General features: G+C 36.3%; 1 protein-coding gene and 1 long non-coding RNA gene across 2 annotated transcripts; both read left to right on the top strand.

Annotated features, from left to right (window-relative positions):
- The first annotated feature begins 61,380 nt into the window (after window positions 1-61,380).
- LOC109263625 (uncharacterized) lies at window positions 61,381-102,003 on the top strand. Its single transcript, XR_002078299.2, has 4 exons — window positions 61,381-61,530; window positions 87,661-87,781; window positions 97,931-98,055; window positions 101,800-102,003. It is a non-coding gene; the product is annotated as an uncharacterized LOC109263625 (long non-coding RNA).
- A 4,183-nt stretch (window positions 102,004-106,186) lies between these two features.
- On the top strand, window positions 106,187-106,471 carry LOC109251565 (small nuclear ribonucleoprotein F-like). The gene has a single exon (XM_019423650.2). It carries the CDS (start codon window positions 106,187-106,189, stop codon window positions 106,469-106,471), a length of 285 nt encoding a protein of 94 aa, XP_019279195.2.
- Window positions 106,472-144,179: the final 37,708 nt, after the last annotated feature.

Below are 144,179 nucleotides of genomic sequence, written 5' to 3'. Positions count from 1 at the left end.
CCGATGCGGGGCTTGAACCCACAAACTGTGAGATCATGACCTGAGCCTAAGTCAGACTCCCAACTGACTGAGCCACCCAGGCACCCCTGTTTTTATTTATTTTTGACAGAGAGAGAGAGAGAGAGAGAGAGAGAGACAGAGAGACAGAGAGAGACAGAGCATGAACGGGAGAGGAGCAGAGAGAGAGGGAGACACAGAATCCGAAGCAGGCTCCAGGCTCTGAGGTGTCAGCACAGAGCCTGATGCAGGGCTTGAACCCACAAACTGTGAGATCATGACCTGAGGTGAAGTTGGACGCTTAACGACTGAGCCACCCAGGCGCCCCGCATGACATATATTTTTAACACAACTTTATTAACTCAGGGATCACCCACATTTATTAGCATATTTGATAGTCACCACAATCCTGTGATTTGAGCAAAACACTATTTATTATGATCATATTTCAGAGAGAGGTATCAAAGTGTAAAGTTTGTGAAATTTACTCTTTTTGTTTGTTTGTTTTCTATTGTGGCCTCAAGAATTTGAAATGACTCACAAAAAATTCCATTTTCAAATAGTGAAAATAATTGCAAAGCCAAAATGATACAAAGAACAGTAATGAATCCCAACATTTATATATTGCTTTATATTTCTCAAAGCACTTCACCACACAGTAAAGATCATAAAAATTTTTAAATTGTGGGTCACACAGATTTCTTACCATAAACTTATCCGTTCTCTACTTTGACAGGAAACTTAACCTTGAAACAAGTCAGCAATGATGGCTTTGCCCTTTTGTGATACAGTTTTAACAATATCTCAGGATAGGTGCACATTGTCAGGACATAATGTGGATGTAATATGTTAATAGAAGTAAATGTTAATAGAAATAAAGGAAGACTCCATATTCTGTACTATAAAGTAGCATTTTAACAAAGTAACAAACTTAATTCCATCATGTATGATTTACTTTGGCAATTCTGTATGATGAAGACAGATATGTCTTAAATGTTTATGACTGAATATCAAATTGACCATGGCTTTAGAGAAGGAAAAAGCATGGGCTTAGTAATGGTAGAAATTTCTAAGTACAGGTATAATCTATATAATAAATAAAAACTCTCAACAAAATTAAATGATAATTATCCCTACCATTATTTATATGAAAATGACCTTTAATCATTTATTAAAAATTTGCTTTAGAACTCTGCTAAGCATTTTACATCAATTATGTTACAGTAAATCCTTGAATTGCTAGTAACTTGTTCTGCGAGTGTTCTGCAAGATGAGCAAACATTTCTAATAAATTTTAACTTGATAAACAAGTGATGTCTTGCAATATGAGTAGTACATGACACTAACTGTCACAAGATCACAACTGAGCCAATGGCTCTTGAAATTTGCTTTGATACACAAGTGCTTTGGATTATGAACGTATTTCAGGAATTAATCATGTTCACAAAACAAAGTTTTACTGGTCTTTAATTCTTTTTTTTAAAATATTTTTTAATGTTTATTTTTGAGAGAGAGAGAGAAAGAGAGAAAGAGAGAGAGAGAGAGAGAGAGAGAGAGAGAGAGCATGAGCGGGGAAGGGGCAGAGAGAGAGGGAGACACAGAATCCAAAGCAGATTTCAGACTCTGTGCTATTAGACCACAGCCAGATGCAGGGCTTGAACTCATAAACTGCAAGATCGTGACCTGAGCCAAAGTCGGACACTGAACCAACTGAGCCACCCAGGTGTCCCTGCTGGTATTTAATTATTAAAAAAAAAATCAATGAGTTTGGATTTAAAAATAAAAAAAGAAATAAACAATTTTAGAGGATTTAAGGCAGGCAGAAAAAAAGTAACAGAATGAGTCAAAAACATGTGTGTTTGACTCTGAAGCTTGTTTCTTGTTCATATTCACTAAAGCTAGAGACTGAGCTCCAGGTCCTGCCTGAAATTCTAAAACCCAAAGCGGGGTTACCTGAGAGTTCTGTCCCACAAGAAAGGAGGGTCTTGAATGAGACTTATACATTCAGCCTTGGAGTGTTATTAGGGAAGTAAAACCCAGGGACCCCACTGCATCCTGAAAATGTAACACTGTACATTATGTCCTTCTCTTTGTGACAAGGGTGGCACACAAGTGCCTTGTTTATTCAAGTAACAACCCCAGTTCCAATGGATTGTTCACCTTTCCAATCTTTTCCCCATGTGCTAGACATTTTTACCATTCGGCTTCTACCTAGTTTCATTAAAAAACTGGTTATTTCCTGAAACTCATTAAGTAATATGTATTTGCTAAAAGAATTTCCAAACTAGTTCCTTTTTTGTTTGTTTAAGCTAACCATTGTTTCATTTTATTATAAAATTTTACAGATTTTATGGCTCAGCAATTGCACTACTAGGTACTTACCCTAAAGATACAAAAATACTGATTTGAAGGGGCATATGCACCCTGATGTTTATAGCAGCATTATCAATAATAGCTAAATTATGGAAACAGCCCAAATGTCCATTGACTGATGAATGGATTATATATATATGTATATACATATCTACATATCTACATACATATCTATACATATATACACATATCTATATACATATCTATACATATATGTATATATTGTATATATATATACAATGGTATACTACTCAGCAATCGACAAATGAAATCTTGCCATTTGCAACAATGTGGCTGGAGCTAGAGTGCATTATGCTAAGTGAAATAAGTCAGTCAAAGAAACACAAATACCATACGATTTCACTCACATATGGAACTTAAGAAACAAAACAGATGAACTTAGGGGAAGAAAAAAGAGGTAAACCAAGAAACAGACTCTTACTACAGAGAACAAACTGAGGGTTACTGGATGAGAAGTGGGTAGGAGAATGGGATAAATGGGTGGTGGGTATTAAGGAGGGCACTTGTGTTGAGCACTGTCATATGTAAGTGACAAATCACTAAATTTTACTACTGAAACTAATATTACATTGTATGTTAACTAACTGGAATTTAACTAAAACTTGAAACATTAAAAAAAATTTTCAGGTTTTTAAAAATATCCAAATCTTTGTAACATGTGAACTTATTTTATTAGAAAGATGAAGTAGGGAGCCAATTTTTTTTCATAAAATATTAGCCAATTGTCCCAACACTACTTGAATAACCCACTTTTTTTTTTCAAATTTAAGATGGTAATTTCATCATATACACAATTCCTATATATATTTACACCCAACCTTTAGGTAAAATTTTAACAGGAAAAGGGAAAAGACTGCTATAATTGAAAATGATATTCCATTGCTTCTTTTTTCTTTCTAAGTAGGCAGAAAAGGTTCAGTTAGGACTGAAAATGTTTGGACAGGGGCCATGTGACCCAGTTTCCAATTTTCCTCCAACATAATTTGTCACAAAATTGTTACCTATTATTAACTATATTTGCTATGTTGCGCATTGTATCCCCATGTCTTACTTATTTTATAATTGGAAGTTTGCACCTTTTAATCCCTTTCCTCTATTTTTGCCATACCCTCACCCCCTTCCCTTCTGGCAACCACTAGATTATTCTCTGTATCTACGAATCTATTTCTATTTTGGTTTGTTTGACCACTTGTTCTCTTTTTTTAGATTCCATGTGTAAGTGAAACTATTTGTCTGTGTTTGACTTATTTCACTTAGCATAATACCCTCTAGTTCCACCCATGATGTTGCAAATGGCAAGATTTCATTCTTTTTTATGGTGGGCCACCATTCCATTGTGTGTGTGTACTTCTATACACACACACTACATCTTCTTTATCCATTCATCCATAGTTGGGCACTTATGTTGCTTTCATATCTTGGCTACTGTAAATAATGCTACAATGAACATAGGGGTGCATACATCTTTTAAATTAGTGTTTTCATTTCTTCAGATAAATTTTCAAAAGTGGATTTACTGGATGATATGGTAGTTCTATTTCTAATTTTTTGAGGAACATCCCCATAGTGGTCATACCATTGTTTTGGGGGGGGGGGGTAGGGGCACGCTGTTTTGCATTCCTACCAGGGTTGCATGCACACCAGGGCTACCTTTTCTCCACATGCTTGCCAACACTTGCTTCTCATCTTTAATAACAGCCACTCTGACAGGTATGAAGTGATATATCATTGTGATTCTAATTTGCACGTCCCTGAAGATGAGTGATGTTGAGCATCTTTCCATGTGTCTGTTGCTATCTATATGTCTTCTTTGGAGAAATGTCTATTCAGGTTCTCTGCCCATTTTTTAAACTGGGTATTTATTTTTTGCTATTGAGTTGTGTGAGTTATTTTATATTTTGTTGTTATATCATTTGCAAATATTTTCTTCTATTCAGTAGGTTGCCTTTTCTTCTTGTTGATGGTTTTATTCACTGTGTAAAAGGGTTTTGGCCTGATATAGTCCCATTTGTTTATTTTTGCTTTTGTTGCCCTTGCCTAAGAAAGATTGTGTGTGTGTTTGTGTGTGTGTGTGTGTGTGTGTGTGTGTACACAGGCCAATGTCCAAGAGCTTACTATGTTTTTTCCTCAGAGTTTTATGGTTTACAGTCATACATAATTTTTTAATCCTTTTTGAGTTTATTTTTGTATATGATATAATAAGTGGTCCAATTTCATTCTGTTGCATGTATTTTTTTCCACTACCATTTATTGACAAAACTACCTTTTTCCCATTGTACATTTTTGACTCTTTTGTAGATGATTAACAAAACAAAAATTGAAATTAAAATGTGTTGATTTCTGGACTCTATTCTGTTCCATTTATCTAGGTTTCTGTTTTTGTACCAGTACCATAGTGTTTTAATTACTACAGTTTTGTGGTATAGTTTTGAATCAGTGTGTGATACCTCCAGCTTTGTTCTTTTTTCTCAAGATTTCTTTGGCTATTTGGGATTTTTCATGGTTCTATACAAATTTAAGGATTATTTGTTCCAGTTCTGTGAAAATTGTCATTGGTATTTTCATAAGGATTGCACTGATTTTGTAAGTTCCTTTGGTTATTATGGACACTTAAATAATATTAATTTTTCCAATCCATCGATATCTTATAGTTTTCTAGTCTTTTAACTCCTTGGTTTCATTCATTCCTACATATTTTATTCTTTCTGATGTAACTGTAAGTGGGTTTGTTTTCTTAATTTTCCCTAAAAATAGTTCATTATTACTGTACAGAAATGCAACAGATTTTATGTATATTGATTTTGCATCCTGTAACTTTACTGAATTCATTTATTAGTTCTAATTTTTTTTTTGTGTGGAGTCTTTATGGTTTTCTCTACATAGTATATGATTATTACATCTTGATGAATTGACCACTTTATCATTATATAAAGATCTTCCCTGTGTCTTCACCCAGTTTTGGCTTAGTCTATTTTATCAGCTATAAGGACAGCTACTGTACTTTCTTTGGTTTCCACCAAAAATATTGTATGGAATACTTTTTTCTAGCCCTTCACTTTGAGCTAATATGTGCCCAGAGTATGAAGTGAGTATTTCATAAGCAGGATATAGTTGGGTCTTGGTTTTTTTTTTGTTTTTTTTTTTTAATTTCATCTAGCCACTCTATGCCTTTAGATTTAAAATTTAAAGTTAATTCTCTTACATTTACAGTAATTATTAGTACGTAAGGACTTACTAATGCCAAGTTATTAATTCCTTCCCAACTGTTTTATATTTCCATTGTTTCTTTTTTCCCTTGTTTCTGCCTACCTTTGTAAATTGGTAATTTTCCCTGATGCCATGCTCTTTTTCTCTTTCTCTTTAGTCGATCTATGGTATGTTTTTGTTTTGTGGTTAACATGAGATTTACATAAAAGATCTTATAAATAAAATAGATAATTTTAGGCTGATAGAAAGTTAACTTCAATTATATACCAATGCTCCACCCTTTTATTCTCCTTTTTCATATACTTGATGTCACAATTTACCTCTTTTTAATTGTTTATTCATTAAAAAGTTACAGTAGCTATAGTTATTTTAATACTCTTTCCCTTCACCCATTATGCTATAGGTTAAGTGGTTGACACACTAACCTATTACAGAATTAAAGTTTTCTAAATCTGGTTGTATATTTACATTTACCAATGTGTTGTACACTTTCATATGTTTTCATGTCACTAATTTGCATTTTTTCATTTCATAATGAACTCTTTTCATTATTTCTTACAAGGTAGTTCTAGTGGTAATGAAACTCTTCACCATTTGTTTGTCTGAGAAAGTCTATCTAAAGTATAACTGCTGGATAGAGCATTATCAGCTGACAATTTTTTAATTTTGACAATTTGAATATGTCATTCTACTTTCAACAGTAGGGTTTCTGGTGGGAAGTCCGTGATAGCCTAACAGGGCTTCCTTTGTTGGTTAGAATCTCCCCCCGCCCCCAACACTAGCTGCTTTTAAGTTTCTTTTTAACTTTGAGTATTAAAAGTTTCATACAATGTGTCTTGGAAAAGCTCTTTTTGCATTAATATAATGGGGTGATCTATTAGCTTCCTCAACTTGGATGTGAGTCTCATCTACTAGTTCCTTAAGTAAACTTTCTCTTTTTTTTCCTTCCAGAATCCTAATTATTCAAATATTTGCATGTTTTATGGAATTCCACAAATCATTTAGGTCTTCTTCACTTTTTCATTCTTTTCTTTTTTCCTAAGATTGGGTTTTTTCAAAGTTACTATCCTCTAGATCACTTATTCTCTCTTCCACTGATCTATTCTACTATAGATGCTCTCTACTGCATTTTTAAAATTTTCATTCACTGAATTTTTCAGATCCAGAGTTCTGTTTGGTCCTTTTTTTATGATTTCTATTTCTTTGTTAAATTTTTCATTTTCCTGATTTTTCTCTTCTTTCTCATAGGCTGTTTAATTTTCCAAAATAGCTATTTTGAATTCATTATCACCTAGGCCACAAAACTCCATGCCCTTGAGTTTGATTACTGGATTATTATTATCTTTTAATAATGACATGTTTCCTTGATTCTTCATGTTCCTCATCATTTTGCATTGCTGTTTTCACATCTGTAGAAAAAGATACCTCCTCAAATCTTTCCTAGTTGTCTTCAGGTGGGATATACTATTAATTCATTCTCTTATATCTAGGGTTTACCCCAACCTTCTATGGATACACCTGCTCTTCACTTCTTACTCCCTCTTACAGCATAATTATCTTATTTTTTTACATGTTTATTTATTTTGTTATTTTGAAAGAGAGAGAGAACATAAGCGGAGGAGAAGCAGAGAGAGAGGGAAAGACAGAATCCCAAGCAGGGCTGTCAGTACAGAGCCCAACATGGAGCTCGATCTCATGAACCATGCATCAGATCATGTTCTGAGCCAAAACCAACTGACCCACCCAGGTGCCTCTTATAGCAGAGTTCTTAAGCTATTATATCTTCTTTGGTTCTTATGGCTCACTGGTTGGCTACTAGAAATCTCTCTTGTCTTCCAGAAGGTGACACTACAGCTTAAGTTTGTCATTTATCCCTTGTCCAAAGACTCTGGTCTCTTTTCTATAGGAACTCCCTATTTACTGGAATTTGCTTTTGCTTTCACACTCAAGAGTGCATATATGGAACTGGCTACAGAGTGAGGGGAGGTGTGGATTTAAAACTTTGTGTATAGGGAATAGTCCCAGTGAGGGAATACTTGGGTGAGATCTCTCAGAGGCGTGTGGGCAGAATTCCTGCTGAAATCTTAGGTGCAATTAGGGGGAATCATATCCCTTTGATGCCCTTTGATGTTATTATCTGACTCTCTAACCAGTCATGGTGGTCCCACCTCAGTGCTATGGGTGCTGCCAGAAAGAAACAATTTTCTCCAAAAGCATCCCACACAGCAGGGGTAGCCAAGCACTTATTGTTCTTTCTTCAATAGAAGGGGTTGACACCTCCTAGATAAGCCCCATACAGTGTCACCTTGGGGCAAAGGAGATGCTGGTAGTTTATCTTACCATGTCTCAATAGATAGATAGATAGATAGATAGATAGATAGATAGATGACACATTCCAATGGCATGCTGGAATCACCACTCAAGAAGGCTGGACTTCTACAAACTCTCTTCCATCTGTGGGTTTCTGCCCAAGTCAGACTCTCCAGGTTTTCCTCAGTCACAGCCAAGAAGGGTTAGGGCCTGTTCACAGCTCCTCCTGGTTTTCAGTCCTTACCAAGGTCTGTCTGCTTCTTACCAGATACACAGGTGGGCAAGATTCCTCCTGTGTTCCTTGGGGTATGGTGCTGGATCCCACAACTCCCAGGGGCACTTTTGTTTGTGGATGGATATCTAATCAGTCATTTAAAAAGGGGACAGTAAGGAGGGGCATATTAAGCTGCCATGATGCATATATTTCTCCCAACTAGTTTCTACTAACACAGTTTTCTTGGACTAATTAAGATCACTTGGCTATTGACATGATTTTTTAATGAAGTCAATATTTCCATCATGTCAGGCTCTCTTATCTGGGTACTGACCTTTCTCTGGAAGGGTCATTGTGACTGGCCAGGTTTAGCTCCATAATTATTATGTTAATCATGCATGCATGGTCCCATCACTGTTGGGTTGGGAGATTCCCTCTAATCAAGCAGCCACTGGCAGGCACGACATATTTATTTGATTACCATGCAACTCCTAGGACAATAAATATTTCATTTAATTCAGCCACACCTCATCTAGTAATTGAATTTCTCTATTTGTCCCAAATCCTCTGCTAGAGTAATCAGAACTACCCAAAAATGCCATCTTTTGTGAGGTGTCCCTTCCTTGTTTGAAAATAGGTCTATTTCTAACAATTCCTGCACTTAGTTTATTGACTTTAACTCAGGTTTATTGACTTTAACTCAGATTAAAGTTATAGATCTGAGTTATATTCTTTCTGTAGAAGTAAATCTCAGTACAATCTATTATGATGTAGAACTGCTTTAGAACTGCTGTATGATTAACAATCAAAGTAGAAGCGAATAGGGTTTGAAGTACCACAGCATCTTAATCATAGATATGAACCTCTTCCAGAGGAAGTGAACATTGGATACCCTTGTTTGTCTTGGGGTGATGAGTATTACAACCTAAGGCATTTGATATGAATACAAACATAACAGGTGTCTTAACCAAAAGAAAAGGGGCCCAGAATTCTATTACTGAACAGTTAACTCTCTCTTCTGAGAGCTCATATGAAGCAAAAAATAATGAAGAACACACACTAAGATGTTACAAAAGAATATGGTAAAGATTTGGTTTGGAGCTCATTCAAATCCTGTGTCAAAGCTACAGGGATAAAAAATGGAAGACACTGCACAGGTCAAATAGAACCAGACTATATTTATCTGGCTGGGATTCTGAAGCCTCCTAAATTCTTAAACAGGTGTGTAAGGTTTTTGAATATCTCATGTAAATTGATGTAGTGTAATATATTGTCATTGGAATAGTCTGATATTTGAAATTGTGATCACATGGAATTTCAGGCCTATGGCATTTCAGGCCCAGCAATATAATCTAGTTTTTCTTATTCCCAAAAAGAGTTGTAGATGTTAAGGATATGACAAATATTTGCCACTAATATGAGGATCCATAACTATGAAGGGCCTCAGCTTTGGTTTCAGAAAGTTATTTTTGTAACTTGGCAAGAAAAAAAGTTCTGGAAACGGGGCAAGTTTTTAATGTACTTTTCCGAAAATTTCTACTCTCATATAAGCTTATGTTTTTTCAGAAATATACAATATCAGAGTGAAACACTGAAGTTGGGTTGAGTCTTATAATTAAGACAGTAATGAGGCAAGAGTGGGGTATCCAGAACAGTGCAGATTCATGACTCTTCCTCCAGCAGAAAACATGGATTCCACAGTTCACAACTGCTGACATTTGATGGAAACTCAAAGATTTCATATTAGAAAATTATCACCATATAAAGACCTCTTCACTCAAAGGTGACCACTCAAATCCTACAAGTATACTGTTTTTACTGAGAAAAACGTGTATCAAGAAAAGACTAGAAATTATCATTTATGAGTGTTGAAACAGCAAGATGAACATGAAATATAGCTTTACCACCATTTCATTCACTTCTTCCATTTAAATAGAAGATACTTTACCTTATTCTTACTTTTTCTAGTTTCTTAGATAAAAACAATAAGAAGGATTTCATATTGCTTGTCTAAAGTATTACCATAATTAAATAAAAGCTATGAGTTTTTCTGCTACCTCTACCATTCAGTGGATAGCGAGCAGCAGAAAACCTGGGCTCTAGGCAGTGCGTCATAAACCCTTTCCACCATGGATGACAGGAGCAAGTCTAACTAGTGACATTTTATGGAGCAAATTCTGAAGTATGGAATTCCCTGCTAGTGACCTTCTACAATAGTAAAATTGAAATACTAATAGGTTCAATAATAAGTAGGGAGACAAAGCTCAGTAAAGAAATGGGAGAAATAGAAGATGTTGAGGAAAAAAAAAAGAATCCAGTGTATAAAAAGAGATTTGATTATGAAACTAGAAATCTAATTTGAAAGAAGAAAATAACAAGAATAAATGGGCAGACAGAAAATGTATAGAGTGGTAAAAGGCTGTTGTCCAGTAAAGAAAAATTAATGCTTTATGTTTTATTTTAAGAACAAGACATATAGTAAATGGGTCAAATTGACTGAATGGACAAGATAGAGTAGGTAAGAGAAAAAGTTAGAAAATTAGGAAGGACTGCCATCAGAAAAGTAGTTTTGCTGTAACCAAGTATTGGAGGTAAAGGTCAGAAAGTATGTGCAGCAAATGAGGGTATAATCCAAGATGGTATTAATATCTAAAGAGTTTAATGGGACATGTGGTAATGGTAGATGAGCCTTCCAGACAGTGATCATTCATGTCTACAGGGGAGTAGAAATACACTGGTGGTAAGAGTTAAGATCATCTATCTGGTTAAAAGCAATAGCCAGCTTTGGGTCAAAGAGGGGAGACGCTGTACTCAGATAATTAAATCGTGGTCAAGAACAGACTCCAGTTTTGGTAGGAACTGAAATCAAGTGAAGGACTTAACAGAATCCCAGTAAAGAAATCTGTGAAACATCTAATATTTATGTCTGAAGGCATTTCTGGAGATATAAGGATTGCAGTCTTTAATTGCTCAGGATGGAGGAGTGGTACAGTCTGCATATGCCTCTGTCAACACTTAAAAATCTAGAATAAAGCTAAATAATGTGTAAGGATTTACAGTTATGCATTGTTGCATTTTATAACTCATATTTAGGTACAGTCTAGATCTACAGAAATTTTGTTACAGGTCCAACTGGCACTGAAGAAAAGAGGTGTGTCATGCAGACAAAAAGAATTACTTGGACATAAATCATGTTTTACATGTATAGAAGGCAATATTTCTATATTAATTCTTAAATAATCATCATTTAAGTTAATTTTAGAGACAATAGTCATAATAAAGTGATATCCACTTTAGTAATTTTTATGGGGATTATAATGCATATAAAAGCATGTATTAAATCATAATACAAGTTGTTTTTAGTTTACAAAATAATTTTATCTCTATTTGATAATTACCAGGTCATTCCCATCTTTCTGTTTGGTGAAATTTAATATTAAAATTGTTTTACAAATCCCTGTGCCTATAACAAATATTCGTGGAAGCAGTCTTGACTTTAAACTATAAATACACTGGTGGAATTCTACTAAGAAGAAAATCTTTGTGCAAAATATCTAGAAATGGCCCCACATTTTTCTTTTCATTTCCATTTTCTCCATATTCATCTGGCAGTGCATTTTTGCAAATCTGAACTATAACTAAAACAAAATGTAAGTTCATAAAATCACAAAAGTAATGCCCTTTCCAAAACTGATTTCCCTGGCTATTAAAGTAAGGACTAATTACTAAGTTTTATTTCAAGTTTCATATAGAGAAGACCAATTTTCTGCCCTGCATAGTAATCCATACTTGGTTCATTTTTAAGTGAAATTTGAAAACAAATAGCTTTGTCTATTGTTCAACTTCATAACTTACAACAAACACAGTTTAGCTTCTAAATTATACTAAGGAAATAAATGAAAAAAGATTAGTTCTGGCTGGTTTGTGTTTGATTTTATGCTAACTGTAAATAAGTTTTTAAAACATCATTTTTGTCTGGAATACACTATATTAATTCCCAAATATAGAAATAATTGAGGAGCTTTCATGAAAAGAAAACAAATATATTGCTTTCATTTAAAAAGGTGGGTGGTTATCACTAAAAATCAGGAGGGTGAAGTGAGATTTCTGGCTCTTTTAATGTTAGGCCAAGCATTGTGAATTAATGGCTCTTTATTAGTGTCTTACACATATCTCCATTAGTGCTTTACCAGTCCTACTACAATGATTTGAGAAATAATTAATTTCTATAAAAATATAGAAGTTCTTAAATGAAAGTTTCCATGATAAGGGCCAAGTGGAAGGTAGGAGCTATGCCGACGAGATACAGTAAGTTTCATTCTCTTTTATTCAGGGAACTTTGAAGGGGTGGCTGGTGGAGTGAAGAATAAAATTAGAAGCAGTCATGAAAAACTGTTTCTGAATCTTCTTAGTATTCTTTCATGGTGTTATAATTATATATGAGTTGTGCTGCCTAATCAATTCCATGGACATCCAGCATAGGCTTTAACAGGTAGTTTATTTTGGGAGAGTCAAGACATAATAAGACATCACTATGCTCTCAAGAACTTTTCATTTTGAGAGTAAAGTTGTGACATGCATGAATTGTTGCAGGTATTTTTTCTATCCCCTAATAAAACTATCCAGAAAAAAAGTCACATTTGTTTGAACTTAAGGGTCAAGTAATAAGAGAATTAAAGGTGAAAGACAGGAAGGGAGAATAGTCCAATCTTTTAAATGGTAATGAAAGCAAGGCACTGTGGGATAATCAGACACAAAAATTCATCACCAAATCACAGAATCAAATTCATTATGTAAACAATGCAGGAACTTGTATTGTTTACAAGGATAATTACACTGTTGTGACTGAAACATGCAAAGTGTAGAAGAGTTCCTTAATCCATGGAGAAATTAATTTTAAGAAAGTACAGGCTTAATTATCTGAATTATATTTCTAATTGTCAACATTCACTTTAGTGAAAATTATCTGCAATATTTGTTTTAAGCAATATGTCTGGCATGAACAGACTGGAAGGAAAAATAATATTATAATGGAATTTGGATCCAAAGATATGATTATAAAGTTAGGTTTCATCAAAGACAATGAAAGTTGCAGAGACCAGAGGAATGAGCTTTGAAAAAATGTATGTGGAACTGAAAAAAAATACATGATAGATAATCACACTGAAAGTTAAATATATTTGGACCAAAATAGAGATTGACTTTGGATACAGAGCAAAGAGTTGGGACCAAGGACACAAAAATATAATGAAATAAAATCAGGAAATTTTGGAAGGTGTGAGGGAATGGGACTGATAACCTTGATCAAATGATTTAAATGTCCGGAGCACCAGGCTGGCTCAGTAGTTACAGAATGGGACTCTTGATCTTGGGGTCATGAATTCAAACACCTCACTAGGCATGAAGTTTACTTAAAAGAATGTTTTAAAGGCCAGATAGTGGATGCAGATTAGACTTCAACACTCTGTTGATGTCAGCAAGAGAGAGGAGGGGAGTTTTCTACTTGTCTTCTCTCATGGCAACAATAAGTTGGCAGCCATCCACAGGTAAAATTGCCTTTATGGGATCTTTGAGAAATAGTTAAGAAGTTGTGAAACCCTGGTGGAATCCAACTGATGAAGAACTGTTTTGAGAAGACAGTCCCATGCTCAAGTGGCAAGCTCATATGATCTTAGTTATAGACCTAAAAAATCAGTAAAGTAACACTGACTTGAATAACCTTATGGACAAAATGGACCTAAAAGACATACACAGAGCATCGCATCCAATAGCAGAATTCTTCTCAAGTGTATCCATGGCATTTTCCAGGATAGATCATGTATTAGGTCACAAAATGTGGACAAATTAAATGAGATTGAAATTATATGAAGTATCATTTGTGACCATAATTGCATCAAACTAGAAATTAACAAAAATTGAAAATTTTTAAATTTACAAATGGAAATTTAGCAACACATTCCTGAATAGCAACAGTGGATCAAAAAATAAATCAAAGGGAAAATTAAAAAAAAAATATCTTGAGACAAATGAAAACACAACATACCAAAACTTACAGGATATACCAAAATCAGTTGTAAGAGGGAACTTTAGAGCTACAAATGCATACTTTGAGAAAAAAGAAGAATCTCATATAAATAATGAAAATCTAGCGAAACTAGTAAAAGAGCAAACTAAGCCCAAAGTCAGTAGAAAGAAGGAAATGAAGATTAGAGCAGAGATAAATGAACTAGAGACTAGGAAAAAGTAGAAAAAAATCAACAAAATTAATAGTAACTGTTTTGAAAAGTTGAACACAATGAGAAGTAAATTTTAGCCAGACTAGCAAGGAAAAAGTGAGAGGGCTAAAATAAATAAAATTATTGGTGGAAGAGAAAACATTACAACTGATACCACAGAAATACAAAAATAACAAACAAAACACAAAAACAACAACAAACAAACATGCATCCCAATGTTTATAGCAGCACTATCAACAATTGCCAAATTATGGAAAGAGTCCAAATGTCCATCAACTGATAAATGGATAAAGAAGGTGTGGTTTATATAAACAACAAAATACTACTTGGCAATGAGAAAGAATGAAATCTTGCCATTTGCAACAATGTGGATGGAACTGAGGGTATTATGCTAATTGAAATAAGTCAGTCAGAGAAAGACAGATATCATGTTTCACTCATATGTGGAATTTGAGAAACTTAACAGAGGACCATGGGGGAAGGGAAGGGGAAAAATAGTTTCAGAGAGAGAGGCAAACCACAGGAGACTCTTAAATACAGAGAACAAACTGAGGGTTGATGGGGGGATCAGTAGGAGGGGAAAAGGGGTAATGGGCATTGAGGAGGGCACTTGTTGGGACGACCACTGGGTGTTGCATGTAAGCCATGAATCATGGGAATCTACTCCTGAAGCCAAGAGCACACTGTATACACTGTAAGTTAACAAATTTGACAATAAATTATATTTTAAAAAACTTTAAGAGACTCTTATGAACAATACACATGAGTAGATTGGATAACCTAAAAGAAATGGATAAATTCCTAGAAATACATAACCTAACAAGACTAACTCAAAGAAATATAAATGTTAAAAAGATAATAATGAGTAAGAAGACTTAATCAATAATCAAAACCTTGCAACAATGAAAAGTTTAGGCCCAAATGGCTTCAAGTGTGAATTCTGCCATCTTTTTTACAGAAGAATTAATATCAATTATTGTCAAAATTTCTAAAAAATGAACAAAAGAACACTTCCAAATTCCTTTTATGAGGTCAGTGATACCCACTTATTAAAACCAGACAAGGACACTATAAGAAAACTACATGCTTTTATCCCTAATGCATAAAAATTTAAAAAATCCTGAACAAAATAGTAACAAAAAAATTCAGCACCATGTTAAAAGGATCATACAACATGACTGAGTGGAGGACTTATTGTTGAGATTCAAAGTTGGTTCAGCTCATATAAGTCAATATGTAATACATCATACTAGCAGAATGAAGAATAAAGTTCACATGATGATCTCAATAGATGCACAAAAAGTATTTGACAAAATTCAACATCCTTTCATGCTAAAAACCATTAACAAATTAGGTATGGAGAAAATGTACTTCAACATAATAAAGGCCATGTATGACAAGCCCACAGATAATATACTCAATAGTGAAAAGCTGAATTTTTTTCCTCTTAGAGCAGAATAAGGATGTCCATTCTTGCCACTTCTATTCAATACTGTACTAGAAATTCTAGCTAGAATAATTAGGCAAGAAAAATAAATAAAAGACATCCAAACCAGAAAGGAAGAAGTACAACTATCTCTGTATGCAGATGACATGAAGTTATATACATAAATATTATCCAAAGACTTCACTGAAAAACTGTTAGAATAAAGGAACTTAGCAAAGTTGCAGGAAACAAATAAATCTATAAAAATCAGTTGTGTTTCTATATACTAACAAAGAACTATATGAAAAGGAAATTAAGAAAATAATCCCATTTATAAGAGCATTTAAAATAATAAAATACTTAAGAATTTTTTTTCTCAAGTTAGTTAACATACAGTGTAGTTTTGGCTTCCAGAGTAGAACACAATGATTCATCTCTTACATATGACACATATGCTCATCTCGAAAAGTGCCCTCCTTAATGCCAGTCATCCATTTAACCCACCCCTGTCAACCTTCAGTTTATTCTCTGTATTTAAGAGTCACTTAAGAATAAATTTAACCAAGGAAGTAGAGAGCCCAGAAATAAAGCCATACAGATATAATCAATGACATATATAATCTATGTCAAGGGTGCCAAGAATACAAATGAGAAACGGACAGTCTTTTCCATAAATGTTATTGGGAAAACTGGGCATCCACATGCAATAAAAGGATATTATAACTATATCCTATACCATACACAAAAATTCAAAATTGAAGACTTAAACATAAGACCTGAAATCATATAACTGCTAGAAGATAACATAGAGAAAAGGTACTTGATATTGGTCTTGGCAATGATTTTCTGGGCAAGACCAAAAAGCACGGGCAACAAAAGCAAAAAAAAAAAAAAAAAAAAAAAAAAAAAAAAAAAAGAAAGAAAGAAAGAAAGAAAACCACCACCAACAAAGCAACAACAACAAAAAAAACCCAAATCGGACTAAACTAAAAAGCCTCTGCACAAATGCTTCAAAGGAAACCATCTACAATGACAAGGTAACCTATGGAGTGTGAGAAAACATATGAAAACATTATATCATATAAGGGATTATTATCCAAACCATGTAGCAAACAACTCAATAGCCTGCATGCATGCATAAGTGAATGAGTAAATAAAATCTGATCAAAACTGGGCAAAGTACCTGAGTAGACATTTTTCCAAAAAAAGGCACACAAATTGCCAACAGGTATACGAAAAAGTGCTTGACATCACTTGTTATCAGAGACATGCGTATCAAAATCACAATGAGATACTACCTCATATATATTAGGATGTCTAATATTAAAAAAGACAAGAGATAATAATAAGTATTGGCAAGGATGTGAAGAAAAGGGAACCCTGATACACTGCTGGTAAGAATGTAAATTGGTACAGTCATTATGAAAAACAATATGGCAGTCCTCAAAAAAAATTGAAAACAGAACTTCCATTAAATTCAGTAAATCACATCTTTGAGTATATATTCAAAGGAAATGCAATCAGTATCTTAAAGAAATATCTGCACTCTCATGTTCATTGCAGCATTATTCACAACAACCAGGATATGGAAAAACAACCTAAGTGTCCAAAAACAAATGAATGGATAAAGAAAATATGAACATGTGCTAATGTATGTACATGTGATATACATGTGATATACATATCACATATATATCTATATCTATCTTCTATCTATCTATCTATCTAAAGTCATAAAAAAGAATTAAATTCTGTTATTTGTGACAACATGGATGGTATCTGGAAGACATAATGTTAAATGAAATAAACCAGACACACAAAGATAGTCACTGTATGATCTCACTTACATACTGAATCTAAAAATGGTGAACTTACAGAAGCAGAGAGTAGAACAGGGGCTTCTATGGACTGAGAGAGTGTGAGAAATGGGGATATGTTAGTCAAAGGGCACAAAATTTCACTTACAAGATAAATAAGTTCTGGAGATTAATTGTACAATTCGGTGACCACAGTTAATAACGTTGCACTGTATATTTAAAATTTTCCAAGGGAACAAATCTTAAGTGTTCTCTCTCACACACAAAAGTAACTATGTGAAGTTATGTTTATGTGAATTAGCTTTGATTATGGTAATCATTTCACAATGCTGAATGTCAAATCAACACATTATAAACCCTAAATATGTTCAATTTTAATTTGTCAATTATATCTCAAAGCTGAAACAGAATAAATTTTTTAATTGGTCTCAAAAAAAATTGTACTGAGATCCTCCAAACATGCAACATAGTAGTACAGAATTGAATTTGTTAGAACTTGCTATAGCTACAAGGAATAAGGCCTTGGCAGAGTGAAAGACACTCAGTAGTGTCTAAGAAGTGGGGAGCCAAAGGGAATACTTACAGGATTTGAAATTTGGGCTTAGTGATTTAAGGCAGGGAGAGGAGCTACTGGGGATTGGATGAAATTCCTGATACAATACTTTATGATTGGTAGACACAGTAAGACGAGGCTGTTAAATAAAGTTAGTCCTGAAAATTAAAGTGTTGCTTCTTACGTGAGCTGCTTTCCGAGGAGACTGCTATATAAGGTAACTGATGTATATGAAATTCCTAATGCAAACAGTTATTTATTGGTTTCAAGATTTGTCTTTCCCAGGAAAAGTTTACCTGGACCAAATAATTAACAATAGCTAACATGGCCATGTTGACACGGGCCATCTCAATTCATGGTACTAATAGCTAGATCATGTTAAGGCAGGTGGTGACACACAGTGCACGAGTCCAAAAGGCCATGGTGATTAATCAGGTCAAAGTTTTAAGGTTTGATTTTCTTTGATTTATTTTTCTAAACGCATACATGTGTTCTTCAAGTACAGTCATACTTTAGTCATATTCCATTATCAGACAAAATGTTATCATTTGGTTAATGTCTGTATACTATTCCATTGAGCATGCCAGAGTTTGAAGGTCACACTATTTGGGGATATTTAGAGTATTCAAATATTTTTCTGGTGTGAAGTAATTTCTATGACTATGTCAACAGAGCAACTTCTAGGAATATTCTTTTTCTATTGTTGTTTTAACTACATTAAAAATTATACTAGATCTGATATTTCAATTTTTTCTCAGTTTCAATGGGGAGATGGTAGGATTTATTTGACAGAAGTATTGACTTCCATATGGTGTTTCCATATGCTGGTTTAACTAGAAAAGCAATCACATTAGACACAGTATTACCATCAACAGTGTTCTTATTCAAGCGGCACCAACACTGAGAAAGCATATCAGTAAGTGAAGCATAACACAATCCATTTCTCTTTTAGAGTTTGGCTAAGAAAGTTGTATACAAATTCTCATCCAAAACCACACAGCTATACTTATGTTCATATACATTTATTTCAAAAGTCTACACTGGCTCCTTAATTAAGGAATACCCCTTTAGAAGTCTTATAAACCTTCTATGGTAAAACATTTATAATTTGATACTTCACATCATAACCAAAGTGTTTATACATTAACTTTGAGACAGTATTATTTTAAGTACTCCATAATGATGAATTTATCAAGTTGTTCAGAATTTGGAAGGTTCCTGGGCCAATGCATGAGGGAGCCTATAGAGTATAGATTCCTGAGGGTAAGAATAGGGAGGAAGGGTGTGGGGAACAGTTTCAATTAAAAACTATGCCAAAGAGGGAAAATATATTTAAAGTATGAGACAGAGATGGAGTGGAAGAAGAACCTGAGAAAACTATCTCTACTGATCTGGGAAGTAGCACCATTTCTGGCATCACTGGGAGCTGATCTAATAGCTCTATTTATTGAATGTCTTGCTTTTTTTAAGTTTATTTATTGAGAGAGAGAGAGAGAGAGAGAGAGAGAGAGAGAGAGAGAGAATGAGAACAAACTAGTGGGGGAGAGGCAGAGAGAGACAGAGCGACAGAATCCCAAGCAGGTTATGTGTTGTCAGTGCAGAGAGGATGTGGGGCTCAATCTCATGAACTGTGAGATCATGACCTGAGCTGAGATCCAGAGCTGGACACTTAACTGACAGAACTGCCCAGAAGCGCCTTGAATGTCTTGCTTTTAATGGATTGCACCCCTTGTTTCCTATTGGCAAGAAGAACAGCTGGTAAGATATTGGCCATGATTTAATAGATTTGGGGCTTCAAGGCAAATAATCTACAGTGGAAAGGGAAGGGGCTGGGTAAAATGAGACAAAGAAGTAAATCAAGAATAAAATATTATTGACAGCACTCATATTCTACTTCAACTTTTTCAAGATTATACTTCCCTTCCTAAAGCACATTTATTTTGAACCTCTGAGTAATCCATAACTATGTTTGGAAATAATAATTCATATGCTATGTATTCCTCCCCCTTGTTGGGAGATTTTAGTAGCAGAAGCTCACTGATATAACACACTGCTAGGTGACCTCAAATGCACACATTAAGTCTCTTGTTGCTAGGGCATTCTGGCACATAGCTCCCAAGTGAGGCATTAAACTAAAGTATTCCTATTTGTGTTTCAAAGCTTTCTTGGGTTAATAATGATCTCAAATATTCCACCTGTATACTCTTTTCACAGACTTTCACATACATTCACATACAACTCTTACTTTTAGCTCTGTATGCAATATGAAAATAAAAGAACCCTAGGGGCACCTGGGTGGCTCAGTTGGTTAAGCATCTGACTTCGGCTCAGGTCATGATCTCAAGGTTCGTGAGTTCGAGCCCCACGTCGGGCTCTGTGCTGACAGCTTAGAGCCTGCAGCCTGCCTCAGATTCTGTGTCCACCTCTCTTTCTGACCCTCCCCAGGTTGCATTCTGTCTCTCTCTCCAAAAGAAATAAAAATTTTAAAAAAATTTAAAAAGAACCCTAATTTTTAATAAAATTCAAACAATTGCCCTAAGAGATTACTGTTAATCATAGGAACAATGAAGAGTATCATATTACTAAAATTAGAATACAATAAAATTATACTAGAATGTTATAATCACTTGTTGGCATTCCATTAAAGGCTAACTGGGGTGAGTATTTATATGGCATATTAAAGGTCACTTCCCTTAAATATACCTTTCTTCTTTTTTTCTTTCAAAGTTGCCATAAAATAATTTAAATAAAATCTATTCAGCTATAGCATGCAATCTCAAAGGCAACTGAATAAGATGACCTCTCAGAGCAATTATATGACTTACTCCAGATCACATAGAAAGTAAGGAGCAATGCTAAGTTTGCTCATGAATATTTTATCCATAAGATCAGGTCTGTCTCAAAAATGTTAATGGTTTTGATTGACAGAATTCCTTTCCTTCAAGACATTTTTAAAAATTTTTTAATGTTTATTTATTTTTGAGAGAGAGAGAGAGACAGAGCATGAGTGGGGGAGGGGCAGAGAGAGAGGGAGACACAGAATCTGAAGCAGGCTCCAGGCTCTGAGCTGTCAGCACAGAGCCCGACACGGGGCTTGAACTCATGAATGGTGAGATCATTACTTGAGCTGAAGTCAGAGGCATAACCAACTGAGCTACCCAGGCACCCTGGTAAGAGCTCTACTTAAATCAGCTTATAAAAATTTACTTTCCTTTCTTGGGCGAAATATTGGGATATTCACTATGAGCTAACTCAGCCAAGGTTATATTTGGTAGCCATCAACTAGAGACTAAGGTGTTTATTCAAAAGACTGATGTCAACCCAATACAAAGATACTACGTATATGAGGAAGGGCTAAAGATTTACAATCTGGTTAATCTTAGAACAAAATATTGATTTTGAAAAATTTGTAAATACAAAGCACATTTATAGTAGAATCTCATTAAAGGTTCAACAACCAGCTCTGGGTAGATATTTCTGCATGTCTTAAAGGTGGGGCACATGCCCATGTTGCTGAGAATGTGTTAGGTGTTGCCTTTATTGCCACCCTTACAGCAAAGACTCTCAATCGTGCTCATTATGTCTATCCACAGAAAGTTTTGGAGTCTGATGTGTAGAACAAAAAGCAATAAATCATTTTTCACGAAAAAATTTTTCCTTTACCCTTACATCTTGTTTTAATTTACTTGAAATATTAAAACATATTATACTTAAAGGCAAGAAAAATATAAATTTATAATTTACAACTTGGTATTCATTTTGTACAATTTTTTTGCTTTAATCCAAAGTTTTAGATCATACACTTCTTGGCCATCTCTTTCTGGAATGAAGAGCTCTTCCTTATTTATAAACTTTAATATCCTCTTTGTCTTTTGAAATACCACTTTTTTTTGGACATATTCCCATGTAATTATGTCTTTCTTGAGAGTTCCTGGCAATTTCACTGTTCATTTAACAAACTCAACATTCCTACATTAAGTCAGTCTACCTATATGGAAGATGATTATTTATTCAAAGACCTGTTAGTTTAATGGGTTTTGTTTTGTTAACAATTTTAGTCCACAGAATTTTATAAGTATAAAAATCCACAGCAGCACTGGACTCTCCTGAATATCCTGGTCATCTGGCATTTGAGTGGCCTTTTGGAGGGTTGCTATGAAGCAGTAAGGACCTTGGAAAGTCAACTGGCACCCAACTTTAGATGATATTAAGGACATCAGTTTTAGTTTGTTTGTACTAAATTTGGATATGCTTTATTTAGGATGTTTATATCTAGATTCAGAAAGGAGACAGACTCACAGTATTCTTTTCTGTGTATTTTTCTCTGGATTGGGATAAAGGTTATTAATGCATACATAATTGGTTAAGAAACCTCACAGTTTATTTGTTTTTTTTAAGTATGTGATATGTGTAGAATATTTCTTTAGGGCTTTGATGAATAGTTGACTTATGACTTATAATTTCTCTTGGTAACTGCAGTACTAAAATCAATAGTCAGTAGTAATTGTATAGTTTTGCTTTTCTCTGAAAAGCAGCAATCCTTAGCAAGCTATAATCAACCACCTTAAATCATATCGTTAGATGAGAGTAAAGACAGGAAACCTGTCCATCCTATCACACCTGTGCTCCTCTCTTGCATCTGACTTCCACTGTATTCTCTGTCCAGCAGAATTGTTGAGGTAAAATCCTGAAAGTCCTTTGTGGAGGTCAGTCTTCTTGCTACCTTTGACCAGCACAAATTTTTATCCTTTAGGATGCTGCCAGGCTGATGTGTACAGCCTTTCCCCAGCACCTTTACCTGTACCCTCTGCCTTAAGGAACAGGTTCCTTTTATCTCAGGAATGCTAATATGCTGTGTCTTCAAGTTCCAACTCAAGTTGTGTTTTACTTTATTTTATTTCAAGCTGTGAGTATATTTACTTCATTTTATTTCAAGCTGTGAGTATATTCAGATTATATTACCTCAGAAAACAATTCCAAAATATTTCTGGTTTAAATAAAACAAAAGACTGTTTTTCATTCAGTCCTCTGTGGACCCGGTGACTCTCCAAAGCCACAGTCTCCCATATGTTGACTCAGTGATTCAGCCTGTTTGATATCTTGACTTAATATTTTAATACAAAATTCCTCTAATTTTTTATGGAAGAAAAGTGAAGGCTAGAGAATTTGAGTGACTTAAGCTTAAGTCTTTATTTTTTTTTAATTTACATCCAAGTTAGTTAGCATATAGTGCGATAATGACTTCAGGAGTAGAATCCAGTGATTCATCCCCTACATATAACACCCAGTGCTCATCCCAACAAGTGTCCTCATTAATGCCCATTGCCCATTTAGGCAATCCCCCCATCCACAACCCCTCCAGAAGCCCTCAGTTTGTTCCCTATATTTAAGAGTCCCTTATGTTTTGCCCCCCTCCCTGTTTTTATATTATTTTTGCTTCCCTTACCTTATGTTAATCTCTTTTGTATCTTAAATTTCATATATAAGTGAAGTCATACGATATGTGTCTTTCTCTGACTAATTTCACTTAGCATAATACCCTCTAGTACCATCCACAGTGTTGCAAATGGCAAGATTTCATTCTTTTTGATGGCCGAGTAATACTCCATTGTATATATAGCACATCTTCTTTATCCATTCATCTGTCGATGGACATTTGGGGTCTCTCCATACTTTGGTTACTATTGATAGAGCTGCTGTAAACATTGGGGTACATGTGCCTGAAACAGCACACCTGTATATGCAAGGGATAAATACCTAGTAGTGCAATTGCTGGGTCATAGGGTAGTTCTATTTTTAATTTTTTGAGGAACCTCCATACTGTTTTCCAGATGGCTGCACCAGTCAGCATTCCCACCAGCAGTATAAAAGAGATCTTCCTTCTCCGCATCCTTGCCAACATCTGTTGTTGCCTGAGTTGTTAATTTTAGCTATTCTGACAAGTATGAGGTGGTATCTCATTGTGGTTTTGATTTGTATTTCCCTGATGATGAGTGATGTTGAGCATTTTTTCATGTGTCTGTTAGCCATCTAGATGTCTTCTTTGGAGAAGTGTCTATTCATGTCTTTTGCCATTTCTTCACTGGATTATTTGCTTTTTGGGTGTTGAGTTTGGTAAGTTCTTTATAGATTTTGGATACTAACCCTTTATCTGATATGTCATTTGCAAATATCTTCTCCCATTCTGTCAGGTGCCTTTTAGTTTTGTTAACTGTCTCCTTCACTGTGAAGAAGAAGATTTTTATCTTGATGAGGTCCTAATAGTTACATAACCTACATCACCACAACTCTCAGCTTATTGACCTGAGCTAGTTGTACAAATTCTACTCCTATCTCCATGCCACATGTGTCTTGAAACTGAGGAGACAGGGTATTTGTAAGCAGAACTTTACCACAAAGAATGTAGTAATAGACAAGATCTAAATTATGTAGATTTACACACATATACAGTACATTCTTTCCAAGCTCCTATAAAACTAATGTTTAAAAAACATCATACATGAGCACAACTTAAAAATCAAAATAAACAGCTAAAAAGAATAGCATAGAATCCATTACTTAACCACAGTGCAATTAACACTGCAACTAATAGCAAAAACAGAAAACACTAAAGCTAAACTATAGATACTTATTTAAGAGATTCCCATAATAGGGGTGCCTGGGTGGCTCAGTCGGTTGAGCATCCGACTCCAGCTCAGCTCTCGTGGTCTGTGAGTTCAAGCCCTGCGTCGGGTTCTGTGCCAGCAGCTCGAAGCCTGGAGCCTGTTTCGGATTGTGTCTCTCTCTCTCTCTCTCTGACCCTCCCTCGTTCATACTCTGTCTCTCTGTGTCTCAAAAAAATAAATAAACATCAAGAAAAATTAAAAAAAAAAGAGATTGCCATAACATGTGGACAAAAATAATGGTAATAACAATAATAAAATTTAGTATTTATATAGATTTTATTGTTTGTCAGGCACTACTATATTTCAGTTTATTACTTTATCCTAATAACCTCCCTATGAGGTAGTTATATTATTATCAATCACATTTCACAGAAAAGTAAATTGAGGAACAGAGAGGTACTATGCCAAAGGTCACAGAAACAGCAGGTAGAGGAACCAGGATTTGTACTGCTACTTAAAGCTTAGATGGCCTGACTTCAGAAAAGCTCAGAAAAAAAAATAATTAAATAATAATTTAAAACAAGATAATGTAAAGTAAATCAAATTGTATTTGTAGCTGGAAAAATAAATTACTAAAGAGTATATGGACTAGTTTAAAAAAAGAGGGGAAGTGTGGGATTGACAAAGCTTAGCATCAACTCTATAAATAGGCAAATTTTCAATCAATCCAAAAATTTTTTTAAATCACAAAAACCCATAAAATTATACTTAAGGTTGAGAAATTTACAGAAATACAAAAAATTAGAGAAGAAACGTGCACAATGTTCTCAAATATACAGAATTGTGTTAGAAGTCTCAAGGACACAAATAATTTACTGAATGATAAACTACTTAGGCTGAAAACATAAAATATTATGAATGTAAATCCACCAATTAACTTTTTAAGAATTAGACTTTCACTAAATAACTATCCTTGGAATAAATTCCAGCATAGGTGATTTTGATACCTAAGTATGTTGAGAAATACTGAATTTCAAACTTACTGAAATTATTCAATAGAGGAATTTCCATTAAACCAACAAACAAAATGAACTAAATATAGCCAAATCTGATATAGGGAACATCAACAGTCTTCTACTTATTTATGTTATGCCAGGTATCCTGGAGGCACCTCTGACTATAGAACAACTTTGTCATGGATATGACACATTCTCTGTAGCATTTTCGTACTGAGAGATGGTAGAAGATGCCCTCCAAAATATACATTCTTAAGACCTAAAGACTAAGTTGTAGGCAGATGAAAAGAATTGATTCAACCAGAGGACAAACAGGCCTATAAAACTTTGTGTCATGCAGACTTGAGTTTCCAACAAGAGACAGTTGAATCTGGGGCCTTCACATTAGATCTGGACTCTCTGCAGAGTAGTTCCTGGCTAATAGTCCTCTGTGGTTCCCAGAAGAAAATACTCTTCTCCCCCCCCCCAGAATAGACCCACAGGAGCTCCACAGATTAAAAGGAAAAAGGTTCAGGGGCAATTGGGTGGCTCAGTCAGTTGGGCCTCCAACTTCAGCCGAGGTCACGATCCAGCCATTCCCAAGTTTGAGCCTTGCATCAGGCTCTGTGCTTACAGCTCAGAGCCTGGAGCCTGTTTCAGATTCTGTGTCTCCCTTTGTCTCTCTGCTCCTCCCCTACTCACACTCTGTCTCTGTCTCTGTCTCAAAAATAAGTAAACATTTAAAGAGAAAAAAAAAACAAAAAGGTTCAGGTCATAATCAAAAACAATCAAGCACACACAAAAGGTTGAGTGGGGAGGGGGAAGCAGAAGCAGAACCAGAAGCAGAAGAAGAAGCAGAAGAAAAAGGAGAAAAAGGAAAAAAAAAAAAGGAGAAGGAGGAAAAGGAGGAGAAGAAATAATAACTTTGCGTACTTAAAGCAGGATAAGGAACATGAGCTATTTCTAAAATAAGTAAAGTATGAAATTAGGTAAGTGAATAAAAAATAAGAGACCATCAGGAACGAACTGGCAAATATAATGTAGAGTAAGACTTACAGAAATGAAAATTTTAATTGTTAGAAATCAAATCTTAGTGGATTTATTATGAATAGATTAGAGAGAGATTACAATAAATGTGAATGACTAATATGTCATTATTTTCACAGAAACATGAAGATATGAATAAAAATTAAAGAGATACAGATTATAAGATGAAAAAATCAAAATCTGTGTGTGTGTGTGTGTGTTGTGTGTGTGTATGTGTGTAAATCCAGAAGGAAACAATAAAACAGAAGCAGGGACAACCACATTTTTTTTCTTTATTTTCTTTATTTTTATTTTTAAATTTTTGATTTCAGTATAGTTAACATACAGCGTTACGTTAGTTTCACATATACAATATAGTGCTTCAACAATTCCATCCATCAGCCAGTGCTCATCACAAGTGTCCCCTCAAGGCCCATCACCTATTTCACCCATCCCCTCACCCACATCTCTTTGATAACCATCAGTTTGTTCTCTAGAGTTAAAAGTCTATTTCTTAGTTTGTCACTCTTTTTCTTTTTGCTCATTTCTTAAAATCCACATATGAGTGAAATCCCATGGTATTTGTTTTTCTAAGACTATTTTGTTTTGTGTATACTCTCTGGCTCATCCATGTTGCTGCAAATGGCAAGATTACATTCTTTTTTATGGTTGAATTATATTCCATTGTGTCTTCTTTATCCATTCATCTATTGATGGACACTTGGGCTATTTCCATAATTTGGCCATTGTAATTAATGCTGCTATAAACATAGGGGTGCATGTACCCTTTGATTTACTGGGGTTTTTTTTGTGTTTTGAGTAAATGCCCAGTAATGTAATAACTGGATTATAGGGTAGTTTTTATTTTTAACTTTTTGAAAAACCTCCATACTGTTTGCCACAGTGGCTATACCAATTTGCATGCCCACCAACAGTGCAAGAAGATTCCTTTTTCCCCATATCCTTGCCAACACTTGTTTCTTGTGCCTTTTGTCACGTTAGCCATTCTCAGAGATGTGAGGTGGTATCTCATTGTAGTTTTGATTTGCATTTCCCTGATGATGAGTGATGCTGAGCATCTTTTTTGGTGTCTGTTGACCGTCTGTATGTCTTCTCTGGAGAAGTGTCTATGTCTTCTGCCCAATTTTAACCAGATTATTTGGTTTGTATAAATTCTTTACATATTTTGGATACTACTGTTTTATTGGATATGTCATTTGCAAAATCATCTCCCATTCCGTAGGTTGCCTATGTTGATGGTTTCCTTCGCTGTGCAGCTTTTTTATTTTTATGTAGTCCCAGCAGATTATTTTTGCTTTGTTTAAATCTTCCTATAGCCAGTATCAGAGAAAATACTGCCTGTGCTATCTTCTATGATTTTGATGGTTTCATGTCTCATATTTAAGTCTTTAATTCACTTTTAGTATATTTTTGTGTATGGTGTAAGAAAGTGGTCCACTTTCGTTCTTTTGAATATAGCTCTCCAGTTTTCCTAACACCATTTGTTGAAGTGACTGTTTTTCCCCCATTGGATATTGTCTCTTGCTTTGTTGAAGATTAATTGACCATATAACTGTGAGTTTATTTCTGGGTTTTCTGTTCTGTTCCATTGCTCTATGTGTCAATTTCTGTGCCAATGCCATACTGTTTTTATTACTACAGCTTTGTAATGAATCTTGAATCTGGAATTGTGATACCATAAGCTTTGATTTTCTTTTTCAAGATTGCTTTGGCTATTTGGGGTCTTTGGTGGTTCCATAAATGTTACTATTTATTTGTTCTGGCTCTGTTAAAAATGCTGAGGACAACCACATTTTGATGAGATAATAACTGGAAACATCCCAGAACACTTGAAAAGTATGAATCTTTATTTCTCATGAAAATAATATATCCTAATCAGGATAAATAAAACAAATCCAAATCTATCCACAAGTCTATGAAGCTGCTAAACACAAAAGCCAAAATAATAAGTATAATAGCAGTCAGAGATAAAAATAGACCACGTACTGATATTTTCTATAACTGAGGACAACAATTAGAATGAAAAAGTATTCTAAACAGCAATAACTGAAGCCAGAAGGGAAAGAAATAAAATTAAGGAAAATTAAGGAAAGGGAGCATATTAAGAGGTTCTTCAAGTGTCTTGATTTTCCCTAAATATGCCTTAGAATTGCAGCTAACAGAGTGGATTCTTTGTAATGGAGGAAGATCAGGCATGCTATTCTGAGAACATACATATAAGGAAACAGTGAAATTATATCAAATTTTAAATTGTGCTTTTATGTTCTGAAGTTATAAAACCATTTAGGATGAGGACTTGATCACTGGCCAGCAAGCTCATGAATCAGACAGGTGAGGCACTTTAGAATGCATACATAAGCATATACTGATCTTATCTTTAATTCAAATTGTGATCTTTTGCTCATCTTGAGCTTTTTGCATTAATTTGCATTAAAAATGTGTTAATTATTATTTATCTAGATTCCTGCGTAAATTCTGTACTCAAGGGAAGTACATCTGTCAACCTCACCCTAATCCTGGCCCTGCTTGTTTTGTACTCAAGGGAAGTAAATTTTGTACTCAAGGGAAGTACCTCTGTCAACCTCACCCTAATCCTGGCCCTGCTTGTTACATGCTGATCTATGAAACAGAACTAGGTTACTTAGGACATAGCATTACTAATAAATCAGATTAAGCCCATGTAACTAATGATATCATCTCTTTGATTAGTTTGAGGAAGAAATACAAAAAACTTCTCTGTCTCTGTCTCTTTTCCTTTTAGTCAGAGTAATTTATCAAAGTCCCCTCATATGTTTCTATTAGCAGGGAGTTCTTGAGATGGCCTTCACTCCTCCGTCACCCCCCATCCCAAATTGTTCCAGTACTCTAAGCTCTTCCAACTCTGTCAGTTTGCATTACATGCCCAATGTGGTTTAGGGAAAAGAAAAAAAAAGTTTAATGGTGTGTAGCTGTTTCGATCTACTATACGTTTGTTATACCCAAATACACTTAATATGATATTGAAAACATGCTGTTCAGTGTATTATCTTTTTAATATAAGCCCATTTCAAGTGATTGGGTGTTGAAATGCATTATAATCACCAGCACACAGTATTGAGAATGAGCCATGTTCCCAAATTCTGAAGCTCCAGATTCACAATTTCCTCAGGGTGAATTCTACTTTGGGGAAAGATTTTTACCCCAAATTCAAATTCAGTTGTGACTCTCTCAACTTGTCACATCGTTTCTAAAAATGTTGTTTATCCCTGAAGTCATTCACCCATATGCAAACTTATCTAATAGTCTCTCACATATCAGCATATAGGGAAGTATTAGAGAGATCACAAAAGGCCTAATGATGCTTTTGTTCCTGAAGGACTGGGTCCTACCTCATCTTAAGATTCAATGCTTTCTTTATAGGTCAATTTAGTGTTAACAAGCTAGAAACTATTATGCCTTAACTTTACTTTAGGTCTCCACTCCTACTCATCCTATTGCATATTTAGCACACATAGAATGATCCAGGCACCCATACATAAATTCAAAACCAATTTGTGTATATGATTCAAATGTACTCAACACCCACATTTTTCATGAGCTTAACTTGACATTTTCTCACCTTCTCTGTAGGTTACTGACATTTTTTTTCTTCAGAAGGACCATATAAAATGGCAATGAACGAGTTTTAAGTTAATCATTTTTAAAGTTAACTTTTTTTTTTTTTTTAATTTCCCTCTTGAAGAAAGATAAATGTGGTTACTTCCAAGGCTGGATTTTTTCTGTATACAGATACTCATTGCTCTTCCTTTACGAAGCACAAAAACAATTTTCTTCTAGAACAGCATACCTGGCATAGTGTATTGATTGCTTCTTGGTTTGAGGAATTTGAATGTGAAACTACATTTCTTCCTACTAGGAAACACTAAATCGTACTGGTATTACATTTTGGTGGGAGGAAGATGAAGGAGCTACGACAGAATGGGAAGGAAGATAAATGAGATCAATTTCCTTTTTTTTTTCTCCATACCTGTAGCTTACTCTTATATTAATTCTCTCTCATTCAAACACACACACACACACACACACACACACACACACACACACACACCCCTCTACCTTAATCTTCTTTGGCAATGCTGGGAACTCTATGAATATGCTATAAATTTAAAAAATGGTTGATTCAAGAACTACTTCTGGATGAATTGATAAAAATGGCTAATTGACTAGTGAAAGAATTAATAAAGATCTCTATGGCAAACTGTGAACAGTAGTATTAGAAGTTAGGAAGATTAGAAACCATACTAAAAATGAGAGAGAAGAAGGTCAAGCTTCTCTCAATTATCTATTTGGAGCTATTAATTGTCTACTCCTATTATAATCTTGATTCAGCATTATTTATGCTACCCCATGATTTACTGATTTCATTTTTTTTATTTTAAAATTTGTAAAAGGAATAAAAGAATCCATTACTGGTTCCTATCCGTATAACAGTATATTTTAAACTGGGAGCAAATGGTTTGGGAATGATGGTTACAACTCTCAGAAGGAAGTGAAAAAATGGATTTTCTCAAACAGAAGGTACTTTGTTGTTTATATCATCCAAGTTCTCATGTTATACATTGGAATAGTGAGTCCCATGAATACTAGCTGATTAGCTCAAACCCATACAACATGGTTTGTAAGGATTGTATGTTGGCACATACGGTTTGTACAATGGTGATACCAAAACCTTGATATCCTGGCTTACATTCCAGTTTGTCTGTCTTACCAGTGACATTTCCCATAATGTATTCATGTGTATATCTAAGTTTAAATAGTGAATTATCCATTATAAAAACACAAATCTAAAGGAAGAAATCACTCATCCCAGAGAAACTTAAGAATTGTTAAAAGAGAAAGCTAAAAAAATATAAGGTTATATCTTACTTGAGTTTCTATTAAGAATACTTTTCCTTGTTACATAATGAACATCAAATTGGATTGAAGTATGGTCATTATTTTTCTGAGGTACTGTCTTGGCTCTCCACATAAGTGTATATTCTTGTTAAGCACTGCTCTCTCCATCTATTCTCAGCTGGAGTCTGAAAACTCTCACCCATCAGAGTGTACCTTTATAGTACATCAGCCAAACCCCAAAGCCAGGAAAAGTACAAAAAACCTTATTCACATCAGTGAGTAAGGTAGAGGTAAGAAGGAGTCTTTACTTCCAAAATCTAACTCCCCTTTTCATAAAGCTTTATTTTTTCCATCATTAATTTCATTTGTGGGAAACAGATAAATTATTTAACAAAAAAAGTGAAGCTCTCTCAATCCGTCACTATAGATTTCAAAATAAACCAAACTCTATTTAAAATACCAATAAATACAAGGATGTTTTCAAAAGATGATTTGAAATATGAAAGGATACATTTTCAATGATGTTTATTATTTTTTATACTATTAAGGGAAAAACTGAATATCTAACTCTCAATCTTCCTCCTCTGAAAATTTGTCTTGGTATAGAATAGTTAATCTATTATATCTTGTTTGTGATTTCATTGAACACACAAATCAACTTGGGAAAATGTTTATAATATTGAGTTTCCATTCCATAAATGTATTTCTCATATTGCCAATAACTTCAATATGGAAAATAAGCACAAAGGAGAAGGAATTAAGTGGACTAAGAGTCATTCTAAGAAAAGTGTACCGGATATTTAAACTGAAAACATTGAGAGAAATTTAAAAAATTTAGATCAAAATTAATATAAGGAATTTCAGAGAAGTCAAAATTTATTAAAGAATTAAGAAAGTAAGATGTGTATAAAATAAATAGACCAAAGAAACATAATGAAGCAAAAAAATTGGAGAGTTTATCATTGAAAAAACTGACATTGCAGAGTGATGGTGTGAGAATGGTCTTTTGTAATATTTATTAATTAAAAAAATTTTTGAGAGAAAATGCATGTGCATGTGAGCAAATGGAGGAGGCAGGCAGAGAGAGAGGAAAAGAGAGAATTCTTTTTTTAAAATTTTTTAAATGTTTATTTATTTTGAAGGAGAGAGAGAGCATGAGCAAGGGAGGGACAGAGAAAGAGGGAGACACAGAATCTAAAGCAGGCTTCAGGCTCCAGGCTCTGAGGTGTCAGCATAGACAAGCTGTGAGATCATGACCTGAGCCGAAGTTGGATGCTTAACCAACTGAGCCACCCAGGTGCCCCACCCCATGATAGATTCTTAAGCAGGCTCCACACTCAGCACAGAGCCCAACATGGGGCTTGATCTCAGGAAACCTGAGATCATGACCTGAGCCGAAATCAAGAGTCAGATGCTTAATTACTGAACCACCCAGGTACTTGGAGAATGGTGTTTTGAATACATATTCTTTCTAGCCAAAAAAATACAAACAAAAATAAAAATAACAGGGGACAGCCAAAACTTTTATACAAAAAGTACTCTATTCCAACCAAATCCAATGGAAAAAATGGTGATCCTAACCCAAGGGATGCTGGCAAAAGCTGAGTGGAGAGTGTAGACATCCACCTTGGCAAGCTGAAATAAAACAACCCAATTTCCTCACCAGTAGTGTCTGAGATGGCCAAGTAGAGAACTGGGACTTCCATTCATCCTGGCAATAAAAAGGGTTCCTTCCCATAGTGTCAATGAGACCAGATGAGGAACTTGGGCTTTCATTTCACCTGAGGAAAATGAAGCAGCCTTCTCCTCCTTGCTTGGGGTGGCAGGTCAGAGGAGGTCTAGTGGAGAGTTTGAGCTTTTAACAGCTCAGGGTTTATTTTTAATAAATGTTTATTCATTTTTGAGACAGAGAGAGCATAAGCAGGGGAGGGGCAGAGAGAAGATAGAAACAGAGCATCTGAAGTGGGCTCTGCACTGATAGCAATGACCCTGATGCAGGGATCGAGCTCACCAAACGTGAGATAATGAGCTCAGCTGAAGTCAGAAGCTCAACCAACCGACCCACCCAGGCACTCCAACTACTGCTCAGTTTTAATGAGGCTTCTATGGTGATAAAATAGTTCTGTACCTTGATTGTGGTGGTATTTCAATAAATTTATACATGTGATAAAATGACATTGTACTATTCACATATATTGTACTATGTTAAATTCTTGTTTTTGATATTGTACTATAATGAGGTAAGATGTAATCACTGGGAAAAACTGAGTGAAGGTACACAGGACTTACATGTACTATTGTTTCAACTTCCTATTAATCCATCACTATTTTAAAAGTGAAAGTTTATATTCCTTTGGATTAGGATTTTTTGTATTCTTTGGGCAAATATGTAGTAGTGCAATTGCTGGATTGTGCATCCCAATGTTTATAGTAGCATTATTTACAATAGCCAAATTATGGAAACAGCCAAGTGTTCATCAACTGATGACTGGATAAAGAAAATGTGAAATATACACACACACACACAGACACACACACACAGACACACACACACACACACACACACACACACACACACACACAATGGAACATTACTCACCCACAAAAAAGAATGAAATCTTGCCATTTGTAATGAAATGGATGAAGCTATACAGTACTATGCTAAGTGAAATAAGCCAGAGAAAGACAAATGCCATGATTTCTCTCATATGCAGAATTTAAGAAACAAAAGAGCAAAGGGGGGGGGGGGGGAGAGAGAGAGAGAGAGAGAGAGAGAGAGAGAGAGAGAGAGAGAAGCAAACAAGAAACAGACCCTTAAGTATAGAGAACAAATTAATGGCTATCAGAGGAGAGGTGGATAGGAAATGTGTGAAACAGATGATGGGGATTAAGGAGTACAGTTGTTGTGATGAACACTGGGTGTTGTATGGAAGTGTTGAACCAGTATATTGTACATGTGAAACTAAGATTATACTGTATCTTAACTAACTGTAATTTAAACAAAAAACTTAAAATATAAAAGCAAAAGTTTAGAAGAAATAAATAGCAAGTGTTGTTATGGGAAAAATTAAATGAAATATTTAGAATATACAAATATTTACAAAGTTAAGGAAAAATCAAGTATAAAATAGAAGAGGAACTGAACAGGTAGTTCAAAGATGAGTATATTTAAATACCTTTTTTTAAGTTTATTTATTTATTTTGAGAGAGAGAGAGAAAGTGTGAGTGGGGAAGGAGCAGAGATGGGGGGGAGGGAGGGAGGGAGGGAGGGAGGGAGGGAGGGAGAGAGAGAGAGAGAGAGAGAGAGAGAGAGAGAGAGAATCCCAAGCAGGCTCTACACTGTCAGTGCAGAGCCCGATGCAGAAATCAAACTCACAAACTGTGAGATGAAACCTGAGCTGATGTCAGGCACTTAACTGACTGAGCCACCCAGATGTCCCAGGATATTTAAATACTTTAAGAGATATATAAAATCTGCTCAAAACATTAGTGTAATTAGAAAATTGAGAATTAAAATAAATGAGTTTTCCTCTACTACTGACAGGAACATAAACATGCATGGTATCATGGGAAACACTTTTGGTATATATCAAGTTGGCCATATTGATACTTTATGACCTAGTGTTGGAACTCCAAAGGATAATAGCCAACAGAAAATCATGCACATGTCCACCAATATATGTAGAACCTTGGTCATAAAAAACATTATCTGTAATAGCTTTCAAAAAAATGTAACCCATAAGTGTACCAACAACTGAATGAATAAACTGTAGGGTATCTGTACAAAGAGCAATGATATTTCATATTATTTATTAAAATAGGTGAGTTGGATGCTCAACCAACCAACTGAGCCACCCAGGTGCCCCATTGGCTGATTTGTCTCTTAATATATTTTGATCTATATATTCCTCCTCCAACTTTCCTTTTTCTTCCAATTTATTTTTTTCTAGCTTTATTGAGGTATAGTTGATATATAAAAATTACACACATTTAATGTATACATTGTGATGACTTTAAATATGTGTGTATACCCGAAAAACAAATAACCCAGTGAAGAAATGGGCAGAAAACATGAATAGACACTTCTCTAAAGAAGACATCCGGATGGCCAACAGGCACATGAAAAGATGATCAACGTCGCTCCTTATCAGGGAAATACAAATCAAAACCACACTCAGATATCACCTCACACCAGTCAGAGTGGCCAAAATGAACAAATCAGGAGATTATAGATGCTGGAGAGGATGTGGAGAAACGGGAACCCTCTTGCACTGTTGGTGGGAATGCAAATTGGTGCAGCCTCTCTGGAAAACAGTGTGGAGGTTCCTCAGAAAATTAAAAATAGACCTACCCTATGACCCAGCAATAGCACTGCTAGGAATTTACCCAAGGGCTACAGGAGTACTGATGCATAGGGGCACTTGTACCCCATTGTTTATAGCAGCACTCCCAACAATAGCCAAATTATGGAAAGAGCCTAAATGTCCATCAACTGATGAATGGATAAAGAAATTGTGGTTTATATACACAATGGAGTACTACATGGCAATGAGAAAGAACAAAATATGGCCCTTTGTAGCAACGTGGATGGAACTGGAGAGTGTGATGCTAAGTGAAATTAGCCATACAGAGAAAGACAGATACCATATGTTTTCACTCTTATGTGGATCCTGAGAAACTTAACAGAAACCCATGGGGGAGGGGAAGGAAAAAAAAAAAGAGGTTAGAGTGGGAGAGAGCCAAAGCATAAGAGACTGTTAAAAACTGAGAACAAACTGAGGGTTGATGGGGGGTGGGAGGGAGGGGAGGGTGGGTGATGGGTATTGAGGAGGGCACCTTTTGGGATGAGCACTGGGTGTTGTATGGAAACCAATTTGACAATAAATTTCATATATTGAAAAAAAAATAAAATAAAATAAAATAAAATAGGTGAAACACCTAAGTTAATCATATTTTTATTCAGAATAACAAATAGTTCAGAATTTCATCAACACATAAATTCTTGACAAAAGCTGTTGGTAAAAGGTGTTTTACACCATTAATATTTCTGATTAAAAAAATATTGATCTCTCAGTGCCATTCACACAATGATGGCACATAGATTAGATGTCTAATAAATTCATCCTTTGTCCAACTGAAAATTTTACTTAGATATTAATTTACTTTCTCATTAAACAAACATTTCTTGATACTTTTTATGTGTCTGGAAGTGAGAATGGTCTTGAAGTTAAAATAAATAAGAGAATATTATTTTTACAAATGTCATGTCTAGTTGAATATTCAGAAAATACAGCAAGGAACATGCTAGGAAATCAGGAAACCCTGATTTTCCACTATACACAGTAAGCTAGCTGTGGTAGTTGATCTAAAATTTGAAAGGTATTGTTTAGATTAATATAAGTGGAATATATTCTAAGCAGAGGAAAAGCTATGATTCAAGTAGAGCCTAAAATCTTAATTAACAGATATATGCCATTTAAATAATAAATACACATGGTAAACTGTATCACTTGAACAATAAATGTTCGCTGAGCACTGGCTGGGAGGGGCATAAAAGCAGATAATGTAAGTGAGGTTGGCAGCAATCAAATAAGGCAGGAAAGTATAAAAACTGTAGATTTTAAGGATTTCAAGCAGGTGGTTAACTTTTTCTGAAGGATATTTATGTATCTTTATACACTGCTGTAGTTTTATAGAGTGGTGGCAGGGAGGGAACAGGTACTATTTGACTACAGCTATTAAGTAAATTAGAATTTGGGGATAAAAATATATATATATTTATTTTTAGATATATTTAATTGGGATCCCCACTGGTTTCTACTAGGGGAGATATCCTATAGGTAATCAGAAAGACATTCTATCTTCTACCTATCTCATTCTGTCCATACACATCCCCTTCAGGTCTTAGTAACTTAGCTCTCACTAGTGTCACTTCAATATACTTACTTTCTCTGCTTTAACTACATTAGTGTTCTTACATTCCTTGAAAACACCTAGATTTTTGTTTTTGTTTTTGTTTTTAACATCAGGCCTTTGAACTTATTGCATCGTGGAAGGATTTGCTTTTCACACAACTTCTTATTAGGCCCTTATAATTATTTCAATCTTACATTATCATCTCTTATGGGAAATATATGAATATTTTCAGGCTGATTCATGGTCAGGGCTTTCTCAGCAAAAAACTAATAGCAATCTGGAATAAAGGACAAGTCTTGGAAGTCAAAGGATGACTAAAAAGCATGGAAACAAATTATAGTAACAACTCTTTGGGGAGATTTTTATCTCCTCGGAGTGCTTGTATTTCAAAGGGTAATGAGAGCCAAAGGCATACATTTATCCTTCAAAGAAATGTTAGACATTAGGCAACAAAAGTTTCTGTCACTCTCTTCAGTAGGGAGGGGACAGGCGTCCAGGTTCCATATATGCTTCCAGATTAATATTGTCTGTGTTACTTTCCTGTGGTGCAAGAAACTCATGTTTCATAGGAAGAGTGACATCTGCCCTCCCTCCACTCATTGCCTTGAAGTGAAAATTTGAGGCATGGGAAGATGATGCATGTATTGCTATTAAAAAGTAACATCTTTGCCTCTGTTCCAGAAACCTCATGTGTTCCTTCATAACAAAATAAGTAAACAGAGATAAAGCTATTAATCAGCCATAAAAAAAGAACAAAATCTTGCCATTTGTAACAACATGGATGGAGCAAGAGAGTATAATGCTAAGTGAAGTAAGTGACAAATACTACATGATTTCACTCATATATCAAGTTTAAGAAACAAAACAAATGAATAAAAGAAAAAAGAGAGAGAGATAAACCAAGTAACAGACTCTTAACTATGGAGAACAAATTGATGGTTACTAGAGGGGAGATGGGTGAAGGGAGTTAAGAGTACACTTATCATGGTGAGCAATGTACAGAATTGTTGAATCACTATATTGTACACCTGAAACTAATAAACACAGTATGTTAACTATACTGGAATTAAAAATTAAAACTTAATTAAAAAAAGCTGATCACTTCTTCCCAGAAGACTTTCTTAATCCTATTATTAGAGCAAGGAAGGAACAAGCTTGTTATACTTTGCTTTACATAATTCTCTGTTTTCTAAATGTACTTATTAAAATTTGTAATTATATTTTTCTTCATTTCCTATGGACTTAAAAATTATTGGTGTTTTAAACATTTAATCTCCACAAGTGTTTTTCCAATCTATAGTATCCACACATCAGCGAACACTTCTGTCTGATATCACTCTCAATTCTAATATTTTGCAAATGAAAGTATTCAATGAATGCTTTATATCTGCCCATCATATTTATTCAAGCAACCTCAGTTTGGCAACAATTTATGGTATCATATGTGGGTATAGCCACAAAACAATTTCCATAGCTTTTCCAAGTGTCAAAAATGGCATCTTTTGAGGAGACTTGGTGGCTCAGTTGAGCATTTCAGTTTAGATTTCAGTTCAAGTCATACCCAAGGTCGTGGGATCCAGCCACAGGTCCAGCTCCACACTGTGTGTAGAGTTTGCTTAAGGTTCTCTCTTTCTCAGGGCACGTGGGTGGCTTAGTCAGTTAAGCATCCAACTTCGGCCTAGGTCATGATCTCACCATTTCCAAGAGTGAGACCCACGTCAGGCTCTCTGCTGACAGCTCAGAACCTGGAGCCTATTTCAAATTCTGTGTCTCCCTGTCTCTCTCTGCCCCTCCCCCACTCACACACTGTCTCTCTCTCTCTCTCTCTCTCTCTCTCTCTCTCCAAAATAAACATTAACAAAAATATTTTTTAATTAAAAAAAAATTATCTCTTTCTCCCTCTGCTCCTCTCTGTAGCTCATGCTCTGTTTCCAAAATTAAAAAAATTAAAATTAAAAATTAGAAAGGCATCTTTTGGCAACCACGGGTAAAAAAAATGGTCTTGGAAAAGTTGACTATCATTATAAATTTTAAAAAAATTCTTTTTTATATGACAAACAAAATAGTAGAAAATGGCTTTTCCCTAACTTTCCACAGAAAAATTGATGACAGAAAACAATACTATGACACATGTAGTTACTTCATTTAGAATAAATTAAAAAAAAATCTTTCTCACATACAAACACAATCAGCAAGAAGAAATGAAATTCAAATCAGGTCAAAAGACCGCATGATGTAACTATTAGTGACACTTTAGAACTGTAGTATGAAATAGTATATTTCAGTTTTTATGTCAACTGCTGATTATATTTACAAATCAAAACTGTACCGCGAACCAAGCTCACTGACATTCTGACATCTGAATTTTAGCATAGGGCTCTATGGAAAATACATTTATTCCAGAAACCATGAATTCAAACCTAGATCATCCCTGTTATTACACTTCTTGGAAATGTTTATTTTGATGCCTTGAAGTTGATATGGACATCATTTCATTAAAGCACTTTCAGGATACTAAGAAAATTCTAGTCATATGATTACTCTATTATCAAGAAATGCATTCACTACTATATTTTCAAAAGGATGTAGAAGTTTTATGGTAATTATAAAGTCTTGTTAAATTGTACTGGTTTTAAAATCAAATCAGTATAGCTTCCTCCTTCCTTAGTTATAATTATATATACATCAAGAATATTTTGTTATCTGGAATCAAATAATTTGGAAAACATCAGCAAATTAAACTGTCCTTTCATCTGAACTAACTTGTGTTTAATGACAATTATAAACATTAGGAAAATTAGACTAACCATATTTTTTCAAAATATTTCCTGTACTCCCATTGTACATGAATACTCCCTATTTCTACTTGGGCTGTTCCATATAACGGCAAAGTGATATTTAATACACCATTGTTTTAATAGTGGTGGAGAAGTTAGCATCAGACCAACCATCTTGCAAGTAGTTCCTTCTTTGGACAAATATTTTTTAAAAATACCATTTGAGCAACCTACTGAATGGAGAAATATATTTGCCAATGATATAACTGATAAGGTGTTAATACACAAAATATATAAAGAACTCACACAACTCAATATTTTAAAAAATCTAAAAAGATGGGCAGAGAACCTGAATAGACATTTCTCCAAAGAAGACAGATGGTAGCCAAAAGACACATGAAAAGATGTTTAACATCACTAGTCATCAGAGAAATGCAAATCAAAACTACAAGATATCACTTCATCTTGATTAAGAGTGGCCATTATCAAAAAAGACATAACAATTTCTCTTTTTCAGTTTATTTATTATATATACTTATTATATTAAGTATATTATATATACTTAATATAATAAGTATTACATTATTATATTTATTATATATACCTTAAGAGAGAGAGAGATACAGAGAGAGCATGAGAGTGGGGTAGGGGCAGAAAAAAGAGAGAGTCCCTGTCAGCATGGAGCCTGATGCTGGGCTGTTCTCATGAACCATGATACCATGACCTGAGCCAAAACCAAGAGTCGGATGCTCAACCGACTGAGTCACCCAGATGCCCAAGAAATAACAATTTCTGATGAAGATGTGAGGAATAGGGAAGCCTTGTGCACTGTTGATGGGACTGCAAACTGGTACAGCCTCTGCGGAAAATGGTTTGGAAGGTCTTCAAATGATTGAAAATAGAAGTACTGTATAATCCAGCAATTCCATTTTTAGAAATATATCCAAAGGAGAGGAAAACACTAACTTAAAAATATATCTGCACCCTTATATTCATAGCAACATTGCTCACAATAGCCATGGCATGGAAATACGCTAAGTATCCATCAATAGGTAAATGGATAAAGAAGTTGTGAAACACACACACACACACGAATATTATTTAGCCATAAAAAACAAGAAAACCCTACCATTTGCAACATCATGGATAGACTTTGAGGATACTATGCTAAGTGAAATAAGTCAGATACAGCAAGAAGACAGCTACTGTATGATTTGACTTATATGTGGAATCTAAAACAGAAAGAAAACAAAAGCAAACAAAACAAAACTCATAGCAAAAGAGATCAAACTTGTGGTTACGAGAGGTAGAGTATGGCAAATTAGAGGAAGGTGGAAAAGGTACAAATTTCCAGTTGTATGATAAATAAGTACTAGAAATGTAATGTACAACATGTTGGCTACAGTAACACTACTGTGTGATACATATGAAAGCTGCTAAGAGAGTAAATCCTAAGAGTTCTCATCACAAGGAGAATGTTTTTCTCTTTTTCTTTTTTCTTTTCCATTTATCTATATGAGATGATGGGCATTAACCAAACATACTGGAGAAATCATTTCACAATATATGTAAGTCAAACCATTTTGCTGTATACCTTAAAATTATACACTGATGTATGTCAATTGTGTCTCAAAAAACTGGAAAAAAACCTTACTACAAATCTACAGTAAGAAAAAACAAAAACAAAAACAAAGCCAACATGATATCGGCATGAAGACCAATGAAACAGAACAGAGAGCCCAGAAATAAGCCCACATATGTATGTTAAAAATAATTTGACGATGTTCCCAAGACCTTTCAATGAGGAAAGAAGTCTTTTCAATAAATGGCATTGGGAAAGCTGCATATGCACATGTAAAAGAATGAAGTTGCATTCTTACTTTACACCCTATGTTTTAAAAAATGATTCAAAATGGATCAAAGGTCTAAAAACAAGAAATAAAACTGCTGGAGAAAAACATAAGGGAAAACTTCATAATATTGGCTTTAGTCATAATTTCATGGATATAATTCCAAAAGCACAAGAATCAAAAGAAATAATAGAATAACTGTGCTACATCAAACTTAAAAGTTTTTGTGCACAAAAGGACACAATCAACAGTATAAAGGTAACTCATGAAATGGGAGAAAATATTTACAAATTGTATGTCTTGCAAGGGATTAATATCTAGAAACAAAGAAATCCTACAACAATATGTAGTAAATAACCCAATTTAAAGTGTAGTAAGTAACCCAATTTAAAAGAGGACTTGAACAGACACTTCTCCAGAGAAGATACATAAAATGGCTAATGTCCACCTGAAAATATGGTTAACATCCCTAATGATTAGGGAAAGGCAAATCAAAATAACAATGAATATCAAGATATCAAGCCATTCCCATTAGGACAGCTAGTATCAAAAATTAAAACACACACACACACACACACACACACACACACACACACACACACAATCAGAACACCAATATTGTTGGTGAGGATTTGGAGAAATTAGAATCCTGGTGCACTGCTGGTGGGAATGTAACATGGTGAAACCACTATGATTCAAAAATAATATGATGCTTTCTTAAAAAATTAACAATATATTTACCATATGATGCAGCAACTCTACTTCTGGTATATTATCCAGAAAAATTGAAAGCAGTGTCTCTAAAAATATTTGAATACCCATGTTCATAGCAGCATTATTCACCATAGCCAAAAGGTGGAAGCAAACCAAATAACCAGCAACAAATCAATGAACAAAATGTGGTGTATACATACAAGAGAATATTATGCAACCTTAAAAATTAAGGGAATTATGACAAAATTGCAAACATGGGTGATCTCGGAGGACATTATACTATGTGAAATAAGTCCACCCCCAAAAGACAAAGACTTCATAATTCTATTTATGTGGTAACCAAAGTAGTCAAATTCATAGATACAGAAAGTAGAATGCTGGATGCAGGCATTAAAGGGAAGGGGTGTGGAATTACTGTGTAATTGGAACAAAGTTCAGTTTTGCAAGAGCAACAGAGTTCTGGAGATGGATGATGGTGATGGTGGCATGATAATGTGAATGTACTTAATACTAACAATCTCTATCACTTCCCTGCCTTTTGGCTAAGATGAAGTGTAATACTAATAATCTCTACACTTCAAGGCGGTTAAAAATGTAAATTTTAAGTTATATTTGATGGAAATTCTTTTAATTCTAGAAACTATATACTTTTTAAAAAAGGACAGTCCACAAAGATGTGCGAGGCATTCCCAAGTAGTCTAAAATATTTACATTTGGAGTCATAGAAAGAAAAAAGAAAGGAAACATGTATTTGCTGATTTTTTTACAGTTTGGTAAAAGGCATGAACTGATGAAACTTAGAATCCCAGTGAAAATCCAAAGATTGTTTTAGTTTCGATTATTTTTCCTTTGCTCTTTGTTCTCTTTTGTATATATTTTGGATATGAATCCTTTGGTATCCGCTGCACTGAATATGTAGTCTCCTATAATCTGTTTTTTGGTTTTGTTTTATATTTTTATGATATTTTTTTCAAAAGTGTTAAATTTCAAAGTAGCAAAATTGTTCAATTTTCATTAGTTTTGGTAAATAACTTGGTTGTCTTTATGATTTAAAAATATCCTTTCATGTTCTAAATGTAAGTTATTTTCATAAATAGGCTTCTACAGTATTCTCTCTCATCTCCTTACAGAACTTCAATGCCATATGTACAGATATCTTGTATTATCTATATTTTTCATTCTTCTGCCACAATGTTTTTTCCAAGCTTCAATCCAACATTTTCAACTAACATCTAACTCATACTTCTGCATATTAACTCTTCATATTTGTCTGATCTGCTATTACATACAGCTGCAGAAATCTAAATATCACTAACGTTATGTTCCTTTCATTTGGATCATACAAACTTTCCTTTGTATCATTTTTATAGTTTCCTTTTTCTGCTTAATTCTCAATTTTTCATCTAATTTCTTGATAAAGTTAATCAATTATTCTACTATCTTTATCTATTCACTTCATTATCTGAATCTCCCATAGGCCTATTTCTGTCATATTTTTACTCTCTTATTTATTTATTTATTTATTTATCTATCTATCTATCTATCTATTTATTTATTTATTTTTGTTTCCAGGTATGCATTTTTTAAATTGAAAGTTAGATGTCTATCAAATTGGGGAAACAATATAAAGTGTTATATAGTGCTACCTTCTCCCAGAAACAGTTTCCTGTTCTGGCACAAGTTGAGATAAGAATACACTACTACGGTGAAATTCATATTGAAATTTGTATGGTGAAATTCATATTTTGGGTTACATCATTATTAGTGCTTATGTAGTTCTGGCCTAATCCTTTCCGGTGGCAATTCTTGGACAGCAACAACTGAAGCCTACGTGTTTACCAGATATTTTAGTCTTCAGTTGAGTCTCTGTCCCCTTAGTTCCTTAATACTGTTGAGCTTAGCCCCTTAGCCACTACTTTTTTATGTTTATTTTTTTATTTTGAGAGAGAGAGAAAGAGCACAAGTGGGGGAGAGGCAGAAAGAGAGAGGCAAGGAGGGAGGGAGCGAGGGAGGGCGGGGGGAAGAGAGGAAGAGGGAGAGAGAGGGAGAGAGAGGGAGAGAGAGGGAGAGAGAGGGAGAGAGAGGGAGAGAGGGAGAGGGAGGGAGAGAGGGAGAGGAGGGAGGAGAGAGAGGGAGAGAGAGGGAGAGAGAGGGAGAGAGAGGGAGAGAGAGAGAGGGAGAGAGAGGGAGAGAGAGAGAGAGAGAGAGGGAGAGAGGGAGAAAGGGAGAGAGAGGGAGAGAGAGGGAGAGAGAGAGAGGGAGAGAGAGGGAGAGAGAGGAGAGAGAGAGAGGGAGAGAGAGAGAGGGAGAGAGAGGGAGAGAGAGAGAGGGAGAGAGAGGGAGAGAGAGAGGGGGGGGAGAGAGAGAGAGGGGGAGAGAGAGAGGGGGAGAGAGAGAGAGAGAGAGAGAGAGAGAATCCCAAGCATGCTCTGCACTGTCAGCACAGAGCCCAATGTGGGGCTCGAACTCATGAACCGTGAAATCATGACCTGAGCTGAAATCAAGAGTTGGGAGTTGAACTGACTGAGCCACCCAGGTGCCCCAGCCACTATTTCTTAATCAGTAAATATCTTAGGAGAAATGCAGGGAAACAAGCTGGTCTCATTTCTTGCACTGTGCTATTCATTATGATTTTGTACACTCTAGTTTCTGAAGCCTGGATACATATAATTGCAATTTATCTACTATGTAGTTTTTCTTGGATAGTATAACAGTATTATGTATATGTATATGGCTACAGATGTTACACAAAAAGTATAAATTACAGCATATACACGTTTCTTTTCTAATTTTTTAAAATGTTTATTTATATTTTGAGAGAGAGCGAGAGCTTGTGCCCATGAGCAGGGGAGGGGCAGAGAGAGAGAAGGACAGAGGATCTGAAGTGGGCTCTGTGCTGACAGCAGCAAGACCGATGTAAAGTTCAAACTCACTACCTGTGAGATGGTGACCTGAGCCAAAGTCAAACACTCAACCAACTAAGCCACTTAGGTGCCCAGCATATACGTGTTTTTACACTAGAATGTATATATGTATGTATATATATGTATATGTATGTATTATTATATTACATACATATAATACATATTATATTATATGTATGTATATACATTTATAAGCTTAGTTTGGATACTGTACTCTATACTCATATAGTATACAGTGTATATGCATGTAATACATTTACATGTATATACCACATTTTTAAGTGTGTATTACATATATTTAATATTTTGCCCACCTTGTTTTAGATGTTTTCATATATCACTTATATTTTGCCATGTCTCTGCTTGGATGTTATATGCTTTTTTCTTTTCTTTTTTTTTTTTTTTTTTCAAACGCATACATATTAAATCCTATCTCTTCTTAGGGCTTTTAGTGCTTTTTATATGTCCCTTCCCAAAGTTTCCAGTGTTATTTTCCACTGATTCTAGCCATGGCTCTCTTGCTGTTCCTCATGTATACTCATGATTTCTCATGTTGGTCTCATTATCTACAAGTTCCTTGCCTAGCTCTTATTCCACCATGCAATCAATGTATAATAATTTGGGGAACCTGGGTGGCTCAGTCTGTTAAGTGGCTGACTTCGGCTCAGGTCATGAACTCATGGCTCATGGGTTTCAGCCCCACATCAGTCTCTGTGCTGACAGCTCAGAGCCTGGAGCCTGCTTCAGATTCTGTGTCTCCTCTGTCTCTCTGCCCCTCCCCTGCTCACAATCTGTCTCTCTCAAAAATAAGTAAACATTAAAAATTATAATAATTTATTTTGTTACCTGTGTATTATCTTGGAAGAGACAAGAAAGCATCATTTATTTTTTTTATCTATTCTTCTCTCTCTTTTTTTTACTCTTTTAAAGGAACTAGTCTTGAGGCCAACTCCATAATCAGATAATCGTTTCTCTAAATTTGTATGTATCAAAGCTTTGTTTTACTTTTCATATTAACATTTAATGAGGAATTATTTTCTAGAAGATATGGTAGGCACAAAGGTGGAAAGATGAGGGAGATATGAAACTTTTTTAAAAGAAAATTATTCCTAGAGTCTAGTGTAGAGACCAAATTATTGTTGGCTAAAAGACTTCTCTCACTTCTCAGAGAGCCTAGAAATGAACTGGCTAGTCTCCAGCTGATATTAGCCCTGAAATGCAAAATTCCTAATACAACTGACCTCTTCAAGCAGTATGTTCATCTTGCCAATGAGGCAATATGCTCACCATGTGAGGTCTTCTCATTTAAATTTATACAATAATGTTTGGGTGACCCTGCCACCCTTCGACTTCCAGCTTAATCAGTGAAGTAAAATATGACATTTGCTTGGATCATTCTACGTAGAGGATAAGGGCTCAGGAGACCATGTGCGCTTTGCTGATCCTCTGTTTGCAACCCCGCCCCCCCCCGCAACCCTGCATTATTGATGTACTGTGCTATGGTGGTATTTGCATCCCCTCCGTGTACGTACTGCATGTGTTTTGATTCCAGGCATAACATTTCAGTTCTCAAGAACTTAATTTTCCAACCTGTTATCTAAATTATATTAAATTTATATACTAATTTATACAAGATTTGTCATCCAGCTCTTCTATCCTGGCTTTTTGAGTTCAGCATGTTACCACCCTCATACTTTGTATCATGTGAAAAATGAGGGACTGGACAAGTGGGATTTCATTTTGAAAAACTGTATCAGTTTATTTCATCTGAGTTTCATTTGAATGACTGTCTTTGTTATTCGAACACACTGTTTCCTTTGGAGTTACAGAAGTGACATTTTTTTAAACATTTACAAGGGAATATTTCATATAGTAATGCCTTTAGTGGATGATCTACCAGGAATTTGTTGTGAATGTGCAATTCTAATTCTTAAATGACAAATGCTAAAATGAATTAAGTATCTGTGTGAAGTGCTTCTTCTAGACTTAAGTTTTAAAAAAAGAGGCTATCCCCAAATTCTTCCAGGTTTCGGATGGCATTATTCTCTTTACTCAACATAGTATACTCAACGTAGTATACATATTCCACATATAGAAACTCAACATAGTATACATATTACATACAATAAAAACATTTTACAATCAAGCCAAAAAATGACATAGCAAATTTTTGATGGACATTATTTGATAAGTTAAAAATCCTTGAAATATCAGATGCTAGCTAATATGACAACTGACCTTTAGTTATAATACCAGAAATGGGATACTATAAAGATATCCACGTTCATTTTCTTCTATTGAGGTTATTAGGAAGAACTTGTTTTGAATATTTACTAGGAAAGAGCCCTGACTATGTTATATATCTAATAACAAAGCATATAGGTTTTTTTTTTGTTTTGCTTCTATATATTAATCCACATCATCCACTAGCTGTAGGAAGCAATGAAACCAAACTTTCTTAATAACATGAAATTTACCACTATCTTTCAGATGACCTATGTGTTTCCTTTAACATATCCCTAAAGAATTAGAAGTGTCTTTTACTTAAAAACTTAGGTAAGAGAATTACATGCCAAACATTCCATGAAAAGTTCTTCCCTCTTGCCTGAAGAATAGTATCGAGGCACTTTTACCTGGATATCCAGTGTTCTTTGATGTCAACCAATGTAATGTTCTAGCCTCAGCCCGGCACACAGACAGAGCATGTCCGAAATTGAACTTCCTGTCTTCCCCATCTGTAATAAAAACTTTGCTCTCTCTTTTCTACTTATCTCACCTAGTAACTATCTAGTAACCTGAGTCAAAAAATCTATACACAATGACAAATTCTCTTTTCTGTCTCCAGTTATTCACCAACTCCATGCTACCTCCTTCACCTTTTTTATGTTATTCTTAGCACCTTTTTTACTGATTCTTTTCTTTTTAATTTTGTTTAATGTTTATTTATTTTTGAGAGAGAGAGAGACAGACTGCAATCAGGGAAGGGGCAGAGAGAGAGGGAGACACCGAATCTGAAGCAGGCTCTAGGCTCTGAGCTGTTAGCACAGAGCTCCATACAGGGCTCAGACTCATGAACTGTGAGATCATGACCTGAGCTGAAGTTGGACGCTTAGCCGACTGAGCCACCCAGGCACCCCTTTACTGATTCTTGATAGTATTCCATCATCCATGATCAACACTATTATGAAATCATGCTCATTCCTTTCTCCTAACCAGTTCTCATGCAAACCATTTTCTATTTATTTATTTTGAGAGAGAGAGGGAGAGAGACAGAGGGAGAGAGACAGAGAGAGAGAGAGAGAGAGAGAGAGAGAGAGAGAGAGTGTGTGTGTGTGTGTGTGTGTGTGTGTGTGTGTGTGTGAGCAGGGGAGGAGCAGAGAGAGAGGGAGAGAGGGACTCCCAAGCAGGCTCCCTGCTGTCAGTGCAGAGCCCGATGTGGGGCTCAATCTCACAAACCATGAAATATTTTTTTTAATGTTTGTTTACTTTTGAGAGAGAGAGAGAGAGAGAGAGAGAGAGCGCAGGGGAGGGGCAGAGAGAGAGAGGAAGACACAGAATCCGAAGCAGACTCCAGGCTCTGAGATGTCAGCACAGAGCTTAATGCCGGGCTAGAACTCACGAACTGTGAGATCATGGCCTGAACCAAAGTCAAATGCTTAACTGTCTGAGCCACCCAGGCACCCCACAAACCATGAGATCTTGACCTAAGCGGACACCAAGAATCAGACGCTTAACTGACTGAGCCACCCAGGTGTCCCACAAGCAAACCATTTTCAAAAATTCTGCCAAAATCTGATCAAGTTAGTCATGTTGGAGGTACTCAATAGCTTTCCCCTATATATAGAGCCAGAAATCAGTGCTCTATCCCCAACACATAGGAATGTGCCTGGTACAGAAAACAGAAACATGAAATTATTTGGACTGAAATAATTTTGTCTAGATCTGTATGATTGAAATAATGAAGAAACCTCTATTCATTCTTATTCACTCATCCATTCACTCACACAATAAGTCTATTGAGTTCCTACATGGTACCAGGCTGAACTGAGTTATGTGACAGATAGCTGGATAAGAAATTCATACATTAGCAATTATAACACACAGACAAAAGACAACGAACTTTTAAGAAGGCAGAGATTAAGTGTTTTGGTAACTCAGGTTTGGGAAGAGGGAGTGAGCTCAAAAAATGAAGGGATGCAAATCAGCAATGGTCTCAAAGGGGGTGGGGCATTCAAGTTAGATCCTCAAATAGGAAAACTTTTTAAGAAATTTCACATGGACTCTGAAGATCGTTTGAGCCCTTTACCTCCAGATCACACCATGCTCCTGTTGTTCTGTGTTCCTTCTTTTCTTTCATATCATTAAGAATATCTTTATCTCTGTAAGTAATATAATATTTAACTAAAAGTAAAATGGTTAAGGGGTCATATTAACTTATGAATAAAGAGTCTGGCTGCAAGGTATGCCAAGAGTTGGGGGCCATCCCATACTGGTGTCTCCAAGAACTCTAGTGCTTCCATGTCTGTTATCATCTGTCTTTCAGCAGTTTCTTCCCCCACTGGAGCACAAACAGTATGGAGATTCCAGCTTCCTGTAATTATAACCATACAGAGCAAAGAAGAAACAATGCATTCCCTTCAATATGTCCCTTTGCTAGGGAGGAAGGCTTTCCAGAGCCCCTGAAGACTTTTTCCCACTTCCCATTGGCCAGCAGGGAATCATAAGCCATTGTTCTGGGTGCAAGTGGAGAGAGTAGAGAGTGGAGGGTAGTAGGTAAAAAAGCAAATATTCAGTGTTTTCAATACTAACTGGGAAGACAGGCTCTGTCAGCAAGGAAAAAAAGGATGAAGTTGAGTTCTTAGTAGGTAACCAATAGCATCTTCCTCCCTTCCTCCCTTCCTCAGCCTTCTCTTCCCACCTAGCTCTTCGTGCTGGCATCCTTCCTCTGAACTCCTTTCACAACCTTTGCCTATTTGAGTCATTTGACAGAGACAATGAGCGATATTTTTAGTTTCTGTTTTGTGAAGATGTCTGCCATTAGTTTCTCAGGGCTTCTACAACAAAGTGCCATAAACAGAAAGACTGAAACAACGGCTATTTGCCTCACAGTTTTGGAGGCTACAAGTCTGAGATCGAGGTGTTGCCAAGACCACACTGTCTCAGAAGGTACTGGGAAAAAAAGCTGTCCCAGGCTTCTCTCCTAGCTTCTGACACTTCCTGAATTTGTGGCAATATAATTCCAATCCTCACATGGTGTTTTCCCTGTGTACATGCCCAAATTTCCCCTTTTCACAAAGTTGTATTAGACTGGGGCATTTTCTAATGATCTCATCTTACTAGAACATCTGAAAAGACCTTATTTTCAAATAAAGTTGCATTCACAGATACTGAATGTTAGAACTTCAGTACTTTTTTTGGATGACACATTTTAACCCATAGAAAGGTCTACCTGTCCTATTGAGAAAGTAAACAACTTCCGAGCAAGAACATTTTATTAAACATATGTTTCACTGAGAGCAGGTAGCAGAAGGCTTTAAACATAATCATTGCTTAATAAATATTCTGATTGATCATGGTTCATATCGTCCTCTCTTGACTCAGTGTTAACCCAAAATAAGGTCCAACAAATTTCAATAAATCTTCTACGAAGGAAAAAATAAATCACCAAGGACAGAGATTTGGCAATAAGAATGTAGTACCATGGGTTAAATTCTTTTACACAGTCTATTTCCCCTCTGGGAAATTTCAAAGACTTTAACATGTCATATAATGTGGATCTCTCAAAGGGGGGGATGAGTTATTTGGTATTTCTCAAACATAAGGGCCATTTTTAGTTTCCCCACAGAAAACACTTGTTAATCTCCACATGAACAGTATCATGCTATAAATACTATTTGGGAAATCTGTTCATTAGGAACTGGCTCAGAGATAACAGCTAAAGAAACAAATAGATCTAACTTTATCAGTTCCCAATTTGTATGCTAAATCACACATCTAATCCATTTTTAATAGATAAATCTTTTGGTTTTATGATATACTATTTTTAATGAACACAAAGATTTAAATATTTTGCAGCCTTAAGATAAAAACCATCCAAAGAGAGTATGATTTTTTTTTGTAGAAAGACAGATTTAGATGCTCTTATTATCTTTACATTCTGTTTAGATAACTAAAAGTGTCTACTGATATTATTATATATTGGATTATCCATACTTCCGCCTTTTACAATATTTCATATGTAGTTGGTTGTATGATTTGTTCAATTGGTAGTTTTCAGATTTGGTCACATTTAACTGTGATCATGCAGGAATATGATAAAAAGGGCCTCAAGTTAGAACTGAAAGGGATAAGAGAGAAAAGAGGAAAATATGAAAAGCCAAAGGTATGCACTGAGGAAACTTATTTAAATGTTATTTAGATCAGATCACACTAACACTCAGAAAGGCGGGTGCACCAAGATTAAACTCCTGACCCCAACATTCCAAACTCCTATCTGTTTTTCAAAACCCAGCAAGATGGCAGCCCAAGAAGCCTTCTGCCTGTTTTCTCTGGGAATATTGGTTTTCCTTTCTCTGATCCTGGAGGGAGTTGCTCTCTGCCTTAAAGCCAAGCTAGAAAGGCTTGACTCCATGTAGTTCACAGAGTAAGACAAAAGGTTAATATCCAAAAAAATAGAGTTTATACAGCTTAAAAGCAAAAGAACAATCTGATTAAAAATGAACAGAAAATCTAAATAGACATTTTTCCAAAGAAGATATAAAAATGGCCAAAGGTTGGGGCGCCTGGGTGGCTCAGTCGGTTAAGCATCCGACTTCGGCTCAGGTCACGATCTCGCGGTCCGTGAGTTCGAGCCCCGTGTCAGGCTCTGGGCTGATGGCTCAGAGCCTGGAGCCTGTTTCCGATTCTGTGTCTCCCTCCCTCTCTGCCCCTCCCCCGTTCATGCTCTGTCTCTCTCTGTCTCAAAAATGAATAAACGTTAAAAAAAAAAAATGGCCAAAGGTATATGAAAAGATGCTCAACATGAGTAATCATCAAAAAGTGCAAATCTAAATCACAATGTGATATCATCTCATACATGTTAAAATGGCTATTATCAAAAAGGAAATAACAAATGTTGGCAAGGATGTGAACAAAAGGGAACCCTTGTGCAGCCACTGTAGAAAACAGAACGGAGATGCCTCAAGAACCTAAAAATAGAACTACCATATGATCTAGCAATTCAATTCTGGGAATATATACAAAACAATGAAATCACTAACTGGAAAAGATTTATGTACCCACATGTTAACTGTAGCATCATTTGCAACAGCCAAGACACGGAAACAACCTAAGTGTCCACTGATGGATGAGTGGATAAAGAAGTTGCGATGTATACACACAATGGAATATTATTCCGCCATAAAGAAAGAATGAAATCTTGTCATGTGCAATAACACGGATGGACTTGAGGTCATTATACTAAATAAAATAAGTCAGAGGAAGACAAATATAACATCATCTCACTTATATGTAGAATCTAAAAGATCAACAAATAGGTGCGCCTGGGTGGCTCAGTTGGTTAAGTGTCCAAATCTTGATTTCAGCTCAAGTCATGATCTCACAGTTGGTGAAATCGAGCCCCACATTGACTAATAGCACAGAACCTGCTTGGGATTCTCTCTCTCTCTCTGCACCTCCCCCACTGGTGCACACACACTCTCTCTCTCTCCCTCTTTCTCTCAAAATAAATAAACTTTAAAAGGATTTTTAAAAAGACCAACAAATAAAAAGAAAACAAAAAACAAGATCATGGATACAAAGAGGACAGACGGGTGGTTGCCAGAGGTGCGGGTGGAAGGAAGGGAAAAATGGGTGAAGAATGTCAAAAGGCATTATTTCCAGTTACAAAATAAGGCCTGGAGATGTAATGTACAGCATGGCGACTACAGTTAATATTACTATTATTACATTTTTGAAAGTTACCTAGAGTAAATCTTAAAAGTCTTCATCCAGAGAAAAAAGAATTTTGTTACTATGTATACTGGTGGATGTTAACTAGACTTACCATGGTGATCATTTCACAATGTATACAAGTATCAGATCATTATGTTGTTCACCTGAAACTAATATGTCACTTATACTCCAATTAAAAAAAAAAATCTAACCTTCACTCAGGACTCTTACTCTAGCAAGGCTGAATTTTTTACCAAATTGATTTGATTGCAGAAACCATGACAGCTTGAGGGTTCTGAAATAAATAGACACTCAGGCTTGAACCTCCAGTCATTGGATCCTCAAGTTGGTAGAGTTTGAACTCAAAAGAGACTTCGTTGAACACTAGTTGTATTAACTTCAGGCTTTGTATTTTTGGAGCATGCTACTTAGACTCTCTATTCCTTAGTTTTTCCTTCAGCAAAATGGGTTCAGGGATATTGATTAGGTTGAAGAGTATGAAATTCCTGTTTTTTGAAAGTCAAAATATTCAAATATGACAATTTCCCATACTTCAACTTACTGTACAGAATATTATGATGAAAATTTTTCATGAATGTGAAACTAAAGTTCCTGGTCTGCTGCTTCAGAGCAGCAGTAACAGAAATTATTATCTGTAAGTTTTTATCTAAAGGAAACTTTATTCCATATTAAACACTGGAAGCTACAGAAAGGAGGTACTGGTCACTCCCAAGGAAACTCCTGATTTTATCAGAAACTCCAAACTCAAATTTCAAAATTTCAACAGTACATCTTTGCATTCATTTATGCTTTAAAAGAAAAAGAATGTAAATATAAGAAGCCTCAACATGTGTTATTTTCATGGATATTTGATTCACAAACATATTAGCTTAAGCCAGAAGGTTTTCCTAAAGGTTCAGCCTCTCTTCCTAAACAAAGGAGTTAAGAATAAGAACTTAAATTGTTTTTAAACAGAGAAAAATGATTTATTGTCACTGCCTGAAACAAATCTGTCTAACAGCTGTTTGCCAACCATACAACAGAAAAATAGAATCCTATTTTGAGACTCTGCTAGATCTGGTGCTACTTCTAAGGCCAAAGTTGCAGTTTGAAACAGTGAGATTAGAGTTGGCAGAGTCTGCTCTGGCCACCTGGGCTCAGGTTTGGAAACAAGGCTGGACATGCTGTTGCCTTTAGCATGACTTCAGGCAAAAGTTCTATACTCCAATCAGCACCAGCTATACAGGTCTACGTTGGCTACAGACAGACCATTCTTCGCTAACAATGTAGGCAGTATATTAAATCAGACTTCTGAAGCTGACTCTTTCAGTTTCAAGGTTGGAAGTATTACACACGATAGACAACAGCAACAACAACAACCAAGAGTCAGCATTTGGTGCTAGGAAGTCATACATTAGGATGAAAAAAAATGAGGGACAGACTTCACTTGCAACAATACCTAGGAAATATTAGGTCTGGGCTTGACACTGATCATCACTGCCATTGAGTTCTGCATCCCTAGTCCACCCCGAGAGAGATGTACCTGGTTCCAGGACTCTCCAAGCAAAGGCTGATAATGATGTTTTTGTCTCTTTGGTTGCCATCCTTTCTCCTAAATTTGATGAAGCCTGTTGGTCTTGAAATACATACAGGATGACACAATGATGTTTTTATTTTTGAATTTAGATACAAATATAATGTTAAACTAGAAGTATGACTGGTTCTTAGTGATTTCATTTGAGGGATTTGGAAGGTTGTCTGTGCTTGAACAGCCAACACTGTGAATTGGCTGCCGTAGATAAGAGTTAAAACCACACTCAGTCAATATCATATAAATGAAGTTCTCTGGTCCTCTTCCCAATGCAATCCAAAGTAATAGGAATCGTGTTCATTTCTGTTTCCATGCAGTTAGGTGGTAGAAGCCACTTGTGGGATTTCTGTCTTCCCCTACCTAATCTCAGATAACCCAGTACTCCCAGGGTCTGGCAAACCTATGGAAGAATGCTTCCTTTCTTTCTTGATTTTACTTGCCTTCTACATGTGCTTACAGTTACAACTCTTTTTTTGTTTTCTGGCTAAGGACCTTTCTACTCTCCCCTTTGGGATGAAGAGGATTTGCTCATACATGATGAATCCATATTCTATGTGTAAGGCCCTCCTGGGTCAGAGGACAGAGCCTACTCTTTTTCTCTTTAAAGTGAGGAAACTATCCATTAACTAGATAATCCCAAGAAATAGCTGTTCTTAAGGTGAATTAGTCTATCTTCCGTCTTTTAAAATAGAAACATATAGGGACACCTGGGTGGCTGAGGCGGTTGAGCGTCCGACTTCGGTTCAGGTTATGATCTCACTGTTTGTGAGTTCGAGCCCCATGTCAGGTTCTGTGCTGACAGCTCAGAGCCTGGAGCCTGCTTCGGATTCTGTGTCTCCCTTTCTCTCTGCTCCTCCCTTGTTCACACTCTGTCTCTCTCTCTCTCTCAAAAATAAATAAACATTAAACAAAATTAAAATAGAAACATATAGACTCCCTTGTTAGTGAACTAGAAGAGAGATTTTAAAATTCAGGACTATTATTCCAACAATTTATCAACCTCTCTTTTTATGAGTTTCAATGCCTATATTTCAAATTTTAATAGTTTATAAAAAGACAGTAATAGACATCCTTTAAAACTCCACTGCTCAGGGTCAGCTAATTTACTCTTCTCCCCACATTAGAGTCTTATTCTTTTCCCTTCCCAATCTGCCACTGGGATCTCTCTTCTATGGTCTCATTCTGGTGGAAAGTTTCTGGGAAAACTTTGCTTAGCCACCAACTATGATTTTAACTAAGGTTTTCTGGATTCACAGATTTTGTTGTCACTTCTGCTAATAAACCTGGCAGTAAAAAAGTCAGGCCTTAGCAGATTGTACATTGGGTTTGTGACCTTTAAGAATCCTTGGCAATCATGCTGGATAAGAGATTTGTTTATGTATATGTTGGGCCCAGAATATCACTTATACATTTTTTTTCTTTTCTGCCACCTTATTTCATTGAGTCTATAGGAACGAGGGAAATTTCTTTGAAACACAAGTCAATATATGTATCCTGAATTTTTTACATGTCAAAATTAGAAGAACAGTCACCATGTGAATTAGAATAGTAGTTCAATTATGATTTTTTTTCTCAATTTTAGAAGAAAGATGTATGCATGACCTGAATTCAATTCTACTGGTATCAAGACCATCTTATGCTTGACTAGATCACTAAGATTACGCTTGGTCATGAGAACCAAGTTAACTATAAAATTTGATTTCAATTATCAACAGTAAGTTCTCAGCTTTTATTTGGTCAGTATAAGAGTAGAAAGAATGAAAAATATTTATAACTAGGTGCTCAGAGATTGAAAAGCAAAAGAAAGTCCATTTTGAAATCACAGGTGCCAGAATCGACTCCCTTCTTATTCTTAAAGCATGTTTACACGTCGTTTAGCCATTGTCAAAGAAATTGCCCTGGACAGAGTTAAATAGGCAAGGAAACTTTAAGAGTATTGCAATAAGGGAGAGAAACCAAACTCAATTTTACTCAAACAAAAGGCAGAAGCATATTTAAATGTTGGGGTGAGCTAGTGGAAGGGTACTAGAGTGCTTTAGCTGGGAGGTTGGTCAGTGTGATTAGGCCACCTGTGGTTGTTAATTGTTGCTCTTCTAAGTTAGGTTCCTACCCATTCACAGAGATTTGGGAGGTAGGTCTACTATCTTCCTTGATTAGGTTTCAAAAAGCTCCCAGGTCTTTGAGAAAGATATTCCTACATCTTAAAACTGGCAACTGGCTTTTAAGATTTATACTTCTCAGGGGCAGAGAACAAAATTTGCATTTCAAGTATTCTGAAGTATATGCTCTAAGAGGGAGGAACCTACAATTATGAAGAAACCTATCTAAAATTTAGTCAAGCTGATGGGGACATTAAGGTCATGTTAGCCACCATCCCACTGATCAAAGTCATTCATGCAGCCAGGGTAATTGTGATCATAACAAATTACTTAAACAGATGACAATGCGTATCCAACCAAACTATTAAGGGCTAATATTCCCTTCACTTCATCAGTGCAGAAGCTAATAATTTGATTCCTCAACTCAAACATATCAGCATAAAGCGGTGTCTGAATGGTTCAGCTGGTTGCACATCAGACTCTTGATTTCAGCTTAGGTCATGATCTCAGGGTTGTGGGATCAAGCCTCACATCAGGCTATGCACTGAACGTGGAGCCTACTTAAGATTCTGTCTCCCTCTCTCTCTCTCTCTCTGCCCCTCTCCCCTGATCACGTGCTCTCTCTCTAAAACACAAAAAAATTTAAAAACTAAAAAAAACACATCAGCATGCCAAATTGGAATACTTCTTATTATGATTATTAATGCTGTATAAGGAGAGAAGCAATTCTGTCTTTCATATTTTTTTTCATTTCTCTTAAGAATTTAAGGCAGTAAACTATTTCATGTTTGCCTGTTTTGCAATATTCAAGAACACTGTTTAAAAATTGCTGTAATGACAGATTTTAGAGAGTATTTGAATTTAGTGTCCACAGAAAAGGGGAAATTCAAAGAATCACCTCAATAAACCATCTCTCATTTCTCCAGATCCTTTGGAATTTTAGGAACAGCAAAGACATGTACTACTAAATAATGAAAATTGGTTCATACACTGGCAACCTGGGAATCTGCCCAGGCAGCTGCACAGAGACCCTTCAGCCAGGATTGCCCTCAAATTCTCTGAGCACATGGCTGATTAATCCCTTCATAACTACATTTACATATAGTCCTATGAAAATCAGTCTAAATGATTTCAGGGACACGGTCTTCTCTGTCAAAATAATAGTTCCAGAACACAGAATTCCAGAGGAGAAAATGCCACCAGCAGTGAGTACTTTGTTTTTGATAACTTTTAGGTAACTGCCTGTCTTCCCTTGAAGCACTTTTTTTTTCAAATGGATTTGCCTAGACATGTTTGCTCGTTAAGCCCTTGGAGACAGTGGTAAATGGACCCTCTGTCCATTTCTCCCTTCGAGGCAGTCAACAACTTTCACTGGCCACTTCCCTAATGGCTTTTACAAAGCAGGCAAATAAAATCATTATGTATTTTATATCAACACACAGATTACATTTTGTTGTGTCTATCCCTTCTATTCCCAGAGATACTCTCAACTTTATTAATATATCTTAATTAATACATTAATATCTCTCTGGCCCAAGAAATATCACTAATCACTTAAAATTCCTCAAACAGAGCTTTGCGCAACTTTATGATAAATTTTTACCAGGTAAAGTGGGGTGCAGCAAAAATGCATTTAAATATTCCATTTGCATATAATGTAAAACTTGTTTTTCTAGCATAAAAAAAGAAAAACTTCTTACACTTCGCTTGTTTTGGTCAATAGATGAAATTAAATCACATATAATGATTAATTTTAATATTTTAATCTAAGTTTCTATTTTTCAAAATAGAAAAAAATTATCTACCTTGCAGCTATGTTGTAAATACCAAATGTGATTATATGTAATATTTGTGTTTGTATATGTATTTTCAAATGAATATATGTATGTGCACAGATGTGTGTAGGCATATGTATATATAAATACACATACATATTCCTTAGCCGCCATTTGCATCATACTAAACATTTCATATACTTTAGATAGAGTAATTGTTTTTTTCTTGTAATTATTGTGTACCTGTGGTATTCAGACTTCACTGGAATTTTAACATGACCCAGCAAATTACCTTACAAGAATAATTAAGGAAAGTTTTAAGAAAAAATTTTGAAAAAAAAATTCAAACATACCAGGGATGACATGCCAGACAGATGGAGTAGAAGGTGAGGAAAAATAAATGTAGATGTACAAAATGGTGCATCTGACCTAAAGAGATCATTTGGCAAGGCAGAGTAATAGGAGTATGAGATGTTTACTATAGGAAATTATGTAAGGGCTTTGAATCAGGCTATACTACAGTCATTTTGTGCTGAACAGTCAAATGCTAAAGACCTGTCTATTAAAATCAGACATATAACAATGCAGCTGTGTGTTGGAACAAATTAGTTACTACTTCTCTCAGGCTGGATTGGTGTTTATAAAGAAAATAAATATCATGAATAAAATGTGGATGGGGTATTGGTTCTTTGAATGAAGACTCTCAAAGAATAGGTTACCAAATTTAAACTGGATTGGAGAATATAACTGGGACCAATGCCAAAGTAGGGACATCTTATTTTCTCATCTTAGATTTTAGTACCTATGTATGGAGAAATCTAGGTCATAATGCAGTCTTAATACATTAACCAGCCAGCTGCCCAGAGGTCACTGTCTGCTTTACAGATCCATGTTCTACCAGGGCAGCGCCCACAGTGCCTTCTCAACGATGAGACTCTGTCATCTGGGAACCACAGCCCAAGGAACATGAAGGTTTTACTATTTTCACATAATGGGAAAGTTATTCCTCTCAAGGAAAGAGTGAAAAGAGTGTAAGGGACCTTGATTTTGTAGGAAAACAGAAGTTCCCATTTCTACGGCAAGATTAGGGTTTTTCTTTTAATCACTATGAAGCATCTACATTAAATGTCACTGTTGTGGAAGTTCTAGCCCATGTAAATATGACGTGGAAACAAGAATAGAAATAAAGCCATAATTATTTTATATAAAATGATTTAGGAAAGTGTTTGGAAGTGACTGGGCGCAATAGAGTTATATAAAGTAGTGTGTCTTTATGTCAGAAATCACAAGTTAGAAAATAAAATTTAATGAAATCCTATTCCCACTACAATAGAACATAGAAAGATACATGGACGTATCTAAAACATAATCCTAGTGAAAAAGAGGCAGAAATTTTTATTGAGAGACAATATGCATATCTGATTAAAGGAGACACATAATGGTGATATATATCTGAGTGGGTTGATTAAAAAGTTTAAATATGGATATCATTCAAATATATCCATTTGAATAATGAGAGCGGAAACTAATTTTGTTCTTTAAAAAAATTTTTTTTTAGTTAGAGAGCACGCAGGCGGGTGAGGGGGGCAGAGGGAGAGAGAGTGAGAGAATCTTAAGCAGTTCCACACCAAGTGTAGAGCCAGATGCGGGCTTGATCCTATGACCCTGGAATAATGGCTTGAGTCAAATACCGAGTCAGATGCTTAACTGACTGAGCCACCCAGGCACCTCAAAACCAATTTCATTCTTAAAGAGAACATACTATTTATGTATGTTTCATCTACATAAAGAATAACTATCCATAGGGCACTACAGTACTGAGTTTCCCAGAGGAAACAGACTTCAGGCTTGAAGATCAAACTCAATAGAATTATTGAGGAGCTATTCAGGAGGTATGAGCAGGTGAAGGCATAGACATGGGGTAGTGAAGCCTCCAGAGACTGGCAGCAGTGGAAGCCATTTACCACCTTAGGCCTGATAGAAGAAGAGAGGGAACTGGGTCACTGGAGCCTAGACAGAGCTCATCTCCCTAGAATAGGGACGGCCATCTCACAGGATTTGTCCTGTGGAATGCAGCCTCTGTCATAATGGTGAGGGAGAAGGCTGGGGAGGGGACACCTACCTGACTGACCTCTTACTCTTCCTGAATTTCTGGCTCTTGCTATTATTGACCCACTGTCCAAACCCAACAAATATTCACGGGGCAGGAGTGAGTGGATCAGGCCAAGAAGCATGGATAGGAGAGGAGGGGAAAACATCCTAAACAGGAACCACAGGTATTTCTAATATAATAAAAATAATGGTTAATTCTGACATATGAGTAATACATTTATTGAAATAGTCATGTCTATGTAATCTGAGACAAGTAGAAAATGCAGAACACTACTTATAAATATACAACTATAGATTAGTTACCTTATGTTACATTATGCAATGGAAACAAATAACACCAAAATCCCAGTGGTTTACAATGACAAGGGCTTATTTCCTGCTTAATCATGTGCCTACTGCCTGTCAGATGTGGCTTTGCTCCAACTGACTTCACTCTAGTCCTAGGCTGAAAAAACATACTCAATCTAGAATGTACTGGTCTCTTGGCAGAGAAAAAAGGGATGTGGTAAACTACATGCTGGCTTATAAAGCTTATGAATTTCACATGGAAAGCTTAATGTTATCCTTACTCACATTTCACTGGCTAAAGAAAGTCATGTGACCAAGCCCAATGTCACTACTGGTGGGCAGATTTAAGCATTCTTGGTGGGGAAGGATGGTGGTGGGCAAGACCCTTAAAAGTCTGTTTCTTCGTTTTTAAGTTTTGTGTTTTTTTTGTTTTGCTTTTTGTTTTGTTTTGTTTTTGTTGTCGTTGTTTTTAATCTTGAGAGAGTGTGAGTAGGGTAGGGATAGAGAGAGAGAGGAAGAGAGAGAATCCCACGCAGGCTCTGTCCTGGCAGCATGGAGCCCCATGCAGGGCTCAGACTCATGAACCATGAGATCATGACCAGAGCCAAAACCATGGGGCCACCCATGTGCCCCAAAAGTTTATTTTAATTTTTGTTAACAGATAATATAATTTATCACATTCCTTTATTTGTGAGTTGATATGTGATAATGAGAGCATAAAATATCAATTGAAAGCCCATGTAAAAATGTGTTCATATAATTACATAGCCATAATGAGTTGAAGATAGAAGGGAGCTGGACCAATATCTGGATTTTACTAATGTAGGAAATGAGCCTCAGAAAGATGTAATGATGTGTCCAAGGTCATAACATTCAACAACTTGGATCAGATTGGTAATATCTAATTCTGCACTTAGGCCTCTTTCCAGCACAGGTCAGTTCTTTGTGAACAGGTTTTGTTAGGAAGGAAGAAGCTCGTCTTTTATGAATTTAATCCTATTTGTTGAAGGTCAATACCAATCACATTTAGGTACGAGGTATAATGTATTTTTAAGGACCTGCAGAGAGATCACTGTCAATTCATTCTTCTTCAAATCTCTCTTCTATATCTACCTCTGTATACAAGAGAGCGAGTAACAGAAAGATCACTTGGTGTTTGATGGGGATAGAGAATACAGGCACCAGTCTCAGATTTCAAAAATCACATGTTTTCTCTTCCATAAAATCTCCTAGATTAACTCTTGATAAGCAACTAATTTCTGGGCCATGATCTTCTTATGGGGAATTATAAAGAAGATACAAATAAACTGATATATTTAGGTAGAGAGGCAATCAAAACATCTTTGTTGCAAAGGTTGTCCAGAAACCTTTCATTAATGCTGTGTAACCACTGAGTTAATTGACTTCCCTGTTTGAAATAACAGGCCAAATCATAGTAGTGGGAAAAAAGGGACTGCAATGGCAAGCTTTCCCTTTGTCACCTGAGAGGACAAAACCCAGTACTAACCGTCTATCACCTTTATCCGTCAGAATAATGAGAAGACAGCTTTCAGATTGGCCTCCTAGGAATCACTACCCTTTATAAGATAATCAAATCTGACATGTTGTTTATAGGTTGAATATTATTGTTAAGTTTGGGATGCTTATAATGTACAGTTGTAGGTTATATTCTAATTTGTTGGCATTTTCTCATCTGACAAAACAAAGTTACTAAAAAAATAACAACAGCCACTCCAATGTGTGTGTGTGTGTGTGTGTGTGTGTGTGTGTGTGTGTGTGTGTGTAGGTGAATTTGTAGCTGCTAAAGATACTTGCAACTTGCAATGATTTGGTAAGTATGTGACATTTATCCTTAACTGCTCCTCATAAAAGAATACTCAGAACTGCCTCTAACTCCTACTTCAATCTGTGTGGCATTATCAAAATTTGGTTAGACTGGAGCTTTCAGAATTTTAATGAGGTCGAGGAGTTAGACAAACAATGACTAATTTATAGGAAGGTCACCTTCAAAGTACAGTGAACATAGTTTTGTAATACAGCAAGAAAGATGATGCAAAAGAATGGGAGTTAAAAAAAAAAACAACATTTTCTTATGTGCTCCAAACAGTAGGTTTACTACTGAATTATAACTCATCTGACAAGGCAACGGGATATTTTATTCATTGTGTTTAGACATTTTGATAAAAGTTTGGCTCAACTATAATGGGACAATTTGAGTGGGGACAAATCATCAGAGCCCACCAGACTGACTGAACATCTTTGTGCTTATTTGGTGTGTCTACTTCTCATTCTTTAAATATAACTGGCACGCTATTCTCAGAGACCGAAAGTACTTGCCTGCCATGAGCAGAATCTTGCCTGTGACCTTTGGTGTTCTCTCTGTTAAGCCATGTCAGTTCTCTCTCTCTTTTTAAATTTTTTCAATGTTGATGTATTATTTTGAGGGACAGAGAAAGATGGAGCATAAGCAGAGGAGAGGCAGAGAGAGAGAAGGAAAGGGAGATGCAGAATCCAAAAAAGGCTCCATGCTCTGAGCTGTCAGCACAGACCCCAACGTGGGTCCTGAACACACAGACTGTGAGATCATGACCTGAACTGAAGTCAACTGCTTAACCAACTGAGCCACCCAGGCACTCCCATGTCAGTTCTTATATAGATGCTCTCATGTACTTCAAGAGAAACTCCACACACAACGGGAACTTGACCAGACAATGAAATGTATAAAACTGAACATGGGCTCTAATTCCTACCAGGCCAAAGTGACTGCCTCACACATTTAAAAAGGTAGTTTCAAGTCAGTAAGCATTTGTCTAGGGAATGCAAACCAGCTTAACTATTCAATGAAAAAATATAAGAAGCAATTCACTGTTAAACAAAGTAGCTACATGCATATGGCAAAAAACAAAACAAAAAAAAAAAAACCCAACTATTTTATTAACAACGGTTTCTCTTTCCTAGCTTTTAGAGCATCCAGTCAAAATTTGACTGGATTCATACAAAAACATTTCCACCTTCCAGAGGATGATTTTTGCCTAAAATAACCCACAGAACATTTGGGAATGTCCCAAATTATAGTTGCTATGTCAAATAAATCACATCTACTATATCTACTATTTTGTAATTTTAACTACTAAAACATATTAGGAAATATGGCCTGTCATTCTTTTGGCTGAAGCACATGATTAAGCAGCTTGGTGAATGGAATGAACAGGTGCTGGGATGAAAATCAGAAAGCCCATTCATCTTCATGCTTCCAGGGGAAAATAAACCTTTTGGGGATTTCAACCAGTAGGACATCACTTTCTTGTTTTGGTAGTTTAGTGTGTTTTGGGTGTTTCAGAGCTTTTTCCGATAATTTCATGTTAGCTAATGTGGGAGACAATCATATAATGAATTGCTTGCAGTACGTTTGATGCCTCATTGTTAAATCATACCAACCATTAGGAGGGAAGAAAGTTGCTTCCCACCATTTGGGCATTACTGAATGATATATATCTTTTAGATACTAAGTGATGATATTAGACAGTGAACTCTGAATTCAAGAGTATGTCTAAATCCTTAATATCACATGTTCTTTACATATAATAGCTATCAAAAATGTTGGTTGAAGGACTGAATAGAAAATAACAATTAACTCAACAGGCAGATATTGCTTCTGTCCCTGGGATATCCTATATGCTGTCCCCTATACTTGGTTCAAGCTCATTCATCCTTTATATTTATCATCAGAAATCACCTCTGACAGGTGTCCTTCCCTGGTCATACCCCAAAGAGAGATGATTACTCTCTTTTCCAAGCTATCTTGATACCATCTGTATGATGTTATGTTGTGTATATATACGCTTTTAAAGTTTGTTTAAATGTATCTCACTTCTGTGATTGAAGAGAATTCCTTTTGGTCATAGAATAGGGTTTTCTCTACTTAAAGGTGTGTGGTTATAAATATCCTATCTTGGGGCACCTGGGTGGCTCAGTCGGTTGAGCCTCCGACTTCAGGTCAGGTCATGATCTCACGGCTCGTGGGTTCAAGCCCCTTGTCAGGCTCTGTGCTGATGGCTCAGAGCCTGGAGCCTGCTTGGGCTTCTGTGTCTCCTCTCTGTGCCCCTCCCCTGCTCGTGTTCTGTCTCTGTCTCTCAAAACTAAATAAACATTAAAAATAAATAAATAAATAAATAAATAAATAAATAAATAATCTATCTAGTATAGGCTATGTAATAGACTTTTGCTACAACTGGATAAATCCAGGATGGGTAAATGGGTTGAAGGAAAACGTGGTATCTTTACATCTGAATTTCCAAATATCTTAAAGGTTTTTGTTGTTGTTGTTTATTTATTTTTGAGACAGAGACAGAGACAGAGTGTGAGCAGGGGAGGAGCAGAGAGAAAGGGAGACACAGAATCTGAAGCAGGCTCCAGGCTAGGAGCTGTCAGCACAGAGCCCAACGCTGGGCCCAAACCCATGAACCATGAGATCATGACCTGAGCCAAAGTTGGACACTTAACTGACTGAGCCACTCAGGTGCCCCTAAATTTCCAAATATCTTTAAATAAGTATGATCTGTCATTAGCATGAAATCAGTTGAATGTGATATGTGAGCTATTAACTTTCTCTCCAATTGCTAAAGAAGAATCCTTTGAAGATCTACTTTTATCTAAATCCTGGAAAATGTATAGGAGTATGCCATAAATATAAGGGAGGAATGACATTTGGGGCAAATGTCATTGCAAATACAAAGCTACTGATCTGAAAGTTAGTCTGATTTATCCAATGTGATGAAGAGAAATTCACTGTTATATTAATAAGAAATGAGAATATAAATGTAGTCAGGAACAGGAATAAAGGTTTTATCCTATGACTATGGAAATGGAAAGCCAAAAAGAAGTATTCATTCATTTCTTTATTTTCTTTCTAAGCAGAAAAGTGATGTGATAAACCTTTAATCTAGAAAAAAAAATGGCAGCAATGTGACAGATGGTTTGGAATGGGCATAAATCCATTTCTATGGAGAGCAGTTAAGAGGCTCAAGCACAAGAAAATGAAGACCCTTGGTGAATGAATGGCTTCATGGTTGAAGGGGAGTGGGAGGGAGGGGAAAGTGGGTGCTGGGCATTGAGGAGGGCATCTGTTGGGATGAGCACTGGGTGTTGTATGGAAACCAATTTGACAATAACTTTCATACTAAAAAAAGTATCAAATGACAAAATGGAGGAAAAAAATAAAAAATAAAAAGAAAAGAAAAATAAAGATACACCTAAAATACAATTGACCAAATATGTGACTATTTACATAGGGTTGAGAGACATATTGTACATTGTTTTTTGTTGCTACTTTTTGTTGTTTGTAATTCTAAGGTACTTGTTGGACTGTAGTATCATTAAGATATAACTAAATACAAGAATTGGGGGAGAAATGGTACATTACTTATAAAAGACTAAATTCTCTTACTGAAATATTAAATGTTACTGTATTTGCAGATGGAAATGTCCAGTAGGCACTATGAAATGAGTTTATCTCACGGGAGGGTTATCAGATTACAATTATAGATTTTGAATTTAATGACCTAGAGATAGTAGTTGAGGAAGTGGTAACAAATAAGGTCACTCAGTGAGTATGGGACAAAGAACAAAAAAAAATAAGTTTAGAATTTTGAAGATGACATTACTTTTGCGCTTAAGGATTAAATCCTGGAGAAAAACATCAACAAAAATGAACACACCTGAATACAAAAGAGGTAAGCACTCTAGTCAAAATATGTTTGGCTGCTGGCAGAACCCCTGACACTGAAAAACTGCTTACATGCCTGTTTAAGTTTAGAGGCATGCTGACAGGATGCTACAAACAAAATTACTTAAAAATGTTGCCATAAGACAGTGTTCCCAGGCCATAACCCAGTCTTCAGGTAACAGTGATGAATCATATAGAGTTACAGGAATTCCTTCTTTTATATGTCACATCTCCTTCTTAGTATGCTTGCTTCGGTCTTACTTTAGACACTACAGATTTTGCTAATCCAATGAGGAGGAAAGTTAAATGCAAAAAAAAAATGCAAACCAAGGAACACAAAACAGCACAAGAGAAGATATTCCCCAAAGGTCCACAGCAATTCTTTTCTAGTTAGCTCATCAAAGTGTGTCCACAGAAAAATTAAAACTAATCATGAGGTGACTATGCAAATTTTAGAGTTTAACAGAGTAGAGCATTGAACTTTTCCTGGAGGTCAGTATCAAATAAGGGCAACAGAATTGGAGATAAGGAAGAGAGAGTTACAAGGAATAAGATTCACTCAAAAGTGACAACACACTCACACACACACACACACACACACAAATAGATTTGATGAACAGTGACATTACATTTTGAAAATTAATAATTAAGTAGTAATATATGGCCTATGAAAAGTGACATTTACCCACATGACACTCAAGCAAATATGACAAAATGTTAACAATAATTGACTCCAAGTGGAGTATAAACAGTTTCGCTACCTAGAAGATGCAGTTGTGGAGAGTGAACAGTGGAGCATTTGGGACAATAGCGCAGTGTGGTTTCCCCTTACAATGTCAAGAAGAAGATAATAACAGGCAGAGATTTAAAGAACATGAAAAGCAAGATGATAAGTGTAAAATAATAATGAGAAACTATGTAGAATAATAATGGATGATGGAACTAATCCCGTTAAGGGAAGCTCTAGAGAAGCCAAAGGAAATTGATAGTTCAATAAGAAAAATGAACAGTGATGCTGAATGGGTCAGACCCTCTGAAAATTCCAGAGACCTAAACCAGGTAAAATGTCAGATTAGGGAAATCACAGGGTTAGCTGACAGTATATAGGGTTTCTCCCTATACAGAAGAAGATTTCACTTGTTCTTCAGTCCTCTCCTCACTGTTAATTTTGAGAATTTACTCAAAAAAATTAAAATTGATATGTGAATCCAAACGATAAATGAGAAAACTCACTATTTTACATTTAGTTACATTTTGTGCACCATGACTAATAAATTAAGGGAACTTTAAATCTTCTCAAAGCTTTGCTTTGAATATATTTCCTAAAAATGCATTTCAAAGATGAACATGTATAAAGCTCAGTCCTTTTACTCTAGAATAAAACATCTTGGGTGCAAATGTAATATAATCATCTCTCAAAGAATTTGCATCAGTAGTCTGCTCAATTCAAGTTGTCTGGCTAATGTAGTAGGGAAAGGACTGATTACTATAGAGAAAGAAATCTCTGTAAAGAGCGTATCTTCTACTGGATATTTAGCTAATTAATTTGTTTCTGTTGGCATGCTCAACAGTCTCATATTTCACAAACACTGAATGATCTTATGGTAAATATTTCTTATTGCCCAAGGAGGCAAAAAAGAAGCAAGAATCATACTCTGTAATAGGAACAGATCTCCTTACTCCATACTCATTTTATACATGGGAAAGTGACTCCCAAAGTCACTCAGTGAGTTGGTGACAAAATTGGGACAAGAAGCAAGAACTTCACTTTTCTTGTCTAGTATCTTCTCTGCCGCATAAAATAGAAATTAAAAATAAAAGGCTTGGGGTTTTGAATTTATGTCTCCTCCATGGAGTCTCAAGACAAACTATGATGGTGGACTCCTGAAAGATTTAATGAACCTAGTTCCTCCAGTCTTTCAATCTTTTCTCATTAGCTTGCTTTTGTGTAGCAATCCTAGTGAGCAAGAACAATCAACCAGGACTTTCACCATATTTTTGGTCTTTTATCCACCTTAGTACTAACTTTGTACTTTAATAAATACATATGTAAATGAACAAATAAAGTCCGTAGTTGCTAATTCAGTAGGATCTGTCTTAGGAACATTTCTGTTTAACCCTTATACTCCTAGATTGGCTCCATGTGACCAATTAGATTCTCGTGACCCTGCTGGTAGATCAACTGACTCAGTTGACATTTAGAATCATAAATTAGCTTCATTTGGACAAAAATCATGGCACTTGTATCTGTCAGGGTCCAAACTGGAAATGAGAAACTCACTCTTAGTATTTAAAATAGATGACACTTAGCACAGGGAGTTGGTTCAAATCCTGAGGGAACAGCAAAGAAGCCAAAAAGGGGAGCGTATCGCAACCCAAACACGAGCAACAGCAAGGGAAACTTTCACTCCTAGGAATATAAGGACAAAGGGAAGGAGTTCCTAGAGCCCAGGGCTCAAGAGTCAACTGGTAGAAGATGGAAACAGTGTGTAGCCCTCAGGTGGGAGGTGGAACTGTGAAGACCCTACCCAAACATATACCAGGACTGTCAGGGCCACAGGGTGAGGTGGGGCAGCAGGACACTCCATTTTCTCTTCCTCTCACCATGTAATCTCCTGCCAGTGTCTGCAGCACTGGGCAGCACAAGGCAAGGAATTGAGGTAAAAAAAAAAAAAAAAAAATGAAGACCAGATCAACATTGTTTCTCAAAATGTGATCCACAGAGTAACCACTATAGAATCAACAACTGGTGAAAATTCAGATTCCTGTCGCAGAAATCTGCATTAATTATTCAGAATCCTTGGGGGCTGACTGAGTGTGATTTAAAAACCTGCATATTTAATGAGCCAAAAGGTGTTTAAGTTCCAAATAGGAAAACTCAGGAATTACAGCTGACTAGAAACTGCTTAGGAATAAGAAGACCTTGGCTCAAAGTCTGCCTTACTGACTGTGGGGTCTTTGAAAGTTTAATTATCCAGGTCTCAGTTTTTATATCTAAAAATTGGAACACTATCATGTGTCATATATACAGTATAGGTCTGTGTGTGAGTTAAATGAGACAGTGTGGAATGTTAGAAATTAGAATATTAAAAGTGCTTTCAGGAGCCCTATCATCTATAACAACCAAGTTAAATTCAATTCTACTATGATAAGCTCCTTATTTGGTTTCTTGGGGCAATACTATATGGCCACCTTTATATACTGACCATATTTTAGTTACTATAACCATGATTTTTCTTGGACTTTTTAAACTTACATTTTATGTAACACGCCAATTTTTGTTTTTGTTTTTGTTTTTTTTTTGCACAATAACAGTTGTGGAGAAAATAATACTGGATTAGTATCTTTCAGTTGAAATTCAATTTATAATTTCTCTTTGATGTATTTTTAACATCTATTACCTGTATGTTCACTATGTTAAGTCAAATTCCCAATATAAATTTTTTCTTTCTATAAGTTATAGTTAATGATACTTCATGAAATCATAAAAAAAACTTTCATTTAAAAAAGAATATGCACATATTTTGGCTATTTTGAATAAGAAAATGAAAAGATTCTCTGAATTTCCTGTTAAATAGAGAAATTATTAATGTTCTATCTGATTGCAAGATGATATTATAATTTCATCATTTTAACTACTCAACACAATAACCTCAGCTTTGCAGCATAACAAATATGGTGGGTGGAGAGGGAAACAGCATTTATAAATGTGTATTAATGGCATAAATAAGATCTATACATCATATGGATCATTAAAACACACTTCATGGAAATATATATTCCCCAGTCTTACAGTTATACTGACTGAGGCATTGATATTTGATATACAATACTCCATGCCCATGTCTGGTGTAGGACTGGGCGAAGGTTTGAATTCATGTTACTCAATTTTTTAAAAAGTCCATGAAAATTTTCCTGTATCAACTAGAAAACTATTGCATCTTTGTCTCTTTATTTCTTTTGTTAATTACAACAAGTCTGTAAAGAAAAGTGCAAAAATTGTTAGGTGCATAACTTGATGAATATTGAAAAAGTGAACACACCGAAGGAATCAGCATCTAGATCAAGAGACGGAACATGACCAGCACTCCAAAACCACTCATTATAGCATCTTCCGGGCACTAGCCACCTAAGGTTAAAGGAAAAAAAAATCTGTCCCTATTTCTAACATGACATATTTTTGCTTATTTTTGAAACGTAAGTAGCATTACATTGCCCATACTATTTCACATGTAGCTTCTTACTTTCATTTTTTTTTATTTTTTAATATAAGAAATTTACTGTCAAATTGGTTTCCATACAACACCCAGTGCTCATCCCAAAAGGTGCCCTCCTCAATACCCATCACCCACCCTACCCTCCCTCCCACCCCCCATCAACCCTCAGTTTGTTCTCAGTTTTTAACAGTCTCTTATGCTTTGGCTCTCTCCCACTCTAACCTCTTTTTTTTTTTTTTTTCCTTCCCCTCCCCCATGGGTTTCTGTTACGTGTCTCAGGATCCACATAAGAGTGAAAACATATGGTATCTGTCTTTCCCTGTATGGCTTATTTCACTTAGCATCACACTCTCCAGTTCCATCCACGTTGCTACAAAAGGCCATATTTCATTTTTTCTCATTGCCACGTAGTATTCCATTGTGTATATAAACCACAATTTCTTTATCCATTCATCAGTTGATGGACATTTAGGCTCTTTCCATAATTTGGCTATTGTTGAGAGTGGTGCTATCAACATTGGGGTACAAGTGCCCCTATGCATCAGTACTCCTGTATCCCTTGGGTAAATTCCTAGCAGTGCTATTGCTGGGTCATAGGGTAGGTCTATTTTTAATTTTCTGAGGAACCTCCACACTGCTTTCCAGAGCGGCTGCACCAATTTGCATTCCCACCAACAGTGCAAGAGGGTTCCTGTTTCTCCATATCCTCTCCAGCATCTATAGTCTCCTGATTTCTTCATTTTGGCCACTCTGACTGGCGTGAGGTGATATCTGAGTGTGGTTTTGATTTGTATTTCCCTGATAAGGAGCGACGTTGAACATCTTTTCATGTGCCTGTTGGCCATCCGGATGTCTTCTTTAGAGAAGTGTCTATTCATGTTTTCTGCCCATTTCTTCACTGGGTTATTTGTTTCTCGGGTGTGGAGTTTGATGAGCTCTTTACAGATTTTGGATACTAGCCCTTTGTCCGATGTGTCATTTGCAAATATCTTTTCCCATTCCGTTGGTTGCCTTTTAGTTTTGTTGGTTGTTTCCTTTGCTGTGCAGAAGCTTTTTATCTTCATAAGGTCCCAGTAATTCACTTTTGCTTTTAATTCCCTTGCCTTTGGGGATGTGTCGAGTAAGAGATTGCTACGGCTGAGGTCAGAGAGGTCTTTTCCTGCTTTCTCCTCTAAGGTTTTGATGGTTTCCTGTCTCACATTCAGGTCCTTTATCCATTTTGAGTTTATTTTTGTGAATGGTGTGAGAAAGTGGTCTAGTTTCAACCTTCTGCATGTTGCTGTCCAGTTCTCCCAGCACCATTTGTTAAAGAGACTGTCTTTTTTCCATTGGATGTTCTTTCCTGCTTTGTCAAAGATGAGTTGGCCATACGTTTGTGGGTCTAGTTCTGGGGTTTCTATTCTATTCCATTGGTCTATGTGTCTGTTTTTATGCCAATACCATGCTGTCTTGATGATGACAGCTTTGTAGTAGAGGCTAAAGTCTGGGATTGTGATGCCTCCTGCTTTGGTCTTCTTCTTCAAAATTACTTTGGCTATTCGGGGCCTTTTGTGGTTCCATAGGAATTTTAGGATTGCTTGTTCTAGTTTCGAGAAGAATGCTGGTGCAATTTTGATTGGGATTGCATTGAATGTGTAGATAGCTTTGGGTAGTATTGACATTTTGACAATATTTATTCTTCCAATCCATGAGCACGGAATGTCTTTCCATTTCTTTATATCTTCTTCAATTACCTGCATAAGCTTTCTATAGTTTTCAGCATACAGATCTTTTACATCTTTGGTTAGATTTATTCCTAGGTATTTTATGCTTCTTGGTGCAATTGTGAATGGGATCAGTTTCTTCATTTGTCTTTCTGTTGCTTCATTGTTAGTGTATAAGAATGCAACTGATTTCTGTACATTGATTTTGTATCCTGCAACTTTGCTGAATTCATGTATCAGTTCTAGCAGACTTTTGGTGGAGTCTGTCGGATTTTCCATGTATAATATCATGTCATCTGCAAAAAGCGAAAGCTTGACTTCATCTTTGCCAATTTTGATGCCTTTGATTTCCTTTTGTTGTCTGATTGCTGATGCTAGAACTTCCAGCACTATGTTAAACAACAGCGGTGAGAGTGGGCATCCCTGTCGTGTTCCTGATCTCAGGGGGAAAGCTCTCAGTTTTTCCCCGTTGAGGATGATGTTAGCTGTGGGCTTTTCATAAATGGCTTTTATGATCTTTAAGTATGTTCCTTCTATCCCGACTTTCTCCAGGGTTTTTATTAAGAAAGGGTGCTGGATTTTGTCAAAGGCCTTTTCTGCATCGATTGACAGGATCATATGGTTCTTCTCTTTTTTTTTTGTTAATGTGATGTATCACGTTGATCGATTTGTGAATGTTGAACCAGCCCTGCATCCCAGGAATGAATCCCACTTGATCATGGTGAATAATTCTTTTTATATGCTGTTGAATTCGATTTGCTAGTATCTTATTGAGAATTTTTGCATCCATATTCATCAGAGATATTGGCCTGTAGTTCTCTTTTTTTACTGGGTCTCTGTCTGGTTTAGGAATCAAAGTAATACTGGCTTCATAGAATGAGTCTGGAAGTTTTCCTTCCCTTTCTATTTCTTGGAATAGCTTGAGAAGGATGGGTATTATCTCTGCTTTAAACGTCTGGTAGAACTCCCCTGGGAAGCCATCTGGTCCTGGACTCTTATTTGTTGGGAGATTTTTGATAACCGATTCAATTTCTTCGCTGGTGATGGGTCTGTTCAAGCTTTCTATTTCCTCCTGATTGAGTTTTGGAAGAGTGTGGGTGTTTAGGAATTTGTCCATTTCTTCCAGGTTGTCCAATTGGTTGGCATATAATTTTTCATAGTATTCCCTGATAATTGTTTGTATCTCTGAGGGATTGGTTGTAATAATTCCATTTTCATTCATGATTTTATCTATTTGGGTCATCTCCCTTTTCTTTTTGAGAAGCCTGGCTAGAGGTTTGTCAATTTTGTTTATTTTTTCAAAAAACCAACTCTTGGTTTCGTTGATCTGCACTACAGTTTTTTTAGATTCTATATTGTTTATTTCTGCTCTGATCTTTATGATTTCTCTTCTTCTGCTGGGTTTAGGCTGCCTTTGCTGTTCTGCTTCTATTTCCTTTAGGTGTGCTGTTAGATTTTGTATTTGGGATTTTTCTTGTTTCTTGAGATAGGCCTGGATTGCAATGTATTTTCCTCTCAGGACTGCCTTCGCTGCGTCCCAAAGCGTTTGGACTGTTGTATTTTCATTTTCGTTTGTTTCCATATATTTTTTAATTTCTTCTCTAATTGCCTGGTTGACCCACTCATTCGTTAGTAGGGTGTTCTTTAACCTCCACGCTTTTGGAGGTTTTCCAGACTTTTTCCTGTGGTTGATTTCAAGCTTCATAGCATTGTGGTCTGAAAGTATGCACGGTATAATTTCAATTCTTGTAAACTTATGAAGGGCTGTTTTGTGACCCAGTATATGATCTATCTTGGAGAATGTTCCATGTGCACTCGAGAAGAAAGTATATTCTGTTGCTTTGGGATGCAGAGTTCTAAATATATCTGTCAAGTCCATCTGATCCAATGTATCCTTCAGGGCTCTTGTTTCTTTATTGACTGTGTGTCTAGATGATCTATCCATTTCTGTAAGTGGGGTGTTAAAGTCCCCTGCAATGACCACATTCTTATCAATAAGGTTGCTTATGTTTATGAGTAATTGTTTTATATATCTGGGGGCTCCGGTATTTGGCGCATAGACATTTATAATTGTTAGCTCTTCCTGATGGATAGACCCTGTAATTATTATATAATGCCCTTCTTCATCTCTTGTTACAGCCTTTAATTTAAAGTCTAGTTTGTCTGATATAAGTATGGCTACTCCAGCTTTCTTTTGGCTTCCAGGAGCATGATAAATAGTTCTCCATCCCCTCACTCTCAATCTAAAGGTGTCCTCAGATCTACAATGAGTCTCTTGTAGACAGCAAATAGATGGGTCTTGTTTTTTTATCCATTCTGATACCCTATGTCTTTTGGTTGGTGCATTTAATCCATTTACATTCAGTGTTATTATAGAAAGATACGGGTTTAGAGTCATTGTGATGTCTGTATGTTTTATGCTTGTAGTGATATCCCTGGTACTTTGTCTCACAGGATCCCCCTTAGGATCTCTTGTAGGGCTGGTTTCGTGGTGATGAATTCCTTCAGTTTTTGTTTGTTTGGGACGACCTTTATCTCTCCTTCTATTCTAAATGACAGACTTGCTGGATAAAGGATTCTCGGCTGCATATTTTTTCTGTTTAGCACACTGAAGATATCGTGCCAAGCCTTTCTGGCCTGCCAAGTTTCAAAGGAGAGATCAGTCACGAGTATAGGTCTCCCTTTATATGTGAGGGCACGTTTATCCCTTGCTGCTTTCAGAATTTTCTCTTTATCCTTGTATTTTGCCAGTTTCACTACGATATGTCGTGCAGAAAATCGATTCAAGTTACGTCTGAAGGGAGTTCTCTGTGCCTCTTGGATATCAATGCCTTTTTCCTTCCCCAGTTCAGGGAAGTTCTCAGCTATAATTTCTTCAAGTACCCCTTCAGCACCTTTCCCTCTCTCTTCCTCCTCTGGGATACCAATTATGCGTATATTATTTCTTTTTAGTGTGTCACTTAGTTCTCTAATTTTTCCCTTATACTCCTGGTTTTTTTTATCTCTCTTTCTCTCAGCTTCCTCTTTTTCCATAACTTTATCTTCTAGTTCACCTATTCTCTCCTCTGCCTCTTCAGTCCGAGCTGTCGTCGTTTCCATTTTGTTTTGCATTTCGTTTAAAGCGCTTTTCAGCTCCTCGTGACTGTTCCTTAGTCCCTTGATCTCTGTGGCAAGAGATTCTCTGCTGTCCTGTATACTGTTTTCAAGCCCAGCGATTAATTTTATGACTTTATTCTAAATTCACTTTCTGTTATATTATTTAAATCCTTTTTGATCAGTTCATTAGCATTGTTATTTCCTGGAGATTCTTCTGAGGGGAATTCTTCCGTTTGGTCATTTTGGATAGTCCCTGGAGTGGTGAGGACCTGCAGGGCACTTCCCCTGTGCTGTGGTGTATAACTGGAGTTGGTGGGCGGGGCCGCAGTCTGACCTGATGTCTGCCCCCGCCCACTGCTGGGGCCACAGTCAGACTGGTGTGTGCCTTCTCTTCCCCTCTCCTAGGGGCGGGATTCACTGGGGGGTGGCGTGGCCCGTCTGGGCTACTTGTGCACTACCAGGCTTGTGTTGCTGGGGATCTGGCCTATTAGCTGGGGTGGGTAGGCAAGGTGCACGGGGGCGGGAGGGGCAGGCTTAGCTCGCTTCTCCTTAGGTGATCCACTTCAGGAGGGGCCCTGTGGCAGCGGGAAGGGGTCAGATCCGCTGCCGGAGGTTTGGCTCCGCAGAAGCACAGAGTTGGGTGTTTGCGCGGAGCGAGCAAGTTCCCTGGCAGGAACTGGTTCCCTTTGGGATTTTGGCTGGGGGATGGGCGAGGGAGATGGCGCTGGCGCCTTTGTTCCCCGCCAAGCTGAGCTCTGCTGTCCGGGGGCTCAGCAGCTCTCCCTCCCTTTGTCCTCCAGCCTTCCCGCTTTCCGAGCAGAGCTGTTAACTTATGACCTCCTAGACGCTAAGTCGCGCTTGCTGTCGGAACACAGTCTGTTCGGCCCCTCCGCTTTTGCCAGCCAGACTCGGGGGCTCTGCTTGGCCGGCGAGCCGCCCCTCCGCCCCGGCTCCCTCCCGCCAGTCCGTGGAGCGCACACCGCTGCACCGCACTTCCTACCCTCTTCCGTGGGCCTCTCGTCTGCGCTTGGCTCTGGAGACTCCGTTCTGCTAATCCTCTGGCGGTTTTCTGGGTTCTTTAGGCAGGTGTAGGTGGAATCTAAGTGATCGGCAGGACGCGCGGTGAGCCCAGCGTCCTCCTACGCCGCCATCTTCCCTCCTCTCTAGCTTCTTACTTTCAGCATGCTGTTTCCCCCATTGTTTTGAAGTTATAGTAGCAGTAGCTAGTTCATTCTTGTGTAGCATTTCCTCCCATGAATAACCACAATTTAGTTTTCAACAGCCAGAAAAGTTTTGCTGCTTATTAAAAATGTTACAAATTAGTTCTGAGCATACACATAGGGGAAGAATTTCTGGGCCATAAGAATTAGTCTGATTTGAATTAAAGATCAAATTGTATACATGTGTATATAATTCTGAATATATAGTTTTATACATATAGATACATGTATATAAAATATAAATTTGTACACACATGTAATTTTATATGCATACATATTCGATATGCTGAATTCAAGACAGATACCTTGAGCACAAAAAATACCACTTCACATTTGCTAGAATGGCTATAATTTTTTTTAAAGGGAAAAAACAAGTGGTGATGAGAATGTGGAGAAATTGGAACCTGAATACATTGTCGGTGGGAATGTAAAAAGATGTAGGCTATATGGGAAAAAAAATTAGTGGTTTCCTAAAAAGTGAAACAGAATTATCCCAAGCAATTCTATTCATATATCTCCAAAAGAATGAAAAAAGGGACTCACACTGATGCTTGAATGCCAATGTTCACTGCAGTTTGGCAGCTTTGCTCACAACAGTCAAAATCTGGAAACAATCCAAGTGACCATCAATACATGAATATATGCAATGCGGTGTGTGTGTGTGTGTGTGTGTGTGTGTATACATATGTATATACATATATATATATATGTATATATACATATATATACATATATATATATATGGAATATTATTCAGCTAGAAAAGGAATGATGTTCCAGTATACATAAGAACATCAATGAACCTTGAAAACTTTGCTATGTGAAATGAGACAAATTATATGATTCCACTTACATGAAATATCTTCAGTAGGCAAATTCATCAAGACAGAAAGTAGATTAGAAAGTTATCAGAGGCTGGAGGGAGGCGGGCAATGGGGAGTTATTGCTTAATGATTATAGAGTTTTTGTTTGGGATGACAAGGTTTGAAAATGCACTTAAAAATAGTTAAATATGGTTTTGTTACCTATAGTTTACCACAATTTTTTAAAATGTGTGAAAATTACTGACTTAAGGAACCTGCTATTTATTTGAGAAGAAAAGACAGAGACATATAAGGTAATCTACAATTTATAGTAATTATCAATGACATTTTTCTTCACCATTTTATCCCCTCTCCCTGACAGTTTACACCTCCACACAAATACACAAATACATGTAAATATATCCCTACATCCCAAGTCAATAAATCTTTTTGTATTAACTGTGTCAACATAATTGCTTATCAGATTTCTGCTATCCTAGGTCTGATTTACATTTTCTCTTATGTGATTTACTTAGTTTCTCCATCTACTCCCCTGTGTCCAGGCTTGTAGCCACTCTTCTGAGCTGTCTGACTGAATTTCTACTCATATTACTAATCTATTTGAGACCTTTAATAGATCTCCATCTTGTTATTTACATTTTCAGATGTCTTAGAATGTATTATGAGACCTTTTTTGATATGGCATACAACACTATTTCCAGCCTCTCTACTCACTGTACAGAGAGTACTTACTTTCCACTTAAGAAATGTGGGCACCTGGGTGGCTCAATTAGTTAAGCGGCCAACTTTGACTCGGGTCATGATCTCACAGTTTGAGCCCCACATTGAGCTCTGTGCTGACAGCTTGGACCCTGGAGCCTGCTTCAGATTCTGTGTCTCCCTCTCTCTGCCCCTCCCCCCCTCAAAAATAAACATTGGAAAAAAAAAAAAGAAATGTGTAAAAAACAAAAAGAAAGAAATGTGTTCCCTTGGGGGAGGCTGGGTGGCTCAGTAGGCTAAGCATCTAAATCTTGATTTCAGCTCAGGTCATGATCTCACAGTTTGAGGGATTGATCCCCACATTGGTCTGTATGCTGATGGTGCAGAAGGAGCCTGCTTGGTATTCTCCCTCTCTCCCTCTCTCTCTCTTTCTTTCTCTCTCAAAATAAATAAATACACTTTTAAAAAATGCCAAAGACTCCTTGGCTTTCCTTGAAATAAAGAAAGAAAGAAAAAGAAAGAAGGAAAAAGAAAGAAAGAAAGAAAGAAAGAAAGAAAGAAAGAAAGAAAGAGAAAGAGAGAGAAAGAAAGAAAGAAAGAAAGAAAGAAAGAAAGAAAAAGAGAAAGAAAGAAAAAAGAGAAAGAGAAAAGTAAAGAAAAGAATAGGAAGGAAAAGAAAGAAATATGTTCTCTTGGGCTTTGTAGTTTTGTAGATGCTATCCCACCTATCTGGAGCACACTATATCATCTATCTCTTTCGGAAAAAAATCTTAGCACTTTTTTCCTTTGAGCTATATCATACCTTAATTAATTAAAACAGCCGTACTTACAGCAAATGGTTCCAATCTTTTACATGTCTGTTTTCTAATGAGTTTTACAGACTTTCAGAACACAGCATGTCTCATTCATCTGTGTAACCTCAACACCAAATAAATTTGTGTTAAATAAATACATTAAACATTTGACGGATGAAAAAAAGAGAACTCATTTCCAGCTGAAGGGAAACATTTTGTAGATAAAAGACAACTTTACTTTCAAAATCATGTGATAACCAGAACACATTGCTTAGAAGCTGTTTCCAAGGAGGACTCTTTATAATATATCTATTGGTCCCATTAGCAGCAGAATCTATCTTCATAGAAACACTTACTGTGTTAGAGACAATAGATATTTTGTTCCTCTAAGTTAGCTGAACACGTCTTCTACAATCTCACTTACAAATGGGGTTGTTCCTCATATTTTCCCACAATAGATTGTGCACCAGACATTAAGTCCTTAATAAATTGAATCCTCACAAATCTGTGTTGCTCAAATTGAGTTAATGACGGTGGGGTCACACAGTTCCGTAACAAATCAGATGAACTGTTACCATAGTGACATGTTCAACAACTAGAAAGCTAGTGAATCACTGAAGCCAGAAGCCTAAAATGAAGTTCTAAAATACGTCTACAGTAACCCATTGCAAAATCATACATTGGGTGTCCGGGTCTCTGTGATTTTCAAAAAAGAACCACAATCACATTTTAAACATTATCATTTCTCAAAGAAAAAAAAAATAATGCAACTCAAAAGGCCCAAGTGTAAGGCAGAAATAGCCTCAAAATGCCTAATCCTAATTTTGCTAGTATAATTTATTTCCCAAGAGGAAAACTCTTTGCTATAACATACAAGCAAATTTATCTAAAAATGCCAAGCCACACAACTTTACCAAAGCTTTTGGAACTTGTCTTTAAAAATAACCAACATACACGTAATAAAAGGAAATTATATAGAAAATAAACAAGCAAGTTATTGCATAGAAAAGCACAACTGTCTTAGAATTTTTAAAAGGGGACCAATGAAGAGTTTTCCAGAAGTTATTTATGATATGGGAGACCACTGGGCAGCAGTAAAACAAAAAAAAGGAAAGAGAGGGAAAGAGAGAGAAACAGAGAGAGAGAAAAAAAAAAGATCCTATTGCGCTGCACACACTTGGGAATCACTGATGAACAATTTGTAGCAAGCATGCTAGAATGGCAGAGGCTGATTATAATAAACACAGAAGTGGCAATCAGCATTCTCTTTCCTCCTTTTTCCTCTCTATTTCTACAAGTATTCTCAGGTGTCTTTGGTAACATTATGTAACATGAGAGACTACATACAACTCCCTCAAAACCTTAACTGAAGAACACCACAGTCTGGATGAGTCAACACCTTCTGAAGAAATGCCCAGTGTCTTACTGTATGTTTTAATCAATGTGGAACATGTATAAATTATAAAGTTAAAACTTAGAATAGGGCTAGAATGAAGAATAGCAACTTCCTCCCAGTGTCCACTTTGAAACCAAATTCAGTTTACCCAAAAACTGCACACACGCGCGTACACACACACACACACACTATATCCATGTAAACAGGTGACCTTTCTTATATCCTTGAAACCATTTCACTATTTTGTTAAATGCATATTCTTTTTATATTATCATGAGTGTGCGCTATTGTTCCCTGCTGAGTCCGTTTTGAGCTACATATACGGTTTTTTTTCTTGATCATTTTTCACATGCAGTTAATAATTACCACTTATTTTATAAGATTTCTAGGGGTGCCTGGATGGCTCAGTCGTTTAAGCGTCCGACTTCACCTCAGATCATGATCTCGCCATTCCCGAGTTTGAGCCCTGCATCGGCTCTGTGCTGACAGCTCAAAGCCTGGAGCCTGTTTCAGATTCTGTCTCCCTTTCTCTCTGCTCCTCCCCCACTTGCACTCTGTCTCTCTCTCAAAAATAAATAAAACATTAAAAAAAAGATTTCTATATGCTTATCACTATTACAGGCATAAATTTTTTGACAGGAGTCTTAATCTACTGTCCATAAAAGCAAACACATGAGAGTTAATCATCCCCGTTTTGTTACTGTTTGGGGATGGAGCCTAAGTTTTCTGGTACCATTTTGGATGGACTGTTCCCTTGACCAGCTGCAGAGCTGTGGACATGTGAAGTCTACACACTTCACTTCTATCTCCAGTTCCCTGTTTTGCATACAACCCAAGCTCTTTGTGAGTGGTTTATTTTTTTGATTTTTAAGGACTACACCCTACCTTCTTACTTTCCTAAGGAAAGTTTCAAGAAGATTTTTTTCTTCTTTTTTAGAACATGCATGTATATTCATGCCTTTCTTCCCCTTCTATTTGACAGTTTAACTGGATACAGAATTTAAATTGGTTTTAATGTTTATTTATTATTGAGAGAGACAGAGAGACAGAGAGACAGAGAGACAGAGAGAGAGAGAGAGAGAGAGAATGAGAATGAGAGGGGGAGGGAGACACAGAATCTCAAACAGGCTCCAGGCTCTGGGCTGTCAGCACAGAGCCTGACACAGGGCTCAAACTTATGAACCACAAGATCATGACCTCAGCCGAAGCTGGATGCCCAACCGACTGAGCCACCCAGGCATGCCTAGCTGGATATAGAATTTAAAGTTCAAATAATTTTCTCTCAGAAGGTAGAAGGCATTGCTCTATTGTGAGGTATTGATAGTTGCGAGTCTGATGTTATTTTGATTCCTAATTCACTTTTGTGACCTGTTTACGTTGTGTAGTTTCATAGTACGTGTTGTTTTGAGTTTTCAAGTTGTTGCTGTTTTTTGTTTCTTTTTCTATGATCCGATTGAAGTCTCTGAGGATAAAATCAAAATATACTCTCTGGTGGTAGCCAGGACAATGTTAATTTTTTAAATTTAATTTTAATTTTTTTATTTGAGTATAGTTGATATACAATGTTACATTAGTTTCAGGTGTACGACATACTGATTCAACCTCTCTATATGTTATGCTATGTTCACTACAAGTATAGTTACCATCTGTCACCATACAGTACTATTACAGTATCATTGACTATGTTCCCTGTGCTGCACCTTTTATTCCCATGACTTGACACTAAAGAAGCATAAGATAGTTGAGAACATAGCAAAGGCAGTTTCAGTAGACTTCTGTTGGACATTTATTGCCTCTTTTCAGTATCAGAGTGGGCTAACAATATTCACTGCATTGCTGCTATAGGTAATGTCTTTCCTAAACCCATTTGTTTCTGAAAGGTGGGGGGGGGGGGGAGAGAAGCTATTTTAGTGCATGTTTTCTGGTTCATGTGACATTTTTGTTCTGATTTTTAATTCATCACCTAGACCCATCATCCTCCTGACCATGTTACACTGTTTAGGAGACCAGGGACCAAGGGAGTGGTATAATTAACAGAGTCTATTTCACAGAAGCCTAACCACATTAAATTGGTCCCATTAGGATTCTATCCTTGCTTTAACTCTTTGAGCTAAGCAATCACAGACCAAAAGGCATTACAAATATCATGAATAAGATTCAAACTACAGGGGAGATTAAAAAAAAGTAGCAACTAACCAAAACACAAAAACAAAACAACATTCAGAAAACAATCTACTCCAAAGCCACTGAGTCATAAATCACAGGTGCATACTTCTTCCATTCTTGCTCTTTAATTATTACTGCTGACTCGTTTTGTTCTTCCCACTGAGAGACTTTTGCTCATGGGTTTCATCAGTAACACAAGTTGCTATGCAGGTGTGTAAGTGAAGCTCATCCCTGATAATCTAACAAATATCAAGTGGGCTCCCAAGGGAAAGAAAAGCATAAAGGAGGGGCACGCACCTTCTGGATTATTTTGTTTGTGATGAGATGGCATCTCAAGCCACAAAACAGCTCTGCATTTTTATTTCTTAAAATTCATTTTTATCTTAGTATGTTCCATTCTGTTCTTCTTCTTGGAAGTTTCTACTTTAAAGCTTCCTCTGTCTTTTTTATATGTCTATAAATGAATGCATCCCTTCCCAAATCAGACTTTTCATGAACATTCTTGCTACTTTTTAAAAACAAAATGTCATACAATCTCCCATTGTGAATGTTACGAGGTATTAATTCGCCTGTCAGATGAGTCCTTTCTGAGGCTGGGGCCCAAGAATACTGCTGTGAAAATAATGTAAATGATGCCCTCTGGAGCTGTCCATGTGATGGTACCAACTAACAATTTACTTGATCTATTGTTAAAGGATTATAGTCCAAGGCCTTTTTCCAGAATATTCATGTTCACTTGGGCTGATACAGTTCTAAAAAAATTGTTTTTTAAAAATAACATTAAGTGGTAGTTTATGTGTTTAAGAAAAATCAGGAAAACTCCACCAGTACAAGAGCCAAGATGTTGTACTGTCTGGGGCTAGCTGTGACATAGACAAGGGAGGTAGACTAGTAGGAATGGTCATACCCAAGACAACTTCCCCACTAGCCCACCAGAAAGACTATTACCTGCACGTTCTCAAAACCTAGCTTCCCAGTCATGATGAGGAACATCGTTTCAGAGTAAATGTAGTAACCAGCACAAGACATTCATTTACTGATTTTTTTTAACCCCAATGTGCCCTTGAACATGTTTTTCTCTTAGAGCCTAAGTTACTTATTGTGTGATTAATACAAACATCCCCTCCTCACAATGTATATACTCCAGGAAGTTCCTGACTGTCCCCTAGCATCAACTCCCCACGAGCAAGCCTGCTCCTCCATAGAATTCCTGTCTCTTTTTATACAATGCTATACTGTTCTTTTGCATGCCAATTTCCACACAGGATTGTTACTCTTATGTGCTTTATATCTCCTCAGTGGTTGCTGAAAGGATTATTAGACACATTATGGATGAATAAATGAATGAATTAAGCTATTATCACTTAAGAACATTTGAGATCAAGTAAATTTATAAAATTTGCCAGTTTTTAAATAAGCCCTGAAAAAAGTGTAACTCGGGACAGGAAAGATATGATAGGGAAGACGGAAGTCAAGATATTCAGTAACAGTTTTATAATTTGATTATTATATTTGGCAGTGCTGTTAACCCTTAAATAAAATTTATATAAAACTCTATAAAACATATAACAGAGGAATGAAAAAGGAGATTTCCAAATGTTTGACCCTTTTACCTTAGGACCACAAGTATTTCCAAGAAACTCTACAGGTATGCAACTCAGTTTGTAAATCACTGAACTAACTTGCACTCAAGATCATAAACTCATAGGACATCCAACCAGAGGCACATTACAGCTTTAATGGCTCTCCTGACTCTGCCCACACTTAAACTGACATTGCTGAGGGCCTGTCACCCACTGCCATTTCCTATATTCCCTGGGTTTAGCAACCTATCCTTAAAATAAGGAGAAATGTTAAGGGCCCAATGCTGGGTCTTGAGGCTCAGCATTAGTTGACCCTGTTAGCTGGTTCTACTGTTATCTATGGCCCGTTACTAATTACCGGGTTCTTATTTTATTTCTTATTCCCACAACTTTCTATAGTTGTGCTGTTTTAAGAAGGTAACCCTCTCATTATTTATTCATAATCCAGTACACCAATTCTTCTAAGGCCGTGCATCTGCTTAGATCTCTATAATATCATGCTGTAGCACAAACTCTATTTGCTAGTCTCAGGTTGGGCTCCAGTGGCTGTGCTGGCATCCTGTTTGCCTGATGAACCTGCTGCTCCATGTAGAAGGCTCAACTCCAGGGATTCTTGGCTATTGTCCTGTCCATAGATACTGTCTAGTTACCAGCTTCTGATACCTCCTGGTTTGGTCCATTCTCTAAAAAGGAAATTCAGACTGTTGGGTCAGGATGGGGTTAGCAAGGAGAAAGGAAATCAACATAAATGAAAATAAACTAATACTGCCAATGCCAGTTAGATAGGGCCAGCTGTATTTCTATGAGTTCACTAGACTGGGAGCCAAGTGCTGAGCACACTCTTCCAATTCTTCTAGACTGGGAGCCAAGTGCTGAGCACACTCTTCCAATTCTTCTAGGAGTTAAGTAAGATGTGATATTGATATAACTACTTTCCTGAATATTGAGCTCTGTATCTGTAAAGTGAGTCTGCTCGACGGAATAATCTCTAATATATTTATAATAAATATTAGCAGGACTGGTATTTTAGAGTTTCACAATTATACCACAGAAAACAAGGACACTGTGTTTTTCATCTTTCTTCCACTTACGCTACAAATACTTCCCCAGATTGTATTATTATATCCACTCATGTGTATGCAATTGATCTCCTAGTGACACAGAGGAGCATGTACTCCACAATTTTCTTTCTCCTCAGAATCCCAAGTTTACATGTGGAACACTTCATCTCTGAGATCCTCCTCATTCAAGCTTTCCTCATCAATAATTCTTAATTCTCCACTGAACCAGAAAGATCAGGACACACACAGTCCTCCTGGAGGCCACTGCCACAATTACTGAGAGTAATCTTAACTTGGGGATTACAATATGCCATGCACTTCATCTAAAATTAACATATTGTAACTGCACAGTGATTTAAGAGATCATTTATTGTTCTCAGTTTTCAGATGGGATATCTGAGCCACAGAGAGTTTAGGTGCATAGATGAAGGTCACATAAATAGTAAGAGGCTAGGCAACTCCAGCATCTGTCCGTTTAAGCACTATGCCATCCTACTTCATTGGCTGACAGAGGAGGTTATAAATAACCTCTAATAGGCACATCACACAGACCACCTGCTCTTGTCTCTGCAGCTTCATTCACTACCTCTCCCACTCTCCTGTCTGAAGCCCTTTTCACCACCAGCAAAATCTCTATGCTGTCACATTACTTGTTTGATTTCAGCAAAAATCCATTTCCTCAAAAAAAGGCTCAGTGAAGTCAACCTTAAACTCTAAATGTCATGTCTGCCAATTAGCATTATGACCTTTACCAAGTCACTCTCCCTCTCTGGGTCTCAGTTTTGCTTTTCTATAGTCTATAAGGTTTGTTGCATCAGTGATTTTTTAACAATATGAACAAAGGAATTTGACTTTTAGCATCTCATAGGAAGAGTTCGCGTGTTAGCCGTCTATGAAATTATTTAAGTATTTCATCATTTTCAAATAAATCACTACATTTAGGCAATAATGACAGGCTTTAAAAGGAGAGGACTTTTAAATATTTGTAGAACCTTGATAATACTTTGGTATATCCAAAGAAATCAATATTTTTTCTTAATTGGTTAAAAAAAAAACAAGTGCATGTATTGGTGGATTAATAAAATAATTGTTGTCAAATTTAATAAAATCTTATTCTTATAAATTCATTATATGGTATTCTAAAAAAAGATTAGCCCAAAGACTCTTGGCATCAATACCCAACAGACCAGATTTTGTCAGAGAGTCTCCGTGCTACCAACTCTACCTTTCCCATCTATAGCTGCTGAACAGGTTCTTTTTTATCAGGTCATGGAGATTTGACAGAGCTCTTGTTGCTCACTAGATAACATCATCTACAGGCTGTCCTTGTTCTCAACTGATTCAGTCAAGCTGACTTCCCCAGTGCATGCTCCCCTTGCCCTTAGAAGCACCTCCATTATAATAGTTATCCTGCTTCATCATGATGGCTTACTGTTACACCCTCTAGACAGTAAGCATTCTGATATTGGGGACTGTGTCTTGTTTAATTCTTACTCACTTTCCATTCCTCCTCCCATGCCAGGTCTACATTACCATGAGAGAACTGCAGCTTGAGATCAACCCCAAACCACCTTGCATACCTACAAAACTGATTTGAGGATTAACACAACAATCTGCACAACCTGAACCAAAGAACTTGGCAGGTACACAGCATGGAGAGGTGAACTGGGGGAGAGAGAAGCCGTGGAGGGCAGGGAGCTGTTTTTGCTTGCCAAGAGAGGACAGAGACGGGGGAGAGTATGGGAAACGCACCCCTCACCCAAAAGCAGCTGGAGAGAAAAAAGAAGAGCAGAAACAGCTGCAAGGGACTGAACAAAAAAGGAAGAAAGGAGAAAGCAGAGGGTTTAAATTCCATTAAGACTCTATAAACAGAGGGATCACAGAGTCTGAAACTATGCAGCCCAATACCTGGCGGTGCTCTGATAGGAAGGGTGAATCGCCAGGAGCAGAGAGCAAGGTCCAAGGGGTCAGTGGGCCACATGGGGAGTGGTGGTTCCTCTGCTGGGAGGACATTTGATAGAATTTGTGTGGCCTCACTAAAGGCAAGGGTCCCAGCAGACAGTAGAGATCAGCAACATTCGCTGGTATTGGAACAAGGACATTGGAAGTGAAACCTGGTGCCAGATGTGTGTTGTGATTTGCCATAGTCCCTGAAATAATGATGCTACGTGATCCCAAGAACATTTTCACGCAGGCTGGCACCAGGCTGCAGTCTCTACACATTGGCAGCACCACGGTCACATGAACATTCCTGGGGGCGGGCTGGCATTTCTTCGCTAGACCCTCCCCCAGAGGGTCTGAACAGGTCAAGGCTGCAGTCCCTCAGAAGTGAGGGCTTGTGAAACACAGCCCCATCTGAGATAAAACTCTGGAGACAGGTTGCACCTGGCAGACTGATGGCTTGGTCCCGGACAGTGAAGAAGCAGGGAGTGGACAGAGGCCAGAGACAAAGGAGGGGTTCTTGACTGCCAGACGGGGAGAGCACATAGTTCCAATAGTGGAGACTGGGCAGCTGGGTGATGCCATTTTTACCCCTCCTGCGCATGTGCATACACACCTACAAGTGCCACGGCAATCCACCCCAGTAAGCTAAGCAGCACCATCTAGTGGAGAAAGGAGCCATTACATTAAGCCCGCCCAACTGGGCTAACTGTGCTCTTGAGGAACACCAAAAGTCTCTCCACCAGCTTAGTTTATGGATTATAAAGTGCTTCCTAGTTTGCCTTCTAGGGGAAACTGGAGGTAATTTAAATCATATTTCATTCTGTGCAATGGTCCATCTATTCAATTATTTTTCCTTTTTCTTTCTTTATTCTTGAATACAGAAAGACAAAATTTTTATTTTTATTTTCTGTTTTTGTATAAAAAGATTCTCCTTTAATTTTTTCTACTATATTTTTCACTTTTTGTAAATTTTTAAATTTTATTTTACTTTCATCATCACAGTTCATTCTATTTTATTATATTTGTTTTTTCAAATTTTCAAATGTTTTCCTTTTTTCTCCCTTTTTTTCTTTTCTTTTCCTTTTTTCTCTATTCTATCAAGCTTCTTTTAATAACCAGACCAAAACACACCTAAGATCTACCATCCTTTATTTGACTTTTTGTGTTGTTTTAAATTTTTTTAATTTTATTTTTTTACCTTATTATTTTTCTTCCTTCAAAATGATGAAATGAAGGAAATGACCCCAAAAGAAAGAACAGGAAGAAATGACAGGCAGGGACTTAATCAACACAGATACAAGCAAGATGTCTGAACCAGGATTTAGAATCACAATAATAAGAATACTAGCTGGCATTGAAAATAGATTAGAATCCCTTTCTGCAGAGATAAAAGAAGTAAAAGCTAGTCAGGATGAAATAAAAAATGCTATAACTGAGCTTTAATCTCAAATGGATACCATGGCGGCAAGGATGGATGAGGCAGAGCAGTGAATCATCGATATAGAGGACAAACTTATGGAGAATAATGACGCATTTAAAAAGAGGGAGACTAAAGCAAAAGAACATGATATAAGAATTAGAGAACTTAATGACTCACTAAAGAGGAGTAACATCAGAATCATAGGGGTCCCAGAAGATGAAGAGAGACACATAGGGATAGAAGTTTTATGTGAGCAAATCATAGAGGAAAACTTCCCTAACCTGGGGAAAGGCACAGACATCAAAACCCAGGAAGCACAGAGAACTCCCATTAGATTCAACAAAAACCGCCCATCAATAAGGCATATCATAGTCAAATTCACAAAATACTCAGGTGAGGAAAGAATCATGAAAGCAGCAAGGGAAAAAAAGTCCTTAACTTACAAGGGACGACAGATCAGGTTCACAACAGACCTATCCACAGAAACTTGGCAGGCCAGAAAGGAGTGACAGGATATATTTGATGTGCTGAATCAGAAAAACATGCAGCCAAAAATTCTTTATCCAACAAGACTGTCATTCAAAACAGAAGGAGAGATAAAAAGTTTCCCAGACAAACAAAAACTGTAGGAGTGAGTGACCATTAAACCAGCCCTGCAAGAAATTTTAAGGGGGACTCTCTGAGGGGAGAAAAGACAAAAAACAAACAAAAAAATATAAACAGAACAAAACAAAACAAAAACAACAAAGCAACAAAGACTAGAAAGGACCAAAGAATTCAACCAGAAACTCCAATTCTACAGGCGACACAATGGCAATAAATTCCTATCTTTCAGTACTTACTCTAAATGTCAATGGACTCAATGCTCCAATCAAAAGACATAGGGTAACAGAATGGATAAGAAAACAAGATCCATCTATATGCTGTTTACAAGGGACCCATTTTAGATCTAAAGACACCATCAGATTGTAGTAAGGGGATGGAGAACCATCTATCATTCTAATTGTCAACAAAAGAAAGTTGGAGTAGCCATACTTTTGTCAGACAATCTAGACTTTAAAATAAAGCCTGTAACAAGAGATGGAGAAGGGCATTATATAATAATTAAGGGGTCTATCCACCAAGAAGACCTAACAATTGTAAACCTTTATGCTCCAAACGTGAAACACCCAAATATATAAATCAATTAATCACAAACATAAAGAAACTCATTGATAATATCATAATGGTAGAGGACTTCAACACCCCCCTTACAGGAATGGACAGATCATCTAAACAAAAAATCAGTAAGGAAACAATGGCTTTGAATGACACACTGGACCCAATGGACTTAACAGATATATACAGAATATTTCATCCTAAAGCAGCAGAATACACATTCTTCTCAAGTGCACATGGAACGTTCTACAGAATAGATCACATACTGGGACATAAAACAGCCCTCAACAAATACAAAAAGATCCAGATCACACTGTGCACACTTTCAGACCACAATGCTACAACATTTGAAATCAACCACAGGAAAAAATTTGGAAAGATAACAAATACTTGGAGACTAAAAAACATCCTACTAAAGAATGAATGGGCTAACCAAAAAGTTGAAGAGGAAATTTAAAAGTACATGGAAGCCCAAAAAAGTGATAAAAACACAACCCAAAACCTCTGGGACACAGCAAAGGCAGTCATAAGAGGGAAGTATATAGCAATCCAGGCCTTCCTAAGAAGGAAAAAAGGTCTCAGATACACAACCTAACCTTACACCTTAAAGAGCTGGAAAAAGAACAGCAAATAAAAACAAAAACCAGCAGAATACAGGAAATAATAAAGATTAGAGCAGAAATCAATGCTATCAAAACCAAACCAAACCACCCAAACCAAACAAAAAAATAATAAAACAGATCAATGAACCCAGGCTTTGAAAGAATTAACAAAACTGATAAACCCCTAGCCAGTTTTATCAAAAAGAAAAAGGAAAGGACCCAAATAAATAAAACCAACCATGCAAGAGGAGAGATAACAAACAAGACAGCAGAAATACAAACAATAATAAGAGAATATTATGAGCAACTATATGCCAATAAAATGGGCAATCTGGAAGAAATGGACAATTTCCTAGAAACATATAAACTACCAAAACTGAAACAAGAAGAAATAGAAAATTTGAACAGACCCATAACCAGTAAATAAATCAAATTTAGTAATCAAAAATCTCCCCAAAAACAAGAGTCCAGGGCCAGATGACTTTACAGGAGAATTCTACCAAACATTTAAAGAAGAGTTAACACCTATTCTTCTGAAGCTGTTCCAAAAAGTAGAAATGGAAGGAAAACTTACAAATTCATATTATGAAGCAAAAATTACCTTAATTCCAAACCCAGACAAAGACCCCACTAAAAGGGAGAACTACAGACCAATCTCCCTGATGAATACGGATGCAAAAATCCTCAACAAGATAGTAGCCAACCAGAGCTAACAATACATTAAAAGAATTATTCACCACAACCAAGTGGGATTTATACCTGGGATGCAGGGCTGGTTCAATATCTCAAAAACATTATACCTGGGATATAGGGCTGGTTCAATATCTGCAAAACAATCAACATGATACATCACACATCAATAAAAGAAAGGACAAGAACCACATGATCCTCTCAATAGATGCAGAGAAATCATTTGACAAAATACAACATTCTTTCTTGATAAAAACCCTCAAGAAAGTAGGGACAGAAGGATCATATCTCAAGATCATAAAAACCATATATGAAAGACCCACAGCTAATATCATCCTCAATGGGGAAAAGTTGAGAGCTTTCCCCCCTCAGGCCAGGAACATGACAGGGATATCCACTCTCGTCATTGCAATTCAATATAAAATTGGAAGTCTTGGCCTCAGCAGTCAGGCAACACAAAGGAATAAAAGGAATCCAAATCAGACAGGAGGAATTCAAACTTACAGTCTTTACAGATGGCATAATACTCTATATGAAAAATCCAAAAGATTCCACAAAAAAATGCCAGAAGTGATCCAGGAATTCAGCAAAGTCACAAGATAGATATAAAGTAAATGCACAGAAGTCAGTTGCATTTCTATACACCAATAATGAAGCCACAGAAAGAGAAATCAGGGAATCTACCCCATTTACGGCTGCACCAAAATCCATAAAATACCTAGGAGTGAACCTAACCAAAGAGGTGAATAATCTATACACTGAAAACTATCGAAAGTTTATGAAAGAAACTGAAGAACACACACACACACACACACACACACACACACACACACACACACAAAGAAAATGATTCCATGCTCCTGGATTGGAAGAACAGACATTAACATGTCGACAATACCCAAGGCAATCTACAAATTCAATGCAATCCCTATCAACAACAACACCAGCATTCTTCACAGGTCTAGAACAAACAATCCTAAAATTTGTATGGAACCAGAAAAAACCCCGAATAGCCAAAGCAATCCTGAAAAAGAAAACCAAAGCTGGATGCATCATAATCCCAGACTTCTAGATGTATTATAAAGCTGTAATCAGGACAGTATGGTACTGGCACAAAATAGACACTCATAAAAATGGAACAGAATAGAGAACCCAGAAATGGACCCACAAACGTATGGCCAACTAATCTTTGACAAAACAGGAAAGAATATCCAATGGAATAAAGACAGGTGTCTTCAGCAAATGGCGCTGGAAAAACTGGACATTGACATGCAAAAAAATGAACATGGACCATTTTCTTACACCATACACAAAAATAAACTCAAAATGGATGAAAGACCTAAACTTAAGACCGGAAGCCATCAAAATCCTCAAGGAGAAAGCAGGCAAAAACCTCTTTGACCTTGGCCGCAGCAACTTCTTACTCAACATGTCTCCAGAGGCAAGGGAAACAAAAGCAAAAACGAACCATTGGGACCTCATCAAAATAAAAAGCTTCCGCACAGAGAAGGAAACAATCAACAAAACTAAAAGGCAACCAATGGAATGAGAGTTGATATTTGCAAACAATATATCAGAAAAAGTGTTCGTATCCAAAATCTATAAAGAACTTATCAAACTCAACACCCAAAAAACAAATAATCCAGTTAAGAAATGGGCAAAAGACATGAATAGACACTTCTATGAAGAAGACATCCAGATGGCTAACAGAAACAGGAAAAACCGCTCAGCATCACTCATCATCAGGGAAATACAAATCAAAACCACAATGAGCTACCACCTCACACCTGTCAGAATGGCTAAAGTTAACAACTCAGGCAATAACAGATGTTGGCGAGGATGTGGAGAAAAAGGATCTCTTTTGCACCGCTTGTGGGATGCAGGCTGTTGCAGCCATCTGGAAAACACTATGGAGGATCCTCAAAAAATTAAAAATAGAACTACCCTACAACCCAGCAATTGCACTACTAAGTATTTATCCAATGGATACAGGTATGCTGTTTCGAAAGGGCACATGCACCCCAATGTTTAAAGCAGTGCTATCGACAATGGCCAAATTATGGAAAGAGCCCACATGTCCATCGGCAGATGAATGGATAAAGAAGATTTGGTATATATATATACAATGGAGTATTACTCAGCAATCAAAAAGAATGAAATCTTGCCATTTGCAAGAACATGGATGGAACTAGAGGGTATTATGCTAAGTGAAATTAGTCAGAGAAAGACAAACAGTATGTGACTTCATTCATATGAGGAATTTAAGATACAAAACAGATGAACATAAGGTAAGGGAAGCAAAAATAATATAAAAACAGGGAGGGGGACAAAACATAAGAGAATCTTAAATATAAAGAACAAACAGAGGGTTGCTGGAGGGGTCGTGGGAGGCGGGATGGGCTAAGTGGGTAAGGGGTATTAAGGAAGACACTTGTTGGGATGAGCACTGATTGTTATACATAGGGGATGAATCCCTGGAATCTACTCCTGAAATCAGTGTTGCACTATATGCTAACTTGGATTTAAATGAATAAATAAATAATAAATAAATAAATAAATAAATAAATACTGCAGCTTGAACTTTATAACCAAGGAGGCAATGGATGTTTTAAAATAACAACAAATACCCTCTCTTCTATAGTTATGAGTCTACACTTGGGAGACTGTAAAAGTTCTGTAGGGACTATGTTTCTGAAACATCTGCTGGGATATCAAGTGGCAAGTATCTCACCCTAGCATCCCTTCTTCTAGGTATCCCTCTTCTGCAATCATTTTTGCTCCAGAGAGTGACTCTCCCTCAAACAGCAAGCTGCTGTCTGAAAGTCACATGCTTTAAAGCATTATGTGGACCCTGGAGCTGCCTAAAATGATCATGAGCAGCAGATCCTTTCACTGCTGTATATACATTATCTAAACTAGATTTTCACTTCTTCCAAAGTCCTATTGCATATCTTATTTCTTCTGTTTCCACTGCTACCGTCTTTTCTTTTTTTAAAATATAATTTATTGTCACATTGACTAACATACAGTGTGTAAAGTGTGCTCTTGGTTTTTGGGGTAGATTCCCATGGTTCATTGCGTGCTCATCCCAACAAGTGCCTTTCTCAATGCCCATCACCCATTTCCCCCTCTATCCTGCTCCTTCCCCCCCATCAACCCTCAGTTTGTTCTCTGTATTCAAGAGTCTCTTATGGTTTCCTCCCTCTCTGTTTGTAACTATTTTTCCCCCTTCCCTTCCCCTGTGGTGTTCTGTTAAGTTTCTCAAGATCCACATATGACCACTGCTATCATCTTATTCCAAATTACTCCAAACCTGGACCCTCTCTTCTTTCTAAAGGTAACTGCCTTCTAACCACAAGTATTAGAATTTGCTTTGTCTTATGTAATAATAGGGTATATAATTCATAGTGTGAATGCAAGATATTTGTAGATAAATTGTGAAAACTAATTTGGACATTGATAAGAATTTGATTTTCCTGTAATATATCAAATAAATCTGAACAACCTATAGTAATAATGATACTGGAAAGCACTGTGAAATAAAAACTTTAAGATGGAAAGAAATAGAGATCTAAATTTTTAGACTGCCCCAAGTCTCAATATGCCCTGAATTAGCCACCCTGAATAACTGCTACAGACTGAGTATCTGTGTACCACCCAAAGTCATATGTTGAAACCAATGTGATGGTATTTGGAAGTTGGGGCTTAGGGATGCAATTAGATCATGAGGGTTGAGGCCTCATGAATGGGATTAGAGCCCCTACAAAAGAGACCCCAGGGAGCTCTCTTGTTCTTTCTGCCATGTGAGGTCATAAACAGTTTATGAACCAGGAGGCTGACTCTCACAAGACTCTGAATCTGTTGGTGCCTTGTTTTTGTACTCCCCAGCCTTCAGACCTGAGAAATAAATGTTCATTGTTTACAAGTAACTCAGTGTATGGCATTTTTGTTTTAGCAGAAAGCAGAGACAGAAAATTGATGCCAAGAGATACAGGTGCTACTATAACAGATACCTAAAATGCGGAAGTGGTTTGGAACTAAGAAATAAACAGAGGCTGAAAGACTTTGGAGGTGCATGCTAGAAAAAACCTACATTGCTGTAAATGGACCATTAAGGACAATTCTGGTGGATCTCAGAAAGAAAAGAGGAGATGCAGAGAAAGTCTCAATCTTCTTAAAGAACCAATTAAGAATTGAACAGAATGTTGGTAGAAATATGGATAGTAAAGGTCATTCTGGTCAAGTCTTAAATGGAAATGAGAAATATGTTATTAGACAATGGAGAAGAAGCCATCCTTATTATAAATTGGCAAAAATCTTGGATGAATTGTTTCCGTATTCTAGTGTTTTTTGGAAGGCTAAATTTGTGAGTGGAAAAAAACCCTGAATATTTGAGAAAATATCTATGCAAAATTTTGAAGGAGCATCCTGGTTCCTCTTGATGACTTAAATTACTTAAATGCTGAATTGTTAAGCAAGAGGAAGTATAACTTAGACTTGGAAGAAAAAGAAGGAAGAAGTGAAATTATCTTTGTTTGCAGATGACATGATGATATATGTAGAATACCCTAAAGGATCAACCAAAAAGTTTTAGAACTAAAAAGTGACTTTAGTAAAGGTGCAGGATACAAAGTCACATAAATCATTTGTGTTTCTACACATAAACAAACTATCTGAAAATGAAATTAAGAAAACAATCCCCGGGGCGCCTGGGTGGCGCAGTCGGTTAAGCGTCCGACTTCAGCCAGGTCACGATCTCGCGGTCCATGAGTTCGAGCCCCGCGTCGGGCTCTGGGCCTATGGCTCGGAGCCTGGAGTCTGTTTCTGATTCTGTGTCTCCCTCTCTCTCTGCCCCTCCCCCGTTCATGCTCTGTCTCTCTCTGTCCCAAAAATAAATAAAAAATGTTGAAAAAAAAAATTAAAAAAAAAAAAAAAAAAAAAGAAAACAATCCCACTCAAAATAGCAACGAAAAGATAAAATACTTAGGAATAAACTTAATCAAAGAGGTGAAAGATTTATACACTGAAAATGTAAAACATTCGGGAAGAAAATTAAAGAAGACACACAGATGATGGAAAGACATCCCATGTTCATGGATTTTAAGAATTAATATTGTTAAAATATCCTTATCACCCAAAGGTATCTACAGATTCAATGTAATGCCCAGCATAATTCCAATCAATGGCATTCTTTGCAGAAATGGAAAAAAAGAAAACAAACAAACAAACAAAAACAATTCTACAATTTCTATGGAACCTGAAAAGAGTTCAAATGGTCAAAGTAATCTTAAGCAAAAACAACAAAGTTGAATGTATCACATTTTCCGACTTCAAAATACACTATAAAGCTACAGTAATCAACAGTATGGTGCAGGATCTAAATAGAGATTTCTCAAAAGAAGACATACAAATCTTCAACAGGTATATGTAAAGTTACTCAACATCACTGATCATTAGAGAAATGCAAATTAAAACCTCAATAAGATAGCATCTCACATTTGTTTCAATGGCTATTATTGAAAAGATAAAAGATAGGGGCACCTGGGTGGCTCAGTCAGTTAAGCTTCTGACTTCGGCTCAGGTCATGATCTTACAGCTTGTGAGTTTGAGTCCTGCGCTGAGTTGAGTCTGATGACAGCTCAGAGTCTGGAACCTGGTTCAGATTCTGTTTCTCCCTCTCTCTGCCCCTCCCCCACTCACACTCTGTCTCTCTCTCTCTCTCTCAAAAATAAACATTTAAAAACTTAAAAAAAAAGATAAAAGATAACAAGTGTTGGTGAGAATGGGGAGAAAAGGAAACCCTTGTGCACTATTTTTGATAATGTAAATTGGTTCAGCCATTATGAGGTCAGCCAATATGGAGGTTCCTCAGAGAATTAAAAACAGAGATACCTTATGTTATAGTAATTCTGGGTATATATGCAAAGGAAATTAAATCACTTCTCAACAAGACATCTGCATACCTGTGTTCACTGCAGCATTATTCACAATAGGCAAGACATGGAAACAAGCTAAATATCTGCCAGTAGATGGATGGATATAGAAAATGTGTCACTTGCAAGAACGTGGAAGAACCTGGAGATCATTATACTAAGAGAAATAAGTAAGCTACAAAATGACAAATACTGCATTACCTCACTTATATATACGGCATCTAAAAAAGATGAATTCATGAAAGCAGAGAATAGAATTAATTGTGTTTGCCAGGGTTGGGGGGCGGGGGAAGTGGAGGGATGTTGGTCAAACATCAGAAAGTTTCAGTTAGGTAGAATGAATAACTTCTGGAGATCTAACCTATAGCATGTTCAGTGTAGTTAATAATACTGTATTATATACTTAAAAGTTTCTAAAAGAGTTGACCTTAGGGGTGCCTGGTGCCTGGGTGGCTCAGTCAATTAACCATCCAACTCTTGACTTTGGCTCAAGTCATGATTTCATGGTCTTGAGATCGAACCCCTCTCTCTCAGAAAGACAGAGAGAGAGAGAGAGAGAGAGAGAAAGAGTTGATATTAAGTGTGCTCACCAGACACAAAAATGTAAAGTGATATTATTATGCTAATATATTAATTAACTATGGCAATCATTAGCTAATTGTGGCAATCATTTCACTACTTACATATATTTCAAAAACTCACATTATACACCCTAATGTACATTATTTTTATGTGTTGATTATATTTCAATAAAGCTGGTAAAAATAAAGAGGAGTATTAAAATGTCCAACTATTATTGTTGAATTATCTATTACTTCCTTTAATTCCGTCAATTTTGCTCCATATATTTTAGGGTTCTGTTTTTAACTGCATGTGTGTTGGCAATTATGTCCTCCTAATATTCTGGCCATTTTATAACTGAAATTACTTTAATTCTAGTAATGATTTTTGTCTTACAGTCTATTTTGTCAGTTATTAGGATAGATACTTTTGGTTTGTATGGTACTCTTTTTCTGTCCTTTTGTACTCCACATATTTGTGGCTGTATATCTAATATGCATTCCTGTGGACAATGAATAATTAAACAATATTTTAAAATCCATTCTTCCAATATTTTTTTTTTTTTAATTTTTTTTTTTTTAACGTTTATTTATTTTTGAGACAGAGAGAGACAGAGCATGAACAGGGGAGGGGCAGAGAGAGAGGGAGACACAGAATCGGAAACAGGCTCCAGGCTCTGAGCGGTCAGCACAGAGCCCGACGCGGGGCTCGAACTCACGGACCGCGAGATCGTGACCTGAGCCGAAGTCGGCCGCTCAACCGACTGAGCCACCCAGGCGCCCCTCCAATATTATTTTTTATCAGACTGTTTAGGCTCTTTGCATTAAATGCAGTTGCTGATATGATAGGATATATGTCTGCATTTTGGTATTTCTTTTCCATACACTTTTGTCACTTCTTTATTGCTCCATGACTGCTTTCTTTTGTGATAAACAGATTTTCCATACCATACTATTTGAATTTACTTTTTGTTGCTTTGGCAATATTTTAGAAATTATTTTACTTCATGGTTTCCCATATAAATTTATAACAATCTAGTTTGGATTAATATCAATTTACATTCTTTATTATGCAAAAGCTTTAACATATCTACATTTTTCACTGCCCTTTGTAAAATTATGAATAAACTAATTTCATCTTTACATATTATGAGCCTAGAAACATAATTGGTAATTGTTTTATGCAATTGCCTTTTAACTGAGATAAGAGAAGAAAAGTCACAAAAAAAGATACCCTTATCCTATCTTCGTATTTGACTATGTATTCAACTTTATCAGGTTATTTATTTGTCTTGTGGGTTTAAATTACTGTTTAATGTCCTTTTATTTCATCTTGAAAGCCTCCCTTTAGTATTTTTTGCAGGACAAGTCAGCTAGCAACAAATTCTCAATTTTTGATAATCTGGAAATGTCTTAATTTCTCTCCTTTGTTTTAATGAATAGTTTTTCTGAATATAATTGCTTAGTTAATAGTCTTCTGGTCAGTACTGTGAATATGACTTTTTATCGCCTTCTGAAACATATGGTTTTCAATAAGAAGTAAGCTGTTAATCTCACTGAGGATTCCTGATATGTGATGAGTCACTTTTGTTTTGTTGCTTCCAAGATTGTGTCTTTGTCTGTTAACAATTTGATTATAATGTGTTCAGACAGGATCTGTTTGAGTTTATTCATTGAACTTGAATATGTGGATTTGTATCTTTCACCAAATTTGGGAAGGTTTGGTCACTATTTTTTTCAAATATTCCTTCTGCCCCTTCCTATCTTCCCATTCTGGGATTTGCATAATGTGTATGTTTGTATGGTATCCCCCAGGGGTCCACTTTTATTTATTCTTTTTTTTTTTTTTTTTTTTTTTTTTTTAATTTTTTTAAGTTTTTTTTTAATTTATTTTTGGGACAGAGAGAGAGCATGAATGGGGGAGGGTCAGAGAGAGAAGGAGACACAGAATCTGAAACAGGCTCCAGGCTCCGAGCTGTCAGCACAGAGCCCGACGCGGGGCTCGAACTCACGGACCGTGAGATCATGACCTGAGCCGAAGTCGGCCGCTCAACCGACTGAGCCACCCAGGCGCCCCTATTTATTCTTTTCTTTCTTTTCCTCACAATGGATCATTTCAGTTATCCTATTTTCAAGTTTATTTATTATCTTCTGTCTGCTTATATCTGTTGTTGAACTCCCAAATGAATTCATTTTAATCGTTACACTTTTCAGTTCCAGAATTTTTGTTTTGTTTCTTTATAATTTCCATCTCTTTATTAGTATCCCCATTTTGTTCATACAATGTTTTCTTGATTTCCTGTAGTTCTTTGTCTATGTTACTTTGTTCTTTAAGCATATTTAAGACAGTTGTTTTGAAGTCTTTTTCCAGTAATTTTGATACCTGAGTTCACTTGGAAAGAGTTTGTCAACTTATTTTGATTCTTTGAAAGAGGTGTATTTTCCTGTATCTTTGAATCCTTTCCAATTTTTTGTCGTTGTAAAACTGAACATTTGAGTATTATAACGTGGTGACTCTGGAAATCATATTTTTATACTTACTCAAGATTTCTCTTTCTCTGTTTTTAAATTACTAAAGACTTTATTTTTTTTATTTCTTTTTTTAAATTTTTTTTAACATTTTTATTTATTTTTGAGACAGGGAGAGACAGAGCATGAACAGGGGAGGGTCAGAGAGAGGGAGACACAGAATCCGAAACAGGCTCCAGGCTCTGAGCCGTCAGCACAGAGCCCGACGCGGGGCTTGAACTCACAGACCGTGAGATCATGACCTGAGCCAAAGTCGGCCGCTTAACCGACTGAGACACCCAGGTGCCCCTACTAAAGACTTTAAATTAGAGACTTTTCTCAATTATTTTTGCAGAGACTATATTTCTTTTTAAGGACTGTTAGTGAAGTCTCTATGAAATCCTAGCTAAGTGGACTTAAAATCCTAAAAAAATTAAAAAAAAATTAAAAAATAAAAAAAAAATCTATCAAATTATAACATATGAGGTGAGTATTAACCAGGAGACCTGAATTCATGGTCAATAGCAGAAATGACTGAGGTATGTGGAAGATATTGTTGACAGCCCTTCAGAAACTAAGACTATGAGGAGATAGGCAACAGGAGCTTCCTCTTCCCATGATGTTCAGTGCATGCTGTATTAGTGAACTGACTTCTTAACAGGGGTTTTGTAGCCCAGAGGTTATATTCACACTGGTTTAAAGTAGTTCAGGCAAAAAAAAAAAAAAAAAAGGATAGTATCCAGGACACTAAAATGTAGGATGTGTAAACATGGTAACCAGTGATATAAAACCAAACAAAAGTTTGAATTCCTCCCTTTGACTACTTGCTCTTTGCTTTGTAAACAGAATCCATGAAGGCAAGACTGGAAATACTGAAATATAAGAGAGTAGTTGAACATCAGAGGACAAGGAAGTGTCTTGAGAAGAAAAATACATCACATAAAGCAAAGCTGAGCTTCTTGAGCTTCTGAAAAAGTTGCTTTTGAGCACAAATGTCTCTCAATTCTGCATTTGATTTTCCAATCAATTCTGCTTGTCTTCTGCCTCCAACTACTAGATTGTTTTGTTTTGTTTTTGTTTTTGTTTGTTTTGTTTTGTTTGTTTTTTGGCTGGCTGTACAATTTAATCAGTGCAGATTGTTTTACAGAAAGAAATGTATGGGGGTGGACATGGACCTCCAAGCCCCATCCCTTAACTCGCTCTCTGGTTCTGAGGATGGAGGGGTAGCAAGACAGCCTGTGAGAAGCCTCGCCCTACAGGGGCCTTGGGGATCTGGGTGGCAGACCCATTTGCCCTGGGCTGAGGGGAAGCAGAGGGGACAGAGCCGGCTGTACAGTACCATTTCCACAGCAGCCTTGCTGCCTGCTTACTTTGGGAAGGAAAAAAAGGAAGAGGTGGCTCTGCCTTTAGGGCTGAACCAAGAAAAAGGGGAGTCTCCAGGACCACAATGGGCTCCTTTGGGGGCTCCACAGCCACATTCCACAGTCTGTGTGAGGGAATGAGCTGCTGGCCCTTCTCCACAGTGTCCCCTCTCCCAGTGCCCTGGGGGACAGGTAATGGAGGGGAGGAACTCCTGAGCCTGGTGCCTGGTGCACCCGTCAGCACCCTGTCTCCCTGGGGCAGCTGCGACCCTGGCAGTGGGTGCCTGAGGCCAGTGGGGTTCTGAGACCCCTGAGGGTGGTGGTGTGGGTGAGGGTGGGTGGGAAGAGGCCCAGGAAAGATGCCCAAGCGCATCACAGCTCAGAGAGGAGTGGATGGGGGCTGGAAGCCCAGACTTGGTGGGAGTGAGGCTCCTAGGTGGAGGGGCCTTGACAGACCCCCTTTGGTCCTGGGTAAGGCAGGCCAGGAGATATGGGCTCCAGGAGGTGTGTACACACCAGGAGGTGTGTTACCAACACTCAGCTGCCCCCTTCTTCATCTGTCCCCTCCCCAAAGTTCCCCTCTCTGCCACCTGGGCCAGCCTCATGGCCCTCATCACTGCCCTCTCACTGTCACTGCCCACCCCGGGCTCTGCACACCCATCAGGGTTGAAGGGCAGACAGGCCACATGGGGCCATTGGAGTCCTGTGTCCACACACTCTTGGCAGCCTGTGAAGACCCACAGAGTGGATTTGGGGTAGTCCAGTTCCACTCGCAGGTGCTCATTGTCAAACCTTCAGTACTTGGTGCCCTTGTAGAAGGACATGTAGGCTGTGTCTTTGCTCAAGAAGGCAGATCATTGATTTTAAGAAATATATTAGGGCTTGGGGTATAATAGATAATTTAAATGGATAGAGATAGATAATTCATAGTAAATCTAAACAATGAATCCTTAGACACATAGAAGATACTCCCTAAAAATTAATGTGTGCAAAGCACAGATTAACCCAAATAAATCTAGTATTATCTACATCTTAAATTCTACACATTTTGTCCATCCAAAAAGTGTTTTGTCTGCAATGATTCTATTTCTCTTTAAAGTCACCTAACTTATATTTTTCTTACTCATGTGCATTTAATCATGGAAACAATGTTTACTAAGGTTCCTTTGAGTCCTCTTTTTTTTTTTTTTAATAATTACATGAAAAATAAGATTTTACCACCATTCAATACAGTTTGGTTACATTTAACATAAAAGCAATGAAATGTTAATAATAAGCTTGGTATAAATTTTGCTTTAGAATTTAGAATGAATAATAAATTTTTAAAAAGACAAAATAAATATATAAAGATCCATATACTATTCAGGCTAATAGATGTGTAAGTGGAAAGCTTAGGGGAAATACTTAAGCCTCAATCTATTTATGATCATATCTTTTGCACAGAGGCAAATGCTTTCTAAAATGTTCTCACATATCAACTACTTAGAATTTTAAAACTTTCACAATATTGCCATTAAAATATAAACATTTAGAATAAATTACAGATGTCCAAGGTCATGAAAACAGGTAATAACAAAGCCAAGATGCAAACGGGATTCTCTGGACTCCTTGATCAGCACTCACTCATTCCAATTTCCTCCTGCTGTCCTGGACATTATCCTTTTTTCCCTAGAGAAATCCGTTCTGCTATGCCTTCTTACTCAATTCTTTTCCTACAAGATCTACCCTTTTTCAGTGTTTTGCTATCAAAGAAAAATATCAAAATGAAAGAAAAATATGCTGCTTTACTAATATGAAAATGACCATAACCTGGTATGTTAGCTTCCCCAAGAGCATGCCATTTTCAAATAGGACACTTGTTTTCCCTTTAGGGATAATATCTAACTTCAAACTATAGACTCCTATGGCAACTTGTCGTGAAGAATATTAGGCAGGGATTCATTCCCATTGCCAACAAAATAACAATGCGATCTGTTACACAGCTTGTCTGGTCTGAAACATCGCACTTATTCATGAATAACGCAGTAGATAAACTAATACTCAGTCTACAACTTTCAGAGTGTTTCTACATGAATTATCCCATTTAATCTCATGTCATAGGACATCACATATTCTGGCCTGATAAACTGACAGAAACAAAGACTGTGAGAAAAAGCAGGTGGAGTCAATGACCATGTTCCAGACTAGTCCCAAAATATGTAAAGTAGTATGTCATTAATGCTCAAGATTTTACTTAACATAATTAAATTGACACAAACCTACTGATTTTGTATACAGTTAGGTGAAGAGCCCACCACACTGTTCAGGATATACTGTTGACATATGTCATAGTCTAAAAGCCTTTTTTGACCATTTTTATCCTCTGTCCTACACTCTGAAAATATGAAGTTTCTACTGATAACTTTGACATGAAAAGTTCATCAATGAAATAACTTCAGGCTTAATATGTCTTTGAATAAAACTAATCTGAAACTCATTAATAATGTTACTCTTAAAAATATAAAATAACATAAAAATAAAAATAAAATAAAATAAATTAAAAAGTCTCCTTCATTTCATCCTATTTTCCTAAAAAAGTCTCCTTCATTTCATCCTATTTTCCTTTTGCATCCAAACTGTAGTTTGATTGAAACTTGTTTCACAGCACTTCAACCCACAAAGCTAGAGTCACTTAGTAAACTACCCACACAAATTAACCCCAAATTCTATTTGTTTCCGAATTCTTTGTTTCTTTTCTAATGCTGGATTTTCTTTTTATTACTTGTAAAATAAAACCATAATACCAATAACAGAAAAAACCATTATTTGGGTAAGCATTTTAGTTCTTGTTCAATTTGTCTTAGCTTGAGTTCCTGCCTTTCTATCTGAGGGACTATCGCCAATGTGGTTCAGAATCCATGACTTGTTTCCTCCAAACCTGAAGCTAGACCACTGAGCTTACAGTGAAAATAATGCTTATTCTCTGAAAGCAGATGGTAAAGACACTGTGTGAACTCTGTTTTATTATAAAAGGAAGATACCATAGTCATTTTTATTTTCAGTGTGTAGGCTTCAAACATAGGATTGAAGGATTTCCCGACAGATATTTGTTGAGTTATGAATAAATAAACAAGTAAATGAATAAAGAATGTTTCTCGTGATTTAGTAAGCAGCTCACACTCTGGGATTATGTATCTGCATGTCCGTGTATATTATCTAGGTATTTCTTGAATACCTTGGGTATTGCTGACCCATCTGAGATGTTTTATATAGTCTTGTCACTCAAGTCTTCTTATGTCCCCAACAAATATACTCAGTTTCTGAGATGAAATGTGAGATTAAGAAAACTGTCTTCTGGGAGCACCTTGGTGGCTCAGTCAGTTAAGTAACTGACTTTAGCTCAGGTCATGATCTCACAGTGTGAGTTTGAGCCCCACATCAGGCTCTGCACTGACAGAGTAGATGCACTCACATGTACACACTCTTTTTCTCTTTTAAAAATAAATAAATATTAAAAAATAAATTAGGGGGCACCTGGGTGACTTGGTCGGTTAAGCGTATGAGTTCAGCTCAGGTAATGATCTCGTGGTTCCTGAGTTTGAGCCTGGCTTTGGGCTCTGTGCTGACAGCCTGGAGCCTGGAGCCTGCTTTGGATTCTGTGTCTCTCTCTCTGCCCCTCCCCACCAAAACTAAATAAACGTTAAAAATTTTTTAAATAAAGAAAACTGCCTTCTGTTAAATCATACCAAACATGTTTGAATTTATTATTTTTTTTTGAAGAAATTAAGAAAGTGAAAGCAAATGTGCCTGCTGTAACTACTCCAGTCATGAGGGACAGACAGCAAGCAGTTCAGATTGTGGCAAGTAGCCTGCAGCATTTGATTGTAGTCGCTATGAGTTTGCCCCTAAATCCCAAAACCTTCCTGAAAGGATTAACAGGAAAGCCAGTAATGACAAAACTCAAGTCCAGAATGGAGTACAAAGACCACCTGGTATCTGCAGATGGCTATATGAATATGCAGCTCGCAAATGCAGAAAAATACATAGATGGAGCATCGTCCGGACATTTCAGTCAAGTTATAACAGGGTGTAATAATGTCCTTTATATCAGGGGTGTTAAAGAAGAGGAAGAAGATGGGGAAATGCGAGAATTGCAGCTTTTGTGGGGATTTTTTTAAAAAAAAAATACATATTTCTAGACGATAAATAGGTTTTTTTCCCCCTTTGGAAATCAATGCAAGATATTTCCTGAAAGTAAATGCAAGATATGTAAGTCTAAATCACATCTTGGGAAACTGAGTAATTTTCAGCAAAGTATCAGCCACGTGACCATGATAGCTTAGATCTGCCTTTTGTCTAAACTATCTACTCAGAAGTTACTTTTGATAGATCCTATGCATTTTGTACTCACAGAATAAGTTATTCAGAATTTTGAGCTGGAAGATATCAGTCATAATTATTTTAAATTGTGAAAATACCAAATCTCCAAATCTGGCAGTGATATAGATACATGTGTAATGAATTTGAATGGACTGATTTATGTGAAGGATAATATACTTCTCATAAGACGAGAATCTTACAGAGTGATTCTTAACCAAAATTGAACATCAGAATTATATGTAATTTTTTTGAGATGTACACATGCCTGCTCTGCTCTCACCATCAACCTAAATTGACTGGGCCAGATATTCATTTTAAAAGAAGTTTTCAAGGTAAATCTCATACACATCTCAAAATGAGTATGGTTGGTGGTTACTCAATTTCTAACCTAATAGCGACAAGTGAAAAGCTGCATTAGTTTATGTAAATCATGGAAACTGCTAAAATACGCATTCCCCAAAATGTCAGTGGCTCAGTTAATAAAGGTGTATTTTTTAATCAGATTGCAATTTGTTATGGGTCATTCAGAAACTAATATCCTTTCATGTAGTAGCTTCTAGTGTCTGTAGTTCCTTCCCTTAATACTATACATATAGCCTTTCGAGAGGAGAAGGTAGGCCTGCTTTTAATCACTTCATTCTAGAGGAACATTTTGTTAATAGGACACACTACATTGTCCCAACTAAATGAAAGGGAGACAAGAAATATCAATTAGCAATGATCCAAAGGAGAAAACGACAAACTTTGATATGGGTGATGACTAATCACATAATAAGTAGCCAATAAAAATTGAAAGATAAATATAATTCTGAAACATGATTTCTTATATGATCCTTGATATTCTTACATCAACTATGTCTTACTACAGAAATTTAATAGATCAATATCCTTAATACTGTAAAACAAATCTCATACTAGTCTAGTCCTGACTATAAAAATAAATAAATTACCGACTTCCTCAAGAGTTCTAGAACAATTATTTGATGAGTTCAGCACTTTTAGTATCTCCATTTAGTTTCATTGAGAAAAATAGGTCAAATCTATTTTTCATTGACTCAATTAACTGCTCCAATGATACACGGTCTTCCACCCAACAACTACTAGTGAAGGTGATTGCTCCAAGTGTTGCAAAAAAAGGGAAAAGATCATTTCATTATGGGAAATTGCACTGGTCTATGAATATTATACTTAGGCTACATATATGTATTTACTTCGTATTCTCCAATATTTGGCTCATTTTCTTCCATGTGAGTAAGCTCCGATCTTTAAACTCAGAATATACTTTAGCGCCAAAGAAGGAATGAATGGCCTTTGGTTATCAACTTGCAAGTCTAAAGATCAAAGGGAATATATCCAGGGCCTATAGGTTCGGTGAGTTAATTACAACTTCTGTATCATAAATTTCTACCTACTTTGTGTTTTTTTTTTTTCAAGGATGATGTGAGGATAATGTATAAAGTGCATTACATTATGAATAGCAGCTATAAACAAACAAACCAAAAACTTAATATATAAGGTTGACCCCCGTGAAACTATTTACGATGATGTGGTAAAGCTAATAGAGAAGTTTACGTATCAGTATTTGTTGAAATGAGTATCAGTATTAATTTGATAGGATCTCCCTACAACTCATATAGGGATATTAGACTTAGGAGATTTGACACCGTGAGGAGCTAGATGTTTTTTACCAGGCAAGTGATGCATTTATTTTTTAACAAATTCTTATCTTCTCTTTAAGAGAAAGAGCTACTGTAAACTCTGAGATTTCTGCTATTTTGAGTCACACAGAGCATTTTTAGAAAGTAATTGGGGACAATTATTTGCAATCTGGAACTAATCATGATTTGAGCCATTTAGCTAAAATCTTTTCAAAAAGTCAAAGATGAAAGATATATGAAACAAAATGAGGTCCCTTATCAATCCTAATCTAGGCATCCTGAAATCACATAGAACTAACCAAATTTTAAGTGCATTATGTTAAATGGAAGAGTTTAAATTGATCACTAAAAGACAGGATTGTCTAAATGTGAAAAATGGAAGTTTAAGAATAATTGCTATGAAAAAAATAAAGCTACTACCAGGGAGAACTACAAGAAGGCTACAAAAGGACATTCTAAAAAAAGAAATTCTTATATACAAATATTCATGTTTAACAATGTCAAGGTTTACATATTCACAGCTGGTAAAGCCCAGTTAGGATTATAGTTTCAATTATTGTTACTATATCAAACTAATTCTATTTAAAACATAATTCATTATTTCTATATGCATCCCTCTTGTGTTTTTAAATTTTTACTTGAGTGCAGTTAACACACAATGTATATTAGTTTCAGGTGTACAACATAGCGATTTGACAAGTTTATACATTATGCTATACTTACCCCAAGTGTATCTACCATCTGTCACCATCCAATGCTATACAATCTCACTGACTACATTCCTTATGCTCTGCCTCTTATTCTCAAGACTTATTCATCCCATAACTGGAAGCCTGTATCTCCCACTCCCCCTTCATTCATTACGTCCATTCCCCCTACTCCCCCGCTCCCTCCCCGCCCCAGCAACCATCAGTTTGTTTTCTGTATTTACAGGTCTGATTCTGCTTATTTTGTTTCTTTTTAAAAGGCATCATCAAATTCACAAGTAGTGGCTGATTTCACAAGTAACAGAATAAAGAGTTATCCTTAACCTCTCTTTTTCCATACTACTTATTCATGGCATTTCTAAGGAAATACCAGTCCTATTTACTGTACTTCTTTAGCTCAGAGATTATTACATCCACTGATCGCTTCAAGAAAGCCCTAACTAGTTTCACTGTCACTAGTTTTGCCTCTCTTCCCACAGTGCTGTCAGATTTGTCTTTTCAGACCTCATGTCTGATACGTGTTTTTCCTAAATAAAACTTTTTTTTAATCATTGCCTATAAAGTTCAAAGTATCTACTGCACCAATTACAATTATAGCCTATGGGGCAAATCCAGTCCACTATTTATTTCTGTAAGCTAAAATGGTTTTTACACTGATTATATTTTAAATAATTATATAGTTACTTAAACAATGTGTTTGATTATGCCTCTTGGTCTGTAAAGCCAAAAATATTTACTCTCTGGCCCTTTATAGAAGAAGATTGCAGACCCCTGTGCTAGGAACCTGTGGAGAGCCCATTACATACAACATTACCATTGCATTAGCCTTATCTCTTACTACAACATTGACACCTATTTTCTAACCAAGACATCCCTGGAAACTGTTGAATTTTTAGAAAATAAAATGTTCCTTCTCACCTCTGGGCTTTACCTCAGTTCTAAGTCTGAAACATTTACCTCTGCTATCTTCCTCATTGGATAAGCCCTTTCTTCCTTCAAAATCAATTTACCTTCCAGGAAAAACTTTACAGAACTTCACTGTTCTGAGTAGCTGCAGTTTGGTTTTCTGACAATCTGTCACCTTTCAATCTGTATACTACTTGTTGTGCAATAGAATGTGTAGTAGTTTTCATTTTCCTAAATGGCTGCCACGATATCTCCCATCTCGTATGTTCTTCCGCACTATGACTTGCCATATTCCTGTGAGGAGGTAGAGCCTATATCTCCACCCCTTGGATCTGGGCAGGACTAGTAACTGTCTTGACTAGTATATTATGGCAGAATTAACACCATAACAGATATGAGAATACCCTTATGAGGCCTGGCGGCTTTTGACTCCTGCCATTTTGAAGCCAGTATCCAGATAAGAATTGTCATTATTATGGGTCCATCAGGTATTAATTAGCCTATTACCTAAAATGCCTATTTATGATGAGGCCATCCATGGTGAGCGAGATGTCCTGCACAGAGAGGGGGTGAAGGAGCAATGAGACACCAGCCACATGAATGAAGAAGCCACTGTGGAGGTGGATCTGCCAGGCCTGGCACGGTATCTTATACTATGTGCATCACAGGCAAATCGCCCACCTGAGCTCGTTCTACATTTCTGATTTACAAAATGTGAGCAAAATGAAATTGTTACTTTAAACCAATAGCTTTTGGGGTGGTTTGTCATAATGCACTATATAGCCAGGACAAAATAACTGCCTCGTTGCTAATTTGTTTTCTCCATTTGAATGTAAGGTTTAGATGACTGAATAGTTTAGATGACTCTCTTACTAAGTCTGTTTCATGAAACCTGGCGTATGGGAAATACCTGTTACATGCTTACTGATTGAATGAGTGAGTTTTCAAAGTGGAATGTAAGATTTAATATGCAAATTAATTAAGTTGCAGGAAAGTGTATAGCTAGCAGATGCTGTCTTCTATGGAGAGAAGCAAGAATAAGGGAATGGAAAGAAAGTGGCAAGAAAGAATGGTAAGCAGACATAAGGCAGATTTACATAGGGAAGAGGGAAAATATTGAGAAAGAGGTGGTATGAAGGTGCACTGGGGGTCACCAAGACCAACCCAAGTTTGGTGATTCATTAAATAGATCTAACATATAGTCTAACTCCTGACTATGATTTATTGTAGTGAATGACTATAAAGCAAAATTACCAAAGGGAAAACACACGAGGTGAAGTCCTGGGTAAATCAGGTTCACATTTCCAAAGGTTCTCAGTCATTGAGGATGCACTTAATTCCCCAATGGCAAGTTGTGACAGCATTTGTGAAATCTGTCTAAGGAAGCACTTTTAAGACTCAGCATCCAGGTCTTTGTTGGGGTCTGGTCATGTAGGCAGTTTCTGCCTAGCACTTACAAAAATTCTAGACATTCGGCATAAATCAGGTGTTCAGTATTATTTATACTGTTTATACAAATAGTTTAGACATAGTAAATAAGCCACTCTTGTCAGTTCTGGGGATGGTGGGAATCCTCCCGAAATCTAAGTTCCCAAGGCTAGCTAAGGGGCAAAGTTATAAGCAGAACTTTCAAAGAATAGCAGTCAGGCCTTCTATTATAGCTCTTCTCTGCATACAAGGGAAAGGTTATAGTCCTTAGCGGCTACCCTCAGCCCCTGGGTGGCTCAGTTGGTTAAGCATCTGACTTTGGCTCAAGTCATGATCTCGCAGTTCATGAGTTTGAGCCCCGTGTCTGGCTCTGTGCTGACACCTCAGAGCCTGAAGCCTGCTTCAGATTCTGTCTTCCTCTCTCTCCACCCTTCCCCACTCGTGCTCTGTCTCCCATTCCCTCAAAAAATAAACATTAAAAAAATTGTAAAACTAAGTGATTTGTAACTCTACAGAAAAAACCTAGTAAGTATTGTGTTAGCCTTATATTAAGTAGATCCATTTTCAATTAAGAAACCCTCAAAGAAAAAAAAAAGACAACCTTCTGGTTGTTTTTTGCAGAACATTTAAGAAGTTAGTTTTTACTATGAATGATAAATGATTTCCAAATAATTCTTATATTAAGGTAGAATCTTTGATATACCCTTAATACTACAAATATTTACTGACTATCTGCCATGTACAAGGCACATGCTAAAGTCTATAATGATACCTGTGAAACAGGGACTTCCTATTAGGACTTAAGAGATATAATGACATTGTAATCTGGCAAGGCTACACCAGAGGACAACATGGTTTGCTTTTTGCACATATCAAAGGAGACAGCTAGTGTTGCTGGAGAGAATGCTGGGACTATCCCTCTTCTCAAGTGCCTAGTGGGTCAAAAGCTTAATTATGAGCAGAACTGATTAGGGCAGAAACAGGAAGGATTTTGATTATTCAGTAGAGAGAATAATATAAACCAAAGGCTTTACAGTCTATAACACATTTAATAATTGTAAGTAAATCTGTACTAGAATGCAGATCTTTGAGGGGAAAAATTAGAAGTGAAAATAGAGGCTCAGGAAGATTGAGATTATTAAAAAAATTTCATGGGCACACTAACAGGTCTAAACTTCAAAGAAAGGCAACAAGCAATCAATGAACATCTTAAAGTGAAAGGACAGGGCTGGAGTATTTAAAAATAGATTTTCAAAGGGTCCAACTTCGGCTCAGGTCGTGATCTCACAGTTCACGAGTTCCAGTCCACCATCAGGCTTGGTGCTGTCAACATGGAGCCTGCTTCCAGTCCTCTCTCCTCTCTTTCTGCCCCTTCCCCGCTAACACTCTCTCTTCTCAAAAAATAAAACACAGAAGATTCACATAGCCTCGCAGTAAATGATGCATAAGTGATCTTGCTTCCAAATTGACCATTTTTCATATATATAAAACTTAACTCATGTACTCTAAAATACTTTTGTATCACCAATGATAGAGGGTACTATAATATTTTTTGAAGCAATGGCAAGGGAAGTTCTATTTCTGGTCATAGAACAAACTGGCTATTTAAAGAAATCATTCCAAATAAAGTAACACATAAGTTTTCAGTATAAATTATTATTTTTTTTAGAAAACCTTAATTCCTGCCTTAGCTCACGGCAAATAATGGGATTCATGAGAGAACAGAAACTACAAGAAAATGAGAGTTCTGACTGGAAGCAGGGACGTCAGGTCAGCATTTCCTTTGGGCTTATATTCAATTCCTGGTGGCCTAGAGCCAGAATTTGAATGAGTTATACAACTAAGTTATTGGGGGACAAAAAGAGAGGCCCAAAAGAATGGGAGTTCAGATTGAAGCACCCCACATAAAATCAAATAATTCAAGAAGCAATTCTCTCAATAAGTGAAGTTGAAAGAAAATGCAATTTTATGGAAATGGGGAGGATGCCCGAGTGATTAAGCCTTGGTCCTGAGTCAGAGTAGAAGGCATCCTTGGAGAATTTCTAAGTCTCTATTCACACAGGTTTATATTTGTTTGTATCACTCTCCCCCTCCCCCCACCAAAAATACTTTGAGATTGAAGAGCTCAAAGTTGGTAGAGTCCACAGGCACTTGATAGAAACAAATGCAAGTCCTCTTTAGATTAAGATATCCTTAATCACAATTTCAAATAATTCTCAAAACAGAATTCAAGAAATAGAGGTTCACACTCAAAAACAACTAAATACCTGAAGATCTGCAGCCATAAACAGAAGCCATCAATGAAACAACAATAACAATATAAAAACCAACAACACACACGCGCGCGCGCGCACACAAAACAAAAAAACTAAGCTGAATACTGTAGTTATAGAGTATAATAGAAACAGGTTTTATATATTTAAGGAAATAGAAAATAAAATGAAAGCATGAGAAAGGTGTAAAACACTAACAAATCTGACAGAATTGAAAATAAATTAAATACATTTTAGGATTAAAAAATAAAATAAGTTATGTAAAAATAAAACATTGAGCTTAAATTTCAGATTTGTCACAGTTGAGGAAATTAGTGACCTGGACATTTGTAGTAAGACAGTAAGCTCTTACATGGAATGAAGCAAAGATATATACATATACACACATATTTTAACAGTCATTTAAAATATAGAGTATATAATAAAAAGGTCCAGCATACATGTAATTTGTTCCCAAAAAAGAGACAATAGACAAAAAATGGGCATAAGCAATATTTGGAGAAATAATATCTGGGAAATGTCTGGATGAATGAAATAGCCAAATTTCTACTTCAGTAAGTTTAATGCATCCAAAGCTAAATTACACACACACACACACACACACACACACACTCTCTCTCTCTCTCTCTCTCTCTCTCTCTCTCTGAGAAAAAAGTTAATGTAACTATAGAAAACCAACGACACCAAGATAATTATAAAAAATAGCCTGAGATAAAATATATCTAAAAAGAACGGTAATTATATGAAAGCTAAATGCTCAGCAGAAAGAAAGCCTATCAGAAGACAGCATAATAATATCCTCAGCTACTGAGGGAATATAATTGACATATAATAATTCTATATTCTGTGAAATTATTTTTCATTCTCTTTGATTTTTTAAAAGAAAGTTAAAACAAACCTTATTATAAATCTCATAGATGTATCTTAAGAAAAATTTTTAAATAAGCATTCTTGAAGAAAGGTCTAAAAATTGAGAAAGGCCATGTTGTAGTCACTCCACAGAAATGTTATGAATCTCCAGCCAAAATCTGGTTTGGGACTTACAATGCTTATAATGTGATGTACTGTAATAATACATTCTAATGCTCTGTAATGATGGTAATTAGGGTTGTGGGGCTGGAGTGCTAGTTCTCGTGAGAAAGCAGGGTCTTGCATATTTTGAACTTCTAGGGCATTTGGGTTTTCTTTTTAGCTTGTCCTTTTGCAAGGCAGAAGAAGTACAGAGGGAAGGGTGGGCCTTAAAATGTATGGCAGATAAACGTAACAAATGGGGTAGGACTGTATTTCAGCTGTTAGTCAATGAAGATGTTAAGAAACAACAAGTACTTATTAATTAACAGTTCTGGTCCTATAATTTAGTCCTCTTTTAGCCTCTACCAGAATATATAAGAAATGATGTATCTTTAAAATGTGAGTGCATTAAATACTATGAAAACAGAGATAAAGGGAGGAACAGAGGCTCCAGTGCTATAAATAAGCAAACAAAGAAACAAACAATATTTTTAAATTTCCTTTTTGAATACTATAGATTGAAAACAAAACTTCTCTTTGGTATTTTAAAGTGTGTAAGGAAACAATATCATGGCAGACTCACAGGCATCTATGCAATTTCTTTATGTTACTAAATAGAAAATAAAGTTTCACCAGCATTTCTTAGAGTCTAATTTACCCCCAGGAAGAGATTTACACAATGCAATAAGCTTCCTCATTGTTCCTTTCTTTGCTTCCTGATTCATTTATTCATGAAACCCTATCTCAAATTCCTCAAAGATCCTGACAACATCTATTCTTTTGGACATCATACAGTGTCCCAAACACAGTGAAATAAATGGTCAATTTGGAAACAAGATCACTTGTGCATCATTTACTGCAAGGCTATGTGACTCTTCTGTGCCCAGCACTGTAAGAGTTGCTATGCAGAAGTGAACATAAGGAGAAGGTATAAAATAATTAAAGTAGAAACAAGAACAAACACAAAACACCTCAAGGATAATATTCAAAATGAAGCTAGTCAAAATATTCTATGAGTACATGTGGCTTGAGTCAGGCATTGAAAAAATCCACTGATTAGTAAATATAGGAGGAGAATTCCTTGATTAAAATACAACTATGGAGATGTCCAGGATACAAAGAGCAAGAAGGAAAGTAAGGTAGAGGTGGTGAAACTGAGAAGTCTTTTTCAAGATCTGCTTGGGGAAGGAAGGCTGGTGCAGCCAGCAGTAAAATTGAAAAACTATGACAAGAACAGACTGATAGAATGCTTTAGTATTTCTAATTCTGCTACTTACAAAATCATCTTCTAATTTGAAACTTTGCCTCTTGGCTTCCCTAATGGAACCAAATAAATTTCAATTGGCTCTCCTAATATAAATATTAATTTTCTGAGCTTTAAACAGTTTTCCTAGATTTTATCTTATTACTTTCTTTTAAAAAATCTATAAACCTCATAATTGCCTTTTGAATAAAATCCATATTTCCTATGTGCCATTCAGAATAATAATGATAAGCTCCCTAAATACAAGTCAATCTTTATGTCTAACAAAATCTCTTCATCTCTACTCCAATTATACTGATTTCCTTTTTCTCCTAGATTTCCATGTGTGGGCTTGCCTCCATACTGATTGATGATTATTTTCTTCCCATCTTTCTTATATTTGCATTTAATATTTTACTCCTACTTGTCCTGTTCTTTCTCCTCACTCTCCTCCTCCCCCACCTCTTTCTCTCTTTCTCTGTGTATGAATGTGTTTGCAAGGAAGAGCTCTTAGACTTATGATTCTAAGATTAAAAAGATTGGGGCATTACAAGACAGAGTTTGAGTGTAAAAAGAAACTTATTAAATAGTGTTTTGTCTGTAGGGCCCATCCATTTTAGAATCTGGTTCTTCAAATTCCCTCTTTAAAATTATGTTCTTATTTGCTTTCTCTTTCTAGGAACATGGGGAAAAACTAGCTTGGTGTCACCTCAATTTCACTGGGAAGTACATCTTATTTTGCAGAAGCTAAACTGGCCCCCAAGGAATGGAGAATCTATAGAGGTCACTTAAGTAATAAGCTTTTGCCTAGACCTAAAGGGAATTCTCATTTCACAGTTGACTCAGTGTATTCTCCTTAGTTCTGAGGAACCACACTTATATTTGGAGCTGATGTCTCATGACAGCAAGTAAAGTGATTCCATTTCCATAGCATTGTCCTCCATCACAATTGCAAAAGTGACATCTCTACCAGCACCACTACGTCTTCCCACTGAGAATATAATTTTCATGACAGTTTTTACATGCTGTCTTTTTCAGCAGTGTTTTAGTGCATAGTACAGTGTCTTTCATGTATCAGAAACTCAATAATTACTTATTGGATGTGTGAAGTTCATAGAGAGATGATAAATAAAGCAGCTTACAGATATTTGACAAGCTTCCCATGATCACCAAGATTCATACAGCAAAGTTGTAGGCTTTGTTTAGGAGCTTGAGACACTATTTAAATATTTTAAGCAGGGAAACTACAATAAAATTTCCATATGCATTTGCCCCCTCTGGCTACAAAATGGATAATAAATTTCAACAAGATGGAATTGGATGACGAGAACAGTAATATAGTTATTACCACATATAAAAGTGGTCTCAATGGATAAGAAGTGGTCAGGTTCAAAGTAGTTTTATGAGACAAAATCAATAGGCCTTTGTTATGTGTTATGTGCAAGCAGGGAGGGAAAAGGAAGTTTCAAGGATATTCACATTTCCAGTTTTGGCAATTGTTGAATATTGGTGCCTCTTACAAAGATGGACAGAGAGAAGCAAAGCTTATAGGAAAGTATGAATTCAGTTTGGCGCCTTTTCCTTTTGGAAGTTTTCTTAAAATGTCTGAAAAAATATTTTATCAGGTTATATACATGACTCTTCAGGTTGGAAAAAGGTTTCTGCAGGGAATAATAGTTTAGAAGTTATCATCACTGAGTAATCTGCACCACAGGCATAGACAATATGGAGCAGGGAGAAAAATAAGGGTGGGAAAAAAAAGATGGAGTCCCGGAGAGGAGGCTTAGACATTCCATTACTCAACATCATGGTGAAGAATAATGAAACACAGGGTGCCTGGGTGGCTCAGCTGGTTCAGTGTTTGAGTCTTGATTTTGGCTCAGGTCATCCTCACAGGCTCCTGGGATAGAGTCCCACGTTGGGCTCCATGCTTAGTGTGGAGCCTGCTTAAGATCTTCTCTTCTCTTCTCTTCTCTTCTCTTCTCTTCTCTTCTCTTCTCTTCTCTTCTCTTCTCTTCTCTTCTCTTCTCTCTGCCCCCTCCCCTACTCATGCTTTTTCTCCAAAATTAAAAAAAAAAAGAAGAAGAAAACACAGAACAAGAAAGAGCCTCAAGAGTGGAAGAAGAGGCTACACTGTCATGGAAGTTAAAGGAAGAAAATTTTAAGAAATAGATAATGAGACATATTTCAGGAATTTTTGATAAGTTAGGAGGAAAGCAACATATGCGCTTTGGGTTTAGCCACATATAGTTAACTAATGACTTTGGTAGGAGTACTTGTGTTCATCATGACCAGAGCCAAAGGGGAATTATGGTAGACTGAGTAAGGAATAGCAAGTAAGAGAAGAAAAAAATGGACTAAGTCTAGAAAAATATATATATTTTTACAAGTTTGGCTTCGAGAGAAGAAATATTACCAGCCTTAACCCTACTCCCCCGCAAATAAGGCAGAGCTATGAAAGTGGTATGTTTCTTTGGTTGTTTCATCTTTTCCTTGTTTAACTTTGATTTGAAATGGGACGACTTGAATATATTTAAACATTTCTGGTAAGCATCTTTGTGAAAGAGATAAGATGGAAGACATTTTGGAAAGTATCATGGGTCATCTTTAGGTACCTGACAGGCCCAGACACAAAGTCTAACATACAGTGATCCCTAAACGAGTTGATATGAATTCATGCAACACAAACTGGCCATTGCAAGCCTATATGGAATGCTTACTGGACTGGGAACAAAGGATATTCATACTTCTCTTTGTCTCCCCAGAATGATAAAAGCAGTGTTTGAAACTCAATCAATGTTGACTGAACACATCTATCTTCTGATTTCCCATTGCTTAGCACAGTTCCCAGCATAGAGGATGATCTGTATAACTACTTGTTGTTTAAATAGTCAAATAACTGAATTAGTAAGAGAATAAATCTGATAAGACAGGCCCTAAAGAAGCCTCTGCTAGCTGTTTTCATAATTCTATAATATCAGAAAACATGTAGGCCATGGGGTAGGTATTCCATACATTTCTTATTTAGCTGGAAATTTCCATGTTCTTTGGAGAGGACCACATAAATAACAAAATTACACATTTCCCTGTCTGTCCAGTTAGTCTAACTGATCTGATACAGATCTAATGACTTTGATTATCTTAATGCATACTTCTCTTAGGGTTTTTACATTTTTTGCTCAACTTCGTTTTTGTTTTTTTTTTAACTTTTTAAAATTTTTATTTTTGAGAGAGAGACAGAGAGAGGGAGCATGAGTAGGGGAACGGCAGAGACAGTGGGAGACACAGACTCTGAAGCAGGCTCCAGGCTCTGAGCTGTCAGCACAGAGCCCAGTGTGGGGCCTGAACCCATGAACTGCAAGATCATGACCTGAACCAAAGTCAGATGCTTAACGGACTGAGCAACCCAGGTGCCCCTCAACTTGGTTTGTTTTTATGCAGATAACTTTGGGCAAGGATATCCACACATCACACTTATTTTTATTATTAACTTTAAATGAAAAATGAAAAATACATTTCAGATGAACTTAATGTTATTTTTAATGTATTTTTTTCTTCTCTCTTTTTTACTATTATTGTCTACATGTTAGATGTGCTAAAATGCTTCCAATCAGTATATTTTAAAATATCACAGTAAACTGGTGAAGCAAAATAACAGTATACAAAATCTGTTGGAAATCTAATTTTCAGTGCAAAGAGAAAGCTGGGCTTGATCTAGAAACTCTCATTCTTGGTCTTAGGGAACAATATTTGGCAGCTGTCTTCTTTGCTGTTGGGAAACGAATGAAAAGTTTACCCTTCTCCTGACTGGAACACAATTTCTCTTCTTTAGCAGAGTTTTCTTAGAGCTATATCATGTTTCAGTTACTTCATTCTGGTATATGGAAAACTATCATTTTTTCCTCTTATCTCTCAGACAGAGAGGAAACAGGAACCATATATGTCCCTCTCTCTTTTGTTTCTACACCTCATTGTAATGGCAGGAAATAGATCTATCCTACAAGTTTAAGAAAGATTGCTGGATGGGAAGAAATTGAATGAATTCAACAATTCAGTTATAACAACAGCTTCTGTGACATGCTGTTAATATAAACTCTATTACCCAGCTCAGTTATATAGTCTTAAATTCATGGTCATGACTTTCTGGTACTTAAACAAACAAACAAACAAACCACCAGAAAATTAAAATTGATGTAAATTTGATTCACATATAGAGGTCAATCACTGTTTCAATTAATTCTTATCTCAGAACCTAAATTATGATGTACTATATAGATATCTAAAGAAATGCTATTAAGTTCTGTATATGATTTTTTGTTTTTAAAATGAAAACAATATATTGTGCTTCTTTAAAACACTGAATAGTTCAAAAAGGCTTTCAATGAAAAGCAACACTTCCAGTTTCTCTATCGAATAGCTATTTCTTCTGGTAGTTACTGTTATATCCATTATGTCCATGTTACCTATTGATTTAATCACTGAGATAATATCTATAAAAGATAATTACTTTTTTTCACTTATACTTCTCCCATAGCCTCCAAATATTTATATCTCAAGTACCAACTTTATTCTGATTCTACTAATTTTCTTCCATTTTGGACATCAGAGTTTAAGTTTCCAAAAGCCTTATGTTATTCTTTCCTATAGAATTATTTTTGTATGGATGCTGTGTTTTCATGATTCTCTTAGAATATATTTATTGGGATAATTATGAAGTTAATTTCACTCAAATCATTTGTTTCCTCCAGAATAGGTAATATTTTTCATGCTCTTTATATTTTATCCCTCATGAAGTCCTAAAATATCTTCTTTTTTGTTTTCTGATTGGATATGAATATGTGTCCACCAATGTGTATGTACATGCATGTGTGTGTGTTTCAAAATAAATCTATTAAAAGATAACAGAGGTCTCTAGAGTTTGTTAAGAGTTTTTTTAAATGGGAGATTTCACCTCAGGTATACTTGCCTAGAAGCCCATCCAGGTGAAGAAAAAAACTGGCTAAGGGACAACTACTTCATACAAGACCTTTAAGTAATCACTCTCCTTCCTATCCCAGGTCTTGTGTTCAGCCACCCTTTGGGACCTGGCACTTCAGAATTTTCTCAGGTTTCTGTTGGGCTGACTTCTCCCATTGGCTCTGATCTATCATGTCACATGCTCAAGGATACGGCTTCCTCTCCTTTGATTTATCAAAATGTCTCCATTTATTCTGTCCTGATGTGGAAATTTGTTGAATCGCTTAGTAACTGATGACCCCCATCTTGTTTTCACATCTTGGTGGATTTGCACCTTTTAATTTTTTGCATTATTTTAGTATAGCCTCAGAAGGAAAAGGAGACAAACATGCATAATCATGTCAATAATCATAACAGAGTGTTCTGTTTGGCTTTGAGGTTAGGTTTCTTTTATTTTTTTTTTCTTTTTACGAAAAGGGATTCAATTTTATAAATCAAATTTTTAAAAAATGCAGATTCAAACCACAATGTAAAACTACTGTGTACCCACTGGAATGGCTAAAATGGAAGAGGCAGATAATACAAGTGATGACAAGGATGTAGAGCAATAAGAATTCTTCACTGCTGGTAGAAGTATAAACTAGTACTCTTGTTTTGGAAAACTGCTTCACAGTATATTTTATAATTGATCATATGCTTATCCCCTGACATAGCAATTTCACTCCTAGGTAAACGCCTTAACAGAAATGTCTCCCTATGTTTACCCGAAGACATGCAAACAAATGTTCATGTTAGCACAATCTGTAGCAGTAACACTGGAATCAACTCATATGTCTATCAATAGAATGTATAAATTATGATATATTTTGTATAATGGCATACTGCACAGCAGAGGGAATGAAGGAACCACAATTAAATGTAACAACATGGATAAATTTCACAAACATATTGAGCAAAAGAAGGCAGAACCTTCTCCTAAAAAAAATAATACTACATGATTTCATGTATACAAAGTTCAAAATCAGGCTGAATTCATATGTAGTGTTAGAGGTCATGACAGTGGTCACTCTTTGAGAGGGAGAAGGGTAATGGCTGAAAGAAGAACAATAAGGGTATGGTTTCTTGAGGTACTTACTGCTCGTTCTTTTTCTTTCTTTCTTTCTTTCTTTCTTTCTTTCTTTCTTTCTTTCTTTCTTTCTTTCTTTTCTTTCTTTCTTTCTTTAAAATTTTTAATGTTTATTTATTTTTGAGAGAGAGAGAGTATGTGGGTAGGGGAGGGGCAGAGAGAGAGGGAGACACAGAATCCAAAGCGGGGTCCAGGCTCTGAGCTGTCAGCACAGAGCCCAATGCAGGGCTCGAGCTCGAACTCACAAACCGTGAGATCATGACCTGAACCAAAGTTGGATGCTTAACTGCCTGAGCCACCCACATGTCCTTTAAGTGTTCTTTCTTGATCTGGGTGTTACTGAGATTATTTCAATTTGTGAAGATCAGCAATACTACACTTAAGAACTGCCTGAATGTATGTTATACCTCAATACAGCATCTATTTGAAAAGTGCTATGAGATGCAAATATACTGGACACAATTCAGATTCTCTACATGCAGTTCAGAGGAATGATTACTCCTCTTTCACCTAGTTTACCCAAAATCAAACACTTGAAAATCAGATATAATCTTATATGGGGAAAGTAATATTTTAAGGTCATTTTTATGGCACAGAATTGTAATAGGAAGAAAAAAAATGGTATTCCTGACTCATATTTAGGCTGACAGGAAATACATATTTGATTCTCCTTTAAGGCTTTAGACTACATATTCCCAGATTTTTTTTTCCTTTTCTTTTCTTTTTTTTTTTTAATTTACATCCAAGTTAGCTATCATATAGTGCAATAATGATTTCAGAAGTAGAATCCAGGGATTCATTCCCTACATATAACACCAGTGTTCATTCCAAGTGTCTTCCTTAATGTCCTTTACCCATTTAGCCCATCTCCCCACCCATGGCCCCTCCAGGAACCCTCAGTTTATTCTCTATATTTGAGAGTCTCTTATATGTTGTCCCCCTCCCTGTTTTTGTATTATTTTTGCTTCTCTTCCCTTAGGTTCATAGGTTTATTTTCATTCTTTTAAAATGTGTCCCGGGGCACCTGGGTGGCCCAGTAGGTTAAGCCTCTGACTCTTGATTTCAGCTCAGGTCATGATCTCACAGTTCATGAGTTTGAGCCCCACGTTGGGCTCTGCACTGATGGCATGGAACCTGCTTGGGATTCTCTCTCTCTCCCTCTCTCTGCTCCTCGCCTGCTCTCTCTCGCTCTAAAATTAAATAAATAAGCTTTAAAAAAGTAAAAAAATAAAATAAAACAATAAAACGTGTTCCCAACTTAGGGGAGAGATGACAGCTTCAAATAATCTAAATACAGCTGGCTGTTTTCAGAAACTGGGTGCCAAGCCGCAAGTATTGTGCTGAGCTTAAGTCATAGCAAATTTCATTTTCACTTAAAACTGCAGAAATAGAGCCTGTCCTGGGAACTTATACTACTTCTAGTTTATAGATTCTCATTAAAACAATTAAGGGCAATAATTAATAGGACTTTCTTACTGATTGTGTAAGACCTAGGAAGAAAAAAATGCATGAATTAAATCATACACCATATCTGTAACACATTCTTCTAACAGCTTAAAATGTAAAAAAAAAAAATATTAAAACATCACATCAAAACATTAAAATACCACGCAATGTGACATCCATAGTTCTTTCCAATGTACCATTGTATTAGAGTTTTTGAGGCTAACAAAACTGCCATGAAATAGACCCCACACCCCAAAAGGAAAATAAAATGTTATACTCCAGTTTAAGTCCACAGAAGTAAATAGTTGACTTTAAGATAAATTATCTCAGGCCATACAACTCTGGGACCTAATTTAAATACACGTTAATGACTTTTTCAGTGTTTTACTTCTCCCACAGCTTTTGTCTGCTAAATCTAAAGATACATACCTCCTATCAAGTACATACATGAGACTTTAGAACAATTTTATAAATTCTAGGCAATCTTAGAGTACCAGTTTCTAAATGCTTGCTTAGCAAAGTTTAAATATGTTCTGCCTAGCAAATTGTTTTTCTGTTTCCACTTACTAATTATGCTTTAAACTCCACCACTAAAATTTTATCTTATTAATTTCATCCTAGTAAGTATTTTGTCCACCTTACAAAAAGTTCTTTCAGGACATGAAGATTTACATGTGCTCAGACTCAGCTGGAACATATTCCTACCAGATTTGAAACACTTAGTTTTGAAAAAAACATGAGAAGATGGAAGAAGATACTTAGCTACTATCTGTCAGACTGTATTTGAATTATTATTATTTTTTGCCAGTGTTATCAAAAGGATAGATTTAGATTTGGGGACACTAAAGGAAAATGTAATGTCATTTCATAAATTTCATTAGGATCATTTTCTTCTGAGGACATAGAAGCAGCCCTATCTTTACAACACATTCACTAGTCAGTTGTAATTGCATTTCAAGCAACTGTATGAATGAGAGAGAATGAGTGATTTCCTTCCAAATTGCTCTTGTCTTTTTCACTGAATCCTCCTCTTTATGGCTATCTTAAATAGAAACTGGACTCATTTACAGCAATTAGTGAGAGTGGGAGGCATATCTACATGACTAACAAATTGATTCTTTGCAGGTCAGTGAGTGAGCAATTGAACAGATCATTGCACAATTGATTCAATCCCAGAAGCAAATTGACCATACTTCAAAAAAGCCAGATCTCTCATATCAGTGGAGTTAAGCACAGCACAGGAGTTCTGTGATGAGTCTACAAATGTTCTATAAAATCAATAGCATTTTGATTTCCTTATTCTAGGGACAGAAGCATAAAGGAAAGAAAACTAAACTAAGTCTCAAGAAGGCATTTTGAGTCCCAGTGCTTCTATTAATTAGTTGTATAAAAGAAGACACAAAGAACATCAACAAGAAAGCAAGGGATAAGAGATAAGTAAGGCTTCAATATGAGATACTTCTCTTTAGAAGGGCAGCACTTACTAACTTTGAAGTAATGCTTCCAAATACTAGCAGTACCTTTTAAGTACTCTGGTGTACAGATATTTCTTGAGTGGTTATAGATCTAAACCAGAGATTTCTTTCACATCCAAAAAGTTTATAATAATCTATTGATTCATAAAAACTATGAATGATGGTTTTATGATATGTCAATTTGGTTAGGCTAAAATATATTCCCCAGAATTCTCTTCCTAGTATGTTTGTTAGGGTGAACTACAGAGGAGGTTCTCTCATGAGATTTGGTGGCCAATGCAAGGCAGCAGCCTTCTTGCAGTATACACACACCTCTTCTAGTCATTCAAAGGCTAGTACAGGTGCTACTACAGAGGTATTTTGTAGATGTAATTAAAATCCTCTATTTTGAGTTAATCAAAAGGAAGAACATCATGGATGCTCCCGACTTAATTAAGTAAAAGGCCTTTAAAAAGGGACTAATACCCGGAGCTTTGGTGGCTCAGTCGGTTAAGTGTCAGACTCTTCATTTCGGCTCAGGTCATGATCTCATGGGTTCACGGATTCGGGTCTTGCCATGGGCTCTGTACTGACAGTGCAAATGGGATTCTCTCTCTCCCCCTCTCTATCTTCTCCTCCCCAACTCACACGCGCACATGTGTGCACTCTCTCTCTCTCTCCCTATTTCTATCTCTCAAAATAAATAAACATTAAAAAAAAAAAAAAAGGACTAATGTCCCCTACATGAGATGCAGAGACTCCACAAGGCAGAGAGGAAAGAAAACTGCAGAATCTTTCTTCATTCTGGGACCCTCACACTCACCTCATTGCTGCTGATCTGATTCCCCTTAATGGTAAGAAGTAGCAGCTGGACCTACAATTTCTCTGTCTTCCCCCTGTAACTTTCTTCAGTTCCTGTGACTCCTGGGCCAGATGTGTATGTGTGTTTAGCTCCATGACAGACATTCCCAGATTCTGCAGGATACCTTGCTAGGTCAGAAGTAATAGGAATTGGCATAGGTTTTAGTCCATCCTTGTTAGGGTTTCTGCTCATGCTCATGGGGGTCCAGGCTACACTTAATCTTCTTTTCCTACCTGTCATGCCTCTGGATTACAGCATTAGTCATGTGGGGACAGTTATGACTGCTTTGCCAGGCCCCACAATTTCCTAAAAATATGAATATATATTTTATTTTATATATTATACATATATAGACTTCTATATTAAATTTTTATAGATAATAAATATATAAATAAATATATATTATATACATAAAGAGATTATATAAATACAAATTTCTCTTTTTTTTCTTTTTTTTTCTTTTTTGTCTTTCTCTCCTGCACATGAAGGCTTACATCCCATGAACAATCCAATCATGAAAAAAGAAAAGCGTTGCTAAGCAATTATGTTATTTCAATTACCCCCCTCCATTGGTTCTGCTTTGCTGCTTGAACTCTAAAAGATAAATCATGTGAGATATAAAGATGGGGTGTCAGGGGGCGCCTGGGTGGCGCAGTCGGTTAAGCGTCCGACTTCAACCAGGTCACGATCTTGCGGTCCGTGAGTTCGAGCCCCGCGTCAGGCTCTGGGCTGATGGCTCGGAGCCTGGAGCCTGTTTCCGATTCTGTGTCTCCCTCTCTCTCTGCCCCTCCCCCGTTCATGCTCTGTCTCTCTCTGTCCCAAAAATAAATTTAAAAACGTTGAAAAAAAAATTAAAAAAAAAAAAAAAAGATGGGGTGTCAGGAACTCAGGAACCTGGACACTCAAATCACATTCACAAATGACTGTCACTCACTTCAGAAAGACACAATAGAGAAATGTGCACAGAGGCCTAAGCTGAGCACCATATTAGCCCTAAATTAGATTAAGCCCTAAATCCTAGTGTACAACCTAAACGAACTAAGACTATATAGCAAGAGTTCTCAAGCTTGACTACATATTAAAATAAACAAAGACATGTTTACAAAAATATATCCATGTTTGGGCTCCACCTCCATAAATTCTGATTTAATACTGGCTTCTAGGGAGTGGGAGCTAGGAATGGGTATTTTTTGTAATGGTCCTCATGCAACTATAATATGCTGTCCCAGAGGAGAGTGACTGGGCAGGCCGAGTGGAAGATTCATTTTGGCCAGTTCAAAGGTGGGTTGAGGTGACAACTTGTACCTTTTCCTAATTAGCCCAGGACCTAATCTATTATCCTCTGCAACTTACTACCATACAGTAAGAACATGGCAGGCCATGTAAGTCAACTAAGTAAATAATTCAGTCTGAGGACATAATTTTATTAAGGCATCAAAGGAAAGTTGTTCACCTTAGACATTTTCAGGTTGGGACTTCCCAAACTAGAAGTGCCACCATACTTTGCAAATTTTGTAAGAGAGAAACTTATTAAGAGGTGTAAAAACCCAATTCAGGCTGAAACTTGAATAATTCTTACACTGTATTTTTTACTCACTTACACTGCATCTCAATACAATGTCTTTTCCTGTGACTATTCCTCAACCTTGGTCCAGGAGAGAGCAGGGATGGGGAATGTCAGAGGCTACTTACCTTAGACACAAATGTTGCACATCTAAATTCATTCAGTATCTGGGAATAATGAAGGAATAATAGTGACATTTACAGAACCCTTCACTGAAGGACAAAGTGATGATTCTAATTATGGTGGTAAACAGGTCAGATTAGAGTTTAATTGAACCAGAGCAAGAAACTACAGTTATTTTGTTTATTCTTCTTTTGTCCATCTTTTGTTTTTCATATACGCTTAACATGACCAGTAAGACAATGAGGAAGAAGTCAGCTTATTGCATTTTTAATTAACTGTACACTAAGAGTCTGAAGAAATATATTTTTATATAAATGACCAAAATTGAATCAGTATATTAGACAACTTTTTGAAAAGATGCAATTAGAATTTCTATAGGCAAGGGCAGCCCCAGGTAGCACTGTGAAATGGGTGTGGCTTATTTTGTATATTCCTATTAGTCTCCCTCCCACATCCTCTCCAGTTTACTTTATCCACTCAGTGGTTATCTTCCTATTTTTCTAGACTCACATGTTAAAACATCATTCCAGAGAAAGTAAAGATAATATGAAATAGCCATTTATTAAGCATTTTAAGTCAGAAACAGAATTAAGCTTTATAGCTTAATTATATATATATAATATATATATATAATATATATACATATATTATATATTTTATATATAAATATATATAAATATAAATATATATACATTTTTTATATATATATAAATATATATAAGAATTATATTCTTATAAATTTTATATATATGTAAATATATATAAATAAATATATATATAAAATATATATAAATATATATAAGAATTATATAAGAAATATAAATATATATATATTATATAAATATAAATATAAATATATATAAATATATAAAATATATATACAGCTATATATATTATATTACATATATTATATTATAATATATTATATATTATATTATAATGTATATATAATATATATTTTCTAAAGTCAATATGAAAATTGAAAAACATATATATTCATACTATATATAATAATACATATTACTACCCCAATTTTAAAGACAGTGATATTGTGATTCAAAGAGATTAAGGTGCTTGTCTAAGATCACCCAAGTAGAAAGTGGCAAAGCCAGAATGAGAATGCAAATTTGTTGAGCTCCAAAATTATACTTTCTTATTCCCCAGGAGTCACTGCTTTCCTTTATTCCACAGTATCTGAAACTTGTGACCCTCACTCCATTTGCATAATAGTAATTAAAATCTACCTATATCTATGTACAATTTTCTTGGGAATACTTTTTTCATGTGATAACTTTCTCCTGCATCAGTATCAGTCTATGATATTGGCAGGGAAATGTGATAACTTACCCAAATTATGTAATTGCTTTGTTACGTGAGGATTCACTGCTCTAATCCATAAAGGACATTGATTAAAAACTTAGCGACTCCCTGTATTATGACCAATAGAAAATATTCAGGACCATGGAATATACTATAGTATAAAATAGTAGAGTTGAAAATATTTGAAAATATTACTATTAAAATATAAAGTAATGCTAATAAAATAAACATTATTTCCTACTTGCTTGACATGTACTTATAGTCACTCTGGGAATGGGTTTTGAAGGTTTGTATTCCATGTATGATCCATTATGAAAAAAGAAAAGGGTTGCTAAGCAGTTCGGCTTTTTAGTTAAGTGAGAATATAACAATCACAACATTCAAGATATTTTTGTGCCACTTTAATATAAAAATGATCTAATTTTTTAAAGAGCAATTTCTGACTTTATGGATTTTCAGTTAGTTTCTTTTAGTCTGTTGTCACAATTTGGAAGTCCTCTTATGACTTGTACCAGCTCCTAGTCCACCACCTCTAAATTGTGCTACCTCTTTTCTGAAAGGCAAAATCTGTATCACTCACTGACTTCTGCAACTTTTTGTTATAAGCATACAGATTTCCTGAGTAATGCCCTATGCCTAAATAAGTGGGCATGGGACAAAGTAAGGACTCCAAGAAAGTAAGATTAAAATACTGGAGGGAAATACACTAACTTTCAAGGAGGAACTAATAGTTTGAAAGAAGTGTCTGAAACCGCATGACATTTCAAGCCTACCCCAGGGAGGGCAAGAGCATCCAGAGGAACCAAAGTGATGGAATTTAGAGGATTTAAACTACTTGGGCTACAGACATAAAAGCAAGCTAGGCTAATCTGTCAAGCAGATTCTAAGTAAGAGGGTTACTACACAATGTTATTACTTAAATTGGGTTTCTGTTTATTTCAAAGCACCCAGACCATAGGAACCAGACAGCTGAAGATGAAACTATTTCACAACTCCAATGACTAACAGAATGAACACCAAATATCCTTGGTATCAATAAGGGTTTCATTGGTGTTAGGTCCGAGTGAGATTAAATCCTCAAATGATTTTTATTTATTATAAGCATCCAGCAACATGGACTTGACAGGTTTATATGACCTCCAACTGAATTTTCCACAGGCCATTTATCCTGTCCCAAATGAATCTCTGTATTTTTGCATTTAGTAAACATGTTTTTCTGTGTTCCTTCATTCACTCCCCAGTCTTCCAACTCATAGAGCTTGTAATGATCATTAATTGTTCCTGCTCTCTCACCCTTACATTCAGTAATTAATTAATCAAATATCCTCACCACAAATCATTGAAATGTTGCTATTAGTTTACATCCTCAGACTTATTCCAAGCTTTGTCCTATTGAAAATCTCTTGACTAATCAACCCTTCTTTTAGTCCTTCCCTGAAAGTAGTCTTAGTTGTGTACCTGAATTAGAAAGGCAACTGTTTAACTCATAGCTCTGCCATTATTTGGTGCATTTTATTTGGGAAAGTAAATTCACTGAATATTATTGTTATTACTATTATTTTTGCAAAAGTACAGGCCATAATAACTTTTTCAGAGGTTGCATTGCATATGAAACTATCCAGGGATATTTATAAGACTCTAGGCCTTCCAGAAGTTGGAGTGGAATCTGAATACTTCCATTACTCTACCAGAACACAAATCTGATCAACCAATTATCCAATTACAAACTCAACTTTCCTCAAAAAGTTAAAAATGGAACTACCCTACAACCCAGCAATTGTACTACCAGGTATTTATCCAAAAGATACAAAAATACTGATTTGAAGGAACACATGCATCCCAATGTTTATAGAGCTATCAATAATAGCCAAATTATGGAAAGAGCCCAAATGTCCATTGACTGATGAATGGATATATACATACATATATATATATATATATATATATATATATATATATATATATACACATACACAATGAAATATAACTTAGCCATCAAAAGGAATGGAATCTTGCCATTTGCAACAACACAGATGGAGCTAGAGTGTCTTAAGCTAAGTGAAATAAATGATTCAGAGAAAGACAAGTAACACATAATTTCACTCATGTGGAATTTAAGAAACAAAAGAGGTGAATGTAATGAAAGGGAAGGAAAAATAAAATAACATTAAAAACAGTGAGGGAAGCAAACCATAAGAGACCCTTAACTATAAATAACTCATTGAGCGTTGCTGGAGGGGTATTGGGTGGGAAGATGGGCTAAGTGTGTGATAGACATGAAAGATGGCACTTGTTGTGATGAGCACTGTTATATGTGTTATACATAAGTGTGATGAATCACCAAATTCTACTCCTGAAACCAACATTGCATTATATGTTAATTAACCTGAATTTAAATAAAGTCTTACAAGAAAAAGAAATTCAAATTTTTAACTAAGTTCCTTACCACATCATCAGTTTCCTCACCATTCAACTTACAACCAGACTTAATGGCATTTTCAAAACTTTAAAATGCAAAAAGTGACACTCAACCAAATCCATTAATCATAGGCTCCTAATCAGGAATCTCTCTTTATGATCAGGCAAGAGCACATGTCTTCAGAAGTACAATAATGGGAACATGTTTGGACTCCAGTTCCAAAGAAATTCAGATAACAGTCATTTGTATCAGCACACCTAGCTAGAAAGTTAAGTGCTCAGGAATGTTTGTTACATGAACGGCTGACTGATTTTCAATGAGGTCATATCATATCAAATTCTCTCTTACAAAAGTTTAGTTCTATATCATCTTTTAGAAACTGCTTTAAGACCAGGCTACCTAATCTTTAAATTCTACCATGGTCCTCTAACCTACCAACAAGGACACAGGCTGCCTAATATTGATCTCTTTCTGGTATTAATTGGTGTACGAACCCTTTCAACTTTTTTTCACTGTGGTCTAGTACTGAAAGAGTTTTGATCCAATCCACCTACCTATCTACGAGTAATATTAACAGCTTGAACAGTAAAAATTTATTTTTGCTACTTTTCCCCACAAATGTTTATAGATAAGTATTCAGGCCAAGTGATTTTTCTCAGAACATATACATGATGTAGAGAGAAATCAACCATTTCTTCTATTTCAATGGACTCTCACCACACCTTCTTATAGGAGTGACAGTGATAGGAGAAAAGAGGAGGAATTCTAGTGGATATAAAAAATATTTTTCTTCTTGTTCAATATTTCATGTTTCATGAAAATTAACATTCTCATGAACTAGGAACCTTGGATCAATTAATAAGGACTTTTTCACCAGAAAAAAATGTACATATATTAAACTATAGTTATTTCCAATCAAAAATCAATTCATTTAGTACCTCTTATATGGAATGTTATTTCCCTGGCCTTTGTCTGTTGTTGTCAAGATTTCTGATCCTAAAGAAATTCTTACTCAGTGCCCACCAAAATTATAAGCTCTTATGCTAAGGCAAATATGGTAGACAGGAAGGTTCTTAGTTTTGGGGTAGAAGAAATAAATGAGGAAAATAAACATATCTATCTACCTGCCTATCTATCTATCTATCCATTATCTATCACCTAATCTTGAGGTTCAACATACAAATGATCACACTTGATCCAAACAAAAACACTGTGGGATATCTTCTAAAATGATGAAGGTTTTAGTAAACTGTGCATGATACCAAGTAATGGGTAAAGGTAGAATTGAGGTAGGTTCTTTTATTCTTTTGTTATTTCCTGTATGTTTATAAAACGGGATATGCAGAAATTAAATGAAGTTATCCTTTCAAAATTGGTAGGTAGGTAGAAAAATGAAAATTGTTTTCGTATATGGGGTAATGTTTTATTTTATTATAAAATCACTTGGGGCACCTGGGTGGCTCAGTCGGTTAAGCGGCCGACTTCGGCTCAGGTCACGATCCTGCGGTCCGTGAGTTCGAGCCCCACGTCGGGCTCTGTGCTGACAGCTCAGAGCCTGGAGCCTGTTTCAGATTCTGTGTCTCCCTCTCTCTGACCCTCCCCCGTTCATGCTCTGTCTCTCTCTGTCTCAAAAATAAATAAACGTTAAAAAAAATTGTTAAAAAAAATAAAATCACTGTAGGACATAAGTTCATTTAATTTTGTCTATACAGTTTTGTTTTCTTTTAGCTGATGGTGTTTTGTCATCTAAAATATTACTGAGAGATTTAATTTATTAAACAATAATAATCCATAACAGGAGAAGGGAAAGGAGTTTCCCAATGGATACTCAAGTTAAACATTTTTATCCAGGTCTCTCTATATTTTAAGGTACATCCAGGAGTCACATATTCTAATTTGCATATTTTCATATTAATTTATTTGTTTTTGTTTTCCCAGAGGAGCACAACTTATTTTCATTGTTTCTTTTCTATTATCTCATGTTTGTGTTAAGCTTAGTTGGTTATTATCCAACCATTTTAGCAGAATGCATTATTTTCCAGAATTACAAGCCCTTTTTGTTGGCTAGAAGTGATTAATTACCGATTGCATAATTACTTTATCATAGAGCCCACAGAAGAGATGAAACAAAATGCTTGAGTTTGTTTTCTTCTTTTTATTTTAAGGGAATTACTATTGGATTTTTCTCAACTATCATTTCAATGGATTAATTCTTAACTCAAAATTACAGATTTAAAATACCAACATCATTTAATACAAAGCAACTATGTACATATCTAACCTAAGAATTTTTAAATGGCACTGCAAAATGGAATGCTTAATAAGTAGTGCCTGGGACTACAAAATATGTAATAAACCTGCCACTCTTGTGAATTGATTATTTTTAATTATAATTAGAACAAATAAAATCAATCTTGGAGTTTTAAAAGGACATTTCCTTTTATAGGATCACGGATCCTATCAGCTTAAAGTAGCCCACTTTATGTCTCTCTGGATGAAACAAGCATACTGTTTTCTGAGAAGGCTGCTCACAAGGAATCTTGCATTCTAGTTCCTTTTACATCTTCAAACAGAACAAAGGAAAATGCAAGTAAATACATTGCCATCCTTTTTAAAATAATGATATACATATTGATTAAATATCTATTATATGTTATGCAGGATGTTATGGATGAGAATACATTATGAGATTTCCTATCTTGAATGTTATTCAGTTCTTGTGCCCTGATATCAAGAGAGTTCTGTTGGAAAAATAAAGGTGAAATACAATTATATGCATACACACACATACACACACACAATTAAATAACTAAATTGACCTGAGTTGTGAGCAAATATATGCTGCTCTCTAAGCACAGACTAAATAATTAAGAATCTTTGGTTTTCCAGGAAAGTATAAAATTAAGATAGAATCTTTGGAGTCTAGGCATTGCCATAACCTTGCTGTGATATGGTATTACCCATTTAGTAAATCTCAACATTAGTGTTTAAGTTTATACAGAAATAATTTAAACTAGATAATTTCACTTATCTATCTTTTGAAGATAGGCAGACTCCTCATTTAAAAGATAAATAATGGGGAAAAGTAGTTGGTAAACAAGACCTAATTTATCACAGTCTATTACTGAGATGAAAGTTCTTGCTAATATACAACATCAGACATTCTATACCTCTTAGTATCTTTGCCATTCATTTGACATTCACCAAATTACACATGATTTCATGTCCTATCAGAGCAAACCTTACATAGACCTCTACCTCAAGCATCTAGAAGACTGAGAGTATAACTAAACAAACATTTACATAGCAAGGAGTATAGCCTTATTGAATTCATCATCTCAAGAAGTGTTAAGAGCCGAAATTATAAAAAAAAGTTTCAAATTAAAATGATGTCCACAAATTAAGAAATTAAAGAAAATGATGGCAGCATAGGAGGACGCTGGGCTCACCTCGTCCTGCTGATTGCTTAGTTTCCACACACATCAGCCTAAATAACCCAGAAAACCACCAGAAGACTAGCAGAACAGACTCTCTGGAGCCAAGCATGACAAGAGGCCCATGGAGGAGGATAGGAAGGGCAGAGAGGTGGTGCGTGCTACACGGACTGGCGGGAGGGAGACAGGGCAGTGGAGGGGCAGCCTGCGGGGCAAGGGAGAACCCCCAAAGTCTGGCTTGCAAAAGCAGAGGGGCTGGACTGCGTGAGTTCTGACAGCCAGTGGGACTTAACATCTGGAATGTTAAAAGTCAACAGCTCTGCTCTGGGACACCGGGAAGGAGAGTTATTGAGCTCCGGAAGGAAGGACAGAGCTCAGCAGGGGAACAAAGGCGCTGGCAAGCGCCATTTCCCTCTCCCATCCCCCAGCTGAAATTCCAAAGGGAACCAGTTCCCATCACCCAACTTGCTTGCACTGCACAAACACCCAACGCTGTGCTTCTGTGGATCCATCCCTCCGATGGGCCTGCCTCCCTCCTGGTGTTACAGGGCCCCTCCCATAGGGGACCACTGATAGCCAAGCTAGCTAAGCCTGCCCCTCCCGTCCCTGTGCACCTTGCAGATCTACCCCTCTAATACGACCTTGAACAGATCCCATCAAAGCAGCACCAAAAGCCTGGCAGTGGGCATGTAGCCCAGACAGGGGCCACACCACTCCATAGTGAGTCCTGCCCCTGGGAGAGGGGAAGATAAAGGTATACACTAGTCTGACTGTGGCCCCAGCAGTGGGCTGGGGGCAGACATCGGGTCTGATTGAGGTCCCACCCACCAACGCAAGTTTCTCCGGACAGCACAGGGAAAGTCCCCTGCAGTTTGGAGCCACCGCAGGGACTACCCAAAATGACAAAACGGAAGAATTCTCCTCAAAAGAAACTCCAGGAAGTAGCAACAGCTAACGAATTGATCAAAACAGATATAAGCAATATAATGGAACAAGAATTTACACTAATAGTCATAAAATTAATCGCTGGGCTTGAAAAAAGCATAGAGGACAGCAGAGAATCTATTGCTACAGAGATCAAGGGACTAAAAAATAGTCATGAGGAATTAAAAAATGCTATAAATGAGGTACAAAATAAAATGGAGGCAGCCATAGCACAGATTGAAAAGGCAGAGGAGAGAATAGGTGAATTAGAAGATAAAATTATTGAAAAAGAGTAAGCTGAGAAAATGAGAGAGAAAAAAATCCAGGAGTGTGAAGGGAGCATTAGAGAAGTAAGTGATGCAATCAAACGGAACAATATCCATAACATAGGAATTCCAGAAAAAGAAGAAGAGAGAGAAAGGGGCTGAAGGTGTACTTGAACAAATCATAGCTGATAACTTCTCTGATCTGGGGAAGGAAACAGGCAATGAAATCCAAGAGGTACAGAGAACTCCCTTCAGATGTAACTTGAATTGCTCTTCTGCACGGCATATCATAGTATAACTGGAAAAGTACAAGCATAAAGAGAGAATTTTGAAAGCAGCTAGGGATAAACAGGCCCTAACTTACAAAGGTAGACACATAAGAGTAGTAGCAGACCTATCTACTAAAGCTTGGCAGGCCAGAAAGGAATGGCAGGAAATCTTTAATGTGATAAACAGGAAAAATATGCAGCCAAGAATCCTATATCCAGAAAATCTGTCATTCAGAATAGAAGGAGAGATAAAGGTTTTCCCAAACAAACAAAAACTGAAGGAATTCATCACCACTAAACCAGCCCTACAAGAGATCCTAAAAGGGACTCTGTTAGTAAATTGTTGCAAGGACCACAAAGTACCAGAGACATCACTACAAGCATGAAACCTACAGACATCACAATGACTCTAAACCCATGATCTTTCAATAATGACACTGAATGTAAATGGACTAAATGCTCCAACCAAAAGATATAGGGTATCAGAATGGATAAAAAAACAAGACCCATATATTTGCTATCTATAAGAGACTCATTTTAGACCTGAGGACACCTTCAGATTGAAAGTGAGGGGATGGAGAACTATCTATCATGTTACTGGAAGTCAAAAGAAAGCTGGAGTAGCCATACTTATATCAGACAAACTAGACTTTAAATTAAAGGCTGTAACAAGAGATGAAGAAGGGTATTATTTAATAATTACAGGGTCTATCCATCAGGAAGAGCTAACATATAAATGTCTATGAGCCCAATACAGGTTCCCCCAAATATATAAATCAATTATTCACAAACATAAGTAACCTTATTAATAAGAATGTGGTAATTGCAGGGGACTTAAATGCCCCACTTACAACAATGGATAGATCATCTAGACACAGGGTCAATAAAGAAACAAGGGCCCTGAATGATACATTGGATCAGATGGACTTGACAGATATATTTAGAACTCTGCATCCCAAAGCAACAGAATATACTTTCTTCTCGAGTGCACATGGAACATTCTCCATGATACATCACATACTGGGTCAAAAAACAGCCTTTAATAAGTATAAAAGAATTGAGCTCACACCATGCACACCTCCAGACCATAATGCTATGAAACTTGAAATCAACCACAGGAAAAAGTCTGGTAAACCTCCAAAAGCATGGAGGTTAAAGAACACCCTACTAAAGAATGAGTGGGTCCACCAGGCAATTAGAGAAGAAATTAAAAAATATATGGAAACAAACGAAAATGAAAATACAACAATCCAAACGCTTTGGGACGCAGCGAAGGCAGTCCTGAGAGGAAAATACATTGCAATCCAGGCCTATCTCAAGAAACAAGAAAAATCCCAAATACAAAATCTAACAGCACACCTAAAGGAGATAGTAGCAGAACAGCAAAGGCAGCCTAAACCCAGCAGAAGAAGAGAAATAAACAACAGCAGTGAGACTGGGCATGAGAAGAGCAGAAATAAACAATATAGAATCTAAAAAAACGGTAGAGCAGATCAACGAAACCAAGAGTTGGCTTTTTGAAAAAATAAACAAAATTGACAAACCTCTAGCCAGGCTTCTCAAAAAGAAAAGGGAGATGACCCAAATAGATAAAATCATGAATGAAAATGGAATTATTACGACCAATCCCTCAGAGATACAAACAATTATCAGGGAATACTATGAAAAATTATATGCCAACCAATTGGACAACCTGGAAGAAATGGACAAATTCCTAAACACCCACACTCTTCCAAAACTCAATCAGGAGGAAATAGAAAGCTTGAACAGACCCATCACCAGCGAAGAAATTGAATCGGTTATCAAAAATCTCCCAACAAATAAGAGTCCAGGACCAGATGGCTTCCCAGGGGAGTTCTACCAGACGTTTAAAGCAGAGATAATACCTATCCTTCTCAAGCTATTCCAAGAAATAGAAAGGGAAGGAAAACTTCCAGACTCATTCTATGAAGCCAGTATTACTTTGATTCCTAAACCAGACAGAGACCCAGTAAAAAAAAGAGAACTACAGGCCAATATCCCTGATAAATATGGATGCAAAAATTCTCAATAAGATACTAGCAGATCGAATTCAACAGCATGTAAAAAGAATTATTCACCATGATCAAGTGGGATTCATTCCTGGGATGCAGGGCTGGTTCAACATTCACAAATCGATCAACGTGATACATCACATTAACAAAAAAAAAAAAGAGAAGAACCATATGATCCTGTCAATCGGTGCAGAAAAGGCCTTTGACAAAATCCAGCACCCTTTCTTAATAAAAACCCTTGAGAAAGTCGGGATAGAAGGAACATACTTAAAGATCATAAAAGCCATTTATGAAAAGCCCACAGCTAACATCATCCTCAACGGGGAAAAACGGAGAGCTTTTTCCCTGAGATCAGGAACACGACAGGGATGCCCACTCTCACCGCTGCTGTTTAACATACTGCTGGAAGTTCTAGCATCAGCAATCAGACAACAAAAGGAAATCAAAGGCATCAAAATTGGCAAAGATGAAGTCAAGCTTTCGCTTTTTGCAGATGACTTGATATTATACATGGAAAATCCGACAGACTCCACCAAAAGTCTGCTAGAACTGATACATGAATTCAGCAAAGTTGCAGGATACAAAATCAATGTACAGAAATCAGTTGCATTCTTATACACTAACAATGAAGCAACAGAAAGACAAATAAAGAAACTGATCCCGTTCACAATTGCACCAAGAAGCATAAAATACCTAGGAATAAATCTAACCAAAGATGTAAAAGATCTGTATGCTGAAAACTATAGAAAGCTTATGCAGGTAATTGAAGAAGATATAAAGAAATGGAAAGACATTCCCTGCTCATGGATTGGAAGAATAAATATTGTCAAAATGTCAATACCACCCAAAGCTATCTACACATTCAATGCAATCCCAATCAAAATTGCACCAGCATTCTTCTCGAAACTAGAACAAGCAATCCTAAAATTCATATGGAACCACAAAAGGCCCCAAATAGCCAAAGTAATTTTGAAGAAGAAGACCAAAGCAGGAGGCATCACAATCCCAGACTTTAGCCTCTACTACAAAGCTGTCATCATCAAGACAGCATGGTATTGGCATAAAAACAGACACATAGACCAATGGAATAGAATAGAAACCCCAGAACTAGACCCACAAACGTATGGCCAACTCATCTTTGACAAAGCAGGAAAGAACATCCAATGGAAAAAAGACAGTCTCTTTAACAAATGGTGCTGGGAGAACTGGACAGCAACATGCAGAAGGTTGAAACTAGACCACTTTCTCACACCATTCACAAAAATAAACTCAAAATGGATAAAGGACCTGAATGTGAGACAGGAAACCATCAAAACCTTAGAGGAGAAAGCAGGAAAAGACCTCTCTGACCTCAGCCGTAGCAATCTCTTACTCGACACATCCCCAAAGGCAAGGGAATTAAAAGCAAAAGTGAATTACTGGGACCTTATGAAGATAAAAAGCTTCTGCACAGCAAAGGAAACAACCAACAAAACTAAAAGGCAACCAACGGAATGGGAAAAGATATTTGCAAATGACATATCGGACAAAGGGCTAGTATCCAAAATCTATAAAGAGCTCACCAAACTCCACACCCGAGAAACAAATAACCCAGTGAAGAAATGGGCAGAAAACATGAATAGACACTTCTCTAAAGAAGACATCCGGATGGCCAACAGGCACATGAAAAGATGTTCAACGTTGCTCCTTATCAGGGAAATACAAATCAAAACCACACTCAGCTATCACCTCACTCCAGTCAGAGTGGCCAAAATGAAAAAATCAGGAGACTATAGATGCTGGAGAGGATGTGGAGAAACGGGAACCCTCTTGCACTGTTGGTGGGAATGCAAATTGGTGCAGCCGCTCTGGAAAGCAGTGTGGAGGTTCCTCAGAAAATTAAAAATAGACCTACCCTATGACCCAGCAATAGCACTGCTAGGAATTTATCCAAGGGATACAGGAGTATTGATGCATAGAGGCACTTGTACCCCAATGTTTATAGCAGCACTCTCAACAATAGCCAAATTATGGAAAGAGCCTAAATGTCCATCAACTGATGAATGGATAAAGAAATTGTGGTTTATATACACAATGGAATACTATGTGGCAATGAGAAAAAATGAAATATGGCCTTTTGTAGCAACGTGGATGGAACTGGAGAGTGTGATGCTAAGTGAAATAAGCCATACAGAGAAAGACAGATACCATACCATCACTCTTATGTGGATCCTGAGAAACGTAACAGAAACCCATGGGGGAGGGGAAGGAAAAAAAAAAAAAGAGGTTAGAGTGGGAGAGAGCCAAAGCATAAGAGACTGTTAAAAACTGAGAACAAACTGAGGGTTGATGGGGGGTGGGAGGGAGGGTAGGGTGGGTGATGGGTATTGAGGAGGGCACCTTTTGGGATGAGCACTGGGTGTTTTATGGAAACCAATCTGACAGTAAATTTCATATATTAAAAAAATAAATAAATAAATAAAAATTAAAAAAAAACAAAACAAAACAAGACCAGACCTCCTTAATTCAGTATCTAGCCCCATGATACTTTTGTAATTACTAAAACATGAAATCCAGCCCAGGTTTGGCAATTACTAAGTTTGTGATTTTGGTCATGCCATTTAATCTCTAATTCTCAAATTTTTCAGCTGCTATGAAGATGGAGATGTGCATGAAATTACTTAACAGTATCTAGCCAAGAGTAATTGCTCAAAATATTTTGCTTTTATTTCCATTATTCATATCTACCATTTATTTAATCTAGTTTTACCTAAATTCATATTTGGGGGTACATAAAGGTTAGGAAGAAGTGTATAATATAGGAACAAACAGCTTTACACTCAAAAAAGTGCTTACGATTTTTCTAGTTTTTCTAAATTTATTATAAATGAGGTCATCACATGTGAAGATGCAATAAATGCCTTTTTTCATCTCCTGTTGTTTTTGAAAAAATTATATATATATATATATATATATATATATATATATATACACACATATATATATATATCCAAAATCACCTACTAGAAGAATATAGTTACTTTATATTAAAAAAAAAAAGGTACAGTATTCTCAACCATCAACGCTTTCTTATCATCTTTTTAGAAAATTAAAAATGTGTCAACCTTCCCTAATGTAAGTGCCTTATCTTCTATAAAGTCTTTGAAGTTGCTAAAGCCAAGGTGTTTGATCCCACCTTCGAACTTTTACAAAATTTACACACCTTGAAATTAATTTTAGCGTTTAACTCAATGTATATTCACATAGTACGCTGTTGTAGACTCTAAGTCTATTCCCCACATTCAGCCCAAACTCAGATCTCTCATGTTAAAAAAAAATACACAATAATTTATAGATACTAAGTGCACACAAAACAACCTGCTAACCTGATTTTTATATCAATCTGGAACATAAATTACTGCATATATTGCACCATGGTGGCCACAAAAATGGCATGTGAGTTGCTATTGAATCACTACTGAAATCCATTGAATCACTATTGAAAACTTAAGTGCCATAAAACACACACACACACACACACACACACACACACACACACACACTTAAGTGCTAAATTCTGAAAAATCAGAAAGAAAAGAGGAAAACAAGTAATTTATGTTAAAACTATCATTAAAATGATTCATTAACAATGGCTGCCAAGCCCACTCTATTGCAAAAGTCTCAAGAGTCTTTAGGTTGACCAAGCAGTGGAGAGAACAACGATGACTGTGGTATCTCTGACTTAGACATTGTTCAGGGAAGTAAAAGTGTGTATGCTTCTTACCTGCCATCATAGAAACCTCATAGTAATATCACAGCAGGCTCATAGAAGAGTCACATTCCTTTAATATCAGGAGTCTACAGAGCTAAGAAGTCACAAAAATATGTTATCTGGTGTTCTACTTGGAAAATACATGCACATAAGGGCTGAATTTCCTTTCTCTTTGAGGAATATGCTGGTGTAGAATTTGTAAAAATCTGTATTTAGAACTTTCAAACAAATTAAAAAGTAAATTTTTTATTGCACATTATCAATGTTATATATTTAAATAAATATTGTTTAACACAAATTGCTGAGTCAAGTCATCAGTGCTAAAAACAAGCTTCTTAAAATGATACTAAATTCTGCATTATCTACTTGAGGGCTAAGATACATAATGGCAGGAATATAAACTGATATCATGTGTCATTCAAATATTATGGATGTAATTAGTTCTCACTGCATTCCACTGTAATGCATCAAAGTGGCCACATTTAGTCACAAATAATCTGGTTTATGAAGTTTAATGATTCACTTTGCTTCTCTGGGCAATAATTTTATAGTAAAATTGGGGTTTGGACTACATGAACTCTGAGGTGGCTTTGAATTAATACTACATGGATTAATGTTTTGATCAACCAATAGCTACTTTAACATACACAACAAATTCCCTCAAATTTTTTAAACTATTACCATGTAGGAGAACTGCATGTATGCAATTTATTTAGGGATACATGGTTTATACTCATAAGCATAACAATTAGTTTGCCAAATTGGTCTTTGTTCCTAAATTTGTACATGCAATTTTTTTCAGGCAATTAAGACAGTTGTTGCAAAGCACCGTCAAGTGGTAGGAAACAAAGTTCCATGAGGGTTGGGACCATCTGAGCTTTATTTTTCCTTGCATTACACATGCATAGTAGAGTGCCTCTTTCCTGTTAGGTATTCACTAAATATGATTTGAACAAAGAATTGCTGAAATGATGTATGTATGTTTCTAACAACTTGCCTATGTCGTTCTTCAGAAATGAACTTTCCTAGCCATTAAAATTGGGAAACACTGAGCTACTATGATTAATATCACAGTAAGATAGAATTTCATCACACTAGGAAATAAAACGCACACTTCTTGATCATGGCATCAATCAAACAGACAAACAGAAGTGTGAGATTCTTTCTGAAAGTTCTGTGTAACTATTTTGTAAATACTCCCTATTCAAAAAACAATATGTAAAACAAAATTTGTGGAGGGGACAGGGCATAAAAGTTCCATGTCTTTTTAAAGAATATTTTTTAAAGAACAAATTAGTCTCATACCTCTTACAGAAAAACATGAACATTCAAAGAACTGCTTTAATGAGTGGGGAGTTGTGATTAATCAAAGGTCAGGCTAACTGACAGTTCAAAATCATTTTTCTTGTGAGCAAATCTATATAAAATGCTAAGTCTATTTTCTATTAAAGTACAAATTATGCAATCTTCCATTCTTCTTATGTATATGGATTTAAAGAACTGATTTTTCTCATATTAAAAAATTCCAATAATGGAACCACCTGACTTCTAAAGGTGACTATATGCATCAAATAAAATAACCTACACAACCGGGATCCACACAATGAAAAGAAGGAAACACTAGAAATCCATTATTCTAACTGATGGTGGGCTGAGAATAGATAAGAGAAGGCTGTGATCCTGAACAGAAAGGGGGCGTTATTCAGTCAGTTCTAAGAGACTGTTTTCCTGAATAAAACCCCAAAATATTCAGAATATTTTCTTATGTTTTATCTCTCTTCCTAAAATTAAATTCCAATTAAGGGTCCCTTCTAATTGGTACCAATTTGCAGTAGGTATCATTGCATTGTAAAATTATCTGCACTTTAAAGATGCAATAGGCAAAGAACTATAATATGACTTTCTAGATTCTCTGTAATCATTGTTAATAGACAAATATTCGATGAAGTCTTATTATCCTACAAGGATATACTCACAGGAACCATTGCCCATACCTCCTTCATAGTTTAGGGTGTGTTTATAAAAGTTCTCTGAAATTCTTAAGTGATAAAGCATGGTATTATGTATTAAACAGATACATTAGGGGTACTAAAACTAATTTGAAGGGCAATGATGATAATATTAAAAAGTGCATTACGCTTAGAAAAAGTAGGATTGGATGGGCCCTTGAGAGATGGGTAAAACTTAAATGAAAACAGGAGATATTTAGGGTCTTAGTAATGTATAGCACAGCATAAGCCACATCTGAGTGGGTTCCTCCATGCCATTTTCTATCATTGAATGGGTAGGCTTCCTATGTATTAACAATTTATAAGGTCTCTGAAACCTCTCCT

Source organism: Panthera pardus, unplaced genomic scaffold, assembly GCF_024362965.1.
Source record: "Panthera pardus isolate Hobbes unplaced genomic scaffold, ASM2436296v1 HiC_scaffold_25, whole genome shotgun sequence".
Lineage (NCBI taxonomy): Eukaryota > Metazoa > Chordata > Mammalia > Carnivora > Felidae > Panthera > Panthera pardus.
The sequence above is the reverse complement of the archived record's forward strand: the minus strand, read 5'-3'. Positions and strand labels throughout refer to the sequence as shown.

Coding starts and splice junctions, on each gene's coding strand:
- LOC109251565 (XM_019423650.2), top strand. CDS start 106,187: ATGAGTTTGCCCCTAAATCCCAAAACCTTCCTGAAAGGATTAACAGGA.